The 110,089-nt window shown below is 40.4% G+C and overlaps 2 protein-coding genes across 8 annotated transcripts; one reads left to right on the top strand and one right to left on the bottom strand.

Moving 5' to 3' along the window:
* Positions 1 to 315: 315 nt before the first annotated feature.
* UBE3A (ubiquitin protein ligase E3A) lies at positions 316 to 53,546 on the top strand. Of its 6 annotated transcripts, XM_059492864.1 has the most exons (16): positions 316 to 658; positions 4,323 to 4,412; positions 9,808 to 9,875; positions 17,356 to 17,502; positions 18,108 to 18,226; positions 18,868 to 18,949; positions 21,541 to 21,585; positions 31,273 to 31,583; positions 34,703 to 35,958; positions 44,115 to 44,259; positions 47,834 to 48,039; positions 50,181 to 50,345; positions 50,731 to 50,886; positions 50,981 to 51,054; positions 51,524 to 51,667; positions 51,878 to 53,546. In XM_059492864.1, coding segments are annotated over exons 7-16 (2,580 nt in total). In that variant the 5' UTR covers positions 316 to 658; positions 4,323 to 4,412; positions 9,808 to 9,875; positions 17,356 to 17,502; positions 18,108 to 18,226; positions 18,868 to 18,949; positions 21,541 to 21,583; the 3' UTR covers positions 51,999 to 53,546. The 6 variants fall into 6 exon arrangements, with proteins under 6 accessions (XP_059348847.1, XP_059348816.1, XP_059348855.1 ...); XM_059492833.1 differs by lacking the exon at positions 18,868 to 18,949; XM_059492872.1 differs by lacking the exon at positions 17,356 to 17,502.
* A 10,131-nt stretch (positions 53,547 to 63,677) lies between these two features.
* On the bottom strand, positions 63,678 to 82,691 carry CNGA3 (cyclic nucleotide gated channel subunit alpha 3). Of its 2 annotated transcripts, XM_059492883.1 has the most exons (8): positions 82,591 to 82,691; positions 78,858 to 78,974; positions 77,204 to 77,383; positions 75,621 to 75,674; positions 71,807 to 71,914; positions 69,644 to 69,751; positions 68,645 to 68,751; positions 63,678 to 65,479 (listed from the first exon to the last, which is right to left on the bottom strand). In XM_059492883.1, exons 1-8 carry the CDS (start codon positions 82,689 to 82,691, stop codon positions 64,074 to 64,076), a joined length of 2,181 nt encoding a protein of 726 aa, XP_059348866.1. In that variant the 3' UTR covers positions 63,678 to 64,073. The 2 variants fall into 2 exon arrangements, with proteins under 2 accessions (XP_059348866.1, XP_059348874.1); XM_059492891.1 differs by lacking the exons at positions 71,807 to 71,914; positions 75,621 to 75,674.
* Between the last annotated feature and the right edge of the window lie 27,398 nt (positions 82,692 to 110,089).

Raw genomic sequence — 110,089 nt, forward strand, 5'->3', positions numbered from 1 at the left:
CCGCCCCACCCGCGCCGCACGCCCCGCACCCTGCGCGAGCGCACGCGCAGCTCTGAGCTCCGCCCCGCCCCGCCCCGCCCCGTGCGCCCGCCTGGCCGGCGCCCCCACCCCGCGGCCCCGCGCTGCCCTCTTTCAACATGGCGGCCCTCGCCTCGCGCGCGCGGGCGCGCAGGCGCCGCCGCGGCTCCGCTCTTCCGCCGGGCGCCGCCGCGAGTGCACACGGCCGGAAGGCGCGGCCCGGCTGCTCTCTATGGTTGCCCGCGGCGGGTAGCGCGCCGCCGCCGCCGCCTCGCCTCGCCCCCGCCCGCGCTGCACGCCGGGACGCGGCCGGTCCTCCCTCCTTCTCTCCCTCCCTCCTTCCCGCGCGCCCCGAGCCTGCGCCGCGCCGACATCCGCGTTGTCCCAAGATGGAGGAGCGGGGCTCGCGCTGAGCGCGGCCCGGCCGACACAGGAGCAGGAGGAGGAGACGCGCCCGCCCGGCCCGGCCCGACCGCCCGCCTCGCCTTCCCCGCCCCGCCAGGCCGCGGCTCCGGCCGCACCGGCAGCAGCAGCGCCTCCTTCTCGCCCGCGGCCCGGCCCCGAGTGCGGCGCGGCCCCCGCATGAGCCCGGGCGGCAGAGGCGGCAGGAGCGCCCGGGAGCAGCAGCCGAGGCGCCCAGGTCGGTGTGAGCGCTGCGCAGGGCCGGGAGCGGGGATGGCGCCCGGCTCACGCCGGCCCTGGAGGGGAGGGAGGCGGCCCTGGCAGCTCCCCTGCGCCGGGGAGGAGAAGGCGGCAGCCCCGGGGGTCCTCGCCTTGCGCGCCGTGAGCCGCACGGGTGCGGGGCCGCCGGGAAGGCCGGACGGGCGGGCGGCTCCGAGCCTCTGCCGCCCCCCGTGAGACCCGGCTCGCTGGGCGACCTTGGGTGAACCCAGCCTGCCCCTGCCTCAGTTCCCCGGTTCGGTCCCTACTCTTCGGGGCTGCCGTGGGCATGGGACGGCTCGGTGCTGTCGCAATGGGAATAGGAAGTGCTGCGAGGGTCTCTTAACCAGTGGCCAAGGCCCGCTTGACAAAGTGGGTCTGATCACTTTGCTCGTGTTACCCTCTGAAGAGTGGGATCTGAACCTGTGAGCAGGCCGCCTTGTTGATACATGTGATCTGTCGCTCCTGACGGCAGGACTTTTTGGGCTTCAGTTTTTAAGCATACCTACAGTATTTCTGGGAAGGGATGTTTCACTTTACCGCTGATTTGTAAATTTGTAAGCTGATGTGTTGTGGTCATTCAGCAGTTACTACTGCTTAAGAAACAAAACATGTTTCACAATTCTCCTTTAAGTGACAAGAACCTGTGATTTATAGGTTTATAGTTATTCCTTGTCTTTTTTCTGCAATTAATGGAAATACTTATGTTTCCTTCTGTGTAATGTGTTGGTCTAATTCTGGGACTAAGCGTGTGTTTTACACATCACTTCAGGGATGGTCCTTCTGTCTGCTTGGAACTTACCTGCTTCAGTAAGAATCTGTAAATCTGAAGCCTTGTGAGAAATCGGCTTCTCAGAGGGGTTTTACCATGCTTCTTGCATGTCTAGCAGAAAGTTTCTCAGTGGAAAATTGTACCCGATTTTAGCTTTGATTTCTTAACAAAGTAGGACCTGCGTGATTGTATTGTCAATTTATCTTCTTTCTCTTTTTCTTCTTCTTTTTTTTTTTTTTTTTTTGACTAGCTGACTGGTTTGAAAGGGAGAGGTCTAAAAGATAAGATTAAGTTCCTAATTCATGCAAATAGCATCCAGTTAGAGAGATTACCTGCTAAGGAGAAGCCAGCTCTGAGTTGTACTGTGTTGTTAGGCACTTACGGTGCGGGGAGAGAGGAGTACTACTTGATAAGAATGAAAATTGTTGGAAAATGGGCTTACAGTTCTCACAAACTGCTTGGTTTAGATGTTGGCTCTGAATAGCTGTGCCCTTTCATTGTGAAAACAATTGAAGGTACTTTTTAGAAATTTGAAAATATGGCAAAACTCAGTTTGAGTGTGTTGAATTGAAAGTATGAAATGTGTATTGCTAAATTGATATGGATATGCAGAGAAAACTATCACACGTGTTTGTCTTTTAAAACAGATACACTTTGTAGTGCAGTATCATTCTGTCAACTCAATGCTGAAAAGTAGTAAAAGACTAGTCCACTAGTTACATTTACAGAGCTGATACTTTTAATTGAAATTATTTCTGTACAATGTTACAGATGCTTCCTCTCTCTTTTACAAATACCTTCCATTCCACTCTAAGTGTTTGCTATTTAATGTAGCATCTTTCCTGCTGGAATTAAGTTCATTTTTTTTTATCAGAGGTGTTTACTGTTTCTCCTCATTGGAGTGTCTTGAGCATTTCCCAAGAATATAGAAACAAAAGCCAGGTACCAAAATGAGTATTTAATTTGTTCGAGGTTATTTCAGCGTATCTTTCTGTGGCTTGGTAAAAAAAGGCTTGAACAGCAGTGTGTTTTAAAGCCTAAATTTTTCAGTCCCAAGTCCTCTTCAGAGCTCTGAAGTTGTGTGGGTTTGATCCTTTTTTTTAAATAACAAACCAGACTTCTGGTCTTTTCCTTTTTTGTAATTGCTGCTGTTGCTTAAAAACATGGGAAGGATGATTCTTTTATGAATGGAATTGAAAACTGTGTGTATATGTTGAACATGCCTAGAGTTGTTCTCAGTCTGTTGGAGTCCCTGTTAGAGCACCTGGAAATTGTTCCCAGTTGTTTTAATCAACTTGAGAAAATAAACCTGGTTCTTTTTCATATAATTTAACTTCTCTTTTGAAAGTATAGAATGTCATGTGTACCACCAGGACCCAGCACACACAATATAAAATCATGTTTGTTTCACTATGATTATGTCCTTTGTTGACATATTCTTCACCAGTTCTCAGAATTCACAGGTTCTGCTTAACCAGAGTTGAGTTTTAAGTTATAAACATGTTTAATTGTAAACATGTTTAAACATAGAACATTTTCTATGAACAGTAATTAGTATAGTACATGATGTGACGCTTACCATGGAATTTAATCAGTTTTTATGTTTTTGTAAATATGCATCATCCTAATTTTTGCTGCGCAGGAATGATTTTTTCCCCCCTCTCTGTTACTTTTACTTTACTTAGTGAATGTCCATAGAGAATTCATCTTCTTTTAAATGCAGGAAATTTCTTTCTCCCTCCCTGCATCAGTGTACTCATACACCTGAAGATGAAAGCCACTAATTCTTAAAAATAGAACATGCAATTGAGGGAAAAAGGAATATAATTCATAAAGTATCTAGGCATAGATCTCATTTCCAGCATCAGTCTTCCTTTCTGGTAATGTGGGCCAAGTCTTCACTCTAATTAATGAATATCTATTGATTTTTAAACAAAGGAGGTGTGTTTTACAAGTTTTCTGAAATATCCAGTGTATTTAAGGTAGCTGCGAATTTTTTAGAGAAGCAGTTTTAAAAGGTTTTCTGTCACTAATCAAATTCTGATTTGTACCTGGAAGGAGGGGAGTAATACATTTGCTATCAGGGTCTGTAATGAAAAAAATCTAGACTATGTTGTTTACTTAAAAAAAAAAAAATACCCACTCCCAGAAGTTCTATAAGCTGTGCTCAATAGCTGGTTCCCAGAGACAACAACAGTGGGCAAATCTTGTGTTTAAGTGAATTTTGTCACCTTAAATATTTTGACCTTAACATTTACTGCTGTAACTTCTTGTATTAGCAGGCAGTGCCTGCTGGACTCATAAAGCTGTGTTGCCCATGAATTAAAGTTTGGAAAAAAGCTGGTTCACACAGGAATAGTAATGTGTGTAACATATCTGGTTAGTTAGCAGAAAGTCAGCAAATACAGTCTAAAGGTAACATTTTGCAATGAAGCAACACTTCAGTAACTACAGCAGCTGGTGACACATTTCTTCAGGAAAATAACCTCATAGGAAGAATGTGAAAATCAAATAATGTTGAGATTCAGGATTCAGGTTTGGCAATGTAACATCTGACTAAATAGCATTTTAAATTGCTATTTTTGAATAGCTGCACCTTCCTGTGGTTAGGAGGAATAGAGCTTATTGACAAAATAACTTGCTGGGTGCAAAATTACATTATGAATCAAATATTATTATAGTTCTGTCTAACAAATACTCTTATGAATGAATCTCTTAAAGGAAGCATTAACTACTTCTTACTTACTTTAATAGGTTGAGCCTGCTTCCCTGTATAATGCAAACTGCTGAATGGAGGAAGGGGGTGGAAGTCAGTCTTTACCGATACTCTTTCCGTTACCGTCCTGCATGGTTCTTTACCCATGTTTTACAGAGTGCTGAAGAATTAGGAGAAGCTGCAGTTGTTCTGCTGAGTGGAGCTAAATGGGTGGCTTCCTTCTGGACCCTCACTTCACTGTCTTAGGTAAGAGGGGTGATCTGCTTCTTTTGAAGCTACTTGAATTTCCTTAGGACAAGTATATATGGGTTTTTTAGAGAAACTTCTAGTTAGTGAAGCAGAGCTTTGAATTCTTTTTTTTTCTGATCTGGTGGCTTGAAAAGGGCATTCACAGTATGTAGCTGTCCCAGTACTTTTCATTGAAAAGCATTGCTGTTTGCATCCATTCAAATAACTTTAAAAACATGCTCTGTGTACTAACATAACTTGCTCCTGAGAATCACATTTATCTTATGTAGCATGATGGAAGTGGGACTGTCACTCAGAGGTGGGTTACAGTGGTGGTGGGTATAGGACAACTTTAACTCATGTACCATTGACTGCTTGATATGGAGTGCATGACTTTTTTTTTTTCCCCACAGACTTGGAATAGTTTGGGTTGGAATGGACCTTTAAATGTCATCTAGTTCAAATTCCTCTGCAATAAGCAGGGACATTTTCAAATAGATCAGATTGCTTAGAGCCCCATCCAGCTTAACTGTGTATATTTCCAGGGATGGGGCATCTCCTGTCCCTGGGCAATCTGTTCCAGTGCTTTACCACCCTCACTGTAAAAAATTACTTTCTGATATCATATTAATCTGCTCTCTTTTAGTTAAAAGCCATTACCTCTTATCCTGTCATAGCAGGGCCTTGTAAAAAGTTTGTCCTTCTCTGTCGTGTAAGTTCCTCTTCAGTACTAAACAAAAGCCAATGAGTCTTTTCAGATCCTTCTCTTCTCCAGGGTGAACAATGCTAACTCTTTCAGCCTTTTTTCATAGGAGAGCTGCTCCAGCCCTCTGATAATTTTTGTGGCCCTCCTCTGGACTTTGTCCAACAGGTCCATGCCTGTTGTGTGCTGCGGACTCCAGACCTGGATGCAGCACTGCAGGTGGGGTCTCAGAGGAGTAGAAGGGCAGACTGGTCTCCCTTGGCCTGCTGGCCATGCTGCTCTTGATGCAGCCAAGGATACATTCTGGACACATTGCTGGGACAAGGCTGGCCTTCCAACAGGATCTCCAAGTTCTTCTGTAATTAATTCTGCTGCCAATTCCCATGTCCCCTGGCCTGTGTTGACATCAGGTGTTGCCAGTCCAGGTTCAGGACTTTGCACTTGGACTCATTGGGTGAGGTTCTCATGAGCCTGCTTTTCAGTGTTGTCCAGGTCCCTCTGGATGGCATTCCATTCCTCAGGCATATCAGCCGCACCACACAGCTTAGTATTGTTTGCAGATTTCCTGAGGGTACATTAGGTGCCACTGTCTGTCATTGATGAACTGGTCTCACTATGGACCCCTGAAGGACACCTCTTGTCATTGATGTCCATCTGAACATTAAGCCAATGACCACTACCCTCTGTGTGCAGCCATCCAACCAATTCGTCATCCACCAGAGTCCCATCTATTCTCTCTCCAACTTGGGATGAAGGGTGCTGTGGGGGGCCCTATCAAAGGCCTCAGAAGTTTGAATAGATGATGTCAGTAGCTGTTCCCTTGTCCATTGATGCAGTCACTCTGTCATAGGAGTCCATTAGGTTAGTCCAGCCAGACTTGCCTCTAGTGAAGCCATGCTGGCTGCTTCAAATCTTCCTGTCCTCCATGTGCCTTCATGTTCCTTCCTCATGTGACAGAATGTCAAAGCTGTGACCTAAACAACTAAAGACAAAATTTAAGTATCAAAAACTAAAGAGTGGTTTGAAACCCAAAGGAAATTTGATCTTGGTGGCCTATAGATCAGTAGGATCACAAGCAAAAAATTCCAGAACCTCTTTTTGGGTTTGGTGGCTGTTGCATAATGGTCTGGCAATGATTAGTCCACATAGTTTGTGTTTCATTCTGGTGTTGTTTGAGGGCTGTGACAGGACTTCTGACCAAGCTAGAGTTCTAGGTGTGAAGCTAGTTCATCTCTCCATAGAGAAGACCACGTTCATAGCTTCTTTTAGCAGACTGCTTTTAGGACTTTTTATTACTTCCTTGATAATCATTACACCTAAGAAATCAATAAAATGAGGAGATCTGGATGACAGACACCCTCTCCCTTACCCCTTAGGAGCTTTGTGCAGGGGAGGCACAAGAGTGATCTCTCTTGTATTGCAAAGCTTGCAGGGCACTGAGATGCCAGGCTTGTCCAGGCAGCCAAGCTCTGGCACTGCTTGTGTGCTCCTGCTCTGGTATGCTCCCAGGGACCCAGGCTCCAGCAGCTGCAGCTCTGCAGGCTTGGGCTGTTACAGGGTGGTGGAGTGGCTCTTAAAGGAACTCAACTTCTCAAATGGGACGTAGGTCAACATACTTCAAGAATGGCTATCATAGCTGTAGAAGAGTTTTGCTTTTGCTTTATGGTTAGTTGTATGTTTGAGCTAACTAATACTTTAAATATTTTTATTTTACAATGTGCTACTTGCCTTTTTCTTAAAAGGAATCAAAAACTTAATCCTGAAGAGGTCTGTCACTACCTCAGAATTTCTGGTTCCAATACAATCTTTCATTTTTCTTATTTGTGTAGCTATACTCAGATAATGATTGCTTATTATTTCATAGTGAAATCTCATGTCCAAAGTCTTGATGATGAATGTTGTGTTTTACTATGTGTGTACACCCAGGTTTATTTTTAGAAAGTCCAAGGTATACTAGTGTACACTGACTGAGTAGCAACACTTTGTGTTTCAGCTGGTGTAGCAAAAATTGCTTATTGTAGCCAATAGAAATACATACTTAAGAGTCCCCACAACCTGTGAATCCCATCAGATTTCAAGGACAAGGGAGCTCCTGAGAGAATGTAACACTTCTGTGAAACACTGGTATTTCTTGCTTGCAAAGATTGAGTCCTTTCCATGAGAAAAATACTCCATTTGCATGATTCCTCTAACCTGAATATCTGATTGAAAGAAGGACGTAAACATAAAACATAATCTAAGCACCTGATAGAGATTATTTCATGATACTTTTTACTGGGCCAGACATGAGAGTTGCAAAATATTTTTTGTATTTTATAATTAATTTCTTAAATACTTTGTTATTCTGTATGCAACAGTGTGGTTAATTCAGTGTTTTACTGTCTTAATATAATTCAGTGTGCCTGAATTATTGAAAATGCATGACATAGTTGTAAACAAGCAGCTTTTTTGGCTCTAGTCATATGATGGATTGAGATTTTTTTTAATGTGGAGTGGAAACAATATGGTTGGCCAAGCTTTAAGTCATATTGTCATTTGCATTTTTTTAGGCAGATGTGGCTTAGTGCTAATTAAGTATACTGGAGGTGAATGTTGAAGTACATTATTCATGAAATAATTTTCATTCCTTTTAGACAAGCATTACAGAGACTTATTAGCCTTATTTCCTTTCGTGTTGTCATGTAGCCTTTGAATGTAGACTTTAGACTTAGCAGACTGCTGAACTCTGTTCTGCCTTAGTGGTAGCTGTTGGGGAGAAACTGAAGGAGAAGAACTGGAAGTCCAGGAACGTCAGTTTTGTGTTGCTGGATTTGCTCTTCTGTTCTGTGTATTATTATGCAAATAACCTGTCTACATCTCCTCCTTTGTGGTCTGGTTTCCTCTATCAGTTGTACAGTCCTACCTTACTCCATAGCTTCAGTTCTTTTGGGAATCCTTTTTTTTTTGTCTCTGTTGCTGGGCAATAATCATAAGAACCCTGGTAGATGTATTTGCAATAGTTTTTCAAGCTGTACTTGGTGCTCTCCTCCTACTCTGTGCATACTGAAAATTTGTGCTTCTGTATCTTAGAGGAGAATGAGAGAATTTTATACAGATGACACTGCTCTATGTCTGTAGAGGAGCAAATGCATACATTGAATCTGGAAGTCCTGCAACACAAGGTGTGAAAATATTGCATTTGTCAGAATACTTCTAACTGAGTTTGTCTAATGGCACCACAGGAAATGAAGAATTATTCTTTGGTAGAATATAAGGTATTTTGGATTTCTGCTGTGGATATGGAGTGGAAGTGCTGCTTACAAATATGAAAATCATCAGTTACTGTCTCATGTTATTTAGATGAATTTTTCTTCTGTTTTTTTTCTGAATGGTAGGAAAGTTTTATTGACACGGTTGCATATTGTTAACACAGTAATCCTAACTGTACAGAAAGCTACATAACTAGTAGAATTGCTTGTTGAAATAGCAGTCCTTTTTCACAAAACTTGTAGGCTGCCCTGTATAACTAACTTTTTTAAAATACAAAAGAGTGTGCTCACGGTGTTAGTGCTTGGAGCTTTAGTGGCAAAACTGGTCCAGGATCACCCCATTACAGTTCCCTGATAAAGAATTTGGCCCCTGACACCAAATGATTTCTTGCTGGTTTGGCATCTTCTAAAATGAAATGTAATTAAGGTAACCAGATTGAGGTTTCCTGTGTGGGAACCCTGATCTATATTGGAGATCAGCCTAAATCAGCTGCATTGAAATTGTTTGTTGTTAATAGAGTTTTAAGCCAAGAAATTATGTATTAAATCTTCAGAGTGCTGAAAATGTGATATTCTGTGCCAAATTACTAACTTTTTTAGAAAGTAGTTAGTAGATTTCATGGAATCAGGGAATGGTTTGGGTTGGTAGGGAACCTTAAAGAAAAAATATAACTACAAGCCTCATCCATGGGCAGGGACACCTTTCACTAGACCAGGTTACTGAGAGCCCCATCCAGCTTGGTTTTGAGCAACTTCAGTGATGGGGAATCCAGGACCCCTATCTTTCTTTAGTTATATGCATATGTGTCTGTTTCTGTCACCTTTTCCCTCGAGACTGGTTGTGCTTTTAGGTGTTTGTTGAAAAGTATGTTTTAGTCCCTTGTTAAATATGACTTCTCTGAAAATGATTTTGTAGAAAAGCATACTGAACTCCAGCAGTTTGATGCACCCAGAACAAAGATTTGGTTCTATCTGTGACTTCTCCTGAATGTTTGTTTTTTTTTTCTTATTATAAATGCCAGTTCTTAAAGAAAAGGAAAAAAAAAAAAAGGACAAAATAAGGGGCGGGAAGGAGAGAGGAAATTGGTATTTATAATGAACTGGATGAATGCAATTGTAAAACTATTGCATCACTGCGGGGGAAAAATGTGTGTTTGAACTTCACACTTTTGTAGCTTATCTAACATAATAATTATTTTCTGTTGTGCTTTTCTATGAGAAGTGTGATTTATTTTTATATGGTCTAGGTTTAGGTAGTCCTGTGAGAAGTGGAGAGTTTGATATGATGATCCTTGTAGGCCCCTTCTGACTAGACATATTCTATGATTCTGTGTTTCCTTTAGTTGCATATTTGTGACTAATCAAATAGACACTTCTGAATGTACTGTCTTGAAGTTGTATGGAGCTTCAGATTAGTGTGAAGCATAGTGCAGGAACTGAATTGTAATGTTTTGCATTATAGGTACAAGAACTGTAGAAGTCCATTTTAGAGTTTGAAAGAACAAGATTCTGCAGCTCTGGAAAGATATGGTATGTTTATGTTTCCACTTACATTGTTTGTATGCTAATAATTGTTATAACAAATAATTACACTTTTCTTCACTGAGATTTAAAAAAAGATTGAAAATTAATTCAGGAAGAAGCACACATTAAATTTTCCCTTTTTAACTATTATATTTATTATTTAATCATAATTCTCTAGAAAACTGACTTATTTGATTTTTCTTGGGGAAAATAAATACTTATGGTATAACACTGGTGAATTCCCTTTTGATTTAACAAGCTCATCATCATGCTGCTACCATCCATTTATTTCTCCATGGATTGGATAAGAACTGCTGTGTTTCTGAAAGATCTGTGTGTTTTTTAATTTGCTACTGAACATATGTATAGTGAGGCTATGACTTGAAAATAAGTTTAGAACTTGCAGAAAATTTATGCGATCATCAGTGTAAGTCAAGTTTACAAATAGGAATGCTGCGAAATACAGAGATACTATCTTTTTTAGCAGTGTTAACATAAACCCATGGCACATGGTGTCTCTTTTTTGTCTAGGCTCTTAAATGTCCAGCCAGCTAAAAAGTATGTATGTGTAATGTGGCAAGACTGGGACTTGAGCTTGTAGTTATTTTGTTTGCCATTTCCTAACTGAATTTTGGTGTAGTCCTCTAGTAACACCTGGTATTACTGCACTACTCTGTAGTGTCTTTTTAAGTTCTGTAATTCTGCAACTTGGTACATTGAGAATTTTTGGAACTTTTAGCACCACTACATTGAGAAAAACAACAATTGAGTTAAATTTTCTGCCATATTAAATAGGTCTGTTAATGCATATGCATATTTTATATAGTTATTTCAATAACACTTCCTAAGCCATGTGTGTACTTTCTCTTTCAACCACTTAAATTGTGGGCAAGCTGATCCAAGTTTTCTATGCCATGGGTTTATGTCTGGATTTTTCTTTTCAAGATAATTAACTTAGAAATATACTTAAAGTTTTGAAATCTCAAATTTGCAAAACAGTTGTTTGATGTCTTTTTAAGTTCTGTTTCATAGGAAACTATAGACAGGCTCTAATAAAACTGTTAATTCTAAGCTGAAACTTTAGCTGTAGTATGTACTGATTAAAAATTGTAAGTCTCTCAAAAAGCTACAATGTTACATTGTCACAATCCAGATGTTCCTGAGAGAATTGTATAGATTGGTCCTTTACTCTAGCAGGCATCTGGCAGGTAGTGTATATTCATTTTTGCACCCACAGCACCACTGGGACCACCCACCTGCTTCTTGCTCTCCAGTGTCAATACCAGTTCTTTGTATGATGGCTCTTCTTCAAACCTAAGCCATTATTTCTTTATTGCCATTATGCCTGCTGGCTGCTTTTCTTCTGGATGTTTAGCTGCTTGCCACTGTATGTATGCAGAGTCTTTGTAGTGGTATGTGCTTCATAAGTTGATGAAGAATTGCCCTCTAATCCCCACAAATTGTTAGTGATAAATACTAATGGAACATCAGAAAAGCTGAATGTCGTACTACAGAGCTGCATGGTTGCTCAGTTTTAATATCAATTATATTTAAACAAACGTGCTGAAGAACTTGGTGAGCAGCAAGATGCTTTACATGGAAGGCAGCATGAAAGATGGGTGGCAAAGGAAATCAAAATAGAGGATAAGCAAAAGGACAGATGGAATAAAAGTTTAAGTAGTAAAGCTGAAGTGAAGCTGTAAAACTTACCTGCAAAATAACTTAACATGATGAGTAGTCAATAAAAGAATTAGTAAAAGACATTTAAATAGGTGGATTGGATTTTCACCTGCTGGTGTAAAAAGGGCTTTTTGTTCATAGCTGTGTATCATTTTGGAGGCAGCCTAAAGTAACAGGTATAATGTAACTGAAATAGAAACAAGTGGTTCTGCTGCAAAAAAAAAAACCAAAGGGGGGTGTGTGTAGTGGAAAGAAAAAATCACCTGTGGTCTAAGTGTAAAGCACAGAAGCTAAAGATAATTTTGGATCTTTCCTACTTTTACAAAGGTGAACAAAATATGTATATGATCTCACTGAAATATTAAACCAAAACCAGATATTGAAGGCAAAATCTAGAGTCCAAAGTTGCAGGAGCAGCTTTAGAAAGTAGAAATAACATGCAGGCCTCTAGGTTTTGGCCTGAGGGGAGGGAATGGGAGCAAACATTAGGTATTTTTCTGTTACTCCCTGATTTATGGATATCATAGTTTAACCCCAGCTGGCAACTAAATACCCAACAGCTACTCTCTCACCTACCCACACAGTGGGATGTGGAAGAGAATTGGAGGAGTAAAAGTGAGAAAACTCGTGGGTTGAGATAAAGATAATTTAATAGGTAAAGCAAAAGCTGTGCACGAAGCAAAGCAAAACAAGGAATTCATTCACCACTTCTCATGGACAGGCACATGTTCTGTCCTCTCCAGAAAAGCAGGGCTCCATCATAGGTAACAGTGACTTGGGAAGACAAATGCCATAAGTCTGAACATTCCCCCTTTTTCCTTCTTCCCCCAGCTTTATACACTGAGCATGATGCCTTATAATATGGAATGTCTCTGTGGCCAGCTGGGGTCAGCTGTCCCAGCTGTGAACCCTCCTCACTCCCTGTGCACCCCCAGCCTCCTCCCTGTGGGGTGAGGAGCAGAAAAGGCCCTGACTCTATGAAAGCTGTAACATGAATAGCAATAACAAAAGCAACCCTGTGTTAACACAATACCAAAACACAGCCCCACACTTGCTACTGTAAAGAAAATTACCTCTATTCCAGCCAAAACCAGTACAGTGGGGAGTATTGAAATCAAGGCGAAGTAAGTATACAGATATTATAGGATGGAGCTTTTATGTAAGTCTATGTTTGATCTCTTTGTACTGAGATACACAAAATTCTGCCTTTATGAAATTCAGTAACTTGTGATTTTATTGAAATCTAAATTCCAGAGTAGCACTATCTTTAATTTAAAGATAGTAACAAATTCAGATTCCCATCCCAAATAATTTATTCGTGTTAATTGTTCTCCTACTTATGTTCCTGCTCTAATTGAATTTATGGGCCTTCAGTTTCTATTAATGATGGTTTTATGTGCATTCTTTCAGTTAGAAGATCTTCATGTATTCTTTTTGTGCTATGAGAAGACTTAGTTTCTTCCAATATCTATATTGATAGGCTTAATTAACTTTGAACTCTTTTCATTGTCTAATCACAAGGCATTTTCTTCTATCTTCATGATGTTTTTGTGGCTCTTTTCTACTAGTTCTGGAACACTTTTGAGGAGTACTGAATAATTGGAGAACTGGGTTTAAGTTTGGAAGATATGTGAATGCTTTGTGCCAGGGACCCTTCATGAGCCATATCTGTCATTCTTTTTGTAATACATGGGAGCATGTGTACACTTGTACATCAGTTGTGACTGCTTTAGTCACTTTAGGTTGGCATTTTCCAGGATACAACCCAATTCTTTTGGTTTTCTAACTCATGTGATTTTGCATTAGTTTTTACTAGTTGAATTGCTTAGCTTACCAGGCAGTGGGAAAAAAAATCATATAGAGGCCTTATTAGTGTTTGGTTGGGACTTTTTTTGGCCCCATTAGGATTTATATGATCAGGTTGTATTAGTGGCTGTTTTATTTACTGTAGAATCAGTAATAATTTTGCCTACTAATTAGATGAAGAAAACTTACGTTTTATGTTTTCTGCATTGGAAGCAGCATACAGGCAAGAAAAGTAATTTGTACTTCCAACTTTATAAAGAAATATAGGCTCAAACATGCCTTTTGCATTACTTTATTTTTTCTTTTCTGTATATGACAATTAAGATTGAATTTAGGGGTTTGGTGAATATTCTCCAGGACATTTGACTCAAGTTATAAAAGGCCCACTCTCCTATTAGGTGTCAGTTTCTTACTGTATAGATGATTGTTTTGTTGTGGTACTCAAAGTCATTCTGGAAATATTTAAATTCATTCTTGGAGCATTCATAAGGACTCTTCAGAAGACTTTGGAAAGCTGTCTTTAGTGGCATATTCTTGAGAGAGATGGTTGTATTTAATTAAGCAACTAAAATTCTGGTACTGGAAGGTAAGGTAGATTGTGGTACTTCATTGTACAGTGGATTACCCCTATTTTCATCATAGATCAAAAGAGAATATTAAATTTGGATCAAAGATTACTTGGGTAGGTAGTTAAAATTCCTTTGTAAAGGAAACTTAAATTCTTACAAGTGCCACTCTTTCAATGAGGCAATCAGAGGTTATAGTTTAAATGTGGAAAGTGTTCATCCTCTAGGGGATCTTCCTAGGCCTCAGATACTGTGTGTCAACTGCCAGACTGCATTGTTCTCACAGAAGGTGACCATCAAATAACCCAAGGATAGTAGCAGATTTAGGGAAACCATGTAGGTAACAATGTTCAAATAAATTATTCCAACCTGAAAGTTATTTGCCTTTTTTTTGGTTGCTGACAAATAAGTACTTACAATCTCCAGGATGTGGCTTTAGGTTCTGTATGTTGAAGTTGGGAACCTGTTCTTGCCTCATGCTTGTAGACTTTCAAGGTTTATGGACATGTGCCAATACCTTTCATCAAACTATGGAAGAAAGTTGCTTTTAGCCCCTTTTGATGCTTCTGAACTTGCTTTCTGACATCTTGTTCTTTCACTCACTGTTTAACTCCTTGAGTTGAGAGGAACATACTTTTAAGAAAATATTCACCTGTGCCATCTTGGAGAAATAGATGTTATTATAAATCACTGCATAAACATTATTTATCCCGTTCCTTTTTGATGAGGGCTAGTTGAAGTCACAAAGTTCTTCAGATACATAATTTCATGAAGACGTCTTGCTATCTGTAATAGGTGTAGTTGCAGCCTTAGTTGATTCTCCTTCTAGTAAATAGTCACTAGGCAGGCACAGATGTGCCAGTCCCAAAGAGCGTGGCAGACATCTTGGGTTTTTTGGGCACACTCCATAGGCACAAACTTCCTTTCAAATCTTCAGCTGCTCAGTGTGCCTGTAAAAGCCTAAGCTGTAAGCCATGCTGATCATAACAGTTAGGACCAGAGAAATTTGTTTGAGTAATATGAATAAATATCTGCTCTGGGGCTGCTGTTTCTATCTTCTGTAAGGTAAGTTACAAACAGAGGAGGTTTTTTGTAGAGAAATTCCTGTGACAGAAAAGCCATTGATTTACACCAATTCACAACTCATAATACCATTTTCCAGGATCTTAGTGTATTCATTAGTGTAGTTTTCCTTTCCTAATCAAGTAGCATCTTTTGACTCTCTTAACCAGGTTGGAGGTTTTTGTGGCCTTGTTTGTATCAAGCAGCCAAATGTCCTTTGAAATATATTCAGAATAAATCTTTGATGGCAGTCCCCTTCACCACCCACTTTGTGTTCCAGCGTGCTGGTCTCTTTGCCAGCAGACACTACTCTGCTGATGCATGAATGAGTAAGGTTTTAGAAAAATTAATTCTTTCATCTGTGCTAGGGAATCTTTGCCAATCATATTCTGTCCCATAGGAGTGAAGGCAAGGATAGGTGGGAAAGGTAGGATGAGAAGGAGATAAAAGAGAAAAATTATTCATTAAGGTTTTTTGCATCTAGACTGATGAAGAGGACTATGAGAATTTTAGATCACAATTCAGTAAGTCTAGGTTTAAGTTATTGTGCAACAAATCAGAAATGCTGAAACTACCTGACTCAAAGCTCTGACCCATGACAAATTCAGTTTGTAGGTACAAGTTTCACAACAAAACTTAGATGAGTTTACTTCAGATGAGTGAGATTTGCAGCAGTTCAGACCCTTCCTCCCATCACAGAACTGCTGTTGGATACTATGTTTGGCGGTGTGGTAAATGAGACTAACAGAGTTGGATCTGGATCAGGCCTTGGCATAAGCTTGTCTTGACTATGATTGTGGAGCTGCCAGTATATTTTTTAACATTCCAAAATCTAGTGGTGTTTGAATCCAGCACCAGCACTTCATGTGCTGTGTCACTGTTGTCAGTCACGTTCATGACTTCTCCCATATGAAAGAGCCTCAGTAAAACTTTGTTTTACTAAGGTTGATGGCAGCCTGGTGTTCCATCATGCTTCCATTTGATGGAAGACTACAGTAATACATTTTTGTCAATAGTCTGGGTGGTGTAGGACCAAGTCTATGTAGGGAGTCATTGGCCAGGCACACTCCAGAGTGTGAGCTGATACTTAGAGTAGTCAGAATGCAGCTTTCCCAACCAATGAGGCTTTAGTGATTATACCACTGTCCTCTGATCAGTGTACTAAAAGTTACTTGGGCAAAGTGCTAGAAGCAGTGTTAGAATAAGCATCTGGTTCCTCAAAACTAAGGCTTGCCTAAAAGTGGAAGTTTTCAGATCTTAATCAGAATGTCATAAGCAGAGTAGTGTTTTACAGCTTCGTAGTTTTGCATCAACATCTTGGGTTGTTGCCTTTCTGTACAGCTGATGGTCACAAAAATTAAATGGAAAGTCTTTACCCTGCTCTGTAATGTTGACAGATGAGGAACCTTTCCAACTGGCTTTTAATCATTGTTCTGTGTTCCTGGAATTGACTCAGTTGAACTTTGACAATTTACACCCATGAAACATAGGTACTGGAGAACCTCTGTTTTGTTTTGGGGATTTTTGTAGCCTATATTTTTTTTTTTACTTTCCTTGTGTCAACTGCATTTGTGTTACAATGAGAACACTTAAATATTGCTGATGTTAAAATCAACAGATGGCACTTTACCTATCTCAATGAATGATAAAACTAATAAGCATAATTCTGAAACTAAGACAAATTTTGTTCTGGTCAGAGTTTGTGGCAGAATGGCAAATTGTAGTAGATTGGCAAAACTGGGCAGCTTTTCTGACAAACTTTAGAAAATCATGAGCCTTGCTAAGATCTTACTGTAATACTCTTGTAATACATTGGACTGAAGCACAAAAGAAGGTGCAGTAAAGAAATAAATGTTTTTTACTAAATATTTCAAGCTGTCTGATGTGCTCTCTTAGTATTTGCACCAGATTGTTATGTCTGCAGGTGTTGCAGAGAGCTGTGGTTGTGCCATCAATAGCTTTGTGCACCTTCATTCTGTGTGAGGCTTTTGCTGCATGGCAACCTGCAAATGTGGGGTTTCATCTGGGTTACCACAGGAATAAACTTCTCAGTATACTATATAGAGGTCTGTCTTCATAGTTACTGCTTTAAAGAGAAAGTGAGATGACTTTTTATTTGCTAAATACAATATTAACATTGCAATTTTTATCAAAACTTTATATTAGCAGAAAGTGAATGCTGTTTGTCATCCGATTCTCCTTCAGAGACCTTTTTTTCTTTCTGGCTTTCTCCAGTGCACTTAGGAGCCTGGGGGGGAGAGAGAATGGGATGAATTGAGTGTTGAGGATTATGTTTGGAAATATTTTATCCGTTAACTTTAGTTTAGAGTAGATAATAGCAGTAGGTAAGAGACTAACTGGTTCCTTTTCAGCCATGGAAGTAATCAGCTGGGGTGGTCCCAGGGCGCTCTGGGCACGAGTATTGCTGAGTGATCATTGGCTGCCACCTGCGTGACAAAGTAAAGGACCAACCCTTCCATTTATACCAGTGGAGCCAGATCACGGGAAACAATTGACAGGTAAAATATACTTTTGAAAATTTAAGGGAGAGGAGAGAGGACACATGATAAAAATGGAGCAAAGAAGCTGAAAGATTTACCACAGATAGCAAAGGTTGCTCCTCTAAAACTTTTACTTATCTATAGCTTAATTCTTTTTGGGGAGAGGCACACGACAAAGTTCAGGTTACTTTGTTGCTCCCCTGGCAACAGAGCCTTGCTTGATAAGAAACAATGTTAATCAAGTTGTAGCAGCAACACTTGTACCAGAATTTTATTGTAGTTACAAATTACAGTTCATATTTATGCACACACTTCCAGATCTTTGAATCCTTGTTGTCTTGACATTGGATGTTTTGCACTGGTCCAAGAGATGGGTATGGCTTTTGGTTTTTTAGGCTAAAAATATGTTGCTGAATTTTCAAGTTTATCAGTTGATTGTACTGTAGTGAGTTACTCTAGAAGTTCAAATGCCATACAATAAATGAATGTAAGGATGTCTTAATCTCGCTGATAAAACAATGCTTAGCATCAATATTTTTCTTCTTTTTATTATTTTTTTATTTAGAGAATTGGCTAAAAATAATTTTTAAGAACTTTTAACTACATTATTTTTGCTTATTTAGAATTGTTAAGCTTATGCTTAGCTCAGCGTGATACAGGACTGGTGCGACAACTCGGTTTTGATCAGTGACTCAAAATTGTGATCACCCTGATGTCACCGAATGGCCACAGCTTGTAAAAGGTAAGCAAAAAGCATATCAGGTTGTTTCTCAAGAGTTTTTCTACTATAATGTTTATTTTAAGGTATTTAATTTGTATGGCCTGAAGTTAGTTTTATAAATAATATTAAGTTACAGTTTGTTTTAGATAAGTCAGCTGGCAAAGTTGAGTCACACTCTTGCTGACAGGGATTTCAACGCTCCCTCAGTTTGCCCTTGCCTGCTTTTTAAAATACAAGCAAACGCTGTGGTGCTCCATGATATCCCTCTTAAGAACAATGCTATCATTTAAAAGTCCCTGGTAGATTTTGCTGTCATACTGAATTTCTGTATAAACTGTTTAGCATGCTTGTCCAAGCATGTGTGCAGTTTTTGTTTTGAAGTATTTATCAAGATGGCTTGATGATGTTAAAGTGTGTGTGAGCTTTCATACCATTACTTTTCTCATCTAGAGAGGTACACTGGAAATTAAAGGAGTGGCTTATAGAATGGAGAAGTTGCTCCCTGTGTTATTGGAAATGAGCCACTGTTTGAATTTGTGAGCTCATACTGCAGTATTCAGATTAGTTGTTGTCTTATGATCAGTATCTACAATCTAACTGAAAGCTGAAATTTTTAAGAGCATTTGCTCTGAGATTTTCTCTGAACAGAACTCTTGTTTCAGATTTTAAGCATGATGAAAGGACGTCTTGCCGTACTATATAGTTGTTTTTCAATACTGTTGCCTGCTCACGGGAAATAACAAGGTATCTTGTTTGTAAACAATTGGGTATTGCAAAATAAATAGCTTCTCAGCAAACAAGTACAATTCCTGTAATGAGATTGATCTTCCACTTCATTTTACTGAGTATTGAAAGCTCATTTTATGAGGTGCTTATGTTGTCATTTGAAACCTTCTAAAATCGAATTAATATATCCATTAATTGTTCTGCAAATCATAGTTATAGTAGGTCTGTTCATATTTTAGAAAACAATAAGCTGAAGGAATTTTCATCCTGTGTTCTGCAGAACCACTTACCTTAGAGGACTAAACCTTTTTTGACCCAACTAGATGGTATTTTTTTCTTATATTGTTTATCTTATAGACACAACCTTTTTTTTTTGAGTAACATATACCTAACTGCTTTGTCTCTTTACAGCCCTAATAATATTCTCACAAATAGTGAGGATAGGAAAAGATTTTGGATATACTGCTAGCTGTTTTCATGTCTGTATTGCAGATCACCAGGCTGCTTTTTTTATATGCACAGTTTAGATGCCAGTGTGCTCTTTTTCTGTAATTCTTCATGCTGCTGTTTATTTTAAAGGCTGAAAGGCTTTAGGTATTCTTGATGGTTTTTTTTTTTTTAACACCACTATTTCCTTTGTATTTTCGTAGCAACTAAAAGCACTACTCTTTCCCAAATCCTCAATGTGTTGTATGTCCCAATACTGGAATTAAGAAAGCAAAGCCTTAAATGTCCAGACATTTTGCTACCATTTTCTAAAGTCTTAGAAGTAAATAGAGGAGCTAACCAGTATGAATATAAACATATGTCTTTCTTCTATTCCAGCTTCTAACACTTAAATGCTCTGGTGAATGAGTGGGAAAAAAATTGAGATTCTTTTCACTAAGCATTTAGAGGCTTTCTTTGGTCACTGGAGTTAAAAGGAAATTCTTACTTGTTTTGCTGCTGAGCAGTATTTTTGTCAGCAACTGCCTTGTCAGTCCTGAATTTAATGAGTAAGGGAAATGTAATTTGGAGGTAATAAATAGAGGCCAAATTTTGAGATTGGGCAGTTTTTATGTTATTTTCCAGTTAAAGAGTATTTGCATTTTAAGCATGAGTGTAATATTAGTTGGATAGGAAGTTCAGAATTCTGTCCCTAGTGTCTGTTAAATTTTATAAGTTAGTGAAATACAAACAAATAATTTCCTGTGTTTTGCATCATCTGTCACCACACAGTATCCAGCTAACCTGGGAATTATAAGTTGTCTGCCAGAAATGCCTTCTAGGCACTGGGTCTGTTTAGTAGAATCCAAAAAGTTGTTAAGATCTGGTATTTCAGAAAAGTAACTGAAATTTTAGTAGTGTGTTTGGAGAGCAGTCTAAACTTTAGTAGGAGAGACCATCCAGTAAAATAGCACAATGAAGCAGGAAAAAAGGAATGCATCAGACTACATGTGGAGATTTCCAATAGCATTTAGAATCTTATAGACAGTTTTATAATAAATAGAGAAATTTAGAAATTGCATAGCTATAAATATTGATTTTTTTTTTCCTGTAAAGCTGTGGGAAAATCTGCTTAGCTGTCCTAACTGAAGTCTCTCAGCAGACTCTGGTGAAACCTAAAAAGTTAGTTCTGTTTGCAGATTTTAGCTCACTTCTGTTTTTAGAGAGCTGTCATGAAAGACATTTTTGTTCATCTAAGCTGCGGAGTTTTACTGTAATGGCTGTGCTTTGTTTCCACTCCTTGCACAGTATTTCCAGCATGGCAGTACTGGGCAACTGTACCAAAGGTTGTTCCCAAGCAAAGGTTCCATAAGGTCTGATTTCAAGACTGTCTTGTCTTCTGGCTTGTCTGGCTACAAACTCACTGGCTAGGGGGAAGTTCTGCCTCAAAGAGAGAAAAAAAATGCTGTCTGAAAAAAATTAACAGTTGGATCAGTGCTGTCTTAAGGAAGATGGGAATAAGGAGGAGCTAAATGACTATAATTTAGTCTACTTTAAGTTCGTATGGAGCTATACCCATTGAATTAGTCTGTAAATTAAGTCAGTGGGGTTGCCAAGCTAAACACAGGTGCTGCTTGTGCTAGGCAATAACACTTAATTCTGAATTTGGCTGGGTTGAAGAAAACAGAAATCTGTGAGATTAGCTCCATAAATTCAGGTGGAGAGAGATAAGAGATTTGTTTCGATATCCTTTTGGACCCTGTTTCTTAGCTGCTATTTCTTAAAGTCCAGCTCTGTAGAGAATTTGTTGGTTGCAGTTGATCACTGATAATCTTTGAGTACACGTTTGGTTGCAGAAGTGGTTATGAAGAATTAGCCCAGAACTGGAGCACTGTGCAGCCTGAATGCAGAAGTACTGCCAGCAGAGCTCTCCCCTAATGGCTCCTGTTGCATAAGCACGGGGAAAAAGTGCTCTCCTGCTTAGGGAAATTTAGCTTAATTATACTATCATGTTTTATGTGATAAACTGTATTCTAGAGTTTGAGAAGTTAAATCTGCAAGTATGAAAATGTTGATGCTTTTAGTGGCAATAATACACTCATTGCATTCCATCTTTCAAAACTTCATTTTGTAATGACTTAAAAGAACAGGCAGTGCTTAAGGTTTTCTGTCTGGTTTTGCAGATCACCAGGAGAACCACACTCTGAGAACATTGAAACTAGCCGAATGTAAGTAAATGACTGGATGAGTTTGGTTTGTCTTGATAAAAATGTTCTAAACATGTAGAACAGTCACTCTTGCATCTGCTTAGTAAAAAGAAGACAAAAGCTGAGTAGAACTGTGAAATTACCTTAGCAAATTTCATATTAATATTTTGCAATTTTAAGCCTCTGTAGAAACTGATTTTTAATTTTATTTTTTTTTTTGTTTGGAGAGTGCATGAGTTGGAGGGAAAGTTCAGAGGTTTAATTTAATGTGAACCAGTAGATGGTAGCATAATACAGTGTCAAAAATCTTACAGCCTATATTCAGACTTCACAGAAGGGATGTAATTGCTACCTGCCATTCGCTAACATCTTGCATGGCTTTGAAGACACTTCAGTATTAAGGCACAATACCTGCTGGTATCTCTTGTGGTAGATGGATTGTTGAACTAAGAAAAAGAAATTGTGACTTAATTTGGTGAATTTATATGTCAGTTACTTCTAGAAACAGAAAACTAGCTCTCTTTTGCTAAACCACAGAACATCTTGGTGACAGGTCTGAACCTTTTTAACTGTCTTCATTAGGTTAGAAGCCAGGATGAACTAAAACCAAGATTGTGGTAGATTGAAATGTTCATTTGAATTCAAAATTCAAAGGAGTTGCTGGAATTTAGACGACTATTTAAAAACAAAAAGAGTTTTTTGAGACTTTATTCTTCTGTGAGTTAGCAAACAAAATTCTTTTCTAGCTATTCAAACTGTCCTGTCATAGAACTCAAACAGGGAAACCACAAACTGCTCTTCTGGATAACAGCGCAAGTTCCAAAATAATAGAGGGAATGTAGCCCAGTAGTTGGTGTGCTGTCTGAGGCTTCAAAGGATCTGGGTTCATTTCTCTTCTGCCATGAACTTCTTCTCTGACCTTAAACTGTCTCCTTCACGCCTTCCCCCAAGCAGTCTAGCGTTGTACATGCCGTGAGCTGGATGCCATTTTCAGGATGTTTTGCAGCCTAGTGGCATAGTGTGAATTGCTCAAGGACTTCTCAGCTGTAGCTGCCCAACTTAAGGAGGAGCAAAACTGCAGTGAGCCCCCCCCCGTATGTTGGACTGCATACCTAAAAAATGAGGAGGAGGAAACAGTGAAGGCTTTTCTGAGCAATTCGCTGCAGTGAAGCCTTTTCTTGCACTAGGAGAAGCAATTCTCCTGGTATGACAGATTTTTTTTTTCCCTCACTCATACCATCTGCTACAGAAGTGCTGTCCAGCTGCTTTCTTAGGAATGCAAGGGAGCCTGACCTGAAAGGTGACTGCCTGTTGGTGTGTGGACTCTGTGTGTTGCTGTGTTAGAGATCACAGGGTAAAAGCCCTGCCATAATCTCTTATTCCTGCTCCAGTAGTGGCCCATGCTGCATTGTGGTTTATTGTTCCTGCAGCAAGTTATGTCCTTTAGTTTCCCTGTCTTAGCCAAACAGAGGAAATAAGGCTGCAGGCTGGCTATAGTCCACTCTGGATGTTACCAGTTGGATTAATGGTTTTTATGTATTTAAAGCAAAGATGTATCAGCATCACTCACCTAGACTGGTGTGAAACAAAGACTTTAACAACCTAGCATAAATCAGAAGGAAAAGGCAGTAAAGTTTTTTTCCTTTTAGAAGTTTAACAATTCTTGTGTGTGTGTGAATTATCTTCCTTCAAGAAGCCTTCAAGAAGAGCCGAACAAAAAAAAATTACAGTAGTAAGCTTTTCTGTGTTGTAGCTGAATACTTTTTCTTTTTTATGTACACCAGTAATCAGAGTGGCCCTGACTTCATAAATTTTAGCTATCTGTCTAAAATAAATATGAGCCAGTTAAGCTGTAGTAATTCACATATTTGATGAGTAGTTATGCAGTATATTTGCAAAACTAAATGTTTTTTGATCTATATCACAATGTGATATGGACTACACCTGTTACAGAGAATGTTTGCAATTCTTCTGCATAGCTGCTCTTGCCACATAAGGTGGAATGGCAGGTTGAATGGTAGAGTTGTGACCTGCAAGCCTGCTGTGTTGCTAAAAATAGTTACTATGTTATTTACATGCCTAAAATTCATTAGTAAATGCAGGGACTAAAGCAAGTGGATTTTTGTTTGCACAATGAATGGTTGGTTTTGCTCTGGCTGGCTGATGTAATTACTTTATTTATTTCCATGTTTTGAATTGCAAAGCTTCATACCAAGAGCATAGTCATATATGTTTCACATGTTTGCATGAAAAGAAATTTAAAGAAAATATTCAGATTCTTACACAGCAAAATTTTGCATAGGTAAGTCTTGCTTATCCCAGGTTTTTCAAATTCTGGGTCTCCATGTGATGAACATGAACATCTTGGTGCTGATTCAGATTTACAAGTCTTTTATCTTAGAATTGTTAAGGTCAGCATTTTCTGGCTGCTCCTGTCACACATCTCCATTGACTTTCCCTTTCGATTCATATAACTTTTTTAAAACCTGTGTGATTTAGCACTAAATCACATAATTTGATTATTTAACAGTAACTTCTTTTATGTTCATGTGTTTTCTGACTTTTTTTATCAAGCAAAGGTATGACTGTCTTCATACAGCTTTCTGTGCTTTCATCTTTCCTTCTCTCTGCTTTTGAGGATGGGATTCTTTGCAATTTTGAAACCCTTATCTGTTTTTTAATATGACTGTAGCAAGACAATTTTTCTGAGACAAGATTGCGAGATAGATGCTGACTGTGTTCTTTGCTCCCTTTCCCTGTCTTCCTGCATTGCTCCATATAGCCAGGACAGACCTTCTGTTCTCAGGGTTGCCCTTTCTGAGGAAATGTCACGCTTTTGTCAGCACATGATATTCCCAGAATCACACTGGATCTAGAATACACAGTGGGAAGCAAGGTCCCTTGGGTTAAACCAGTATGGTCCAAGCAGAGCTCACAATCCACCCCTACTATTGGGATACACCGCACTGGAAAGAGTGGGGTTTGGAAAATGTGAGCCCTATACACAGGCATGTTTGCCAGACCCACATTTGCTGTGAGGCCAGAGGCTGAGGCAGGCAAAAGGTGTTACAGCACTGCTGGAACAAAGGGCTGGGCTCCAGCTGTGGGTGGACTCTTTGGCAGTTTGGTGTGCAGGGCTCTTCTAAAGGCTCTGTGTGGGCAGTGCTATTATTGGAAGCCTGTCTTTTCTAGCACTGCTCTTCTTACTCTAGCTAAACAGAAGCAGGAAAATCAGCATGCAAGGTTTGAAGCTGAAACTTGCACAAAGCAATATTTAACTTCACAAAGATTACCATCTACAACACCTTCTTTAACAGTTTTTGGCATTCTGGTCGTCTTCTTTCCAAAGTGTAGTATAACTGCTGCAGATGTGTCTCTTTATTCCACAAACACATCTATTGAAAGTTATTTTGCTATTAGTACTAAAAAATCTGTTTCCTGGGTTTCTATGCATATTAATGCTTTTATTTTTTCTATTAAGAAAATTGCTTATGAACATTTTGGCACTTCTAAGTTCCTAATAGGCATTGTAAAACAGGCTGTTGTAGATTTCCATTTAATGAAATTAGCTATCTTGGAGCAATCATAGAATCATCAAGACTGAAAAGGAACTTCAAGGTCACAGAGTCCAGCCTTTGGCCAATGACCACCTTATCTACTAGACCATTGCATTACATTCCCCGTCCAGGCGTTTCTTGAACAATTCCAGGCAGGGATGGTGACTCCACTACCTCTGTGAACTGCCCATTCCAAAGTTTGACAGCCCTTTCAGTGAAGAAATTTTTTCTGATGTCCAACCTGAACTTCCCCTGGTACAGCTTGATGCCATTTTCCTCTTGTCCTGTCACTGGCTGCCTGGGAAAAGAGACCAGCCCTCACCTGGCTACAGCCTCCTTTCAGGTGGTTGTAGAGAGTGATTAGGTCACTTTTCGCCCTCCTTTTGTCCAGGCTAAACACCCCTAGCTCCCTCAGCTGGTCTTCCTAAGACTTGTGCTCCAAACTCTTCATTAGCTCCATTGCCCTATTCTGGACACACTCCAGCACCTCAATTACTTGCTTTCACTAAGTGGTCCAAAATTGGAGATGGGATTCAGGGTCCAAGGACAGGGAGATCACAGCCTCATCCTGCTGGCCACACTATTGCTGATACAGGCCAGGTCACCATTGGCTTTCTGGCACTGCTGGCTCATGTTCAGCTGCTGTGACCAGCACCCTCAGGTCCTTTTCCACTGGGCAGCTTCCCAGCCTCTCTGCTCCAGCCTGTGGTGTTGCACAGGGTTGTTGTAGCCCAAGTGCAGGACCTGACACTTCACCCCGTTAAACTTCATGCTGTTGGCCCTATCAATCCATCCTGTCCAGATCCCTTCCTGCCCTCCAGCACCCCTGTCCAATGAGAGATTTGTTTGTAAAAATAATATAATAGTTATTGTATCCTAAGCAAAAACCATTCAGAAGCTTATTTCGTGCTGCTATTTCCAGACAAGTATGAAACATTCATTTGTATTTCTAAAATTTAGGTAAACTTACAAGCAAAAATGATGCAGTTATGCAGATATTTTAAACTTCAGGCACATTTTGAATGTAAATGTAAACTTGAATGTAAGTGCTTTGTAGGTGAATTTTAAATTATTACATGCTTCAAATCTTTCAAAAATTCCATTAATGTTTAAACTCCTAATTTTCTCTAAGGCAAGAGATTCCATTACATGATATTTCTCCAGTATTTAGTTTAAGGTATTTGAGAAATGCAAATTACATTCTGTTTCATAGGAACTTTTGAACCAGTACACTCAATCCCTGTTTTTTACAGGTTTTAGACATTGCAAAATTACTACAGAAAATACAGCCCAGTTCACCTTTGTCTTGGTTATACATGTTTCTCATGATATTCCACAATTTTGGCACCATTTAAATTACAAATGCAAAGTACTACTATCTGGCTTTTTATTAGCTAAAGAACACATGGAAAGCCTAAAAGCAATTCTTTTTCTGTAACTGCTACAAACTAATAAATGCTAATTTCGTTTTAAACAGAAAAGTGTGCTTGTGAAATTGTTGGACTTTAAAGAAGGAAGTTGAGTGTCTATTTTAGGTGCCTCTCCTCCTCACTGAAGCATTGCTTGGGGAGGTTATACAAGGCCCACTGAGTGGGAAGTTTTCTTTCAGTCATAAGAATATGCCTGTGAAATGTTTACAACTTCAGCCACACCAGTGCAGTTTCATTGTTGGATGTGCAACAACAATGGATATTTGGAAATGTTTATGCAGGTCAGTCACTACAGCCTGAGCTACAGTAGTAACTGTGTGTGCTCATGGGCAGCAGTGAGCCAGGCCTTGAGTTTTGTAAGGGACCAGCTGCTCTTGACCAGATCCCTTTACAGGAACTTGAAGAGAGCTGTGCTCTTCATGAGTGTAGCATGAGCTAAGAATAGAGAGTAGTTTTATGTTACTTTGCTTGATGAACCCGTTTTAGTGCCTCAAGCCAAGAACTTTTGTTTTCAGCATACTAAATGAGCAGGGGAATGTAGAAAGAGATCAAGTTGTCACTTGTGGACAATACAGAGATTATGCTACAAGTTCTTTTGCTGAATAATGTAGAAATAAGAAATGTGGGCTTTTGGCAATGGACAGTGATACTAATACCTGAAGTACACCAGTGGGAATGTGGTATGGAATGTCTGAAAATCTCACACTGACTTACTCAGAACTGCATTTTCTGTAAGTCTTTTTGTTGGTGAACCTCAGTAAGGGTAGCTCTTGTGGAAGGATTGGTAAATTCCCTTCTACCTTCTGAGGTCTGTATCCTCACTGAAATTTATTTTATTTATTTACCTAAATTTGTCTGAGGTAATGAAAAGTCTGAAAAGGTGAAAAGTCTGTGGAGTAGCTGCCAGGGAGAGGGGAAGGATCCAGCTGGATCCCTGTAAGTTTATGGGGACTTATGGAATTCTTACAAGAATACTCAGAGATGGCGGATGTCATCACAAGGCCTCTCTCAAGGATTTTTCAGTGATCTTGGGAATCTGGAGACTTCTCAGTCAGCTGGAGACTGGCTGATGTTGGCCCAATATTCAAGAAGGGCAGGAAGAATGACCCTCCAAACTACAGGACTGTCACTCTCACACCATTTCCTGGTAAAATTATGGAGAAGATTATTCTGGGAGTTACTGAAAAACAGCTGAAGAACACCACAGACATCAGTCATAGCCACCGCTGGTTCATGTCAAACGTAATTTCTTTTTATGATAAGGCTTCCCATCTAGTTGAGGAAGGGAAGCCAGTTGATATAATCTTTTTGGATTTCCATAAAGCATTCAATACTATCATTTTACAGTATCCTTCTGGATACAATGTCCAGAACACAGCTGGATAAATACATCATGTGAGGGGTGAGCAGCTGGCTCACAGGTCAGGCACACAGGGTTTCAGTAAATGGGGTGACATCAGACTGGTGACCTGTCACTAGTGGAGTTCCACAGAGCTCCATCCTTGCCCCTCCTCAACATCTTCATCAGTGACTTGGAGGCAGGTCTCCAAGGTATACAGAGCAGGTTTGCCAGTGATGCTAAATTGGGAGGGGCTGTTGACTCCCTGGAAGGCAGCCAGGTTGTGCAGAGAGACCTCATCAAATTAGAGGTTGGCAACCACCAACCACATGAAGCTCAGCAAATACAAGTGCTCCTGGGACCTGCATCACAGAAAGACCCCTGGGGACCCTGGTCAGTGGCAAGTTGAACATGAGCCAGCAGTGCCCTGGCAGCCAGGATGGCCAGCCATGCCCTGGGGGGCATCAGGCACATCATGGCCAGCTGGGCTAGGGAGGGAATTGTCCCACTCTGCTCTGCACTGGGACAGCCTCACCTTGAATATTGTGTGCAGTTTTGGATATTGCAATATGAGGAAGATACAAAGCTGTTAGAGAGCATCTTAAGGATGGCTACAAAGATGAAGCACCTTGAGGAGAAGCCATATGAGGAGTGGCTGAGTTCACTTGGGCCGGTCAGCCTGGAGAGGGACACTGAGGGGAGACCTCATCATGGTCTACAGCTTCCTGGTGAGGGGAAGCAGGGAGCAGACACTGATCTCTTCTCTGTGGTGACAGGATTTGAGGGAATGGCATGAAACTGTGTCAGGGAAGAATTTAGGTTGGATATCAGGAAAAAGTTCTTCACTCAGAGAGTGGTTGGGCACTGGAACAAGCTCCCCAAGGAAGCGGTCAAAGTGCCAGGCCTAAGATCAAGAATTGTTTGTTAGGCACATGGTGTTATTCTGGGTGATGGTGCTGTGCAGGGCCAGAAATTGAACTTTGATGATCCTTGTGAGTCACTTCCAACTAAGGAAATTCTATGAAATTCTAACATTGCTGTATTCTAGTACTGTTGTACACCATATTGTTCGCTTCCATACTTGATTTAAAAAAGAAAAATTAAAAATACAACCTTCTGTCTCTAATAGACTTTCAGAGAACTTGAGTCAGTGAGTTGCCAGCCACAAGTTAAAATAAAAGTGTTTGTACAAACAGACTTATTGTAGGCATGACAAAGTTTGAGAAGTGATCAGTAGCTAAAAACTAAAAGCAAAAAAATGTTGAGTCCTTCAGAAAACTGTTAGAGACAAGTCTAAGCTTAGCTTTATTTACTGGCATCTCAGACATAACCTGGTTAAAGTGAAGTGTTGTTTAACATGATAAAATGTGTTGTTAATGTATCAGTGTTTATACATTGATAGAACTTTATTCAAACTAGATATGTGAGCTAGAAAGGTGTGCATGTTGGTTGCCACATCTCAGGTGTAAAAATTGAGCTTTTTCATATATAAATACTTAACCTGCTTGCAAATTACAATATTTCACACTCTAAATCTGGAGGTGTGGAATGATTGAAGGTCAGGAATGATCAAAGCACGAAATTTTGCATTCAGAAATAGTTGTCTCGGAAATAATTTATTGTTCCAAGTTGTACTAAAACACTGTTGCTTTGAGGGGATTTGGGTGGTTTTTCTTAAAGCCTCTATACTAATGGCTGAAGTATGAAAGACAAGATTAAAAAAACCCACTTATTTTTAGATGTACGTGGAGAGAGGCAGATTTTCATAAGTCTAGATATAAAAATGTGAGACCAGAACACTTCCCTTAGATTAGGGTATAGCTATTCCCTGTTACACAGTAATGGTTTTAATGATATTGCTCATGCTGCTTTTTCTTTCCACATCCATGTCAAAGTGCCATGGAAACCTTTCACCTCAGTTGGTTTTTTGTTTGCTTTCTGTTCCCTGGAACAAAAACATTCCAGGCAATGAAAGCTCAGGTAGACATCAAAGTAATTGTTTTCCTTGTAAGATGTATTTTCTTCTCTGGGATCATGAGATCTTGAAGAGTGAAGAGAAAGAAGCAGAGGTTTTATTGCTGAGTAATCAGTAGTCACTCTCAGAACATTTTCCTTTTGAAGTAACTGCATTGAAACTGCTATTTAACCAGCCATTATTAACAGCAAGGTGCAGCAAATGCTGAGTAGTGCCAGTGGGTCTAGCACTTCAGTTCTGAAGTACTTGTTCTATGCAGAATCTGCACATACATTGACATCAGGAAATGCAATTTTAAGTTAATATCACAATTTCTGCTCCTCTAATCTTAGTAGTATTGTATCAGTGAAGTTCCATAAAAAGCCTGTATGTAAAACCTAGTCAGAATGTTTGAAATCTTTCATAGCTGGTAGTTTTCATTAATAACTTATTATTTTAAATGCAGTCAAAGTTTAGGGGTTTCTTTCTGAAATGTGGTCAAACATGGTGCTCTCGATGCTGCATGCAGCTGCTTCTGTCCTGGTTACCTGCAGCTTTCCAGTAATTTCTTTACTATTTGCATGTTTCTGTAGAAGTCTGTGGCCTTATTAATAAGGCAGTTACATTTTCTTTTGTGCATATATATAGTACTGAGCCCTGGACTTGTACAGCAATACAGCTATGATTTTTTAGAATACATACTTGACACTATAATGGCAGGAGAAACAGAAGGATTTGGCAGATAGCACTTTTTGGGATTGTTTTTTTGTTTTATTTGGACAACCGTATAATTTATTTAAGCTGAGGATGAATATATCCAGCCTTGAGGTTATCTGTAATTGTGTTTTTAGCATCAGTTTAATTAATCAAGGAATATTTTTCGTTCAGATTTAAATAGACTAAAAATGATAATTTAGTCATCTGGAATCTTGTTAAAATGGGTAAAATAGTAGAGTATTGATTTTATTGCTAAATAAATGAATTGTTTGTGTTTCATGCCTCTTTCATCTGTCAGTGGCAGCCATGCCTCAGTACTATATATTAGATTCAACACCTGTACAACTTTCAGTTTTGTTTCAGTTGCAGCCTTGTTTTGCATCCAAATTGCTCTCTTTTTTAGCAAGTTGAGATTGTTCAGAACTGTACAAGATTGTCTCCACTGTAGCACTACATGTAAAGCTGAAAACTGCATAAACAGGATTTATCTTTTACTTACATAGAACCCAAAAATTAAATTGTGCGTTAAATATATTTGCATTTTTCAAGATGAGAATCCTGCATTTAAAAAAATCTTCTACTGTGTTCTCTCTGACAGAAATCTTGTGTTTCAGTGCCTGACTAATCTCTGCCTTGCTGATGCTATTGAATGAGCTTTGTATGTGAAAGCTCCACTAATCCTTGTACTTACTGTTTGAATGTTTGCTACAGGAAGCGAGCAGCTGCAAAGCATCTAATAGAGCGCTACTACCACCAGTTAACCGAGGGCTGTGGAAATGAAGCCTGCACGAATGAATTTTGTGCTTCCTGTCCAACTTTTCTCCGAATGGATAACAATGCAGCAGCCATTAAGGCCCTCGAGCTTTATAAGATTAATGCAAAACTCTGTGATCCTCATCCCTCCAAGAAAGGAACGAGCTCAGCTTACCTAGAAAACAATTCCAAAGGTGCCCATAACAATTCCTGCACTGACAGAAAAATGAACAAGAAGGAAATGCAAGGCCCAAGAGATGACTTTAAAGGTAAGATGTTTACAATTTTCATAAAATAAAACACATTTCATATGCACAAGTACAAGCCAACAGAATTAATTCTGGTGGTGTTCTACTGACTTTAGTAAAATAGAATATTAGACAGTTGAGTATTTTCCTATGGATTCAGAAAAATGCATGGATTAAGGCTGAACACTGATTCCAAATCTAGATCTTGACCACATCTTTGTTAAAATAAGCATGCATTTGTTGTCTTACAAGAATAGTGATTTTTGCAAATATGGAAAAGTTTTAAGTGCTGTTGTATGACTCTTTTAGTTTTGCTAGTTTCATAGTTATTCTGCAGTTAATAAATTATAAAAGTTATGCTTGAACTAATTTCAGGTCCTATGTTGAGAAACTTAACAGATCAAATAAATAATGCAGTAAGTGATAGGCAATACATTCACCAAGCTAAAAAATGTTTGAGAACAGTTATTATTAAGCCAGTGTAAAATGAAATACTGTTCTGTGCATATGTTTTCTAACTTCTGTTTAGCTTTTCAAGCAATCTCTAATACTAAATACATACTAATAGAATAATGTTAGTTGTCACCTTAACCCGTGATGCAAACATGTCCACAAACCAGGCCAAATGGTTTTTAAAGCCATTAACCTTTGAGCAGACCACCTTTAAGTGTTTTGCCAAAAAGTGATATGAACACAAGTCCAGATTCATTTATTTTAGCTAAAGGTGAATTTTTTTACTAATGTACAGCAAGGATTTAAAAAACCCTATAGAATTAGCAATAAAACATAGTACTGTGGTATAAGCAACCCAAGATATTCCAGCACCAGTTTCTTCTTTATCTGATGCAAGGATAAATTTATACCCAAATTACTTATGATCTGAATAAGCAGAGAGGCAAACATTAGGAAGGGGAAAGGGAAGGAAATGTAGCATTAGATGAGCAAGAGGCACATTAAGTCTGTTTTGTGTTTTTCCTCTTGATTTTTTTTGTATTATTAATGGAGCTTTTCAGATACAGAATTTTCCTTATTCTATCTAACCATCCCCTCTCCCCAAGGCAGGTACCTAAGAGTCTTCTGAACCTAGCTCCAGAGACAGTCTGTTGGCTACAGCAGTGACTCAGACTTCCTCTCTTGGATCATCCCAAGTATTGACATTCCTTTGTAGCTGTATAGACAGAGAGCTTTTAATGCATTCTTAAAGCTCATCTGAGGCTTAGTTACCTTTGGAATTGGGTGATGTCGAAGGAATCTAGCACTCTGAATTTTTTTAAGGTCTGCTACAACAGTTGCTGGAAAATCTGCAGCAAAGTTTAGCAAAGCCGAGGAAAAGGATGTGCAGCTTGCTTTTATGCTTGACATAGGATTAAAAATTCTTAAGAAATTGAAAGAAATATGCTTCAGAAATAATTAAATTACTTTTCTGGAGTTCTTGAACTACTAACACCTTTAAAAGAGTGAATGAGGAAATTCCTGTTGAAGTATGGAAATCTGAAATTTATAATATTGTTGAATTGTCAGTGTGTGCTGATAATTTTTATGCTATGAATAATGTCTGTGGTCCAGAGTCAATAAACTTGAGACTCTGGTCCTCATTTTGAGGAGCCATGTCATGGAATATCATCTGTATCAGCAGGTAAATTTGTCTTAACACAAGAAAATTAAGACTTCTTTTAAGACAAGTTTTGCTTCCTGAGCATGCACTGCAGCAGATAAAAATAGATGTTGTGCTGAGCTTGAATCCTTTCACAACATTTTCAGTAGAGCTGTTTTTTTAGCAGGACAGATAGTAGTTTTGAGATTTGTCAGTGTCTTCAGATTGGAAGTCAATCTAAGCTGAAGACATAAGCCCAACCTTCCCTGTGTTACATGTGCTCTGAGAGTGGCTTGGGGTTCTGTGAAAGTCAATAGGTTGTCTGTATCATCTAATTTGTATTTTTAATGTAATGACTTCTTGGAATGAGTATCAGTGTAGGTAATCACATTTCAAAATATTTTGATGTACAACATGTTTATTAAACATTTCTATTAAAATGATACACTTCTTTCTGGAGAGGTAGGTAGTTCTAGCACAGTCGGTGAATACAATTTTTAGATGTTTTCTCTGGAGATGCTATTAAACTGATTCTGTTTTAGTTCTAAATTATGTGTCAGTTCAGAAGAATCTGCTTAAACTAGAATATCTTTTTAGGGTGTGATCATGTTTACAGTAATTCTACTGTAAATCATCACCTGATGTGAAAGCATCTGTGGGTTCTGTTTGAGAAGTAACATAGAAAGCTATAAATAATGTTTTCTTTCTTTTTTCTAAAGAGAAAGGAAGATTTCAAATAACAAATGGACTCTTTGAATGATTTATTTTGTATCAGGAGTTTGGGGAGAGGGAGAACAGACAGGTATTTGGAGCAGATGATGTGTGTAAACCATCTTGTTCCTCTGAATAACATGTTGATTAGTATACCCAAGTTGCTTTTCTTAGTGAGGCCTAATGTACAAAGACATAATCTACATGCCACGCTGTATGTGTAATTTAGAAGGCAGCCTAAATTTCAGAGCATATATTGAAGGGTTTGGGAGAGTTTACGGCATCAGTTTAGTCTAAAAACAGTTGCAGAAAGCATTAAAAAGAGAAATAAGAAATCTTATATTCCCATTAACATACAACAAAACAAGTGATTGAGTCTTTTCTTCAGGGTCTGCTTTGAAAAAAGAGGTTGATACAGTCTAGTTTGTTTAGTTTAATGACTTACATATTAACTATGCAGATTTACCAGAAGATTGTATTGTCACAGCCTTATTCATTAAGGCTTTTAAAGTTTAAACCTCTTACTGATTGCACATGTTTAGACAATACAGTACTGTTAACTATCTAATGTAGTTAATTGGCTGCAAAACAGTTTCACTATTGTGCACATTCTGATTGACATCCATGAATAAAATATTTTACTAAGTCAGTGAATGAAGTAATGATTTTTCATGCTAATGAAATTAGAAAGTATCTGTCTTGAATTTATTCAGTACTGACACTGTTTTTGCAGTTTTAGTGATGATATGACACACAGGTTTCTTAGGGCAAACCAGAAGTATATTATCTTTTTAATTTTTATATTAGTAAAACTAATATCTTTATCGTTTTATAGATGTGACCTTCCTAACAGAAGACAAGATATATGAAATTCTTGAACTATGTCGAGAAAAAGAGGATTATTCCCCTTTAATCCGGGTGATTGGGAGAGTGTTTTCTAGTGCTGAAGCACTGGTGCAGAGTTTCCGAAAAACCAAGCAGCACACCAAGGAGGAGCTAAAGTCTCTTCAAGGAAAGGATGAAGACAAAGATGAAGATGAAAAGGAAAAAGCTGCCTGTTCGGCTGCTGCTATGGAAGAGGATTCTGGTGCATCATCATCTTCATCATCAAGAATAGGTGATAGCACACAGGGAGATAATAACCTCCAAAAACTAGGCCCAGATGAAGTGTCTGTAGATATTGAAGCAGTCAGGCGGGTCTATGATAGGTTACTTTCTAATGAAAAAATAGAAACTGCCTTTTTAAATGCACTTGTGTACTTGTCACCTAATGTGGAATGTGACTTGACTTACCATAATGTGTACTCTCGGGATCCAAACTATCTGAATTTGTTTATTATCGTTATGGAGAATGGCAATCTTCATAGCCCAGAATATCTGGAAATGGCTCTACCATTGTTTTGCAAAGCAATGAGCAAACTGCCCCTTGCAGCTCAAGCAAAACTGGTCAGATTGTGGTCTAAGTACAGAGCAGATCAAATTCGGAGAATGATGGAAACATTTCAGCAGCTTATTACTTACAAAGTCATAAGCAACGAGTTCAATAGTCGTAACCTAGTGAATGATGATGATGCTGTTGTTGCTGCTTCGAAGTGCTTGAAAATGGTTTACTATGCAAATGTAGTAGGAGGGGATGTGGATACAGATCATAACGAAGAGGAGGATGAAGAACCCATCCCAGAATCAAGTGAACTAACTCTTCAAGAGCTGTTGGGTGAGGAAAGAAGAAATAAAAAAGGTCCTCGAGTAGACCCCCTGGAAACTGAACTTGGTGTTAAAACTATAGATTGCAGAAAACCACTTATCCCTTTTGAAGAATTTATTAATGAACCACTGAATGATGTTCTAGAAATGGACAAAGACTACACTTTCTTCAAAGTAGAAACAGAGAATAAATTCTCATTTATGACCTGTCCCTTCATATTGAATGCTGTTACCAAGAACCTGGGATTGTATTATGACAATAGGATCCGGATGTACAGTGAGAGACGCATTACTGTGCTCTATAGCTTGGTTCAGGGGCAGCAGCTCAACCCCTACCTGCGGCTCAAGGTGCGGCGCGATCACATCATCGACGACGCGCTCGTCCGGGTAAGTCAGCAGCAACGGGGCTTCTTGGCTCTGACCGTGCAAACTGCGTGGGCTTGGAGTCACTGGAAAGGACTCTGTGTGAGTCACATAGACTAGATTTCCTCCAGAAGAATCTCAGACAGCTTTATTGTTTGAATTCTAAGCATGGTGCTGGAGATCTTTATATTCATCAGAACTACTTCTGCAGATTTAGATGTCATAAAGTATCAAATAGCTCTTATTCCCCATTATCAGATCCTGCACAGATCTTGATGGTGAGAGTAAGCAGCTTCTGTTTCCTTGTCCTCTGCACTGTCCTGAATGGTCTTCTGATGGGTAGGGATTTTCAGATGGAAGTTAAAATTAAAACATTTTAGTTGTGTACTCTTCTTGTGGACATAAAAAGTCCTAGAAATAAAGCATTATTTAAATTTGGTGCAAATACTGATATGACTGACAAAGGTAGAAAGACCTGTTAATACCAAAGAAGTGTGAGAGCAGCCTGTTTCTGAATCTGCTGACTTCTTTTAATTAAAACTTAATGCCATTTGTTTATGCATTTTTTGAAGAGGGGAATCATACAGGATACAAACTATTTTACAGTAAATAGGTCCATATAGGAACCTTAATATGTTCTTTATTTTAGGACCTTCCTTTTTTTTTTTTTTTTTTTTTTTTTTTTTTTTTTTGTTAAAGCTGGTAATATTCAAAAACTCATTTTCCTGTGTTTTGTTATAAAAGCACAGGAAATTTTTAACTTTACCAACTGCTTTAAAACTTGTTACTGAAGACCTAGAGAGGTGTTTAGAGAGAGTTTGGGGAAATTACCTCTCATTTTGCCTCTCAGCCCAGCTGTTACTTGTACTTAAATTGAATGAGTGTAACTGCCAGTGAAAGTCAATTGTGAGAACCCTGAATGACCTGCTACCTTGATTTTTCTGTATGCCTAGGAATTTTCACTTGAGTTAGCTGCTTCATGGGAATTGCTGATATTATGATTTGTCAGGGAAAACATTTGTCTTCAGTACCAAAAGAAAAAATGAAATTGCAGTGCAGAAGTGGCTTCTGTCTGTAAACTCAACTTTATATTAGGCAAATAAATATAAAAATACTGTGTACCAGGTTTTTTTTTGTATAAGAATACTCTAGTTTCTCTACCTATCAGACTTACAGTTCTGTCCAGTTATATTTTGTCATATTACTGCAATGGAGTTTATTCCTTGGATGTTCAGCTTTGGACACATAAATTCTGGAAAAAAGGGAGGGATAATTCATTCTCTTTAAGAAATGAAGAGGTAAAAGATCATAAAAGCTAGTTTTAATATGTTCTTTTCAATGTCAATTTAAGCAGAGCAAGAGCAAACCTTCCTCTTTATCTGATAATAAGAAAGAAAATCCATAAATATGAGAAAAGGCATTCTTTTACATACTGCTTGTGGTAGAAGGGGAAATCTTTGAGGACAAAAAAATTATATGTTTAGGTTAAAAAGTTTGTGGGCAACATCAAGTTGCAACAAGGCCTCAACAGTCACTGCTGTGCACATTCTTGGCCTGTAGGAAGTTCAGAAAATTTAAATTAGATTAAGCTCAAACATACTAATCTAAATTATGATGCACTTGCAGCAGCTCTTGCTCAGCCTAGCAGCCTGAGTTACATGCCTGGGCAGTTGCCATGGATCCTCCTATGGCTGATAATTTAAGCTGTCAGAGCATGCTAAATTATGGTGACCTGACTGTCAGAGCCACAAGGAAAGTAAGGATTTTAAACCGTTTATTTGGGGACAGAAAATAAAGGGAAAAGATAAAATTGTTCTAAATTCAGGTAGTCTGAACTAAACTGTAGTGGTAGCCAAAAAGACCAAGTGCAGCCCAGGCATTTCTCAGAAGTGGAAAATGGGTTCTATTCAGTAAAATGGAGATGAAGCACAGAGGTGACATCCAGAGTGGAGGAAAAGAGTATGTGCTGTTTTAGAGATGCTACAAGGTAGCTGTTGTGGGATGATGTGGAAGTAGGGAAAATTTTATTGTATTGTATGAAGTGGGTACAGAATCCACCTTTTAACTACTGATATGTTTTAACTGATGATACAAAGTATCGTAGCTCAGTGAATATATTTTAAATATTCCCCAGGAAGTGTTAGTGAATGGAATGCTCTAATGTTGCTGTTTGCCACAGTGTACCTATTCTCTTTCATTTGTTTCTTCTCATTTTAATATCCATTTTAATATCAGAAAAGATGCAGTAGAAATACATTTTGGAAAGCTCAGAGTCTCTTCAAAGAAAATGTGAAATCCTTTAAGGATTGAGTTGAATGAGAAATACTGGTTTTTACAACTGGTAGCCCCTAGTTTTATTATCAGGAAGCAGGCTTAATATAAGCAAAACAACATTTTTTTCCCCACTGTGTACCTCAAAAGGGTGGGTGTTTTTGCCCAGGACTTGTAACTCTTCATGAAAGAAAGATCCATCAAAAGCTAATGGACTTTATGGGCATTTTGGTGTGAGCCACACACAAACCTCAGGAAATCTCTAAGCTGCAAATGTGCTGGTAGCTGGGAAGTTATTCCCGGGGAGATACTGCTCCACACTGTTGTCTTTTGTCAGAAAGTGCCAATCTGCTCAAGAATTCCACACTGTTGTTACTGGGAGTCTTTGCAATTGGTTCAGAAGTGATTTTAGTAATTTTCACAATTACTTCCTAATTGGTCTGAAATAGCTCTGGAGGAGGCTCTTCAGTCTTATGTCCTAAGCCTTAAAACAGTTTGCTCTGGCTCTGATGGGAATCTGAGATGGGTACCATGGGCTTCTGTAGCAGTACTGACAGCATCAAATCTAAGTGAAAGCTGCACTGGATCACTTTGCATCAGGGCTGGCTGCTGTTTTGGGTGTACAGTATTGAACTTAGGAAGAGTCTCACTGAAAAATACCAGAAAGATCTTTCAAAGATAATAATATTCATTTGTGAAAGTATATCTGTTCAGTGACAAAATGTTTCTGAACATGCTTAACATACAGGTAATTAATTATGCGTACCAACATATTTACCCTCAAATTTAATATGTTTTGAACTTCAAAGGTTTGAATATTTACAGACTTGTAACTACTATTTATGTCACTAGACCTGTGTCTTGACAGAAAAGTCAGTGAAACTTTTTTGAGTATCTATGGAATCACTGCTAACTTCCTGGTAAAAGCATTTTCAAAAATATTGATGAAAATGAGGTTGAGACAGTTTTATTCATATTTTTCTTATTGATGTTGAATATTTTTCAAACAAATACTTTGATCAGCCTTTGCAATTTCTTGCAAACACACTAAATACTGGCTTTCTGCTGATCAGTTGAGCTGATAAAGTCATTACCAAGCTATTTTCCTCCTATCAATACTTAATAATTTAGCTTTTAGAATTCAATACGTATATATTCTCACTTCTTGAACTTCAGTAAGGCAAATATGAACACTGGTAAGTGATTTTTTTATTACTGTTAACAACATAGGACTTTTTTCCTTCTACTAAGTATTTGAAGCAATACTTTTTAAATACCTTGAAGGCATTATCTTGTTTAAAGTTGCTTGTTGAGAGAATCTTAGTTCCCTAAAACACATATATTTAAGGAAAAATTTTATTTACAAACTTCTTTTCAATTTCTTTGCATATATGAAAGTTGCCTCAGAAATTTATTTTTTCTTTTTTTATTGGAAATTATTTAATGAAACCTCTTTCTTTGTAGTGTATACTTATTGTATACTTACTTGTATGTATGTTAGTCTGAAAAGTCACCTGGGGACAGGGGTGGAATGTTAGAATTTGTAACACTTTAGTCCCCACTTTTTTTAAGGAAGTCTGGTATTTGGGACTTGGTAGCTCAGTTTGCAGTTCCTGAAGGTAGTTAGCATGCTTTTTTCTGTCTAGCAGATTTAATAGGTTAGCTGCACTGCTGAGTCACCTTGTGTGAGTGTGGTAGTAATGAAAGGAAATACCTCCTTAAATCCTCTCTTCTGCCTTTTCATTCCCCAAGAACTATTCCTTTTGTCCTTTTCTTCAGAGTTTACTCTTCCCCCACCCCCATGGCCCAGGTTAAATGTGGCATTCTTCTCAGGTAGCAGTAATTTAAAGGGTGTGAGTTATGACACACAACTTCTGCAAGTGAAAACGTGGTGGATTCCTTCAGCAGAATCAGGCTTGTACTTGGCTTGCAAATTAGAAACTCTGACAAATTGCACATGGAATGCAGACAGCTAGTGGGCAGCAACCCTCTCCTGCTTGAAAATGTCTCTGCTGAGTGATTTGATGACCAAAACTCTTCTGTGACACTTGAACCCAGTAGGCAGATTCTCTCCCGTATTAGCAGCAAAGTACTTCAGGAGATTTGACGTTTCAGACCACGTTGAAGTTTGTGTGTTCAGATGAAAGTGTCAGCCCTGGTATGCACTGGTTGGGTGCAGAGCATGTGACTGTTGATGTGTGCAGACGCCAAATGCATGAACTGTAAAAAAAACCAGCTGGAGCAAAGGCTGCTTTGTCACTGTAACTATTACTTCCCACGCTGCTTTTTGGAAAAATGTGTTGACCAACTTATGTCATAATGTGTCACTGGTACTTTCAAGCTTAAATTAGCTGTGTTCTGTCATTTTTCTGTCTAGTGTGGCAAGCATTCCTGTCTCTGCCTTAAAGAGAACCTTTATGTTATGATAGATCTTAAGGTGGTTTGTGATCATTTTTAACTGAATAGAAATTAGTTCCATTGCTGTCAATTTTAAGCAGATTGCCAAACACTGCACACAGGTGTTACATTAAGATTTTAAATTTCATATTTCTGTCATTCCTGTCACATTCCTGTCTTTCAGGAAAGCAGTGTTATCCTGTAAACAAAGTAAAATCACCCAGTGTCTTAAGTTGTGGAACATTGTTGTGTTTCAGCAAACAAAAATACCGATACTCTTTATAACGTCATCTCTCAGCTTTCAGCTTTTCGGGTCATACATTCTTCTGCTGCTTTTGACATTTTTAGGAATTTTAGGCAGTCCCTGCTTTTTAGGAAGTCCCTGGAAAATGTAGTGATTATTTCAATGACGTAGCAAATCAAACCATCATGACAGAAAACAACTTCTAAAACTTCAGTAATTCACACAGATGATTGTGTTTCCCTCACAGCATCTATGTTGACAAGGTTGAGATAGTTATGATTATTAAAACCAAACAAAGGCAGGCCCCAAAACATCTAAGAACCAGAGAGCAAAAACTGAAGTTCATAATTCCCTCCTATAGAAACACGGCTGCAGTTCTGCTTAAATTCAGTGCCTCCTTACAGTTGTGTTTGCTGCTGTTGCCCACTGCATTCAGTTTTTATTGTGGAGCATCAGTGTTGACACAGATACTCAAAGGAGCAGCTAAACCCACAACTTTGAATTGAGCAGCTTAGCAGCATTTTCCTGCTTATAGAACCTACTTCAAGGAGCATCAGGCTTTGCTCAAAATACTGGATTTTTGATAATCCTTTATCTGAGTCCCTTGCAGACATCCAGTGCACTGTTTTAATCTGCCTAGCTAGCATTGCTCAACTAAGACTGTTTCCTTCCTCTTTTTATAGGCTGTTTTTGTCAGCCAAGAAATAATTTTGAAATTTCTTTAACTGCTGTATATGTATAATTATGAACACCTTCCTTAGTGTAATTTCCATGACACGATAGAGCCTTCACACTATGACATAGTTTTGCTGTCCCAGAAGAAATGCAGAGACAGCATATGCTTTCTCAGAACTCATGAAAATTCATAAATCATGCAATATATTAAATTACTGGTGGTAAGGACTACAAAGCCAACAAAATCTTGGCTGGGGAGGAAAAAACCACAGCTTTATTGCTGTTGGTTGTAAGTGGAAGGGATCCAAATAAAAGAATTTCTGTCTGTCCAGCTTGAACATTTAACCTGTATTTACAGTTTTAAAATAAATGCTGGTTCTCTGTTTTTCAAAAGTTGCAAGTTTTACTTGGAACGTGGATTGAGCTCCATTGTTGCCTTAGGAAAAGAAATTTTTGTACAAATGGCTCAGGTGGTACATAACTAAGTTTTTCTAAAAATGTTGTGGTTTACTGATTGAAATATAGATTAATCTCACTTGCTGTCATTATTGGGGTCTTCATAGCTTGCCTTTGTGGTTTTTTAACTGAGATGTATATGCTATGAAGTTACACTCCCTCTTTCCAAATTTAGTTGTCAATACCAGGTAGTGGAATTTTTTCTCCACATACTCCTTTTGCATGGGGTGCTTCAAAGTCTTCAAGCCCATTATGATAACCCCTCTAAATCTGTAGCATCCTGCCCTACTGCGCTGCTTGGATCACGTCTGGCTGACTTGGTAGCTAGCAGGAGAAAATGTGTCTTGCTGGTGGTGTGATTTTGTGAGTCCATAGTGTCATTGCTGCTGCCTTTACCTTCTCTGTTCTGTTCCTTTTTTACTTTACACTTCTGTAGTAAAATTCTGGGCTGTAAAGAGAGTTGGCATGTGTGGATAAGGTAGGGGAGTGAAATAAAAAGTAAGGTTTATCATGTTAAGGACACCTACTGATAAGTCCAATTTGCAGTAGCCCCTATCAGAGGCAAATCTCACAAGTAATATGGTCTTGGTAGAAGAGTATACAGGTCCATCTGTGCCTTAATTTACTGCTGTTGAGTTTTCTTTGCCACATAGGCATGTTTATTGTGCTGCATATGTGTAACCAGTGTGGTTATGCTTTTAAGTAGCATATTTCTTACCAGATGCAAAATATCCTTGCTTAACTTCTGATTTACTGAAAGGATACATTTCTGGTGTAAGCAAGTGAAGGACCTGGCAATGTGCACTTACAGCCCAGAAATCCAACCACACCCTGGGCTGCATCAAAAGCAGCGTGGCCAGCAGGTCAAGGGAGGTGACTGTTCCCTTCTGCTCTGCCCTTGTGAGACTCCCCCATGGAGTGCTACATCCAGCTCTGGGTCCTCAGCATAAGAAGGATGTGGACCTGTTGGGCTGAGTCCAGAGGAGGGATGCAAAAATGATCAGAGGGCTGGAGCATCTCTCCTATAAAGACAGGCTGGGAGAGTTGGGGTTGCTCAGCCAAAGAGAAGGCTCCTGGGAGACCCTGTAGAAACTTCCAGCGCCTAAAGGGGCTGATGAGAACTGGAGAGGAAGTTTTACAAAGGCATGTAGTGATGGGACAATGGCAAATAACCTCATATGATAGAGGAGAGGTTTAGATTAGATATTCAGAAGAAATTCCTTGCTGCAAAGGTGGAGAGGCACTGCAGCAGGTTGCCCAGGAAGGTTGGCAATGTCCCATCCCTGGAACTATTTATGGCCATGCTAGATGGGGCTTTGAGCAAGCTGGTTTACTGGAATGTGTCCCAGCCCATGGCAGAAGGGTTGGAACTAAAGATCTTTCCAGGTCCCTTCCAGCCCAAACTATTTTGTGATTCTGTGGCCTCTAATGGCCTTTAAATAGACTTGAAACCCTTGTAAAATGTCAGACTTTCAATTTGGTCTGAACTGAACAATTTCACAGCAGCAGGGCAGTAGATCTGTTTAAAGGCACTGAAGAAATAAGAGCAAGAGAGTTTTGAGACTTCATTAGGATCAAGAAGAGGGAGTTGATTTGACTGTAATACTAGTGTCTTTTTTGTTCCTAGTTTTTTTCCCCAGCTCTTTGTTTGAGAGATACAAGTACTCATCAAAGGCTTGTTTTCTGTCTCCCCCTCTGAAAACATATCTGTGTAATCCCGTCACAAAGCCATTTATTGTCAAACATGTAGATCATATTGCAGAATCTTCATTGTCAGATGAATTTAATTATCCCAGTAATACATCTTTTCTTCTTTTTTCTGTGAATTGTGTGCAGCACAATGATAGCTTGTTTTAAGTAACTGCCTAAAAGAATAGAAATAGAGAATGCTAACAGCCAGTGAGCTTTAATGGGCTGACAGATCAGTTCTGTGGTAAGTTTCTTGCTGTTTATCCCTAGATTGTAAAACATGTTTAGAGTGGTTTAGGGTTACTATTGATTTCTCTTATTTTACTGTTGGGATTTGTGCTTGCTTTCTTCTTAAATTTGGCGGGTACATTTGGTTTCATTATTTGTTACTATACTATTCTAGTAAACAGATTTACTAATTAATTTTTTCTGTCTCTTCACTCAATAGCTAGAGATGATTGCCATGGAAAATCCTGCGGACTTGAAGAAGCAATTGTATGTTGAATTTGAAGGAGAGCAAGGGGTAGATGAAGGAGGTGTTTCCAAAGAATTTTTTCAACTGGTTGTGGAAGAAATCTTCAATCCAGATATTGGTATGTGTTCTAATAATTTTCTGGCTTAATAGATTTTTCTCACAAAAGGTTGGCCTGGATGATCTTCCAGACTGGATTGTTCTATGTTTATGCTTTTTATATCCACTGCTGTTTCTCTCTGAAGCTCTCCAGGTTCATTGATGGTCAGCAGAGTATTTGCCAGACATTGAGGCTCACTGTGTTGCCAGCAGTCATCCTTCTAAAGGAGGAATGATGGAAGGAGTAACTGTATATAGTTAATGGGAACCATCATTACTTGTTTGGATACAAATCAGTAGTACAGGGTTTCTTTGCTGGGCTCCTTTGTTTGTTCTCTCACATTTCTCCTCCCTTTGCTTTGTAATTAGCTTCTAGAATTAGTAATCAAACCAAAAAGGAAGAGCTTCTGCAATAAAGCAAGAGTCGGACTGTGGGAGTTTTTGAGTTACTTCCTTCACTTCCTCCAGCTTAATAAATCTGATAGTCTCAGTTCTGCAGATCCAAAGTGTCACAGCAGTGTCAAATTTGATTGTAGTTAAAGAACCAACAGTAATTTTATATATTAGAGCCAAAATTTTACATTTGTGTTTCGGCAGTCATACTTCCATCATATTCTTGCTCCCTGCACCAATCATTTATGCAAGGACATGCCTCTTCTAGTGTGCAACTTGTCTGCTACTCTGAAAAGATGAAAATGTTATATTCATGTTAGAACAGCAATGAGATCTGCCAGGTTCCTATACTAATTCTGCATTTTATGTGAAATATGATGTTACATTGTATTTCCTGTAATGGGTTCCATTAAAGAAGCCTAACCGCTCATGGCTGTTAATTTGGTTTCTCTGTACTATTTTAAAAGATAAAGATGCTGTTCTTGGCTTTGTAGCTTAGAAGATTGATGAAAATACACAGAAATCTATTTTGACTGGATTAGAAAGGAGGTATCAGTATCAAGTACCCAGAATCAGTAGCAAAAATCTGAACCTTGGCACTTGCTCTTTGCCATATGCAAACCAGTTCTTATAACAAGTGGTACAGAATCATAGACAAGTCTTACTCCCTCTGAAAAATGCTATAAACTTAAAGAGATTTGTAATCTGAATTAGCTTACTTTGAAGTGTGGTAAAATAAAGAACTTTTAGTACTTTGATTGATGAAATTTTATTTTCAACACAAAATAAATACATTTTCAACTTGAGTTTATCTAAACAGAAGTTGTGTGGGTGTATTGAATTACTCTTTATTTAGTAGTGCTAAAATGTGCTTAAGCTAAGATCCAAGCAGTGTGTATACACTCCTTGCATTTAAAGGTAGGTAATATATTAGAAATGTATGCATGTGCTAAGTTTCACTTCTGTATTAAAAATGTAAAAAAGTATGCACATATTTTGTATTTATAGTAATTCGGCGGGGGGGGGGAGCTTTTTAGTGGCTTTTGGCAGAAATGTGTGCAGTATAGCAGTTCATGTATGCACCAGATATACCATGAGTGACTTTTGTTGATTATAAATGCTTTCTTTACCTGAGAAAACAGTGGGGATCCTTTAAGTGGAATTTAAAATGTCTGTCTTCAATAGGTATATTTGGAGAGATGTATATTGTTATTATAGTTTCTTTGACTTTTTGAGTATTTTAATAATAAACTACCTTAAAATTTTACTCAAAGGAGGCAATAACTCAGAAGAATCTTGGTAAAGGAATAAGTGATAACTTCCTGTAACTTCAAGGGCAATTGTTTTCGCCCTTCTTGCAGATTCCGGTTTCTTCTGGTGTTTCATTATGATTTTAATGTACTGTAGTCTTAATTTTGGTAAGGGAGTAAAATACTGTATTGCACCTGAAAGGGTTTCCAGATCTGAGTAAATTGTTGATGCTTCCTTATTAGACATTTGCTGGAGTTGTTGGTTTTGACAGTTTAACTTTTCCATCATATTCAAAAGGTTCAAGTCATTGCTTTATGTACCAGTAATCCAGAAGTTACTTCAGTTGGTTCAGAAAATGGCATACAGGATTCTATATAATGTTTGGCCTATATATGCCTGAGTTGCTAATCCATTTCTGGTTTCCAGTTGCCTTATCTGATGGGTCAGTCTGCTATTTGTGTGCTCCCCTAATGGCTGACCCAGGCCATGTCACTTACTGAGATACACAATCCATTCTGGGGAATACCCAGAGACTGAATGAGCTTGCAGTTTATTGCCTTACATGGAATGAGGAAAGAGGCTTTATCTCTTGGCTGAAGATAATATTTTCAGTCTTCAGAATAATTTTGTGTTCATGTGGCTTTGTAATCATTTTTTACATCTGCATAGGTTGTAAACAAGAGTATCTTTTAAGAGCTGACAAGATAAATCCTTGTGGCAAATGTAGTTGATATTCTTCACATGGATCCGACATGGTGTGTTAAGAGTAAGGAGCCTGGGGCAGTTTTTCTTAGGCTCTGCCGGAAAATTGTGACAGCTGTACAAGCAACAGGTTATTGGGACTGTGCCTGTCCAGGGTGGTCTCTCTCTCACCTTAAGTCTATGGGGTTTGCATTTACTTTGTTTCAGTATTTGGTCAGGTAAGCTAGGGATTTTATTGTGGATGTTATTTATATATAAATAATATTTATATAAATAATTTCTAGCCTGTGCATCCAGTTTCATAAACAAGAGCTATCTTGTGTCCTACTACAGCCAAAGATTTTGTGGATGTTATTCATATATAAATAATATTTATATAAATAATTTATAGTCTGTGCACTCCAGTTTCATAAACAAGAGCTATCGTGTGTCTTGCTACAGCCAAAAGGGTAAGACACTCTGCCTGTCTCTTGTCTTCACATTTTCTCCCTGCAACTTCTGGCGTGTGCCAGTTCAACTGTTTGTTGAAGTCAGCTCATGAGCTAGGCAGGAAATTGGTTTCCTGAAATAGTGAATGAGAGAAGCAAAACCACTCTCTTTAGACAGTCACAAGCTGTTAAAATTGCAGACCCTTCTGTGATGCCGAGGTCCATTTTCCTCTCAAGTTAAGATGTGTTTAATAGCTGCAGTAACAATGGTCCTTGAAACAAGCAAACAAATCTCTTGGGCATCTAACTCTAAAATCGTGGGTGATGGTCAATCCCTGCTCCATCATCATAGCTTCCAATGAAGTAGTAGGGCTGCATCTAGTCCTGTTCCTTTGCTGGAACTGGCCTTTGAGGAAAGGCTGTCACTTCTCAGTAATTAGAGTCCTTCAGGATTGTTTCATCCACATGTCTTTAACTGTGTTCTTTTCTTGTACTGCTGTATTTATCAAAGTCAGAATCACTGTTATCAGTGTGCTGCTGGTTCCTCAGTAGAGGAGGGGATGAAAGCTTGTGTACCTGCAGCTCCAGTGAGTGTTGCAGATACTGTATCACAGGTCTCTTGTGGGCTTTTAGTGGTCATGTAACAGTATTTTGAGCAGCTCCCATTACCCTAAGTAATTTCTCTTTGCCATTCAATTCAGTATAATGTTAAGTTAAATATTGCTTAAAGGCTAGTGCAAATGGGTTTATAATGGTATGTTTTATGTGCCATTTTTATTGAATTGTAACCATAATTGTTTTTAATTTATTTTTTTTTAACAGGGATGTTCACATATGATGAGTCTACAAAACTGTTTTGGTTTAATCCGTCCTCTTTTGAAACTGAGGGTCAGTTTACCCTGATTGGCATAGTACTGGGACTGGCTATTTACAACAACTGTATACTGGATGTACATTTCCCCATGGTTGTCTACAGGAAGCTAATGGGCAAAAAAGGAACTTTCCGTGATCTGGCAGACTCTCATCCTGTAAGTTCCTTATGTTCTTCGAGTTAAATAGTGCATTTTCCATGCAATCATTTAATCTGTATTTCAGTTAAACACAGGATCACTGTCAGAAGTGAAAGTGAAATAACCAGTGACTTGCATTCCCAGTCTGTATTTGTTATTTGTTAAAATAAATTCATAAGCAAGACAACTTCTTGCTACATTTGGTTTGGAGGAGGCAGAATTGTAACATCAATGAATAGGGCTCAGTATCAATAAAGTTTGGGGTTTTTTGCTACATAAACTCCCAAATGTTACTAAGAATTATTAAGCATAAACAAGCATGTCTCTTCCCAAAGAGACTAGTAAGATTAGGCTGTTTATAGCTATTTGTAGAAGTAAATTTCTACCCAAAAAAAAGTGCAAGTAAGAATAAATATGCAGAGATGTGATGTTCTTACTGGTTTTTGTCTAAAGCAAGAGACAGATGAGGCAGTTTATGAATATCCCTACAGTTAATGAATATCCAGTGATCAGTGTCCGTTTTTACACAGCCGTTCCCAGCCAGTGGCTGTACACAAGCACTGAGCTGTGCATGTGCTTTTTTAGATAGAGCACACATGTGTGTGCAGGATGTCTTGGCCCTGCTCCACCTGCAATCAGAGATCACCAGTGGCTTCTCCTCATGGTGCTGGTAGGAGTTGTTAAAAAGCTTCATTTAGTTTCAAACCATGGGATGCTTCCCTTTTATAAGCAGTTATACAAAATCTTCATCTTTTCAAAAAAGATTAGTAAAATGATAGTGTCTAAAAAGAACTCGGCTTTCATGTTTGAAAATGAGGTGTGTTTAATCAATATGTTATCTTGTCTGCTTTGGATAGCTACATACAACAGCATGCCAGATTTGACCAGTTTCTCTGTATAATGTTGAGAAATAGTGCCCTGAGTTTCCTCTAACTTTTATTAAATACTCAAAACTTTTTGTGACCAAAAAAAGTGAATCTATTTCTATGGAACAGCGCAGTCAGTGCTTTTCCTAATTTTTCTCCCCTGTTCTTATGTTTCTCCTCTAATACCTATGGTGATTTACTTTAAAATAATCCTTTTTTAACTCTTTGTATTCTCATATGACTTAAACTTCAGAGCTTCTCAAGCCTAAAATAAAATTCACAATAGTGAATTTCTCCCAGTGTTTTTACTAATGCTGTAAAGCATGGAGAATAGGATGTTCACCAGCCATCGTCACCAATGGTTCCAAGTCCAGTGAATTTTCAGTGCAAGATCCTTTTTAAAGGTTCTGTGGAAGAATCAAAAACACACAGACAGTGAGAGGTTGAGGCTTACATGTAAACTTTCATATTTCAGTTTGAACATTTGGTGGAAATTTCTTTTTCTACTTCACTATAAAAATACAGTTGCGCACAGTTGTCATTTCCACCTTTGCTTTGTATTCTTTAGCCCCTCTGCTTCTATTGCAGCCAAATAATTGTTCCTTTGCTGCATAGGCTTTGGTTTCCAAGAGTCTTGGGCTTTTCCTAAGGCATAGCAGTGAGGAAACCTGGTTGCTCCTTTACATAGAGCAAACTCTTACAGTCATTTCAGATTCCACTTGGTAAATTCTGATCAAACCTGTGATTTTTTGGTTCATAAATGTCCTTATGTTAAAACTGCCCCATCTGTGTTGCTTCAGGATTACTTCCTAGTTGGTTTCAGTTTTAAATAAGAAGTAGAAGATAAAAGCCTGCTGTCTGAATTTTATCTGATATAAAATACTGGGGTTTCTTTGATTTTTAACTCATAAATGTTCCCCTTACTCGTGTAACATATTCTAGATGCCTAAAGTAAAGACAGATTCAAAAGACTTGAGATGTTATTAAAGGCTCTTAAGCTGCAGGTTTGACCGTTGCATTTTGGAAGATTGGTAGGTACTAAAAGGCTCTTTTAAGGGAGTTATCACTGATTACCATGTTTCTTTTTTATCTTTTTTTACCTTAACATCTTCTGTTGTTTCTCTTTACAGATACTGAGCTTAATAAGTAATTGTTTGGAGACATTTTTAGGTGACTTGTGTCGTAGAATATAACAACCCTTTTTTGAGAAGGGTGGTTTCATGTCTTTGTGTGTTACTCAGTGGAATTTATCAAAACTTATTTTTGATAGACATGTATTTCTTATTCTGTTAGGTTCTGTATCAGAGTTTGAGAGACTTACTGGAGTATGAAGGAAGTGTGGAAGATGATATGATGATAACGTTTCAAATATCTCACACGGATCTCTTTGGCAATCCAATGATGCATGATTTAAAGGAAAACGGTGATAAAATTCCTATTACAAATGAGAACAGAAAGGTACATTCAGCTTTTTAAACAGCATCTGGAGTTCTTTGATATACTGTGTGTAGAATTATGTAGAATCCTACAAAGGTTTGGTCTCATTTATAATTTTTAAGTTTGAAAGGCTTTCAAAATTGCCATAGCACAGTGTGCTTGTGAACAGAAAAGGTTTCTCTTAAAGAAAGCATTGATACATGGATACATAGCTACGGGGGGGATGTTTGACCTGTTTGAGCAGTTTTTGAAACTTGTTCTTTTGTGGTGCTGAATAAAAACTGAGCTCAGATAATTTACATAGCATTACAGAATTACATGTATTTTGGGGTCTTGTTTTTTTGGGAGGTACTTAAAGTGGCATGTGTTGAAACACTAAGGTTTTTTGGGGTTTATTTCCTTGCAGGAATTTGTCAATCTGTATGCTGACTATATACTCAATAAATCAGTAGAAAAGCAGTTCAAGGCCTTTCGGAGAGGATTCCACATGGTGACCAATGAATCTCCTTTGAAATATTTATTTAGACCAGAGGAAATTGAATTACTTATTTGTGGAAGTAGGGTAAGAATTTTCAATATACACTAGAAGAGTGGAGCTTTTTTTGATACTGAGCGTATAATTAGTGGTCATTTTTAAAAATATCATCTTCTTACAGAATTTAGATTTTCAAGCACTAGAAGAAACTACAGAATATGATGGTGGCTATACAAGAGACTCTCTTATTATTAGGTAATTCTTTCTAATTTTGTAAGATAAAAAGCACTTCATCTGCTTGTTTCTTCATAATGATTTTAATATTGTAAGATTTAGTATTTTTGTAGTACTGGAGATGCAAATGTCTTATGTGTAATTTCACTTTTCTCAAGTATTGTCATTACAGAAGAGGAGATAGTATAAGCATTGTTGAATCAGTACAATTCCTTAGGAAATAGGAATAATAAAATAGCTGCAGGACACAGCCAAATAATGTTTAAAGACAGTTAAACTGCAGTGTATAGTAATATTTCTGATTTCTATTTCTGAATCTCATTTATTGGTAAATACATTCTGAGAGTTTTGGTTAATGAATGCAACTTGTAAACTTGATGTTAAGACTGATTAGAATTATTAAACCTTCAAAGGTCAATTACTTTTGAAATTCTTATTTATACCAAAGAAAGTTTACAGTTTATTTACTTTTTAATTTCTTCTTTAATAGGGAATTCTGGGAAATAGTCCATTCATTTACAGATGAACAGAAAAGACTCTTCTTACAGTTTACAACAGGCACAGACAGAGCCCCTGTGGGAGGACTTGGAAAGTTAAAGATGATCATAGCCAAAAATGGCCCAGATACAGAGAGGTAAAAAAAAATAAATTCTACATTTTGCTTGTTTTTTTATAAATGGAAATTAATTATGTGCTTTTACATTATTAACCTAGTTAAATCTGAAAGTTGAATCTATAAGGAAAGTTTATTTTCTTCAAATTCATTATTTTTCGACTTGTAAAATAGAGATGTATTCCTTTTGCATGTTCCAAGATCTGAATTCTTGTATTTTTTGTCCCACAGGTTACCTACATCTCACACATGCTTTAATGTACTTTTGCTTCCGGAGTACTCAAGCAAAGAAAAGCTTAAAGAAAGATTATTGAAGGCCATCACATATGCCAAAGGATTTGGCATGCTGTAATAAGTATAACAAAAGGGATTTAAAAATGATGGTGATGATGTCCCTGTCCAAAAAGGCCATAAGATAGTGAGCTACAGTAGTCACCTGTGTTTGTGCCTCCCTTCTTTACTGGGGACATTGGGCTGGAACAGCAGATTTCAGCTGCTTATATGAACAAAATCTTTATTTTTTCTTTTAGCGTGAAAGTGTTACATATTCTTTCACTTGTATGTACAGAGAGGTTTTCCTGAATATTTATTTTAAGGGTTAAATCACTTTTGCTTGTGTTTATTACTGCTTGAAGTTGAGCCTTTTTGAGTATTTACAAGAAAACAAACTGTACTCTCCCAAGGAAAATATTGCCATCATTTGTAGACCATGTAACCTTCAAGTATGTGCTATATTTTTGTCCCTGTATCTAATCAAATCAAGAATTGTACTTTTTGAAGAGTTTGCTTTTGAAACTTGAAGTCTTGACAAACAGTGTGATGCAATTACTGCTGTTCTAGCCCCCAAAGAGTTTTTGTTCAAAATCTTAAGAATCAATAAAGATGGAAGGGAGAACTTGGAATGTTAAATTGCAGCCTTGAGAACTTTACTTTAGTCACAGCACAACAATTAAAATTCATTTCACTATATGTTGTCTTCACATGTCTTGTAATAAACTGTGTTTTTAATTAGGAAACATTTCTTAGCATATGAAAGGGTAGAAATTTTAGTTACTTTTTTAAAAAAAGAAGTTTACTGGGGAAAGTGCATTTTCAACTGAACAGCTTTAGAGTAGGGAGTGAAGTGTCTGGAAAAAAAGATAGGAAGTTTTTGCTATATTATAAACAAAGCATGTGGAAGTGCACTTAAAATGAAGTTCTATTCTTAATTGCCTATTATGTTGACATTTAAAATAGACAATCCAAAGTCTTCCCTACATGTTATGTCATCATTTATTTAATGAATCATTTTTCCTACCTATCAAGGCACATGATCAGTGTTGCACCATAGTCTAAAGGGATGGCTACTGTATTTTAATCTCATCTAACAATAAGCAAAATTGAACAATATTAAACGTGAGGCCTACTTCATGTTGTACACTTCCAACCATTAAATAAACTGTTAGAAAGTAAGTACTAAGGTTATGTTCATCTACTACATAAAGTATTCAGTAGGTTTTTAATTTAACTCTACAAATCATATCAGAAATAAATCCTTTACCTTTCTTAGTCTGTGTTTAATGTTAATTTCTCCTGTTGCAATATATGATGAAGGGATTCTGCATTTGTGAGTGCAGATGGAACTGGCATATCTCTTTTCCAATACAAGCTGCAGCGGGTGTGCAGAGCTGAGCTTGTGCCTTGACAGTTGCTATAACTGGCTACTACCGATCAAACCCGTGACTGTGTGGAATTGGCATTAAAAGGCTTAGTTTTGGAATCATTGGAAAAAGAAAAGATGTCTTTCAGGACTATTTTAATAAATTCTTTCTAGTAATAGAAACAGACAACTGTTATGTAACTATGATGCTGAATAAAACAATGACCTTTTTTCACCATGGTTCAGTGAAAAAGAAAACAAGTTACTTTCTTACTTTGATAAATTAGATATTAAATGGTTTGATTAGACGTTGTTGTAGTACTGAATAATTTGAAGGTTGCAGGTATGGAAAGCTCTCCACAAGTGAACTGTAGTGATGTGGGGTCCAGCCATGTTCCCCTCTCAAATTCAAGCCAAGGCCAGATGGCCCGGACACATGGGACTGAAACGTACTGGGGAGGGAAAGGTGCTGTCTTCTGGCCTGTGATCTCAGAGGTGGCCCTCTTGTGACCACCTTTCTGTATGTCCCAGAGGAGGAAAACACAAGATACCTCTCAGTGTAGAGTGACAACAGTGCCTGCTGAGCCCTTCAAGTTTGGAGCAGCTCTTACTGTAGGTGGTAAGAACGTTTGCCAAGTGCCTTAAGGTTATTCACTGCAAGCATGAACACATCATGACACTGCTGTGTGGTATGTACTGTGTTCACAGTCTGATGTGTTAAGCTCTATCCCTGTAACTCTTCTTACGCTAATTTAGCTGTGGTTTGTGGTTGCACCCAGCTGGCAGATGTATGTGATTCATGTTGGGTTTTTTTTATATAGGTCTAAAAGCTGTGCAGACAGCATAACTGGATAGCAATACAAAGTTCTCTTAACTGTTGACATTGTAAATATGCTCTTTCTGTTTTCCTTTAGCATTAAGATTAAAATATTACATAATGGCATTGGCCTTCAAAAGCATAAGTTGTTTTTCAAGGAATCCTTTTCAGGTAAGATATAAGTACTTAATATTTGACTGATTTCTCATGTAAATATATACTGCCTCCCCAAATACCACTATTGAAACCTTATCTCCTTAGGACTGGTGTAAGTGCACTAGTTGTTCAGCACCACCAGTTGATAAGGTTTAAAAGAAATAAATCGTGAAGTCTTATAGCTGCAGGCTGCATTCCTGTCCTGCAGAAGTTTCAGCCAGTGTTCTGTTTGAAGGGGAAAATATAATTTTAAGTTGGGCTTGGTTTGGGGTTTTTTCCTGGGCTCCTGGCACACCTGGAATGTCTTTCACAGTGTCTAACAAAGTTTAGATCTACAAAACTTGGAGATTTAAGTGTACTTATGTGCCATGGAAATACCTCTCTTCAGTGAGATAAAAGATCCCTCTTCCAAGGCAGCAGTCTGATGCCAGTGTGGTGGTGTTCTCTCCACAGGGTGCCTTCAGGATATGTTGACAAGAAAATATTTCGGTCATCTCAACACTGCGTCATTTGGCAAATGAAAAATACCTCTTCAAATATCTCCTTCTGCACCCTAACAGACTGCCTGGATGTTTCCAACCTCAATGCAAAGGGGCCATCAGGCTTCTGTGTATTGTACCATCACATGCTTCAAAAATGATAGTAGTGCAAGAGAAGTAATGCCCTGAAAAGAATCATCTTAATGTGGCACTGGTTCAGATTTAATTAGGAGTGAAGAAATGGTCTTGTGGAGCTCTGGAAGTATGTTAGCATATAATGCTGCATAAACAGAGCATCACCTTTTGAAAGACCAAAGCTTTTGCTTCTTGCTAAAGAGATTTCAGGAACAGCTGTCAGCAGTGAGATAGTTCAGTTAACTAAGGAATAGTTTTGTGAACTTCTCACTGGGCTTGTTTTCCATTTGGCAGGCAGCAGCCTGAGACAGGATGGTGGCAGCCAAGGGGACCCCCTCCAACCCTGCATTCTGAGGAGAGCTGATGTTGAAATGGGCCCAGGGCTCCAAGGAACTCTGTGTTACAGTAGTCAGTTCATGCCTCTCATCCAACAGTGGCTTCACTGCTGAAGCAGGAGCTTCCTGTCCCATCTGACAGCACACAGGTGTCATGGACCTGGTGGGCTCAGCCTCCAGGGAGCTGCATCGTGCGCTGCCCAGGTGCCTGCCTGGGCTTCTGCTCTGTGGAACAGGGCATTGGACACAGATTTCCATGCTGGTGTTCTGGAAGAGGACAATCCTCACATCATCAGCTTTAAGGTGTTTCCATCGCACTGTCGTAGCCAGTTACCTCCAGGTAAATTTTTATTCTCACAAGAGGATTAAGAATTTCCTGGTTGCCTCAAGAGTTTTTATGAATTAGGTGGAATGTTTGAGTTATGCTTTATGTATTATGCAGAAAAACTCCATCATTTCTGCTTGCAAGATGGAGCAGCAATTCTTCCAATTTCTTCCAAGTTAAGCTATTCAAAATCAAGCCTTTCCTAACAAGAGCTGAGTTTATTATGCTTAGTCTGAGTCACAAGGGTTTGTGATAAGTTACTTACAGTTCTTGTCCATAGTTGAAAATTTAATAAAAGTATAATAAAATTCATAAGACCATTGGGCACTTAATAAAATTCATTTTTAAAAATTCAGATTTATACTGAATTATGGAAGGGATGCTGCTTTGGAAATAAGAGCTGATACTGGCCTTAGTCTTTAGGTCATTTCCTACCCCGATGAATTCATTTGGAAAACCATGAAATGTCAGTATTTTTCTCTAGTGCTCCATCTGAAGATGTCTTCAGCTGTTGGTTCTTATTGTTCTTCTTCATGAACCCAATTAAAAAGTGTGTGGAAAGTTGGTTTTAATTACAAATATACAAATATAGTTGTAGGATACATCAGGAGAGTGATTCTGATAAATAGCTGAAGTTTCCTTAGTGTGCTTGTGTTCATGGATGTCTTGCTCAATATAGATCCTGTGTGGGGAAATGTCTAAGAGACAAAGACATTGGAGATGTAAGTGGAGGGTGGGAATCATTATTCTATTTTAGGACAATGAGATTGCATTAGAAACTCCTACATTATTTTGCTGGGTGGGTCAGTGCATAGTTTTGAGACTTCAAAATTGAGACGAGAGTGTGGTGACTGTGAAAGTCAGCCAGCCAATTGCTGGAGTTAGACTTCTGCCCTTTGAAGGACAGGCAGCACAGCTCAACTGCAAACAACTGCATGTGCAGGGATCCTGCTGCTCCTGCAGCCTTGGCTCACAGCTTGGACTGATCAGTGTCAAGTGAAGATGAAAACTGCAGAGATTTGTGGCTCAACTGCTACATGCAAAGCTGATGTGAAGTCTTTCTTAATATCACCAAAGGTTCTGGTCTCTCTTCTGTACCACTGGGGTCATGTACAGAGAAAATCCTTTAGAGCTGTCTTCCCACTGCAACCTCCTGCTTTCAGACCTGTATAGGACAGCAGAGGGAGTAACAGTGCTCAAAACTAAGTGGCCATGGAATGGCAACTAGCTGAACTTCCCTGTTGAGCTGCCACACATCCTGTGTTGCTACCTTTGATTTAATATTTCCCTTTTCAAGGACTCTGTGTTTGAGCAGCAAGGGATAAAGATCAGGTAAGCCAATATATTACTACTGAAGGGGTTTTGTTTCCTAATATAACTGATTTTAATAAAAATTGGAAATGCAGCACAAGAATGTTTTCTAGATGAAAGGGTGTTTCCAAAAGAAAAATCAGTGAGCCATGCACACAGAATTTTCATTTTTGTCATGTATGCATGAAGAATACTATGAATTTTTTAGCAAAGCACCTGAAATAAAACATGACATTTTGTTTCTCCAATATGGGTATTTCCTTCAAAAGCACAACACAGACCTCTTTGTGAGCATCTGATAAGGGTTGCTCTTGCACTGTTTGTTTTACACATTGACTCTCTCTGGAGAGTGTTTCATTCCCAAACTAAAATCCCCAAGAGGATATCCCTTCTAACAAAATTCTTGTCTGGCTCATGTGGTGTAAGGGCTGGACCCAGCCTCTGCTTTCTGCCTGAGCTGTAGTAGCCAGCAGCCAGCCTGGGTGAGAGCATTGCTCCTGTGCCAAGAGTTGTTCCAGACAATATCCTCAGGCCTTTCAGAAGCAATCCTGCTCCAGACCTGCAGCACTTTGGACAAGAAGATTTGTCATCCTAAACAGCTTGCGTGCTAACTTTGATTTTGGAGGAGAGGATTTCTCAGTGTTTAAGCCTTAGGAAAAGTTTTGTGGGTTTGGGACTCTCTCTATGCGACCTGCCCTCTGTTGCCACCTTCAGAGGATGGTTTAGTCCCTTCTTTCTCTTTTGTGCTCTTGGCTTCTCCAGAACAAGGGCTGGCCTGGAGCCAGTGCTTTTGGACACCATGTCCTGCTACAGCCCAGCAGTGACCCTTGGGGCAGTTGGTGGCAATGATTTGCCTGCTGCCTCCAAGCCACTGCTGCAGGGCTGTGGGTGGTAAAAACAGGCTCTTCCAGCAGTTTCTTCCCAGTGTCTGCAAGGTGGGGGCCTCCGGCAGCCATACTCAGCTGGTTTTTACCTTTCCTCTGGGAACCTTGGGTCCTGAGGATGATTGCAGCCTCTGGAGTCTCCTAGTGGCTGCTGGTAACATCAATAGGTGTCAGCACCTCCTGAGTTTGTTCTGAAATTTTCCCTTTGCCCTGCCCAAGTGAGAGTGAAGCTGTGTAGGACTGAATCCTATATGGAGCAGGCAGCACTGCTATGCTGCACAGCAGGTTTGCCCTCAGCAGTGGCAGTGGCTGGGGAGGGGGAACCCGCCCTTCTGGAGTCATTCCTGTCACCCATTGGTCTGGCTTGGGCCCCTTCTGCCCACCTAAGTGTAAATCAGTTTAGAAAACTCTGCAGGGGCTCCCCTGTCTGCTTTCTCTCTCTGGCTCCAGATTGCAGCATCCCTTCTGTACTAACCTCCCTTCCCTGGTGGCAGGAAGCTGAGCAGCTTGGGGTGTCTCCCTTGTGCAGCACATCTGTCACCCCTGCTCCAGGCTGGCTGCAGTTTTGGACTGCACAGCTGCCGGAGGTGCTGCATGGCTCTGCTCTTGCTCCTCTTCTTCCTCACCACACTTACCCTTCTTGGGCTGCCAGTGCTCACAGCCGGTGCTGCCAGGCTATGGCAATGAAACTGCCAGCCTTGAAGCCTTGAATTTAAAGTGTTTCTGCCTGGGACAGCTCCTTTGTCAATCTGCCTTGAGCCATGAGCCTTCCTTGTGCTGTCACTGCTCAGACTGAACCATGCATCTGTGAACCAAGCCTGGCTGTGGCTGACAGGCTAAATGAGCTGTGGAGGCAACCAATGTGTTTGGAAAGGCATGAGGTGCTTTGCTAGAAAAGCTCTGCAGCTTTGTGCTGCCAGACATAAGCTTTTCTCCTAACCTCGATGCAAGTGTGGTCAGAGGCAGCTTTTATTGCTAGGAGATGAGGCATTGGGTTTTCAGTAGTCAGAACCTGAAATTCACACCTCTGGATCATTTCCTTCACTGATGGTACCCAAAGCTGCTGCTGTAAGAGAAGGTTTCCTCTGCCAAACATTGCACCTGTAAACAAGCAGCCTAAGGACTTGCTTAAAACAGCCTAAATCTACAATAATCTGATAACAATGGGAATCCCACTGCAGGAAGCTGGGTTAATCATCTGCACTACTCTGCAAGTGAAATATTTGTACTTTGATGAGGAACTGGCAATTGGTTCTCCTAAAAAGAGTAGATCTTTACAGCATGGTTGGATTGATTCATCAGACCTGGCGGCAGGCTACACAAAAAAAAAAAAAAAAAAAAGGTTTTGTGCTTCTCTGTCTCCTTCTCTGGAAAGGCAAGTAGTGCCCATGCTACTCACCTGAAGGGGCTGCTCGTGTGACCACATGGAGGTGGTTCCCCTTCCAGGACAATGAGGGCATGTTACTGTTGGCTGTAAGAACAGAATGGTGTGGGGTTTTTTACTTGTCAGAAAGCTAAAGAAATTACATATTTAAAAGCTGAGAAATTATAAGTTCTTTATCAAGCTGCCCATTGTTTTAGAATACAGCCATGCTTTCCCTGATTTTCCATGTTAGTGTTCTTCAGTTGCCCTCTTACACGAAGGCTGGTACCAGGCACCACAAATGCTAAGGAAAGAAAAATGGAATAGCATCCATTAGTAAATGCCTTCCATGTTTCTGCACTTCTGGTTTTAGTACTCTACCCCTGACTTACCTGTACAAATAAGAGAGGTCTCTGTTAGAGCTGGTCAGTGTCCTCAGCCTCTTGGGAAGACAGCCCATGGAAGCTGAGCCATTGGCACTGCAACCTGCACTCTCCCAGCAGGAGCCCAGGTGATCTCCCAGCTTCTGATGAAGGAAATCTGTGAGAACTTCTACTGCTTCTGGAGTAAAGCTAATGTTTGTGTTCGTCCTTAAATAACTGCTTTAAGAGTGCAAGCCTTTCCTCCTCCCTTTGCTCCTAGGGTGTGGAAGGGGGAGGATTGCCAACACAGACCAGCAGAACTGTATCTGCTGCAGTGAGGCTGCAGGATCAGCTGGCAGCAGCAAGCCTCAGCCCTCGTGAGCTGGAAATTATTGCAAAATCTGAATTTCAGAAACAAAAGGCCTCACCATCTTCACCCTAGAGCTTGTTCCTCAGAGCTTGTGTGGTTTTCCCCCCTCAGGCACCCTTCTCATGCTCTGGGCTATGAATGGGACTGGGGAGGAGAGGGGAGTCCCAGATTGATGGCTTCCCTCAGGAAAGCTGCCACAGCTGAAATCTTGTGCTTTAACTGCCTGTACAGTTGCCAGATCCATTTAGTGCATAATTCGCTTTGCTCTCAGGGATACATGAGATGTTTTTGCAAATAATGAATTATGTAGAGAAGGATTTGATTAATTCTGTTTGTTCCAGGTTGGAAACATTAATAGAAGAGCTGGGGGACCTTGAAGCCAAGTGCAAGTGCTGTCATCTTGCAAATCTTGAGGGTGAAGAGTAGCTTTCCTTTAGTCTGCCTGTGTCACCTCACTGGACAGCCTGGCCAGGTTTGGCCTGTGAATGTCTCATCCTTGGTGCCAGCAGTGATACAGACACAAGTGTGTCTTTCAAAGCCACCAACACAAGGAGCAGCTCAGAGAAAGCACCAATGCTTTTGTGGGGGCATGGACAACGAGCAGTTTGGTTTCTAATGTAAAGTAGAGCCCTTAGTGTACATTAATAAATATTTGGCAGGAATGAAACTCTGAAGCCAATGCCTTGGAGAAAAGAGTTTTAAAAGCATGATTGTACTTTCCCTGGGCTGGTTTTGAAGAAAGAACTGCACTGTAAAGAAAACCGCAATCCTTGGCTGTACGAATACATGAGCTGTTTTGCTGTTACTGCTGCTTCTGAAGTCCAGTTCATTGAATTTGCCAGGGCAGTTTTCTGCTGTAAAAACTGTAAATTAAAATAATAGGGGATGAGTGTAAAAGGATGGGGAAAGCCCTGAGAGAACTTGAGAGAGGAGCAAGGCTGAAATCTTTTGCTGTCAGGGTACAGGGTCCACAGCTTCAGGCCCTTTCCCTGGAAAAGCTTACTCCAAGCAGCAGTTGGAGCATGGTGTGCCACTCCACCACCTCTCCTCTCCTTTTGCATGTGGAGCAGATGTTCAAGCCTCTCAGACTTTGCCCATCTGGTGTCTCACTCAGCACAGGCAGTTTGGAGCAGCAGTGCCACCCATGGCTACCTGCCTAGGCCCATGTGAAGTGAGTGCTGTGGCCATTAAATCTATTTCTAGATTCAGCCGATGTTCAAATGCTCTGTAAGCACTGCCCTGTGCCTTGCATTCTCTTGTGGCAGGGTTAAAGAACCAGTCCAGCCCCGTCTGTGCCAGGCAATTTTTGGTACCTGTGTGACCTGTGTGCAAGCAGCAGAAAGCTGCACACAATTTCTGCTAGAATAGCCACTCTCCCTGCTGTGCCACCTGCCTGGAGCTGGGAAGGGAAGGCAGGAGACAGCTGGCAGCAGCCTGGCAGGCTCTGTGCCCCATGGGACCTGGAACCCCTTGGGCAGTGGCATAATGGTCAGGCTCTTGTGCCTGTGTGGTACCTGCAAACACAGGGATGGTGTCAAAACTGGGCCCAAGACCAAAGCTGTGTGCCAGCTGCCCTGTAGTGAGGGGAGGCACCATTCCCACACAGCTTTCTGTCACTTCAGATCTCTGTTCCAGCTAGCAATTTTCCAGGCCATGTAATGGTGATGTGATCAAAGTATGTCTAAAACACTAAAATCTAGAGGAATATGGGTAAGAGAAAACACAGATTTGCTTGAACATTACTCAAAATATTTTAATGTACATGCTTTAGCCACATTAAAGAAGAGGAAAAAAACATCTTACAGAGATGAAAGATGCCAAAGGATGTGATTTCATCGTGCCAGAAGCTGTATGTTTCAGAGTGACTGAAGCCAATAGCATCAAAATGCTCTTTTTCTGGTGTATGAAAACCAGATCAAGAGGCACGGAAAGGGAACAGCAAACATGTATTTAACTGATAGATTAGGCTGTTCTGATCCACCAGGTAAAGATGCAGTCCTGTGGTTTTTAGGGTTTTTAAACAGGTATAAATTTGGTATAAAGGGTACTTTGAACAGTTTTACTCATACATACCAAGTGGGCTGGAACAGCTGTGCTCTGTTGGGTATTTACAGAGAATGATGGAGAACATGTCAATATGCATGAAACCCCTACCACACACAGTGGGTTTGAGTCACACCAGTGAATGTCAGCCAAGGCGAGTGTGGTACCCGGCTCTGTCACAAGGGGGAAGTTGAGCAGCCTGTGACAGCCCTGTCTGTGCTCACAGGGGCACCCTGCAGTGAGCCCAGCTCCATTTCAGCCCTGCCTGCCCCTGGGTGGGACCAGGGCACTACACCCTGCCAAAACCAGCCTCTCAGAGCTCCCCCATTTCTCTCAAGCCCTTAAAGAAGAAAAGGCCAAGATTCAGCTGATGAACCAATACTCCTGAGTGCCACTGGCCACAAAGAGATACTGACTGTTTTCCAAACCACTTATTACAATCAGTGGATATATTGATAATAGAGGTTAAGCCCAGCCTAGGGAAGATCCATAAGCATAGCTGGCTTCTAGGCTAACACTAACAGGAGTTTAGACAAGGGCCATGTGTGGACATTACCACCCAGTTGTCCCTTTGCCAGAGTTGCTGGCAAAGCTCCATTCCTTAATCACTGACAGATTTGTCTCCCTCACCAGGCTCAAAAGTGTCAATAGAAGGGAACAGCTGCTTGCCTGGAGACGAGGACTTTCTCTGAGCAGTTGTACTCAGTTTAGCAAAACTGTCACTTTTCATTCCGCTGTCACCCAGTTAAACCACCCTCTTCTCAGCGGGCTCCTCACCAATTTTCCAACAGGCCATTGATCCCAGATGCTGTCATAACTCAGGCCTGAGGACAACTAAAGTCAGAGCACTGCCCATAGTAATACCTAATGCCACTGGAGGATCCCACGCCATACATGCTGAACAGCCTCTGCTATTCCACACTTTCCAAAAGCCAGTGAGATACAGGAGGATTAAAGTAACATTGGGGAAGTTGCATGACAGCAAAATACTGTACAGCAAAAAATGAAAGCTAGTACCTTCTGCATTCTCCCTAACTAATAGAAACAAGGTAGTGTGACAACTACTTTGGAGAAAAGATGGCAGCAAACAGCACAGGGAGATGGAGTAGACATCCTCAGAAGAAATAAAAAGGAAGAAAACATAGGCCTAAGTGACCAGAATGACTTTGCAACACAGGGCTTGTTATCCTTGCCTTGCAGAAAACCTGTTGTGGGAGCAAGCTGCCTGGCAGGCAGTGACAGCCTGCCCTGCCAGCCCATGGGATTTCTCAGTAGCTCAGGCAGTCCCTCGGGACTGCCCACTTGCCAGGGAGTTCACTCAGCACCCTACACAGGGGAGCTGCACACACCAGAGCCCTCTTTTCTCCTCCCAGGTTTGGTGAAACTTGGGAGGTTTCACCTGGGAGGTGAAACCTGGGAGTATTACCCTTAGGGGGACTCCTTTCCAAGCGAGGGTTTTAGCAGTGCTGATGGAACTGGGCTAAAAATCCAGAAGGGAGCATCCCCTGCTCTCTCCCCTGGCAAAGCAGTTGCAGAGCAGCAAAGGCTGTCACAGACGCTGCCAGAAGGGACATGAATGAGCACTGCTACTCTGTCAGCATGGTCCTTTGTGCAGAACCCAGCTCATTAGAGAGAATCACACTAAAGCATCGAGCACACGGCTGTTTCAGACACGTGCAGGGTGCACTGCAATGGCCAGGTACCTGACACTGCTTAGCTGTTGTCCAACTGTCTGCACAGACTGTGAAAGAACAAAAATTTTGAGAAACCCAGACATCCATCCATGCATTTAATCAGCTACTAAAGTAGCAAGTTAGAGCAGGGTACCCTATGAACATTTTTTAAGCTCTTAAAAAGGAAAAATTTCATCTCTTCAAGTACAGTGCCTTCTTAACGCATGATGTGCAGGAAGAGACAATGTGTCAAGACCTACCTGTACCAAACACAGCAGACATTCTGAGCATGACTTGTAAGAAGCCCACTCTCAGTACAAAAAAGTACCAAGTGCTGGACCAAATCTCCCCCCAAGAAGAAGGTGACAGTGTTCTGTTTACAAGAAAATACTGCTTCAGTTAAAAATGCTAAAAACCATTCTCTTGAGTTCATATAAAAATAATTATGTCTATGTATGCACACACATATTTACATACATTTATGGCTTTCAGTGCTTCAACCTTCTCCAATAAGTGAGGAAATATAAATACTCCATTACTTTTTCTCCTCCTCAGGTTTTTCAGCCTCTGCTTCTGCAATTGATAAGCTGCCACTACCGTATTTTTTTACTCGGGTTTCTACTCTGGCAAGTCTCTGTTTCACCTTTTGTTGAGATGCAGTATATTCTGCCATGAGCCTTGCAAACCTAGTCTGCAGCGTATCCAGAGCTACTTCAAGTCGTCCTATTTTTTCTTCCAAGTCTTTTGGGTCAGCTCCCGCTTTTGCTGCCTCCTCATCTATTAAATTGTCTTTCATCAGAATTTGACGTCCTTTCTCTTCCAGAGCCTTTTTGGCTTCTGGATATTCTGTGAGGGCTTCCATTAAATCATCCTTAGACAAGCAGAACAAATCAGAATAACCAATACTCCTAATGTTGGCTGTCCTCCTGTTGCCAGATTTGCTACCTTTGATGTTTAGGATGCTGATTTCACCAAAGTAGCTGCCATCGCTTAGGACTACAAATTGGGTTATGCCATCATCCGCCACCACAGCCAATTTTCCCTCTTTAATAATGTACATTTCTCTTCCAATATCTCCTTTTTTGCAAATGTAGTCACCAGGACTGAAGACCGTAGGTTTCAGTTTCAGCACCAGCTCAATGAGAAGTCCAGCTTCACAATCCTGGAATATACGCACTTTCCTCAGCGTGTCCAAATGGACATTGATGGCAATTTCAGCCTTCAACTTGTCAGGCAGATTTTTGAGAACTTCCTTCTCATCCACCGTTTTCTTGTTGGTCCAGAGGTAATCAAACCACTTAATAACCCTGGCTTCCAAATCCTTAGTCACCTTTCGGAACTGCATGTACTGTTTAATGGAATCCACTTTGGCCTGGAACTCTGCCCTGGAAGCATTCATGTTGGAAATCATGGAGCCAACGTTCCCGACAATGGTGGCAAAGATGAGCACGCCCACCAGGAAGTCGATGACCACGAAGAGATACTCCTCATCCTTCACCGGGGGCGGTGTCTCCCCGATGGTGGTCAGCGTGAGCGTCGACCAGTACAGACTGTAAATGTACTTCCGGGACAGGCGCGCATACTCCGGCACGGACACGTTGGGATACACCCAGGTGTCGGTTCCGAACCCGATCACCTTCGATATCGCAAAGTAGATGCAGGCGTTCCAGTGGATGATGATGAGAATGTACAACACCAGATTGCCAATGCGGAACATATTTGGATAATTTGTCCTGGTCTCAGTACGATCAAAAAACTCAAAGAGCCGAGCGATCCTCAGCAGGCGGTTAAACCGGAGCTCGGGGTAGTTCAAACCAAGCTTGAAATATGCCAGGTCTGTTGGCACAAGAGACAGCACGTCCAGTTTGAACTGCACAGTTTTGGTATAATGTTCTCGTAACTTCTTCTCATCCTGAACTAGCAATCCTTGTTCAAGGAAGCCTTCAGAGAATAAAAAGATTTTACATTAGAGTAAAAATACCATCAACAGTAGTGAAAGTTAAAATTTTTACTGTTATGCCTACAGATACTTAGGTCATTTAATTGCATATTTAAATATTTCAATCAGCTTTCAAAGCTGGTATATAATGACTAAGAACAATGATTCTATTATCACCACAGTGCTCCCTGAGGCCTTCTACTCCTTCCTGCGACAGCTGTATCTTTTTCTTTTAAGTATCTTTGCAAAAAAAAGAGGGATATTCAAGTGTCTAATTTTTCATGAATCATTGGCATGAGTCATAACTAAAGTTAAGAAAGTGTCTATAAAATAGCAGTGGAGTATTTTAAAATAAATACCAAGAATAAGTAGGCATAATAGATTGTTGGAAACCTTTTTCAAACAATATAGATACCCTTGAGATAAAGAAATGCAGTCATCCCCCTCCCTAAGTCATGCTTTTCTTCTTGTGTCCAGTGTTAAATCTGACGTGATTTTACTTGGCTTGCACTTTGTATTTCTAGTGAGAGAGCTACTAAGCAGACTTTCACACATCAAAATTTTTTCATTCCAAAGACTTTGAAAAGTATTAGATTTAAAAAAATTACAAATAGATATAAACTGCAGTGAGAGACAAGAGCACAGCTCTTTTGTGCCTCTGAGGGCATTAAAAATGTTCCACAAGGAACAGCCTATATAATTGATAGATATCAAATACTTGCTGCAATTGAAGATATCCAACTGTCAGCCCACTGGGCCACTCCGGAGAAAATGTCCACTGAGGAAAAAACAAAACATTCCCGGTGTATCCTGGATTATCACATTTTACTAACTCCTTAGCAATCTGCAAGGCACCTATAGCTTTCTCAGGGAAGCCTCTGCTGAGGAACACCAAGCTGCATTTCTTTGTGCCCTACACAGCACGGTATTTCTGGAATGTGTGGCTCATCTGAAAATGCCACATCTATTTGTGTGTATCTGGCTTTGGATCTGCAAACTAACAGCGATTACTAATGGAAGTAGTTCCTGTGCCATGCATGTGCTGCCTCCCAGAACACTGCTGAAAAAGCAGGTCAAATATGCCCTTTGGTTGTACAACTAAACAGAAAAGCTGGCCAGACTGATCAACTTCTGATACACAGTTATGAAAAATAACTTTGAAAACACCTTCCTCCTGAAAGGAGATAAAATCTCTTGGCTTTTTGTTCTCTTATAGAACTGAAGTCTTGCAGTAAAATCTTCTGAAAGCATTAGAACACAGGGTATGCTAAACACAACCAGCTGCTGAGACATGAATCTTTTCTGTTTCACAATGCACAGTCACCAAACAGGTGAAATGCAGTCCAACTGGCTCTGCAGCTAGACAGAAATGCACCATGGAGAAGCTGCTGATCAGAGTAGTCGTGAGGCTACCTAGATCTCAGTTCCAAGGCAGACCCTGCCCTCAGACAGCAAAGTCTCACTCCTCCCCAAAGGCTGCCAGGACCTCCATCCCCAGGGAAGATGGGCCTTGTGGACTCACATGAAAATGCAGCAGGCAAAGGCAGAGAGGCAGAGCCAGAAGGAACTGTTAAGAGAGCTGACAAAGATTTTGCCACCTAAAAGAAGCAACTTCTTTCTTGGAGTGCCTGGAACTACAGCTGACACCTGCACTCAAACATTTGGGAGACAGCTCCAGCAATTCTGCAGTTGCAAGCCAGGCCTGAAAATTCGAATTCCAGTCAGGTTTTAACAGTGATATAATCATTATCAGGACAGCCCATGGAAATTTATAACTTGCTTTGCCTGGACATGCATAATTTCTGCTCTGTTCTTTCCCATTACATTAACAGACATAACTGCAGAAGGTAAATTTAGTTGGCATAGCTGACATTTTAACTGCATAAAGAAGATGAATGCCCCTCCCCATCCTGCCCCAAATGCAGCACTCTTGTGATTTTGGCTGGTACCTGAAACTGACTTTCCTGTTGAACAAAGTACTTGCTAAGTTTAAGAATTTGGCTTGCCATGGGTTGTGTGCTTCCCACATGAGAGCATTTTTAGCCCATCTTGTAATTATGTTTACAACTTCTCACAGGCCATAATTAACATCAAGCTGTCAGCACAACTTTAAATAAATAAATAGATAAAAATGGGTAAGATGTTAAAATCAAAGATCTAAAATTACTCTCACTTTTAAATTATCAGTTGTTGTGGACCCTTTGAAGGGACATTTTGAAGCTGTGTCTGTACCAGTGAAGAGAATGAGACAGGAGATGTTTTCTGGCCCCAGACCAGCTACCATGACAGCTTCTATTCGTGTAAGTTTTCCCAGGCCCCTCCAAAAACACCCAACCTCTGCTGTCCTCCTCGCTGTCCCCAGACACTGGGTGCTCTCTGGCATGGACCAAAGTGCAAGCACCAAAGTGCATTGAGGACTATTCAGTAACTTGGTGACATGGATCACTGTATGTCATTGCTCAGGCCTATATTATATTATATTATGACCTTGCTCAGTTTAAAACAGATACCATTTTAAGGCTGGAATCTCAGCCTGCTGGATTACAGAAACACTACAAGAAGTTGAAGAGAATCACTTCACACATAGCATGGCACAGCCCTCACAAATCCTCTGGGCTCACACTTCCTCCAGGAAGGCAGGACCTAAGCACAGGTTCCTGGGTTAACCCTGTCCCATCACCAGGCAGTGGGAAACCCTGGCAGGACCTCACAGAGCCTGCAGGAAGCACGGAGGGTGGCAGATGGTGGCAGAGGGGCCACACTGCCTGTTCCAGGCGTAGGAGCACAGACTGAAGGCTGGGACAGGTGCCAGGTCTTGCACTTGACCAACTCAATAACCACTTCTGAGCAGGGTGCTGCACTGCTTAGTAAAGAAAACAGCATTTTTGGGGTGCAGTTGGTTTCCTGCCCCAGGTGCCCTATTGTCCCTTCCCCACACAGCTATGCACTCAGCATCTGGCATGCCTATTACTGACAGAACTGAATTCAGAGACAAGTGTTGGAACGTATGGCCTTCAAAAATCCAAGCTGATCAGACACTTCATCTTCCAAAAGCCTCCACTGTTGCACTCTGACAGGACATTACAGTGGAAACACCCCACAGGGGAATTTTGTTTCCAGCCTTTAAATACATGCAGTATTAGAGAACAAATCCCAGAAAGACTCACCTGTTCTGAACCTGACGAACATGTCAATAACATAGATAATATCAGAGAGATAATCCAAGAACAGCCACATTTTAATATGGTCCATTTGTAGCTCATCAAAGCAGGCTCTAAAGAAACAAAAATTTAAAAAAATAATTACACCAACTGCATAAGCAGAGTACTTGCATTACATGCCCCAGCTGCATGTTAGTGCACATTTCTGTTCCCAAAATATTACAGAATATCTCCATCTCCAATATCTAGTGTGCAGACATCTGCACACTAGAGCTATGTCCAAACAGACACCAAGATCTTTCAGAATTCAAAGGTGTTCTTGACAGGAATAAACTCAAACACATAAATGCCCCAGTTATGCAGGATTACACATATCACTCCAATAAAAGTGCACCAGATTTCACGGGATACATATCTCCATGAAGATAATTCCCAAATAAAAGATTTATTTCTCAGTGGCAAGCCATCCTCATCTCTCCCTACCATCTTACACAGTGTAAGGAAACCCTTTCTTTCTTCAGCTCACCATCACTTTCACTGAACCTGATTTCTATATTCTACTATGGAAAATAAATACTTGAGTTACATCTTCCTGCCCTTCGAGCGTCCAAAAGATGTATTATATGAATTTAAGAGGCCCCACCACTGCCCACATCCCTCCTTTCTGTTCTCTCCTGGGAGGTGGGAAGCCCTCATCCCTGGCAGTGCCCTGGGATGCAGCGGCCAGGACACAGCTCAGCCGGCAGGTGGCACACAAAGGCCACACCAGCGCTCATGAGGACACTCACTGCAAGCTACATCCACCTGCTTTTAGACAAAAAGGAAAAAAAAACAAACACTGGCAATCTATTCCCAGTGGTAGGCATATCATACATCCCTAATGGGGTATGAACTGTAAATCTTCTAGGCAAGTCACTCAAAACATACTGCAGGGAGGTAAGAGGGTGATTTACATAGGAAAGATAATGATTGAAATGTAAAATTGTTATTAACTTCAATCCATACCTGCACACTAGCATACACCAGTTATAGAACACGGGTGCTGCAATTACAGTCAGCCAGTTGTAGTACAGATTGCTTGAAGGATCTATCACAAAGACCTCCTTTTTCTGCCTGGAAAGTAAAACATGCAGATTTACTCTGGAAATTTAAGAAAGCAACCTGCTGGATTTCCCTCTTCTTGAGGCTGCTCATTTCACCATGAACTCACAGCTGCCCAAGAAGAGAATGTATCCATGCAGGCAGTGCAGATGAGATACCAGGCATTCCATCTGACAAGCTCTACTTTGTTTGACACAGCTTTGGAAAATGTAAGAGTGGAAAGAAAACACAGACATTCATATCTCCCAGGCTGAAACCCACAGCCTTCTGTATTAAGCCCCACACTGAAAAAAACCCTTAATTGTTAAATATTTCTTATTGTCACTCAGATTAGAAGGTTACATTTCATTGCTAGAGAAAGAGCCTTCCTTTGCAGGCTAATTATTGATTTTTAGCAAATTCTATTATGGAAATGACTGTATAAGCACGCATTTGAACAAGTAAAACATGTATGTATTTAAATACATGTCTGTACAAGTAAGAAACACTGTGTGCATATGCACATACAGTGTGTGTGACTAAAGCTGAAATATGTCTTTGTCAAAGGCAAATTTCAAACATTCACAGTCCTGGCTCAGCCTCACAACAAGGAAGTGATGCTAAAGGAAGCATACAGGCCTGGAATGTAAAGATTTGAAGAACAGCATGGCTAATGGCACAGGATATGCTCAGAAGTGCCCACCTCCAGCATGAGAAAGGTTAATATGGAATAGAGAGCAATTAGGCTTGTAATCAGTGGATTTGAGGTCCACAGCTGCAAAATTAATTCAACTGTAAAACTGTGATATGTGGACTGTATAATAGTGTGCAGAATATGTGGCAAGGCAATGCTTGAATACGTATTTGTGGGACTTTTCCTAATCTCCAAGAATGCAAATATATTAAAATATAATGGTAATTTATTTCAAATCTGTGTGTATTTCTGGCATTGCCATTGCTGTCAGCTGAATACCCAGAAATGTGAGTAAAAGAAGCAGCTTTAATCTAAAATGTATTTACTTTACTATCTTCACTACTGGTTTTAAACCGTTTCTTCTAGAAAACTGATCACCACCTCAAAACTGGTGACCATGAAATATGGCCATTATACATCAGAGTATACTACCTTGTACACATTAAAACATCAATTTTCTTTGAGAAAATGTATTAAAACACTCTTGGCTACTGCAAAGCTCACACTTTCACTACATAGTAATTAAAGACAAAAGACACTGTTTAGAACAAAGACTTTGTAATTGGAAAAAAAATTAAAAGCTTTGATTAATAAAGATCTTGGAATCAATCAGATTCCATTTGGAATGCCCTCATGTCTATATAGCACCACATACATACATATAAACCTAGAGTATATTCCTGTAACATACTCCTTAACTGTGAAATGCACTCAAATGCATTCTCTCTTTATCTGCCATCATCATTACTTTTAATCACTGGTAATAGTAAATTGCACTGTATTTGGGTCAGCTTTAACGGAACAAAGCAACAACACGATCCATTTATGTCAAAAGCATTCAAATTACCTCATTTTGTTGCAGAAATACACCATCCCTTAACTAACAGAAACAAATTTAGTGATCATTAGCAATGAACTGCACTATATTAAGTAATTAAATAACTAGTCAGTGAAATAAGTAAACTTATTAGCAAACCTTTAATTTTCTTCATGTAAGATATTTCTACACGGTAAGATGAACCAGACTTTTGGTTCATCTGCTCTGAATAATTACGGAAATTCTGGAACAACGAAAAGTCTGCAGCTCTGCAAAGCAGGCTGCTGTCCTAAAGTGTTGTCATAATTGAAAAGTGATCTTCAGTTCAAAGTTACCAGAGGTAGCTCAATTCCCTTTTACTGATGTAGGCAGCTGTTTCTCAAAGACCTAAATAGAGGTCTCTAAGATACAACTTGCTGAGCAACTGAAACCTTCCCAAAGGGGAAAATGTATTAAAGATTTGACAGGCTAAGAATCTGCAGTCTACAGAACAATTTTAACATTATAATGAAATGCTATACCATGTTTTGTAGTGTAAGAGATGTGCTACAATCACATATTCATTCTTTATACTTACTCTTCCTTTTTTTTATCATCTTTTTTGTCATCTTTCTTTTCCTCTTTTTTCTCCTCCTTCTTTTCCTCTTTTTTCTCCTCTTTAACCTCTTTCTTTTCTTCCTTTTTGCTGTACAACATAATGCAAGGCTTAGCAGTATTACCAATACTGAACAGTAAAGGGAGAGGATGGAGGTTTGGGAACTATTCTAAACTCCAGACAGAATAGGACAGGGATCCAATTGGAAAAAAGGGTTCTCAGGCTGAGACCTCTCACCCTGACACCACCACACCATCACATCAGGTAACCAGGTGGCTGATTCTCTGCATTAGTCACCCACAGCTCCTTGACCTTTTCAGACATCAGCGTACCAGGCTAATTTTAAGTAAATGCTTTCAGTTTGATTGACTCTTAAGAACCCAGGCACTTAAAAAGAAACCTATCAAATGATGACAGAATGTGAAATGGTTTAACAAACTGTCAGCGTTCTTTGCAAAGCTAAAACCTCAATGTGACTGTCTGAAGTTTTCATAGTAATTATAAAAAATCAGGATGAATCTCCTCTCATGGTTCTTTAAAACCAGAAAAATTTTAATTCATTAATTGCCTCTGGATCTCAATTGTCCCATTCTTAGGCTTGTCTGAACATAAGAGTCCTGAAATATGTTAACTTAGGCAGACAGGCCCAAAAATACTTTTCAAACCTACAGGAAGTTAACATCTTTCACAAGATTCTGACAATACCTAAAGCTAGATCTGCTACATGCCTTGGTCATCAATCATGCAATGTGTTGTGAAGATTGGTGCTCACTTGCACAAGCAGAAAATCCATGATCCAAGATCTCCTCCTTTTTTATTTGAACACTTCTAGTCCTTGAAGCAGAAAACATCCCGCCCCAGACAGAAAAGCCTAAGAGTGCTCCTCACACTACAGTGCATGTGGATCACAAAACTCCTCACATGCAATGTCTGGTTTGATTGAAAGCCATGGATTCCTGCTCCCATGGGAGCTCTGTTTTCTCCTTTGAACTGCCAAGAGTGTGTCTGAGGCTCCCTTTGCACTGGTGTCAAGAAAGGATAAATTAGTTTAATGACAGCAACCCCCCACAGCAAGGACAGAGTGTGTAACAGTGCTGCTTGCAGGACTTGTGCTTTCTGTGCACACCTGCTCATACTGCTCAGACAGAAAGCTCTGTGCTGTGAATGGCAGTCACATCTAGGGAAGTGCTTGATACAGGGAGAAAGAAGTGCTCCAAAGGAGATGACAGCCACCAATTTTAAGATAGTAGCGGCTTTCACCAATCAGCAATGAGCACCTGTTCCAGTCCTTACACTTAAATATTTATTTCCACAGTGATGCACCACCACAGTGTACTTTGGAAAAGCCAAGACTCATTTGCTAAAACATGCCAAGATCCCACACTCTGCCACATCCAGGGAAATACCTACCAAGCTGATCAACACCACTGACACCTTCAAAATTACACAGTAAAAGGGAGCAGAACTGGAGGGGAAAAGAACCTTTGGCTTGACTGATCTTCTATTTCTACTTGCATCTCAAATCAAAGAAAGAGTTTTTCATTTACCAAAGATGATTCCTACACAGCAGTGGGAACTGTTTCTCAAGAATTTATTTCTCTGGACTGACTGTCGAGAACTTTACCTCTTCATTTTCCAATCTGCCCCCAAAACTCCTTCCTGTTTAAAAAACATGTAAGGATTTCACTTCAGATTACCATGCATGGTGTCTGATCTAAAGGGAAATGCTCAGTTGCTGTTGTTAGCATTAATGTAGATCCTCAATACTTCAAATGCCTGGCATTCCTACCAGTAAGTAGAATTTTCAAAGGGTAGGGCTGCCTGTACATTTCTGGATCCTGTTATGCAAGGAAAAGTAGGCTGAGATTGAGAATCAGCCAAAAAGTCTCAGTGGTGGTGAACTTTGGAGGGACAATTTGACAATTTTGACAATTCCAACTCCCTCCTATGTTTGTGTTTTATTTATTAAAAATGAAAAAACTTTATTTCACAGAGTATCTAATTTTCCCCTATTTTTTAAAAATAGCACCTATTTTTCCCTGGCCTGAGTTCTCCTACAAACTCATCTGTCAACTACAGGTACCTTTTGTAAATGAGTTTCTTCCATTCATGTTGCCTCTGTTTATTTTTCTGTTATGGTAACTCCCAATTTATCATACTCACATCTAGTTGCAGTCTGATTGGAAATTGCTCAATGGAAAAGGTTGGCCATAATCAAAGACTTGAAAGCATCATGTACAGTTCCCCAAGACACGGCACACTTAGCTCTTTAACATAATGAAAAGTCCACATTTCTTTTTCTTTACCAGTAACCCTGAGTAAACTGAAATCCAGTAACTAATAAAACAGTTTGTGTCTGTCCTCTTTGACCCCAACACAGCAGAATCCATGCTGTTTTTAAGCTGTGTGCAGCTTTAGACTTAGAAATCTACTTCATCAGCCCTTCTAAAAACACTGTCATAGTCTTTGAGTGACTCAAATATTTGCATTTCTCATCTGTCAAGTACTTTGCAAATCAACTACGTTTCAGACTGTTGGGCAGGTAGACAGACAGGTCTTGTCCTCATTTAAAAATAATGAAACAGTGAAAGGATGAAAGTTCTGCCCAAGGTACCTGAGTCACTGTCAGAAACAGAGTAAGGCAGAAGTATTTCTGTCCTAACCAGTCCTTTGGGCTCCATCTAGCAGGCTTGGCTCCAAGCTTATAGCACTTCTTTTATATCAGTCTAAAGAAAAACCTGCATATTTCTGTCACCGTTCACTGCACACAGATTTTCCTTTTGAATAAAAGTTACGCAAACCAAACCAAAAAGTTGCTTTAGGAGAAGGAAGATCTCTTGTGCAGCTATGTGCAAAAAGGTTTTGCAGCATCATTTAAAATGTACAGTTTAAACTTGCCTATGATGGAATTATTTGGAGAAAAAAAAGAACCAAGAGTTTTCTAGAAGTATTTCTGACACAATCAAAGATGTACTGAGTACTTTTATTTGTTTTGTTTTCATCTGGAAAGCAATGAAAAAAAACCTACTATCATTATGCATGAGAACATATCTGCTGCTGGATACTGGAGAGCAGATATGTCTTCAGATTGCTGTGGTCTAAGACAAGCAACAAACATTGATGTTGGATGATTTTAAATTACAGGAGCTCTTCACATTGTTTAATAAATTTCTCTTTGGTGTAACACTGTGAAATAGCTTGTCAATTATATTAAATAAACTCAAAAGGACAGCTTCTGTCAGACACCCTGTGGCAATACCAGCCTTATTATGGTGCCTGTCACTCTCTCTAAGACAACAGTACCTGCCGAACAGAAACACACACTTTTAAAAGATGGACATATAAATGGGTTTTGGTGCCCTCATCAGTATCCACTTCTCATTTGACAACCTGAAATTTTTGGGACACTTGATTTGCAAAAAGGGACCAGTGTGTTAAAAGAGGGAAACCACTATTAGAAAATTTACACATGAATCTCACTTAAAAACTGAAAAATGAATGCATAAATTGGTAATGCAGTAAAATCAGCCAGCTGAACTACAGAAGGTAGGGACTAAATGCTTAGTCAAATTCACTCCTCGAGAGGAAGGGGTAACTTCAGACAAAAAGAAGTTCACAGGGAGCACAAATGATGCTTTTCATACAAGAAAACTAGACATTTCTCTATAATAAAACTATACTCTTAGGAAAGGCTTAGCAAGAACTAAGGAGTTTATACTACAAATGTTACTAAGCTGGATAGGGAAAAAGAGAAGGTGCTGGTAGTAGAAAGGTCTTTGGAGTTAACAGTACTTACTCTTCATTAGTGTTGTTGCTGAAGTTGACATTGAACCTGGCCAAGGGCCAGTGACTGCAAGCAAGTTAAATAAAACACATTAAAGAGTGTCAGTAAAGACTGCTGGTTTTTCACACACGTGTTTGCTGACATGACAGACAGACTCACGAGCTTCTCACATTGGCACTGATAAGATTAGCAAGGTCAATTTTGACTGTTGTGATAAGCCCCTTTGCATAACTGCTTCAAGGCACCAGTTCCTTTCTGTCATGTGCCTGGCATACACATTTGTGACCACATCTGATGTCTGAAGCCTGTTCTTAGGCGTATTAGTGCATGGCAAGATGCACCTCACTATTTTTAGCCCTGTACTCATTGGGCTTCTATTTCAAGCTTTCTTCAATCCTTTCAAGTCCTCTTCACAGATGCAGTGTCAAGGCTTGTGGATAAGTAATGAGCATACCTACCCATTGCTGCAGAATTAAGCCTTCATGATCCAACAACTGAGAGTTCCTGTCCAACAGCATAAAAGTGAGAAGGCAAGGATGGGTGCCCCCAAATTAATTTCAAATAGCCTTATGCAGAGGTTTGTTGGCCTATGATCAATGTTTTTCTCTCTAATTACTTGCCATCTGCAGATGCTACTGATCCAGACACCTGAGAAATCAGGCAACAGTCTGGCTAATTCAATAAAATGTGCTCTTGAGACGAATTTCTAAGAAGTAGATCAAGTGAAGGACTACAACAAATCAAAGCAACCTGTGTAATGCACAGATATTCAAAGGTTGTTGCTTTAATCTGAATTGCTTGCTGATATTTTTGAAACTAATTACTTGCTTACCTACCAGTCTTTAATTAGGCAAAAAAATATAGGAGTCTCTGTTTCAAAGCCTAACGCCAAACAGAAAGACAGCTTTTGTCTTGGGATTTCATTTTCCCATTTTAGCTGGAGTTAAATTTACAACACTGTATTATACATTTATAGAGTAATAATAAGTCATCAAGTCAAAGAACTGTAAACATATAAAGGTTTCACTTTCATTTTACTGAAAAAAAATTAAGACTGAACCTGCCTTCCATACCAAAGACTGTGTATGTGCTAGTAACTGAAGTCAGCATCCAAATGATTTTGCCATTTCAGAAGCTTTCTGTAATGTGATCAGATAGACTTCTGAGTAAATATAACAAAGCAATTTTGCACAACTTCTTCTTTAGAGTTTCCTAACACTTGCAGATTATGCACATTAAGATCCTGAAAAGCCAAAAGTAGAAACATCTTAGAATCTTGAGATAGAAATTGCATTCTCCTCAGCAGAGAGCAGTTTAGCAATGTCAAGTTGCATATGGTAAAATTCCAGTTCTGAGAAATCACTCTGCATGATCAAAAATCCTTTACCTCAAGATTTTGGTCACAGCGTGTTTGAGAAAGAAAATCTGTTGAAAGTGCAATACTTTAGTTATGTGAAGATTCCTGGGCAGCATTAGATACTCTGTTCATCTCCCACGCTAAGCTCCTTACTCTCTTCTTAAAATACAACTTACATCCTAATTACCAAGAAAACATGATAACCTCAGCCATTTCAAGTACAAACAAGTCCTCTTACCTGCTGGCTGCCCCGGGCCGCTCCCGGGCACCCAGGAAGGAGCGGATGTTGCTCTGCCTGGTGGACACCTCCACGAGCTCCGGGCCCCGGATGCGCTCCAGGAAAGAGTCAGGCCTTTGGTCCTCACGGTGCGCGTGCCTTGTGGCCCAGGACCTCACGGACAGCACAAACCGTGACAGCCTGCATGGAGCACACACACAAAATGGACTGAACCAGGCAGAAACAGGAGGTGCCTTAAAACATCCCCACAAACACCAGCCAGGATTCTTCTCCACATCTCCACCTGTGATGAAATTAAACTTGATGGAGTAACAGTATGAACTCAGTCACTTGCCACAATTTTGTAGATCACCTTCTGCACTGGATCAGGAAAATACCTCACATATCAGTTCCTATTCTACTGTAACCCCACTGCAGGAGCAACAGAATATTCTTGCTGAGTGGGGGCCTTTGCATCTCAAAGTGAGATACTCAGTGAAGTCCATCAGATGCAGGTTTTTTTAGATCCTTGAGAATTTCCATTCAAGAGTCATACTGTGTTACCCTAATATTTAAATTGCTAGGCATTCATGGTTACATTACATCACAAACTTCCCTGTATATTCAGAGCATACATAACTGTAGCTACACACACATCATCCAATCTATCCTGAAAAAAGGTAAAGAAATTATAAACAAAGATTAAAAAGGAAGCTCTCAGTATGAATTTATATATTCATGTGCATTACGTTTAAACAAAACACACAACTACAATCTTTTCTCATCTAAACTCAACTTCTTGAATACTTTGTCATCTACATCTGGTGATGTCATTATCTGAAAACCAAGGAGGAAAATCCCAGTTTATTCTCCACTATCCAAAATGATGAAATGTGAACAATACTCTTTAAATTACCATAGTTTTACAGTAATTTTTTTCTTTGCTCTTTGAAATAAACTGTGCTTAAAGAAACTGTGGTCTGTTTTATGTGGAACAATGGTATCTGAAGGCAAAGCCCTGCTGTCTCAGACACAAAGCAGACACAATAAAGTTTTGAACCTCCACTTCAGGTTTTCACTTAAGTCCCAGTAATACAAACAACTTAAGACAATGTTCAGCTTCAATTTTGCTGACTAGGGCTCCAAATCCATTATAAACATAACTGGATTCTAAAAACTGAGAGGAATTCTTGCACTCAAAACACAAAGACTCCCTGTCTCCTCCCTTTCCAGAGCCATCTACCAAAAGGAGACAATCATTATGTTTTATTTGATAGGAAACAAACACTGCATCAGCTATCAGCCTGAACCAAACACTTACCCATTTATTTTACAGCCTGGCCTCACTTCACACATTTCCCAGGCATTCAATGTATTTTCAGATACAGTTATGTAAAAATTATTTATTCTTTTATATTTGAAAAATTTCTTTGGGCTTAGTCAGCCTCTCTCAGATTCTAAGTCTTCTATTAGTAATAAGTAAGTGATGAATCAAGTTCAAATGCAACTTCTGTTACATGTTACAGACATTCTTCAGCTGGACTCCATCCACTTTCTTTGGAAAGTGGTGGCTCTTCTTTCTTTACCTCCAAATTGTGACCAGTCTTTTCCAGCAAATTGAATTAATACTGGAAATTCTATTAGTTAGTTAACATTCTATTAGTTACTATGTTACCTTGCCATTGCTCCCCTGCCAGTGAAGGAGCTTGTCTGGGATTCAGGTACATGTCCTCCCTCCACAGAAATGACTCCCTGAAGTTCTGAAGATGCATCCTCACGCAATGAATGGGCTCTGCAAAAACATTTTTTTTTTTTTTTTTTAAGAATTCCATGCAGCCTTCACCAGACTTTCCCCCATCTGGTTCTCTCCACCACTGCATCAGGAAACACTCCAGCACATTGCCCTCTCCCTAGTAATACAGCATTTGATAACCTTGTTGCTAAGCCTGGGCTCCTATTCTTCTGGGGCCATCCAATATGAACTGAAGTCAGTGGAGGCTCTGCCATATATTCCAGCAAGCTCAGAAACTAAAGACGATTTATTAGCACTTTAAAACTTACTATTTGAGGAAAAAAAATATTAAATTTTAGCCTCATCTTTCAGAAACACAGTTTTGAAATTGACTTCACTGGAAGCTGGACTTTATGAGGGTTCACTCCAGATTTTTTTATAGTACTCCTTGGTTTTCTCTGTGTTTTTCAGTCTTTAGTATTCACTTTTACAAGACTTTTTTTACATTCATTAAGAATCACTTTCTTCCCCCTTTGTAATGGAAACAAGAATTCTCATATGGGTCTGTTAATCTATATGCCAGGAAAACACTGACAAAAATGATACTTCCAGTATCTTCATAAGAGTTGGCAGCAGCATTGTGAATGCCCACAAAAGGATAATCAGCAGCTCAATTTTATGTACACTCACAGCTCAGAAACTAACAAACAAAGAATTAAAACATTATTATTTCTACCCAAAGAACAATGCAAAAATAGATCCTGACAGTCCCAGGATTCTCAACTTGTTAACTGTTTTCTACTTCTCCTCCATTAAAAAAACACCATTTAGTACTGAAAAACTTTTATAACCTAGTTTATGTTGCCAGTGCTGAGAATATTGTGGCTGCCAAAGTTAACATCCTTCTAAGGGGACAATTAACAAACTCATGGCACAGGCATTCATCACAGATTACCAGATTCACAGAGCCCACACTCAGCCCAAGAACTCTCTTGAGCTGAATGCTGAGAGAATAGTAGAGTTTGTCCACCTTTTTTAGTATTTCCTGGAGAAACTGCTTACAGACCTGCTGGAGAAAGGATACTGGACTAGTTAGTGTTTTAGACTGCACTACCATGGCTGGCTTTAAGTATTTTATTCCCGTTTACCGAGTAATAATACATTTTGTGTGATCTTAGCAATAAATTCTAATATTGTTAATGGCAGTGCCTAAGAAGTATCTAAGTTCCCATTACAACCAATGGCCATCTCAGGGCTTGATTCAGCTGCTTCAGTATAGAGTCTGGTACAATCTGTAACACCTCAGAATACTTTATTGGACTTCTCCAGAGCACACAGCTGTCTCCTCACATCCACTAGTGCCTACTAAACGCTTCAAATACTCTGTAGTATCTCAAATAGCATTAGATGCCTATTTCAGGCAACTAAATACCTCTCATAATCAAGAGAGCCAAAGGAGCCTGAAGAGTTTCTGAGTTTGAGGGTAAGCTGAGCAGTTCCCTGGGTGCTGCTGACCACCAGTACTGACTACATCTCCACTCCACAGCAGGAATGCAGGCACCTGCTCACATGAAGACACTGAAATCCAGATGTCTACAGAGCACAGCTGAATCCCACTTCCAACTTTAGACAGCCAACCTGTGTATATAAGCTGATGTGCTGCCTCTCCTATTTGAGGTGTTTCTATACAGAGGCTGGGTTTTAAAAATGGAGATTCATTTGTTATTTTGGGTTTTTTTTTTATTTTTGTTTTAACAAAATGAACCAACTTTATAACACATTACAGAGTAAGACTATGGGAACATGAATCACTGCAGCAAAAATGAGCACAGCATTTTAAAAATCAGTAGCAGCTTTCTGTTAAGTGTTGCAGTGAATGCTTTTTCTTGGTGACACCTCATTCCACAGCAGAAAAGTGCTTAAGCACATCCTTAACATTAAGCATAAATTTAACACCCACAGACTTTATTAAGAACTAAGTAATGTGTTTAATTGCTCTGTTGAACTACAGCAAATAGGAGCTGGAGGACAGCAAAGGCAAAGAAGAAATGCAGCTACTCTAGCAAACATGCTTTTCTTCCCAACATCTATAGTTGCGTATTTTGATGTAAGAGAGAGAAAACCTAAAATCATGGATGGCTTCTATCTTTGGGTACAGACATATTCTAAAGCAAATCTGAATTTAAATTCATCTTCCAGTAATAGAGTTTAAAAAAATTTTTAAAAAAATTAAATAAAAAACCAACAAAATTTTTAATGGTATTATAAAGTTATTGTATATACTTAGCAGCACTCATTTCAAGAATCCAAAAATCTTAAACAGGAGATCTCTTTTACAGAGCAAGACTGTATCTTACCCATCTATGAAGTCCTGCAATTAATGCTGATAATATTGAATGTTCCTTTAAAAAATTACTCTTCAAGACCATCACCATGATGATAAAGTGCAATTCATATTTCAGTCCCTCTACCTGTCAAAGCCATTGCCTCTGAAATTGCAGATGACCATAGGGATTTAATTCTACATTTAAACCCTTATAACCCCGCCTCACATCCCAGCCAGTAATTCCCTTCTGTGAGCTGCCAATCACTGACATCTACTACAAATAGGACACTAAAAATAGGAAAGGAAGAGGCTCATTTCAATCTGTGTTTTCACTTTTTCTAACACATCACTGTTAATGGAGGGAAAGGGACAGGGCTTTTTTAAATCTCCCTAAGGAGACCATGGGGTAGTGCAACAACAGCAAGCAAGCCTTACTGTGCAGAACAAATCAGATCCATTTTCACTTCAGTAAGGTACATCTATGTGATAGAAGGTACCATGAAAGCAAAACAAAATGAAATAAAGGACCAATTCAAACAGAGCATCCATAGCAGCTGCTGTGACATGCAATCCAAAAATCACCATAACAAAGGGAGTCCCATCAGCCCATCAGGATTCTGGGTGCTCTAGTCTGGGTGTGCATTTTAACAGCAAGAGACAGCCTGACAAGATCCGCATAGAGGAGGTGGTTGGCCATAACAAGCCAAAAGCAGAAAACAACTTCCAGCCTTTAGAGATGCTATGGATCATCAGGCATGTTTCCACAGGCCCAGCAGGCTTTGCCCAGTCTAGAGGAATGACTGCTACTGTGCAATAGGTTAAGTGCAAGCTCACTGCATGTTTCAAACAGCCACTTTAAAACTATCAAAACTAGAGAAAGGTGAATGTAAAGAAACTATTACATTTCCTCTGTACAGTGGGACACTCCAAAAATCCAGCACAAAAATGCTGATACTCTTTATTCACTACAGATTTTCCCTATCATAGGAATTAGGCAATTTGCAGAGGCTGCTTTAAGAAAACCAAACGTTCCCAAGGCTTCTCACTGTATGGTGCTCAAAGGTTCTTTTTCTTGCTCATATCCTACATACCTTGTTGAAAGCATAGACCCTGTGTGCTATCTGTGTGGTGACTTGAGAAAGAGGTTTGTCTTTGATGAGTTAGTGCAACCTCCCTGTGTCTGTCTCTTCTATGCTTTGGACAGATGTTGTCAAGTCTGTAAAGTGCACTGGGCCAACAATACCACAACACAATATTCCCATAATTCTAGCTGCCATTCCCAGAGCTACAGGAGTTCCACAAACTATGCAGCAACCTGTTCTCTTGACTGTGATGAAAGGAAAATATTACCTGATATAGCCATTTCCAATCCTTTCGATATCTTCATCAGCAGTTCTGACGGACAGGCTGTGTACACCAGGGTAGGAGTGCTGGGTGTTGATTTTTGCCATTTTGCTTTACATATCAACATCTAAATGACAGCTGAAACGGGAAAAAAATTATGAAGGCTTCAAAAGAAATGTGCTCAGTATTCAAAAAGAGTTCTTTATTAACAGAGTGGAACAGCAAAAAGCAATTTCAACCATTTGAAGGACAGTCTGTGATATTTACAAGCACATATGACATGTATTTCTCAATTTATTTGCAGTAGACAGAAGAAAAAGTGTTAGTAAAAATTCATCATGACCAAAGCAAAAGGGTTACATGACATCATATTCTTTTAGTCTCTGGGCTTTATGGACTACCAACACTGTCATACCTATTATCCATAGTGAAATTGCATTTAAAAATCTCATTAAAAGAAGGTTAGTAAGAAAGTCAACTAATAAAAGCCAGGTAATACATGTGCTAGGACAACCTATTCCACTTTAGATTGATTTCCCTGTGCTAATTTTATCTATTTTATAATTAAGACTTTTATTCCAAAAATCCATATTAACCAAGCAGATAATTAATGACATTTACCCCTTAGTTTAATGCAGGCCATGCTATAATTCTGTATTATTAAAACTCTGCAGTAAACACACACTAGGGGGTTTTATCACAATGCTTCAAAACAGTCTCTGTTAAAATATTTAGCAGCTTATCTCCTACAGGTTTTAAAAGATTTGTCTAAATTCCTTTCCAGATTGGATCTTCAATGCCTTTCCAAATTCATATCACATCTACTACTTACAAAATGAGTTTTAAGACTTAAGACAAGTGTCTTACAAATGAAGGAATGAAAGAATTTCAGTGAAAGCTTTGAATTTTTCAACAAGAAAAAAAAAGATTTAGAAACTCCATTCAGGAACCTTTTTTGTCTGAAATATGACTAGAATGAAATTCCCTCAGGATCAATCAACTCCCTCACACTAGGTCGTGTCCATTTTTCACCTGGAATCCTCTGTGTCACTGACCACACAAGATCCACCTTCAACACCAAATGAAATACAGATCTTTCAGAAACTGTGACTTGAATCATTCAGGTTATTACACATGGTTAGAATATTATGCACCCACTTTCTTGAAAACAACATACCTGACTTACCCTCCACTCAATTCCCAGACAATTAAAGAAAGTAATACATAACTTTAAAAATTATTTAATATATTTTAAAGTGTTTTTTTTTTAAATCCAGAAATAATGAAATTACTCTAGAAACAGCCTTGGGCATCACTTAATATTCAAAAATTTTATTAGTACTCCTCATCACTAATTTTGCCTTAATTTAAATCAGTTACTGTCTGTGTCTCACCTTAAACTGAGCCTTGTTCGTGTTGATTAACTGAAGTTTAACTGGGGAAAAAAATGGGCATTTTTATTACACATTGATATGAAAAAATTCCACTCTTTCAACCCACTCTCAGATTGGAATGTTCACTCAGAAGAATTAACTTCTAAAGTGCACATAATTTATGTTAAAAAAACAAAACTCAGTTTTAAAAGCTTGAGAGTGGGAAGAATTATTCATAAGTAACAAAGCATTAACCTTTTTTCTAAAGTTGTAATTTCAGAGCAAATTTAGCACTGAGTGAAGCTCTTGACTAGTTCTGACACTTAGTTCCACTTATCAGTTCTGGTGATTCACAATCAGATTGATGTTTACCTACAGCAGTTCTTAAAAACAAGGGTCACCTGGTTTATAACCTCCAACAAAGTAAGCAACTCTGTTAAAAAAGTAAAACTGTTAAAACAATAAAAGCACGAAATAATGAAACCCTTCTGAAGTCTTGGGGTGATGTGGATAATTTGCTGCTAACACCAGGGATTCCCTCACTGATAAGACACATTGCTTCTGACACTGGAGATGAGTGAACAATGCCTTTCTATGTTTCAAATGCTGTAGGTGTGGCACATGGATTTCCAGGTGCATTTGTGCATCAGTTCCCAAAAGTTTGGTTAAAAAACATGAAGTACAGCATTTCTTTACACTTAAAACTGAAATGGCTGAAATTGGATATTACTAATCTGGAATTAAACACTTTTAACAGATATTGGAATTAGATACTTCAAACCTCCTGAAAGGCTTGAGTATGCCAGTGGAGCACTGAATACAGGAAACCTTATTCAGGCTTTCAAAAGCTATGCCACTAAAAAAGAAAAAAAAAATAATAGCATATGAAGTCAAACACTATATTGAATTAAAAAAACAAGAAGACAGAAAGCAAGAACAGGACTAAATAGTCACCTTCACCACTGCAGATGTTTATAAACAGTATTCCTCAGGGCTCTGTTGGAAAACCTGTTGTTAATGATGCTGATGGAAAGATGAAGTGGTGATACAGTAAGATCTCAGGACAGCAAAAAATTGTATAGGCAAGAGAAAGAAAAGGAGTGCAGGGAACCTCAGGATGACCAACATCAACTACAGCAATTTCTCAATTTGATGGTAAGTGATGTGCAACACAGGCAAATGGAAACCCATGAATATAGGTGAAAAGCAGGTGAAACTAATGCCCTACATGCTTCCAAATGAACCATATGTACTCAGAAAGGGAACCTGAACGGCTAGTTTTGGATTAAATATGAGGGAGAAATTCTTCACTATGATGGTGTTGAAACACTGGACCATGTTGCCCAGAGAAGCTGTGGATGCCCCACCCCTGCAAGTGTCCAAGGCCAGGTTGGATGAGGCTTTGAGTAAACTGGTTTGGTGGAAGAGGAGTTGGAATTACATGGTCATTATGGTCCCTTCCAAACCAAACCAAACCAAACCAATTTATGAGCCTAGGACACAGGTACAGCTCAGAGAATCAGTGTGCTCACTGCAGGGCAGCCTTGCTGACACAACTGACAATGTATACATGGAACATGTTAATGACACAAAAACCACTAAAACTGCTCCATGAAGCAACAGTGCAGACTCATCTGGAACACTCCAAGTCCTTCTCTTAATCAGAAAGATAAAGCAGAATAACAGTATGGCAAGAATGATTAAAGACCTGAAAAAGGGAGAGAAAGGAAAATGGGGCCTGCTCACCCTAAAAGGTGAAGACTCAAAAGTTATAAAATAAAAATATGTAGGTAACATTTCAGGTCATTTCAGATCCCTTACAATCATTTCAGCTGTAAAACTGACATTCAATATACAGTGGGGTCTGAACTCTTATTCTGCCCTATACTGGAGGAAAGGAGGGGGGGGAAATTTCACAGAAATACAACTCTACTACTAAGCAAAAAAATACATTAATATATTTTTGGAAGGAGGTAGGAGGAGTGGATGAAAGTGTGTTACCTGTGCCCAGCTGTGGTAGAGAGAGACTGAACACAGGACAGATACAAATAAATACTGAGGTAATTTGGGTACAGTGCAGGTGCTGAGACCTCCTGAAGCAATGTGGTTTGGCACTGCATAAAGCCCATAAAGTTCTGACAAATGACTAACTATCTGATGAAGAAGAAATATTTGTTCCTTACAGGCCTCTAAGAACCCTAATGACAAGTGTTTTTACTAGTCTAGGGAGGAGATTGACATTTCAACATTGGATCCAAAATATGGCAAGTAATTAACTAAGGAGCAGCTTAACAGGAGTCAGCCAGCAGGAAAGTCCTGAAGAGTCAGGAGGCTCCACAAACCTCTTTTGCAAGGACACAGAGAGACAGCTCCAGCCATCTGGGACCTGCAATCCCAAAACTGCCACTAAACACTGGTTCTCACAAGGCAGTTTTAAGAAGTGAGCAGAACTCAGTTTCATATTTAAAACCAGGCAGAGTGGCAGGTTGGTCTTGGCTTGCTGCCAGATGCCCACACAGCTGCTATTGCACTTCTCTTCAGCAGCCCAGTGGGAGAAAGCTCATGGGTCAAGAGGAAAAAACAGGAAGAAAAAGGACATTGGAAGACCAATTGTCATCACAGGAAAATGGGCTCAAACTGGAGAAAACCCAATTTCGTGCCAATTAAAATGGAGTTGGATGGCAGGAAACAAAGGCAAAACACTCTACCACTCATTTTCCCCAGATTCAACTTTACCCCTACATTCCCAACTCCTCCAGCTCCTCCACCCTACCCAGCAACACAGGGGCTGGGAATGGGAGGCTGCAGTCAGTCCCTGTTCCCTCCTTGCCACTCCTTCCTCCTCACACCATGCCCCTGAGCCAGTCTGGGTCCTTGCTGCAGGCTGCAGTCCTTCACAACCTGCTCCACAGGCTGCAGTCCTGCAGGACAAACCTGCTCCACTGTGGGTCCTCCATGGACCACAGTCCTTGTCAGGAGAGCCTGCTCCTGCACAGGCTCCTCTTCACTGGCTGCAGTCTGCTTCAGGAATGGCTCCACCAAAGGGTCCTCCACAGTGGATGTCTGCTCCATTATGGAGCCCTCCAAGACTTGCAAGGGAATCCTGCTCCAGTGCCCACAACACCACCTCTGCTCCTTCTTCTCTGACCTTGCTTTCTGCAGAGATGATTTTCACCATTTTTTTCCCCCTCAGTCCCCTCACACTGCCTTTGTGGCATCCTACCCTTATTTAAGTGCTTTTTCCCTGAAGTGCCACCCTCTTGGCCACAGGGGATGAGCTGGGGCTGGCTGGAGCCATTTGTGCGCAGCACAGGCAGCCCTGGCTGCTCACATCAGTCCCTCAACCCCTGCCAGCCCCTGGCACTGCACCCACCCTGGTACCTGCCTTTTGTAAATAACAACTACCTGGGAACTACACTCTCTGCTCTGAATATTTAATGCTAATAATTACACTGAGGGTAAAACTTGATTACCTAAAGGCTGACAAGTCTGGTAAATCCATGTTAGGCACTTAGAACAGGTATTTAGCTTACAAGTCATTTAACAAAAACATAGATAGACAGACACATTGTCCTCTGAGCCTCAGTCAGCCTCACCCAGCAAAATAAAACTTGAATCTCTCCTAGCTCATGAAAGATTGGCATCTTTACCAATGCCTTAAGCAGAATTTTAACATGCTTTCTCACCTAGTCTTTTCTTCCTTGCTACCTATTGGGTAGGACTGAAAGAGATTAATAATCCCACACTCAAGTGCCTAAATCACTGAGACTGAAACTACAGCTAAATGAGACAGATGTATTATCCTAAAAATGTAACAATTTACATACATGTAATTATTACATACATGATAGCACTCCCTACTTGAAATGGAAGTGGTCAGGCTCTTTTATCCTCTTCCTTTTGGATTCAATAGCAACTGAGGTTTTGTGTCAAACTATTTCAAAGACACTCTCTGGTATAAAAGAAGCATTTTTAACAAGACAGCCAGTTGTTTTTACAACAAGTATAAGTTCAAGTAACATATGAAAATTTTGGATTCACTTGAGTATTTCCTAGTTTTGAATACCAAGTTCTACTTGTCTCTTTAGGGCTACATCATTAAAGACCTAGAAGCAGAGCTACGAAGGCTGCAGTGTCTAAATTTTAGGAGCTCTGCCATCCAGTGAATTTCCTGAAGCAGGAATGCAGAAATGCAGGAACATGGCACTATGAAGGAAGCTACCTATGTGAAATGACTGAAACCAAACTGGGATATGGAGAATAACTGGGCTTCTAACTCCAGGCCCAAAGCAGTGGCACCCAATTCACAGCCACAACTCCCCTATTTCTCAAGTCGATTCACCTGTCTGCAGCAAATGGCATTGTGCTGAGCAGCTGCACCTCAAAAATGAGAAACCTTTGCAAGTCTGCTTCAAATTAAGCAAGAAAAAAAACAATTTTCCTCCTTTTTCCAGAGCCTGCTACCTGTAGATTATGGACTCCAAATAGCTTTCTTATGGGTTTTCAGCACTCTAGAACACCTATGGCAGCAGCAGTACCTGTTTTCAGCACCCACTGCAATCTGGACACAGTCAAGGCCTCTGAGCAGCTTTGTGGCCTGAGTTTCAGACAATTTTGCACCCTCTCAGCAGGGAAAAAAACCCAACACACAGATACACACTTTAATATTACAAATTATAACAAATTTAGGAAGTTGATAGCTATCCACTAAGCCATCAAAGCAAGCTCTGCAGCCTGTCTAATATCTGTGAAGGACCTTTGAATCACTCTCAAGAGCACTGAGAAAGTTCATGTTTGGGCTACTCCAGCAGTTCCCTTCTGGGGCAGAATATGCCAACCCAACCTAACTTAATCCAAAATTGTTAATCAACCAAGAACTAATACACCTGATACAAACTAAATGTATTTATTCATCACGTAATAATGACAGATCAAGCTATTTATACCACCACTTAGTATTCTTAACGCTTATTTGTTTAGAGTAAAAGGACTACAGAAAGAAAATATGGCAGAATTCAAAAAAGAGCTTTTCAAGGTGAAATATATATCACCGCCACAAAGTAAAAGATGACTTTACATATGATTTTATAATGCATCCTGTGTGTTTGTGTAGTTAAAACACTGTTGTTCTTGAAGCTTTCAGCATGTTATTGCTGTAGAAGCAGTGATAAGCTGCATAGGATCACTAACATCATTTTAGTTAAGACACATTCCAAATCCTCACACAGCCTCTCAGGTTCAACCCTGATAAGCCTTTGGGATTTATTCTGGGATTTGACCTCCACCTACATGATCCTTGTTATATCACTTGCTAATAGTTGTGGCTCAGCTGTGCATTATGTATCTTGTGTGTGTTCTGTGTGACAGGCTGCAGCTCCAGTGATGCAACCCCTAATGGCAACAAATGGACATCAAACACTGCACACTGGAACTTCTAAATGATGACAAGGTTTGAAGACAAGGCACAAAATCCTTTTCTTCAAGGATTTGGAGGTTTGCAAATTCACCTGCACACTGGACTCTGGCACACTCATCTGGAAATCAGCTTTGTATGAAGGCCATTAGATCAAACTCAGGGAGTTGGAAAAAACAGTCAGCTGTACCAACTTACCCTCATGAATTCATTACAGTTTAAATCAACAATTCTTAAATTCTAGGGCCTCTTTTAAAAGCACACTTTTCAAAATTTATTACTCTCTGCTACATCATATTGCATTTTCTACAGTCTCTGAGCACTGACATCTCCTGAGAATGCACATAATTTATATGCATAGCCCAGTAGCCTCAGGACCAACCAAGGATTTCAAATACTCTACCTTTCACAGGTACTTTAGATGTGCATGCACTTCGTAAAGCATTGCATTATTCATGTATGTATAATTTATAGTTTTACAATGAAATGCACATGATTACCTTTGATCTATTTGATGGCTGAGTCTCTGGCACCTTTTAGTACCAAAATCATCATTCAAATAAACTGAATTATTGGGACTGAGTTTTCCTTCTGTAACTATGAACTATTGGCAATATAGTTCCATTTATATATCCATTCTATATATCCATTCTAGCTGTGGATATTGAATTTAATATTGCAAATTAAAACACAGAAAATTAAAAATTACAGCTGACAGCACAAGCAAGTCCCATCATGTTGTTTCTGCTGCCACTATGGTTAACACAGCACAGGTGTCCATGTTTCTATACAGCAAATAAGCTCTGTGCAAGGCTTCTGAAGCCACTGCCTAAAATTCACTGGTTCTGCCAATGTCTCCTGTCAGTGCATTCACATTTCAAGGTAACTCTTAAAAGTGTACATAGCAGGGGCATGAATACAGCATGAACACAGCAGGTTTGCAGTCCTGAATGTATAAAATAAATCTGTATGCATAAATCTTGCATACGTGTGACTGTCACCCATTTAAATTCCCTCCCTGCCCACTTTATGCGAACCATGGGAGCCACCCCATTTGCCTGGGGAAGGGAAGCACGAGGGGTTGGTAAATCGTGTCACGTTTCACAAGCCGTAAGGAGGCATCCTACCGAAGAGGATTTAAGAGATGCTAATGAAAAGAGATGGCAGCACTGGAGAAGGCTGCCGGACAACGTGCTGAACCGAAATGACTGAGCCTGGGTGCAAATTGGATGGCAAAGGCTGGAATACACAGAAAGCAAAGCCGATACATGCTGATATGAGGTGGAAGGATGAGGTACAATTTTTTAAAGCTGATGTGTTCTTCCCTCAAGTCATTCACTACTTGTTTACCATGATTACCCTTGCTGATTCAACATCCCGACAGTCCCATTTTCATTTGCAACACGTATTTTTCTAATCTGATGGTTTTAGCATACATTCTCAAGGAAAACAACATGAAAAATACCAGAGGGGAAAAACCAAAGACTGTGCTGACTGAAGACACACAGTTATGCTATTCCAAAATCTGTAACATCTGATACTGCAGATGTAGTTTTACTCAGTAGTAAAAATGAAAATTACACATTTTAAATACAACAATCCTTTAACTATTTGCTTTGAATGCAGCAACTATGAATCTGGAAAACAAAATATAGTTAAAACAGGTAGATCAACAGGTACCAACATAATTTCTTCAGAGATCTAAAGTAATGTTCACGTCATTTTCCCTTATCCTTATCTTCTTTAGGCTTTTCCTCTTGGCAAGTGAGGGGACCTTGCACTACAGAAAGACACTGATTAGTACTGCATCTTCCACATTCTTAGGCAGACTATGGCCTGGATTACAGTACAGGATTTTTGCAAGAGATGTCATATTTCTAGAACCAAGGTCAATTTATGAGAAGCACCAGGAATCACTGGAAAATCAGTCTCTTTCACTGCTTGTAGTATTTGCTAGCATTTTTTAAATACAGGGTTCGATAGCCTCATGCTTAAACCACAGGCACCAGACACTGGAGAAGTGGAGAGACGCATGGATCAAGCTAGTAAAATTAAGTGTCAGTCAACAGGAATGGAATAAGTCCCCTCAGCCCCACTTCGGTTCAGATTTGTGCCCTGAACCCAATTTAATTTTAAGTACATAAATCACTGCATCAATAAATCAAATTAACACTTTTCTTTAAAATTAAACAAATAAACAAAGTTTACGTTTCCATTTCAAGCTTTTGAGCTAAGGCTTGAAGTCTGGTGCAGGACATGACGCCACTCTCACAGGCATGACAGAAGGCTTACTGCCCCCTGCTTCACACTCACCTGCCCGCGCTCTCCTCCGCAGCATCCGAACTCTGCAGCTCCGTCCGTCCGTCCGTCCGTCCGTCCGTCCGTCGGTCCGCGTGCCTGGATGCGGGCCCCGGGGCGCTCTTGCTGCGGGCAGCGCTGTCCTGGCCGGCCCGGACGCGCTGGGGCCGCGCCGGGAGCCGCGCAGGGCAGCGCAGCCCGCCCGGCCCGGCGGGGGCGGCGGCGCAGGGCAGGGCCCGCCGGGGCAGGGCAGGGCCCGCCGAGCCGCCCCTCCGCGCGGCGAGGGCGGATTACGGCCGCAGCCCGAGCGCCTAAGCCCGGCTCACCGGGAAAAGCCGCTCGAAGGGCTTTGCGATCCTGTTAAGTTCTCGGAGAGGATCAAGACGTCAAAGGGGCTCGGCGGCGCCCCGGCACATTTCGTGCCACGCCGAGGAAAGTTGGGAGCCCGGCGCGGGCAGGGCAGGGCAGGGCCGGCCCGGGCCCGCCGGCGGAGCGAGGAGCCGCAGCCCCGGGCGGCGAGACGAGGAGCGGCGGGACCGTAAGGAGCGGCCACACGCCCCTCTGCCGCGGCAGCCGCTGTGCCCCGGCGGGGCGGAGCCGTGCCGGGCCGGCCCTCACCCCTGTCCCCCGTGCCGGGCGGGCTCTCACCCCTGCTCGCCGAGGCGGGGGCCGCGGCCCCAGCGCCCCTGGGCCGGGCAGGGTCCGGCTGCCGCATCCGCCCCTGCCGGGCCGTGCTGCCGGGAGAGCCCGTGCGGAGCGGGAGCCAGAAGAGCTCGGGGCCGGCACGGAGAGCCAGCTCCCCGCCGCCCTCCCTTCGCACACACCGCCCGCGGCTCCGGCATCTGCCGCCGGCGGAGGGGCCGGAGGCAGCGGGGATGCTCAGGAGGGCGGCTGGGGACGTGCCGCTGCCGCTCGAAGCGCTTCCCTCTCGGCAGCCGTCGGGGAGTGCATTTCCCGGGCTCTGGCTCCGCCGTCCCTGCGGGTCCTGCCCGAGGGGAACCGCGAGGGGACGGATGGAGCCCCACAGCCGCTCCCGGCACTGCTGCTGGGACCGGCACCCTCCCCATCGTGAGAGGCGCTTCTCCTCGCCGTACCGATGGATAGGTTTCTTCTGCAGCTCTCTGGCCCTCCCTGCCTGACCTCCTTGAGGGTGCTGACCCTCATTTTCCTCTGCTGGAGTTACCTCCAGGCTTTCACACTCCCCCGAACTCCATCTGTTTAGTTCTGATTCTTCTTTTCACAGGGTTCAGAAGAGCTGGAAACAAAGAGTGTGTATGATTCATAAAATGGTTCTTCAGCTAGGAAATGTCAGCAGAAGCCATGTCATTCCTAACTGAAAGGCTGCTGCACTTTGCTGCATGTCAATTGAGCTACATTGAACACAACGGGACATTAGAAAAGCATTCTGAGTGCTCGGGTTATTATCGTGCTTGTCAAGAAAGATGAACCACATCACACAAAAAGGACTGAGGAGAGGAAAAGACCATGGCTAAAACTCTTAAAATCCCATCAGAATCTCGAGGTGTCTGTCTCCTATAGCTGTCACACCAGTCTTCAGAGTAACAGGGTTTTTAAGGATTAGAACATAAACGCTAGGCAGAAAAGCAGACGGCAGAAAGCATTTGAAGAGCATCCTTTTTCATGTCCTGTGCTGCTGGGCTGACTCCGCAGGAGTTCTCCAGGCAGCATTTTGGAAGCACTGGGAATGCAGCTAATCAGCCAGGTGTGCACCAAGTGCCTGGCTGCTGTTGTCCCTCCGAAGACTCAAGCACTGGTTGCACTTCCCAGGTGTTCCATGTAGAGCCTTGCAGGGCCTGGCTTCCTCCTTAGACAAGGTTTTACATCTTGCTCTTATGTTCTGGTTGCTACATGAAGGAAGCCTGTGAATAGAGCACAGGAAAAGCTATGGAGACTTCCAGAAGGTCCCAGATATGGACATTAAGGGGATCAGGCTGAACCAACAAAAATGAATGTCCACATCCAGAATGGCATCACTGTCCAAACTCTGTTGTTGAATTCAGTAGTACTGCTGCAAGGGAATTCTGGAGAAAAGATTGTGTTAAAGTTGTAATACAACTTCACAGTACCTCTAAACCAGTTGCCTAGGAATTGAAGATAACAGGAATAAAAAATTCTGTTTTCCTTTTCCATTTTCTGAGTTGTTAAGTATAAATTAAAACATGCTTATTCAGGGAGAAAATGTTGCTTCTTTCCAACATAATTTCCATGAAATTTTCTTTCCAAGTTTAGTTCTTGCTTCATTTGTACAATCATTAAGCCAGTCCCCTGAGAGCCATCAACAAGTATGTTCAGCCTGCTGACAGCTGCAAGTATCATCCATCAAAATTATTATGTTCATCAAGGCACTACTGATGATTTATCTCAGTGGCTTAAAGTTATTGGTCTTAGATAGACACCCCTTTAAAACACAACCATGAATTACCATGTCTAATTTTAACAAAGCATTTTTCAGTTTTATATGCAAACTAAAGAATAATTTTGTACCATGGTGTATGCAATTAAGCAAACCCTCCATGATAGTTTGTGACTGGAAATTATAATTAATAAGAAAAGGAAAATCTGGAGTTCCAGCACAGTTGGACTTCAGTGATCCTTGTGGGTCCCTTCCAGCTCAGGATATTTTATGATTCTGTATAATGATAGAAAGGAGCAAAAAAAGCATCTTTTCACTGCAGTAAACTGCAAGTTCTCAGTTGCTGTAAACTGATATAGGTCCCAGGTAATCAATGGAGTTGAGTTTATTTACAGTACCTGTGGCTTTGTCTACACAGCTCCCTTTTGAGGAGCTCTGACATTACTCTGATAGTTCTCTCAAGACTGCTGTGCTCTGCAGTGAAGCGCTGCCAGGATGCATGACAAAAGAGTAAGGTGTACTAAATAAATAAATAAATAGAGGAATGTGTTATAAAATCTCATTTTCTTCAAATTGAGAAACCATAATTTCCTGTTTGCATTGTAGCTCTGCCCTGTTTCTTCTGATGGTTCCACTTCAGAGGAACTAAATGAACAAAGATCTGTGAAATAATTGGACTGAATTGCCAACCTTGGAAAAGCTCATTTGGTTTTGTTCCCAAGAGAAACACTGATTAGATCTGCCTTAGAAAGCCATTCTCATTTGAACAATGTGAGTTATGATTCAGAGAGAGCCTGCAGGATTGGAGCTCCAGTGAACAAAACTGTGACATCAACATGTGCAAATGCAAGACAAAAAGATTCAAAAGAGAGAATAAATAGAAACAAACAATAGAAACATCCAAATGAGGCATGTGAAATCCACATCATAGGTATTTTCACGGTTTTTGAACAGCCTGATCCTGTGAGGAACTGACGATTGTAGCAAACTGAACATAGCCAAGGTTCTTTCATAGACTAGCCCCACCGGAGCCAAGGATGTCCTGATAAATAAAAGCAAAAGGTCACACATACCTGTGTGGTGTCCTACGCTGGAATCTCCATGTTGTTCTAAGTATAAGTGAACAAGCTCTATTTATTTTACCTTACTCTGCACCACTGGGGTGAGGTCCAGTAAGGGGGCAAGATAGAAGTCTGTTATTCTTTTTTAACCAAAATTAATGAGCTTTTACCTGGCTTGAGTAAAAATAAATGCTGAATGCAAGTAGCTGCTGTGTCCCTTTGAAATCAATGAAAAGCATGCCCAGGTTTTGGTGTAACAGGGTTGGGTCCTTGTTACACACACAAAAGCCTGACCATCCACCTAAAACCAGCCATTTTTTCAAGCAAAATCACAGTGCAAGCTCTGCAAAGAAAGAATGGTAACCCTCTAACTTTGCTTGGTGTTCCTGCCACAGCAAACGGAGGCATTGCCCAAGAGCAGAGCAGGGCAGGGACAGGTGAGGATCCTTCCCCCCTGGCGTCCCGGCAGCGCTGCTCAGCTGGAGCAGTTGTGTCACACGGCGTTTCACAGGTGCCCCAGCCCGCTCTCTGTCACAAGAGAGCCCCGAGGGATGGGGAGCACACGGTCACCTGTCAGCAGGGACTCTGGCTCCTGGCCCAGGAGAGGTGTGGAAATTCCTGCTGACTGCAAGCCGAGCTGTGAGCTCCCTCACCATCCTGTGTGAATCACACTGCCTGAAGACACCGGCTCCTGCAGACAAGGAGGGAGCTGTGGAATTGTCCTGTGGAGTTTCGTGCTCCTTTATTTAAACAAACACCTTTGCAAATGCAGCCTAGTTAGTGTTCCCCAGGTGGCTAGCTGCAGATAATTAATATACACAATAGCACTTATTTTGTTATTGTGGTTCTCAGGACAATCCTATCTCTTAATGAAAATAAAACTATCCTGCTGTCTCAGGGGAATTTCAGCAAAATGCTAGTCAGGCCTGAGGCACAGGCTGGGAGACAGCCCAGCTCCTGCAAACAGAATGAATTGACATTTCCATTGTTGTGAATTCCATTTCACATAATGGTGGTCCATTAGCAGCAAGCACAGGAAAGAGAGACACTTATGTGAAATATAAATTAGGGCTTAAAAACCTTTCCCATTGTGCTGTATGATGGCAGTCACTGCCATTGCTGGGCCTCACTAATGATTCTGAGGAAAGCCAGCTGTCAAGTCTGCAGCCAAATGTTGGTAATCACAGATTAAAGACGTCTCTTTCATGAACTCAGAAATATCTTTACTTGGATCTAACAGCAGCCTGCACAGGCTTTGTGATGGATTGTTCTGAGATAGAGGATACAAATGATAAGTGGTAGATCTCTGACTGCTGTCTGTAAGCACTGTGTCAAGTTGTAAACTTAGAACTACAGAAATGAAAGAACTAAAAAATGTGTATAGGAGGGCTACTGGGAGCTAACAGCTCCAAGTGTCCTTGTTCTGACCTTCATTTCAACAGCAGTTTGAGTAGTCAAATGCCTCTTGCTATCTTGCAGATATCAGTGACAATCCTATCCTATCCAAACTTCATTTTAGGGGTTGCAACTAAATGACCTGTAAGGTTCAACCCAAGCCATTCTATGATTCTATGATTTGTCTTGGAGTTTTTTAGGCAACACCCTTTATTTCCATCTGCTGTATACAAGGCTCAAGGTGTAAGATATGTCTCCGTAGTCAAAAAAAGCAAGCATTTGAAAATGTGACAGAAAGTTCAATGTTGCAGTAGAGTGCTGAGTTCTGCTGAATCTTTATTTATCTGGCACTGTTAAATGTCTCTCTAAGGTTTCTGTGGACCAGAGATTAAAGCAGGGCAGGAGCAGTCCACCTCATACAAGTCAGATAAGGCAAAGGTGAAATGCTGAAATAAAAATCGCTTTTAAAGAGCAAATATCACTGGCTGGGACAGGTGAGAACTGTTGTCTTATGAAGTGGAAACAACCACAGACAACAAAGGCAAAGACCCAGGAAATCTTTGCCAATGGGAACGTTCTGTATACAGGCTTTGCTTAAACAAACAAGCTGTCTGAGGGCTGGGGTCAGTGACTGCTGTGCTGCCCTGCTGATGTATCTATCTGAGCAGGTTACTGGCTCTCACTCTAATCCTGGCAGCAGGGACAGGTTTCTGCTGGATACTCTTGTCTCTCTTTGGGGGAGATGCCTTCTTTTGTAGAGTGAGTGCCAGGCTATCCATGCCCTGTCCCCTTTTGGCTTACACACACACATGGCTACAGCATGATAGCTTACCATGGCCTGGCACAGCCCATCAGAGATGACCAGAATGCAGATATTCCTCCAGACAGTGAAATCATCTTGGTTCCAAGCCAGCTTGTCCTAGTTCCATATCAACAGGAGTTTTATTTCAGCAAAATAATAACACACTTGAAAGCACTGTTACAGTGCTCAAAGACCTTCCATGCAGTAACTACCAGCAAAACCTAAGTTTCAAAGTTGGTGCTGCCTGTGCATGAGGAATGAGGAGGACTTTTGAGGAGGAGCTGAGGGAGCTGGGGTTGTTTAGCCTGGAGAAGAGGAAGCTCGGGGGGCACCTTATTGGTGTCTACAGCCACTCGAGGGCATGGTGCAGCCAGGTGGGGGGTGGCCTCTTCTCCCAGGCAGCCAGTGACAGAACAAGACAAAACAGCCTCAACAGCCTCAAGTTGTGCCTCTTTGCCCAGGCAGACCTGTGGAATTGCCTGGGGGGGTGTTACAGCTAATTTTTTGGGGCCTCATGGGTATCAAGATGTCTTTGCCAATATCTCTGTAGCACCTATGAACACTATTCTGTTTCTTGTCAAATGATGTCATGTTCAGAGGGACATCAAGGCAGTGTAATGCAGCAGTCTGGATTACCAGCCTGCAAAGAGATTGCAACTAACCTTCTGATGTCACTTGAAAGTCAAATGAGACATGGCAGCACAGCTGCCATTGGGATCTTCCAGAATGGTGCCTTCTTTTCAGCACAGAGGAAACTCAAGGAATACTCTGAGTGGTTTTCCTGAGAGCTATAGACAGACACAGAGAGTTTTTGGGAAAAGCTTCAGAGGCTGGCAGTAAGACAGAAGAATTTATGAGATTAACACTGCTAAAATCCTGAGTGGCTAATAAGACTTAACAATGCTTGCACTTTCCCATGCACAGAACAACAGATAGGGGCTGGGGCTGATTTGATGCTGGTAATGGTTAAAGGGGAAGGAATGATTTCACAGAATATATTCATTAAGATTTGCTTCCCATTTATTGCCTTACATATAAAGAATAGCCTGAAGGACGAGTTTCATGAGCTTAGCAAGCAGCATTCCTAAAGTTTATCCTTAAACCCTTTTCTTGCCAAGGGAGGTGGGGATTGTTAGAAAGCATGATGTGCTAGGTGTTTTATACAGAAAGAAGGAGATTAAAACTGAGCTTCAGACACTTGTGTCATGCTACTGAGAGACTGGCAAGGAGAGCTCTGCAGTTTCTTCTGCCCCTTCCATTGCCATGCAGCTGTCTTTTCTAGAGAAGAGCTAAGAGTCCTTTTGGCATTAGAACCCTTCTTTGAGTGACAAATAATATTTAATTCTGGGACTGATCAGTATAGAAACAGCTGGTGACTGACATGTGGCTGCTATTCAGAGATAGGCAAGCCAGATATCTGGTTTGCATGGCAATTCTGACTCAGATAACTCATTCACATAGACTCTAAAGACAGAAGAGGACTGTCCTCTCCAAAATCAAAACCTTGAAATGTGAGTTATCATCATTCACAAGGAAACTCCATTCAATTTTCATAACTATGTCAAAAATACACCATAAAAATGAGAGAAGTCAACTTCAGAAACTTCTAGTTGCTAAAGTAAAGCCCCAGCATTCAACAACATCAAATTGTGATCAGGCTGTTCTTGGCACTGCAGGACTCACAGTTATTTTGAAAAATAAATCACAAATATGTGTACTACATCAAAACTATTGAAAAGGGACATTGCAGCCTGTTTCTTTTTCTGAAAGATGTAGGGAGGTCAGGTGACTAAGTCACTGCTGCACTCATTTCAAAGAATAACAAAACTAAAAATAGGACAGTACTTTGGAAATTGCTGTACCACACCAAAGTCAGTAGTCCCTTTAATTGTGGCTATGTTTTGTTTATGGATAATATGCAGGAGTGAACAGTAGAGGGTGTTAGCTTAAAGGAAAACTTGAGTTAACTCTGTGGAATATGTCCTGTTTAATAGAATTCACAAGAAAAAATCAGGTACTACTGGGAAGTACCTTGTGTCTTGGTGTAAATGGCACTAGGGAACCTGTCCATGACCTCACCTCAAGAGCAAAGTAAAGGGGAAAAAAAACAATTGCAAACAAACCCCTCTTAAAATAATAAAATTTTAGAATTATTTGGGTTGGAAAAGACCTTTAAGATCATTGAGTCCAGCTATTAATCTGGCACCACTAAACCATGTCCCCAAGTGTCCCATTTACACATCTTTTAAATACCTTCTAGGGATGGTGACTTCACCATTACCTGGGCAGCCTGTTTCAGGGCTTGACAATCCTTTCAGGGAAGAAGATTTTCCTGATATCCAATCTGAACCACTCCTGGCACAGTTTGAGGCCATTTCCTCTCATTCTGTCATTTGTTACCTGGCAGAAGAGACTGCCTCTGTTTTTATGTCATTCATGACTAATTAATTGACTTGAATGCTTTTTCAATGTAGCTTGCAGACTGGATAATTATTCTTTTGATGACTTTCTGGACAGCAGCTCAGAAAATGTTTTCAAGTCGATTTTTTTTCTAGCATGTCTCAGTGTCACTAGATTTGCCTTTGTCTTCAGCAGTTTCCTAATGTCAAAACAATTTCTTTCTCTCTTCACATAATTAGGCAGATATAAATGGTAATGGATATAAATGGACAAACCTAAGCCTCTCCTGCAGTACTCGCCAGAGGGAGTGACTTTACTGACAGGGCTCAGTGCTATTTTAGGTGCTGTGGATTATTTCCCCTGGCATCTAGCAGCCAGAAAAAAAATGAGACTTTAATAAGTATTATGTCATATATGCCAGCCTGAACCGGATGTCTTGGACACCCGTAAACATCTCAGATGGCTCTGGACTGATGCTTAGGCAGCTGGACTTCATCCTGTTTGTTTCAGTTCTGTGGGTCTGAAGAGGAAGAATATATAGAGAGATTTTAAAAATTCCTTTATTTATTTATAGGTGCTCAGGAAACATATTTGTGGCTACAGCCAAGCTGTAGCTCATTCACATGCTGTTCTAACATGTGAAATCCTGAATCATGGGACTTTCCTCCCTTTCCATTCACTTAGATGCTAAATCTGAGTCCTGGACACACACCAAGTGCTTGCAAGCATTTAGATTTCAACTCTTAGATGAAAATTGTCAAGTGTAGGCCTTACCACAAACTTGGGTACCTTTATTTTTGTACATTTCAATGTTCATCTTAGTTCATAAAACCCCATGAACATCACAAATGAGACACATTTTTGAAGTATTGTATTTTACTGCATATATAATCAGGTAAGTATTATGGGGAATTAACCAAAGTCACATTGTATCCAGCGTTCCTGTAACAAGAAGCCCTCACGCTTACCTGGGGCCACTGCTGGGAGGATCAAAAGGGCAGTGCCACTGGGCTCAGCATCACAAGCTTGTAAGAAGTCCAAAGCCCTTGCAGAAGTGTTCATAGTCTAATAAAAAAAAAAGAAAGAAAAAAAAAAAAAGAAAAAGCCAAACAGCAATAGATGTGCATGTAGATACAAGGTATAATAAAACTTTCTCTCTTATTACCTACTTTACCAGAGCCAGTGCATAAATATTCTGAGTTCTGTCTTTGCTGGTTTCTGTGCAGGAGTGGCCTCGTCCTCTCAACTTCCCCCTGACTTCTTTGAAGTTAAATAGTGTTTGCCACTGCAAACCACGTATATACAAGGTCACATTTATAGAGGACCAACAGTTTAGTCACTGGTGGGAGGTGAGGAATTTTGTGTTCAGTGCTTTGGCATGCTGAGAACTTCCAGGCTTCTGCAGCCCAGTTAGAGGGTAATGGTCAAAACTGGTCAGACTGGTCATTTGATTGTATTGATCTCTTAAAGCAATACAGACGTGGGTAGGCTTGGAAAATGGAGAAAAAAAGGACCACAAGCTATTAGTCAGCTGCCAGTTTGTCACTAGGAAAGTTCCTCTTGGTGGATCAGACACCCTGCACAAAATGTTACACATTTATGAGAGAAAGGATTTCCAAAATTGCCACCAACCATGGAAAATGTTGGGGTTTTGCTGTTTTGTGCCAATTAAAAAGCACACCCCCTGAAGCTTTCCATTGTAACCCATTTCTCTGTGGAGTTAAAACCTGCAATTTCCTGCTGCTCTTACAGCCCGAATTCAGCTAAAGATTCCATAATGAGAAAGAAGAGGCAGAGAAAATTAATTTTTGTCCTTAGCACACAAAGGAGGAGTGTGTAGCTTTTGTGCTCGGGCTGAAAACACAGTGACAGAGTGTGGCTGCTCTCTGACCACAAGGGCTGGCAGAACTGAAGGATCAGCAAGTACAACATTGCTCATCCCAGCCAGAACTAATGTGGCTGAGTGCATTTAGCCATATATTTAATTAAGGCAACAAACAGGCCAACACTCAGCTGCCAGCCCTGCAGGCATACTCACAATGTAATTGTCTGGAAACATATTGTTAAATTCACGTGCAAAAGATATTTAGGCCCTCAGTACAAAGCTGTTAGGCTGAAGTGCTGCCTCTTGTTTGTTGAGGGAGGCTCTGAGTTTCCTTCATCTGTAAAGCAGCTGCATAAAATAAAGATTGGTAGTAAATCCTAGCATGAATTTTCTTGTGAAAGACATTTTCTCTGGTGCCATACCTCTTATAATGTATCCACAGGCAAATTACCCCATGTCACCCATTAATATATAAGTTTAAAAAAAAAGGTCAGTAAATGCCAAAATATGTTTCTGTTCAGGAAGAAAAGGACCAAGATAAATAATGAAAGGTATAACACATATAGCACACCCTGCCTTGGTGTCTAGTCTGCTACCATTCTATGAGCTATCTATTAAATCCAAGAGCATCTTGCCTTTTTATGGACAATTCAGATTCAGTACCCATGACTTCCTGTAACAGTAACCCCTACAAAAACTTGCTTAGTCCTTGTATTTGTATGCTTGTATTTATACCTTTTAATACTTTGCACACCTAGCGAGGGCAAAGCCCTTTCAGTTCCAGGTGACTTTCATGTTAGATCAATGAAAACAGAAGAGAATAAACAGGCAGCATCTGTGGTAAATGAATGCACTATGCATGAAAAGGCTTTCAGAGCAAAACCAGGCTCTGCAGACAGGCGGAGAAGGTTGAAAATATAAAGTATAGTAGAAAGAAAATAAAACCCAATTCTTCTATATTTGCCATCTATACTCACTGCATTCCCTGAATGTACTCCCTCACACATTTCTTGGTTAAAGACTTCGGTTGCCATTTCGTCTGTGAAAAGTGAGCAGATTCACAGCATGCTGTATTAGAAAGAGCATGGGGAGATGGTGATGCTATGAATTTCTGGCATGTCAGGAGACCATCTTCCCCCTCTCGTGTTTCCAGCGCAGTCCCGCACATCCCAGCCAGCAGGGAGAGCAGTGCTCCAAGGCCTGGAGAGCCAGAGGCTGCAGCAGGGACAGTGGCACCGGCTGTGCCTGCAGGCTCGGGCTAACAGGACACTACAAGGAGGGTAGCATGCCAGTGATCTGTCTGAGGAGAATGTTGGGCTTGAAAAGTCAACATCCCCAAATATTTATTACTTACTGCTGTCCCAGATTCTGTTTCCAAGCAGAAGCACCCAAGCTCTACATAACTCTGAGCCTATGAGCAACTGTGTAGCATCAGTATTGCAGAGAGGGTCTTAAACCAGTGCAGGCTGCTTCTGTCTGGGCTGATCAATGCAGCATCCGTGCTGCAACAGCCACTGTCAGGTGGCTTCTGGTTGATTCAGGGGACTGACAGAGCTGTTTGCAAAAAAAATCTGCATAGATGCCATATAAAACAAAGGTGAGGTGTGCAGGAATCTCCAATCTCCTCATCACTGCCTGATGCAGCAAAAGCTCAGCTTACAGTCACAAATCTGAGCTCTAGATCAATGCATACCAGTCGGTGTCACTACATGTCAAAGCCTGTATCACAAATTTCCCAACATCCTCTCCTCAAAACCCACAAGCAAACAAAGATCATGTGGAAAAGAGTCAGAGAGGCAGCTGCTTGGATGCTGTGATGCTCAGCCCTGAGTTACCTGTCAGGGAAACTGTCTGGAGGAGGGAATGCCACTGGAGATGGACAATTACTTTTTCTAAACCTGGTAAGGACTGAGACATGGGGCAACTTTCACAGGATGGGATGACACTGCCAGTGCTGAGACCCCAACCTTAATAGCTTTTGGAGTGGAAGAGTGGGCAAAAAGAGCTGGTGTTCAGCTTAGGCCACAGATGTGTTTGTATTTGTTTGCTTCTGGCCTTTTCTTACAGCCCTGTAATTAGAAGACTGAGCTTACAATGTGTTGAAATCATCCCTCACACAGTTTTGCCCTCAGCATGTTTACTGTTAAATCAGAACCTGGGCACCACTGAGCCGGGCTGAGGTATGTCTGTGCAGAAGCAGCAAGGCTGCATCACAAACCCTTCTCTCACAGCTTGGGCAGGGACAGCACTTAATGCTGATGCTTAATGCTGTTGGCCTGGCTCCAGAGCCACTGTGGGGAGGACTGGGATCACTAACTCTCTGTTTTCAAGGGCACTCAGCATAAACCTGCATCCTTTCCTGCTGAGCACTCCCCTTTCCCAGGAGAAGCACCTCCCAGCTGGAGGAAAACCTCACCTTTGATGCCAACACTCATTTTATCAACAGGAGAGGGTTACAGTTTGCCCTGGAGCACTCAGGGCCATGGGGATGTGTGATTAAGAGGAGCAATGTGCTCTCTCACAGTGTTGCTGTATTTATGCAGCAGCCAAGCCCCAGGCAAGCAAGGAAACAGCCCTGGAAGAAATTGTCCATTGCATACCTGTGCAGATTGAGTCAAAGTTTGTTATGTGAACTTCCATGAAGCTTCCCTTGTTCTCAGAAGAGAGGACAATGATCTGATTTCCCATTTTCACAACAGAGTAGGAGGTTACTGATGACTTTCTAAAGGAATTCAGGCTCAAACACTTCTCAGCTTCCTGCTGTTCTGACAGCTGGTACCAACAGGACAGCTAGCAGGTGTTCTCTCTTATGCCTTTCATGTCGAGCTGAATGCCAGGGGCTGAGTCCCAACCCCTGGGTCCAAGGCTTGATCCAGAATGATGAATACATATGCAGGTGAATATCCTTTTCTATTTGTTTGTTTGGGGGCTTTGGTTTAGTTGTTTTTCTGTGTAAGCTATGTTTCTTTAGCAAGTAGGAGAAGTTCCATCTTAGTAACTGGGAAAGAATCAGAGAGAAGTAGTCTGAGCATAGCCTTGGCAACCTAAACCCCACCCCTGCCAGCCTTGTGTGATGCAGTGTGATGAAGCAGCAACCTGGGTTTTTGATGGTCTGCTTATGCTCCCTTGGCAAAATCTGAAATTAGGCTTTCCAGGTCACGCTCAGCTATCTGGTAAATCCAAAAAATCTGGAAAATTCATCTTGTTTATGGCAAATCATCGTAATGCTACTTCTCTTTTTAAAAGGGATGGAGGACAGACACAAGCATATGAAAGCATAACTTCCCACACATCTGCACCAGGGTGTGGATCTCAGGGCAGAGCTCACCTGTGCAAATTCACCAACAGGAATGTTTAAATGAAAAGAATAAATCATCCTAATAATTCCCAAGCTTACTGCAAAGCAAGGCAACAAAACATTTAACCAAACTCAGGCAAGTCTTGTGGCCACAGTAGGAAAAATTAATGAATGTTATCCCATGACAGAGGCTTCTTGAGGTCAGACTGCACATCCAGAATGGAACAGTGCAAGGGATCCTTAATAACAAGTGAAAAGGAAACTCATTCATCATCATCCATATTTCTATAATACATCAGATTTTAAAGGTAACTTTTTAAAAATAATCAGCAGTGACTGATGTCCCTCCTTTATGCAGAAGAATTAGCCATTCAGGCTACCTGTGCTGACAGTTTTGGTCTTGTGCTTGGTTAACATTCATGTTTGTATTTCTCACAAGTCTGTATTGCACCCAGTGTATTACTAAGTCTCTTCAGCCATCTGAGTCTTTGTCAAGTGGGATGGCACATAATCCATCTGCACATACTTAACAGTATCTACATGCAAAATTGGCCCCCACTCCATTTTCTTCATGTCATTGGAATTGCACCTGCTCAGCCTCAAACATAAAGTAATCACAAAAGACATAGGTGAGATGATCATGTCAATGATTAATTTGATTGGGACACATCTTCCTCAAAAAATGTGAGCAGGCAGCTTCCAAAGTCTGTGTGGCTGAAAGCCATTCTTGGGGATAAAACAGATATCTAAACTTTTCATTTAGATATCTTCTGTACCATCAGGTATGGGGCATTTCCATCCATTTGTGCTGCCATTTCCTTCACAAAATGAAATGTTCATATCCACAGTAAAGTATTTCTTTCCAGATGCCTTGTCCTAAAATTTTATGAATGCTGTGCTATAGTGATATCTCTTCCCTGTACATAAAAGACCCTCAGTGAGTACAGTAACTAGGGACTCCATGTGAGTGCCAGCTCCATTCTCCAAGAGAAAACTCTAGGACATGATGAAGAAAAAACCAGAATGTAATATGAGCTATGCAAACTGCAGCCTCCAGGATAGACCATTTCAGTTTCTCCTGGGTTTGAGTCTTCCCTAAGTCAGGCCAGGCAAAAATTTCCACACTCTCTCTCACATCCCCACCGAAATATCCTGGCTTCATAGTTATTTTGGTTGCACAAACTCTATATTTCTCCTTTCCTAAATAAAAATATCTCTCTTTTTTTTTTCCCTCCACAATGAGACAAAAACAGATATCCAACCCTCATGATTTTTCCAAAACTGATCTCCAGTGAAATAGTTCTGAGTGAAATATTTTCCGAATATTACTCTGGTGAAATTCTGAAATAGAATACAGTTCTCCTGGGAAATATCTGCACAGCCACCATGTAGTATTTTCCTGGCCAAGTACACCTGAACTAGCTACCAAGAGGAGTCAATTACAAGGTGCCTAAAGGAAGCATTCAAAAGATATGTAAATATATCCTCAAAGACTCCGCCTCCATTGACTATAGAAATATGTATTTTTAATATACTGTCTATTAAATGATTGCACAAAGCTATTCTCACTTTTGTCTCTATTACTCCTTATTTAATCATGCAGCAATATTAAATATTTGCTAATTTGCTCAGAATGTGATATTAATCTAAGAATATTCTTCATCTGATAAAGGCATTTAAAATAGAAGAATCAAAATGTAGAGGAGGTAATAAAGGAAAATAGAAGACCTGAGATATTATTGCTATGTCAAAGCAGAGCAACATCCAAATAGTCAGACCCAGTTATAAATTCATCATGCGTCTGGAACACAAAAAAGATCTGTGATCAAATTGGCTCCCACAAAAACTGGAATTCACCCAATATAAATGCACCACTGGGTTACAATGTATACATGTGTATACTTAAATTTTCCACCTCTTTCTATGTGGTTAAATGTATCTTTTCAACACCATTTTACCTTCAGATGTAAAGAAAAATACACACATCTACCTGGAAATTGCAGAGTCAAGCTTGAGAATTTTTTTAATGTCCATTCACTTCTCTTCTGATATTGAAACTCTTCAACAGCACAGCTGACCCTCTGCTGCTGCTTCTCTTTCAACCTCCAAAGTAAGTCAGCAAACTCATAAATAATTTCATATTCATTCATAAGCCTATTTTTTCTTAGAGAACCAAAATTTCACCATTACAGATGTTAAAACCTTTCTTATCTGCAGCTTCATCCATTCCTCCCATGGTCTTTCCTGCTGCACCCTTCCTGTGGCTTCCTTTGCTCTGTGCATGTGCCAAGGCTGTCCTGCCCATCCTCACTGCTCCATACTGACTCCAACAGCCCTGGGGATGCAGCTCTTACCTGGCTCTGGAGAATGTCCTGCCCATCCTCACTGCTCCATTCTGACTCCAACAGCCCTGGGGAGGCAGCTCTTACCTGGCTCTGGAGAATGTCCTGCCCATCCTCACTGCTCCATACTGACTCCAACAGCCCTGGGGATGCTGCTCTTGCCTGGCTCTGGAGAATTTCCTACAGCTGGACTGTGCAAGCATCAGGGAGGCTTCAGTGGGGTGGAGGGTGAAGCTCTCAACAACTGCAGAGTTTGACACCTTGATGAACACCAGGATGATGAAATGGAGAGGGAAGATGCTAGGAGAGAACCAGGACTCTTTAGTGAGAGAAAACACTGACCCCACCATGAGCTTGGATGTCACAGTTCAAACACCCTCTGAAATTTATCATGAAACAAATAACTCAATGACTATGTTAACAGAGCAGTAGTTCTGCCTAAAGATTTTTTGCTTTCTTCCTCACAAGTTCAAACCAGTCTGTTTTTCAGGTATTTTTAAGTATTCTCATTTTCTAAGTCTGTAGCTTGTGGCAGTTGCATTCACAGGCCAATCTTTGATCTCACTCTTACTCAGGGATCATCTTCCAGGAACTGCTAGGGATAGGGAATAGGCTACATGGAGCTTTGTCTGACCCTTCTTTGAAGGGTTACTAAAAAGTCACTCTTTAGTCATATCAAATGAGACCACCAACTACTGGGTACCCTCCTGGCACAAAATGATGACAATCATAACGAATGACAAAAGACCAGAAGCTGGAGGAAAAACAAAAGAGATAGAATAGGATGAAACAAAGTAAACAAAAGCATATACCCTATTTTGCTTCAGACTTTTGTTTTCAATGATTGTATTAAAAACACTTGTGTAGTAGAAAAAAAACTGTGGAAGGAATCAAAAGAATAAAGAAGGATAAGTATATGATGTACAGGCTGGGGGAGCAGCAGCCCAGACTGAATACTTACAGAGTATGAGATTTGAGTATGATTTGTTTTAGGAGTGATTTTCATCCATAGCTACCCCTGAAACTCTGAAGCTGCAGTTCAAAAATCAAAAGTGTGTCTTTGAAAATTGCCTAATAAATGTGCACCATCAGCACTTACATACACAAAAGAAACATTCTGATTCTTCTTCAGCACCCAAGAGACAGAAATCTAGAGTTCACATGTGTAAAGGTCAGGAAATTTCTTGACTGTGTCCTGTCTGCCTGCAGTACAAAAGCATTGTCAGACTGAAATACTGAAAGGTATTGTGGCCATACTGCTTCCCTGAGTAAAGTGAAACCTGCACTATTAAATGAGTGTTCCCCATCAGACACAGTTCACAATCTGTTTATCTTCAGCCAGTCCACAGGCTCTCTCTGTTTCTTTCTAAGATGCTGTTCCACTCTTGCTCTTAGGATCTGGACTGAACTGTCCTCCAAATCTGCCCTCAGATACCCCCAAACACGCCTCCTAAACCAATGGAACTGCACTTTCCCCCCTTGCCTGTTTCATTCTTTATGAGGATAGAAACAGAGAGTTTAGCACACTTTCCTCTTTCCATGAGCAGACAGCCCTGAGACAAGACAGAATGTTTCTGGCTGAGCTGTAACGTGGTATGAAGAGACAAAAGCCAAATCTGGCTGCTGCTGGGGAGCCCTTAGCCACACACAGCTGCAGTAAGGAACAGATGCAGGCATTGCTGAATTGACATCAACTGCTCGTTAAACAAGCCATGACCAACAGATGGGAACACTGCTTTATTGTGATAGCCTTCTCCAAATGCTGAATGGACTAGATGGAAAATGAGACTGGAAAACGAGTGGGTGCTAAAAATGGGAAATCCTACTGTAGGAAATCCAGCCAATCCACTAGAATGCCAGGTGCCACAGCTGCTCCACTCTTGAACCCAATTCAGACAAACTACATTTGCCACAGAAAAGGACAGAAGATGTTCATTTTCAAAGGTCTCCCAACTACCCCATATTGGCAGTCACAGTAATTATCAGCATAATTGCTTCAAGTCACATCTCATTATAAATGAAAAAGGAGATTTTGGCTCTGATAGCTATTATTTGCTAATGCATCAGGCAATGCAGTGTAGTACTGTGTATCATACCTGTACTTCACACCAATTTTTTTTTGGTTTTGTTTTTTTTTTCTAGATATACATTTTAGAAAGTTGACAAGGAAGTTATGTCGAATGAACATTGATTTTAGGCATTACAGAACAGAGAAAACTAGAAAGACAGAAGAATTTTTCTACAGAAAGAGATACATTATTTTATTGCATCTATAAAAACAATTATTGCAATAACCAAGGACAGAGTTAAGTATCAATGGTCTTGCTACATCAAATAGTATTATTTGAGTTACCAAGGCAAAGAATCATTAGCCAACAGTCAGCAGGAATTTGTCAGGCTTTCATTCACTCTCTTATGAGTTTCATTCACTCTCTTCATTCTTACTCTTAACACATTAAGAGTGGCAAGCATACATATCAAAATAATAATGTTTCAAATATAGTAGTTCTGGAAGAAGTAAGGCAGAATTCACTTCAACACAATAATGAAGCTAATATATGCTAAATAACTAACATGATTATTAATCTTTATTCACTTCCGTTCATGCTGTTTCTGCAAGTAGGACCATCAGGAATGGGCTGTTGATTCCTCTTAACAATCAGAAATATTTTAGCTGAGCATGAACCAAACCACAAACAGTCCAAATTCCCTTAATTCACATAGGGCCCACAGGTCTGTGGAAATACATGGGAGTACAAGGTTTCATCAACCACCTATATAAGAGCCATGTAGCTGAATCCACATTAACTTGGGGAGCACAAAAATCCATCTTGGTAATCTGGCAATGCTCATTCAAGTTCAGGAGAACTTCCTTATGTAACAAATGAATGTACACATGAAGGCAGCAGAAACATAGGCAGAAG

Source organism: Ammospiza nelsoni, chromosome 2, assembly GCF_027579445.1.
Source record: "Ammospiza nelsoni isolate bAmmNel1 chromosome 2, bAmmNel1.pri, whole genome shotgun sequence".
NCBI classification, from domain to species: Eukaryota; Metazoa; Chordata; class Aves; order Passeriformes; family Passerellidae; genus Ammospiza; species Ammospiza nelsoni.

Excerpts from the sequence above, each read along its gene's own strand:
- UBE3A (XM_059492833.1), top strand. The coding sequence starts at position 18,207 with ATGGCCACAGCTTGTAAAAG. Across the intron at positions 21,586-31,272 it reads AACATTGAAACTAGCCGAAT|GAAGCGAGCAGCTGCAAAGC; the intron begins GTAAGTAAATGA and ends TGTTTGCTACAG. Across the intron at positions 50,887-50,980 it reads TACTTATTTGTGGAAGTAGG|AATTTAGATTTTCAAGCACT; the intron begins GTAAGAATTTTC and ends ATCTTCTTACAG.
- CNGA3 (XM_059492883.1), bottom strand. The coding sequence starts at position 82,691 with ATGGCAAAAATCAACACCCAGCACTCCTACCCTGGTGTACACAGCCTG. Across the intron at positions 71,915-75,620 it reads AGCAACAACACTAATGAAGA|CAAAAAGGAAGAAAAGAAAG; the intron begins GTAAGTACTGTT and ends TATGTTGTACAG. Across the intron at positions 69,752-71,806 it reads GATGATAAAAAAAAGGAAGA|GCAGAAAAAGGAGGTCTTTG; the intron begins GTAAGTATAAAG and ends TTTACTTTCCAG.